Consider the following 144,179-nt stretch of genomic DNA (forward strand, 5'->3'; position numbering starts at 1 on the left):
ATTCTTAATAATATAAACTACCATGACGTATAGGAATAGAATATTTTCTTTGTAATACTGGTAAATATTTTGACAGAAAACAGTTTCTAATTTTCAAACAAAGTGCTTGCGTGAACGGCGACCAGGACTGTCATTATCTTAAGTATAAATTATAAAAACCGGATAGCTTGCTTCTGCTGCGTACCTACCTCTAATCTATTCGAGTTTAATAAATTCAATAAATTATTGTTGGTATGTATACAAATAAAACCATCTTAGCGGAAAATACAAACAGTTTGAACTCAAAACCCTTAAAAGTTACAATTTTGCTAAATATTAAAAATATTTTTAAATTTCTGTAAGAAATAGACATTGATTCAGATTTTTAAACCTCTGGAATTTAAATTGAAAATGCCATGTAGTCATAACAATAGGTACAAAATTGTTTGTTAATTTTTGAGATTTTTAATAGGTGTCTAGACAAAAAAGTAAACAATTTTTTTAATGGACTTTAAGTCGCTAGCACTCCCTTTCTACTTCCAATAATAGCAATTGATTCTCGCGTATGGTATTACCGGGCGGGTTTGACGTTTCTCTTAAGCACGCCGGTTAATAATAATAGGTAAGTAGGTAATATAGGTACCATAATATAATATTATTATAGGTAGGTAATAGGTATTATACAATTATATGCATGAATGTATGTTATTCCAATATGCATTACATTATATCGACGCATCAGAAGATGACGTGTGTCGTCTTTTTTTGAATCATAACGACGGGAACAATATTGAGATTTCCCTGGGTAATTATTCAGTTGGGTTTTTCCAACCACTACGCGGTGGAAAAAAATCAGTAAGTACACTTCGCCGAATGGTACAGTGTGATACGAAGATAGTTATAATTATTATATACAGCGTGATTCATCAAGCATACTCACCCGCTTTTTTGTTCTTGAATAATGCAATTATTCAAAATATTGTTTTTGGAATTTTTGAATATTTTATCTGCTTTAAGACCATTTTTTCGAAATCTCGAGCTCTTTTTGTCTTATATACTTTGAAGTGTCCTGTGGAGGTTTTTCAAGCAAAAACCTTCATTTTTTACATTATAATTGTTTTTTCGTATTCCTACCTACAAAAATGTTTTGAATATTAAAAGCAACGAGACTGAAGGTATGCAGCAGAATCTAGCAATCCGGTTTTATAATTTATTTTTAAATTAATGACCGTAAATTGTTTAGTGGATAATTTGTTTGTAAATGTTGACGTATTAGAATTAAAATTCGAACGAATGGTTTTTGAGCTATACAACTTTGTGCACTAAGGATAATAATTCCATAACAATGGGTTTGGGATATATGGGGACTATAAATGCTGTGTTAATTTGAAAATTGTACTATTTAGAACAACATCTATAATTTGTAAAAATGGGTCGAAGTACAACAAAACTAAATTTTGAATTGGGCACATCAAAATGTTCAAAAAAATTATCCACTTAATAATTTACAATAAAAAGGCGAGGGGGTTCTCATGTAAAAAAACAGAAGTTTTAATCACCACAGGACACTCCTAAATAATACATAAGAATTAGAGAATTTGAAAAAATGGTCTCTAAATCGTAAATTTAAAAATTCCAAAAATCAAAATTTGAATAAATTTATTATAATATTATTAAATTATAAACGGGGATGGCATGCTTTATGAATATGTATGCTATTTAATATATATAATGGTGGGCGTTTAAGTAATATTCAGATTTTTCCGTGTTTATTACACATTTACACGCATAAAAACGGAACATTCAAAATACTGTAGCTCACCAGTGGCATTAGGTATACCTTATTACATAATATTTAACTTTTCCAGCATTAAATGTACACTATTATTTCACGAACAGTCGTTTAGAACGTATCGCGGCAATGCAGTTGACAATTTTCACTAGTCGCAACCTATTTGTTAATATTATAGCTCCAGTTTGCTTAAAAATATTATAACCAATAAATAAAGCATACATATTATTATACACCATAACTCAAATTCATATTTCTACCCAATTACTTTTTAAAATAAATGTAAAATAATAATTTCATTACAATTAAATAGATTTTTTAGTAAAAGTGTCACGTTTTTTACGTTGTAACTGAAGCACTTTTAGTACGATAATTGAATCTCCTAAATACATACAAGTAAGATTTTAAATAGTCTTGATTAGTCTCCGGTGTAGAACAGTAGAATGATATCACATTCGCGGCTTGTCGGCACACTGCCGATCGTTCCAACTTCCAAAGTAATAGTGTGATATGATACCTATGTATACCAAACCTATAGGTAGTTATACCGATGGACCGTACGATAAAATGTAACGATGAATGATTATTAGTTACCGGGCACTTCGTAGTGCACTTCTTAGTGCCAACTCTATAATATGACTCAAACTTTTTTCATTTCGTTATTTAATATTCGATATTGTATGGTGTTCAAAACTTTAAAATGTCCATCGATCATCTTGAATGTCAAAATACTTGTGCAAGCACCGCTTCAACACGCGAATTTTGGAAGATGCTTTCTTAATGCAAGCCACATGGTGGTACGAAGATACCGTGAAATTTGTAAGCCTCAATCTCTCATTATTAGGTTCTGCGTCGATCGGTCAGTGAGTCAGTCAGGACACGTTTGATCTTCGATTATAATTTATATTATGGCCATCCCGCCCGGCGTTTCCCCTGAGACACGCTTGTGATCATGCGAGCAATATATTTTAGACCTCCCTAGGTGCGTAATTATAAATATTTTATCAACACGTTGTTTATAATATATGATGTGCATGGGTAGGTTCCCGGGACAACGGTAGAAAAATTAGCATTAGGAATACCATATTTACTAAAATATAGGGTTTCGACCAAATATAAAACAGGTCTAAAATTATCTTATTCAATTATAACCATTTGCTACCTTACCAATAAACAAAAATCAATTCTTATTTAGTTTATTTTTTACTGGACAGATGGCGCCACTGTTGTATTTTTGCCATCCAGATTTCCTACTTTTCCGGTGGATTTCCCTAAAATTGTCTTTAATTCAAACCTTGTCCTGACAATTACGAACCCAACACAAAAAAAATGAGCCAAATCGGTCGAGCCGTTTTTTAGTTTTAGCCAGACCAACTATCATCTTTTCGTTTTTATTTATAACGATTACTTGTAATAAATAGGTATAATGGTAATTAATGATGATTAGCTATCGCCGTCTAACAAGCATATTACACGATAATTGTATGGACGAAATCGATTCTCGCGCGAAGATGACATATATAGTGGATTTTTGAAGGATGCAAATAGGAGTGGTTATACCTTATACCGGGTTTGAAACACGGTATAAGCCATGAGGTATTTACAAGGAGTTTCGTATGTTTTTATACTATAATGAAGATCGATATTTTCCAACATTATATACATATTATACCACATAACTATCAATTTACACTGATTATTATAGGTATAAGTTAATATAACTATCGGAGGACGACACGATCTTACCACGCCCAAGACATCAAATTATATATTTAGTGAAACAGACTTTCGGCGCCTCTGGACTTAGGACCGTGCTTATCTAAAGTACTCTGTGAGCGCTACCGGAGACGGATAACTGCAGCAGTAGGTACAAGAAGATCTGTGGGACTCGACGACCATGGTTTTTTGAGATCAAAAAACCACTCTAGGACATTCGCTTTACGGTACTGATTAATATCATAAATTATTATAATGAATAGGTAGGTGTCTGTGTGTATGTAATTTCAGTATATTTTATAAGCATCGTATACTGCTATTTGCTAATGTGGTTTTGGTTTTTACTATTATAATTTCTACCGGAAAATCACCCGCATAGACCGGTGACGTCAGCGGTTTTTGACCTAATATTATGTTCTCCTAGTTTTACCTATCTTTATATTTTAATTTTCAGACGAAACGGTAGTAATTCGGGTAACATAATGTAACGTGGTTGGGAGAAACCTTGGTACGACATTAGTTATCCAGAAAAGGTTTTCGATTCCTTATGGATACGTTTTCCGTAACTGAGGGTTAGAGCACTGTGCATGAGGTATTTTATCAATAATAAGACACGTTTTGTTTATAGATCTGTGATAAATGATAATTATCATATTTAAAATAATACCTTACTAAATATGAAGATGGCTGTTAATAAGTGTACAGGTGAGTTCGCTCCTGTTGATGGTTATTGTCGAACTAACTGCCGTGTGTCATTTTAATAATAAGTAATAATGTGTATGGGTCAAAAAGTATCGAGTGTGTATATTTGTATCGGTCAATCCTACAGTAGTACAGTGTGTGCTTAGTTTATAAATATACATTATATAATATATATATATATGGTGTTACGAGTGTTACAATAATATCATCCAATATCCACAACCGGTGTGACACGTTTAGGAGCACATTTTATTTTTTTTTATTATTATTAGAGCAGGAGCACGTTATCTACTCGAAAAATTAGCGAAAAAGAATGATTGGATTTCTACGTTACCTAAATGATAATTATTGGTTATTAAACGCAATATCGTCTGTAATATGAAAACTGTTTAATAAAAAGGCAAAAAAGTTTTTGAAGCTTTTCGTGTTGATGAGTGATGAGTTCTATTGACGTTTAAATAATTCGTGGAACACACATTTTTCGTGCAAATATTAGCTACATGCATCGACAAAATAAAACATGGTCTTTTAGTGCACAAAAAAATTGAATGCGTGCACCCGCAACTATATTTTTATTGTGGCGTGCCGTCACATCGATTTGTCAAAACGGTAACGCGCCACCACGATATATTGGACATTAACTGCCGCCACGCTGTGCTCTCATACTACGATCAATAATATTATAATATAAAAACAGAATAAAATAATTAATAATATATAATTAAAACTTAAAGAGCTTAAAAAATTAAATGTAATAAGTAACTAGTAAGTAGATAAATATATTAGTTTTGGGTATAGAATATGTAATCGGTATGTACCTACCTATAACAAAATTATTTATTTTTTTACTTGTCTACATATGTGTCTTATAAGTCTATTTGTTCACCACCCTATTGTGAACCTCACCAACTGCTGCTCGCACCCACCAACAGTGGTCTTTTAAACTATACACTATAGTACTATACATATAGGTAGGTACTCGTATTATTATTTTACACTTATACAAACTGTCTCAATACGAACATTTGTAATCTTAATCTTAAATCTATACATCAAACGATAAATAGCACATATAATATAACATTATAGCGTAAGCACTTTAGTGTTGAAATTATTTGATTATTAGAGTAACTTTTAGGTTACCTAACCTAACCCATGACCTATAGTGGTTTTTAAGAGTTAAAATTAACAAAAGCAGTATTATATTATCATTAGGCTCTAATATTAGTGCTCAGAAGTTAATAAATGAATTTTATTTTGTGGAGGGAGAGGGGGCTGGAAAATTTAAATGGTTTCCAAACTGAAAATTAGTTTCTAATATATTCAAATCATAATGACTAGGTACCTATTTTGTATTGCATTGAACGATGTTAAAATTGTAAATTTTTTGTAAATCTAAATAATATGCTCATAACATCCTTCAACATAAAAAAGTCTTGGTATTTTTATGGAAGTAAAATGTTTTGAGGGCATTATTTAATATTTTTAGGTCATACATTTCCGGGACTCAAAGCTCTAGTTATTATGTTAGATATTTAAGTTCTACCATGGTAAATTAGTACAATAATGAAGTAAAATCGCAACTAAATCGTGTTCAATATTGATATAATATGTAACATAATATTAAATTCATTTCACAATCTTTCAATAGATATTTATAAAATTAACTACTGTAGATATTTAGTTAATATTATGCTGTTTATACTATAATAATATAGTTATTACAAATTAGTATTTAAATTATAAAATGTACAATTTAATGAAGATTGCCGACTAACTATACTTACCTAGTACCTACTTTTTCTGGTTTAATTTCAATATATTATTATACTTGTGTAATACTTTCAGCAAAGATAAAGATAAACCTTGAAGTGGTTAGCGTACACGTAATTTCACTGATTTTTTGTAGTCTTAGTCGTATAAACAATATTTAATATAATATTTTGATATTTACAGTATTATTTTTAATAGCAAACAGACCATCCCATAGCTGAGGAAAGACAAATATGAACAATTTGTAAGAACAAATCGTACCTACAACAGGCTACAGTATTATTATACTAGAATATTATATACATTTTGTGTCGATGTAATGCTTATATAAGCTCCGCAGCGGTGCCGGAACTGCGTCTTCGATGTCACAACCAAAAAAAAAGAAGAATATTATAAATTTATAATTATTAATATTACGATGGACGTCGATCGGAGATACGTAATATAATTTTAATACAATACACAGATCAGTCGAATGTTTTATTTCGGGAGTATAATATTAATTGTAGAGGGCGGATATCGCGGAGTTGTTTTCCTGGAATCGACGTTGGCCTGCAGCAGTTATTAATATGCCCAAGCGATCGTTGTAATCTGTGCCCACTCCTTGCGTGTCACCACCGTATAACAAAAACCGAAAAAAATATCTATAAATTCCTCTCGGCAGAAGAAAACAAAATACCTTCACCCCTCCAAGCGTGTTGGTAAGCCCATGCTCGCGTATATTAATTCTGCGGCAATATAAGTACCTACCTACGCGAATCTGCCATTGGCCGTACAATAATAATTATACGTAGGTACGACTTGCGACGTCACATATCAAACGGTGTTTTCCATACCGGTTAAACCCGATGGTTGTTCAGTAATAATAATAATAATAATTCGCAGCGTATATATAAACAGTGTAACGACGGCAGTCGCACAGTTTGCCGCGGTACCACCGATATCGGTAGGTGTAATAATATTGTATTATACGTTTAACACTATACGCTGCTCAACACATATACAATATTATTATTAGTACAATAATATTGTATAGGGAAAAGTCATAAATCTATCAGAAAAGCCGAGGGTTCGTGTACACGCGATATTTCGATTTTTATTTTTGTTCGTATGTGTAGTATTTCGGATAGTGTTGTCCAAACGATTGGCTAATAATAATAATAATATTATACATAGTACAATAATTACTATCGTCGTCTCCGCCCACGAGGAATAACACTTATACCGATCGTGTACCAGAAATATTCAACCAGTAAGTACCAACACGGAGTAATTAATGTATAATATCCTACCCGACATAACTCGTATTTAGAATAACGCTTAGACTTTATTGCGTTGCGCACAATAATATTCTCAATCGGAAATAAATATTTTAACGAACACATCGACGAAATACATGAAAATCGAGAACTGAAAATCCATTTATACAACTATTCAAGAGTTGGTAAATTGAATTTGTACTATTATAAACAAATATGTAATAATCTCAATTATAGTTAACTGCATAACTAAATTCAAGTTCGTTGTTCAAACAACTTCATTATGGGATAGATACTTTGTGTTTACAAATAACTTATTAGTTTGAATAGTGAAGATATTTCATGAAAATCACGATTGAAGGACGAACGGTAGCTATGAAACTGGTTGGTAGTTTGAAACTATATTACGAGTTTAGTCATACAATCATACGGTTATTTTTGAATATCTAAATCGGCTGTATTTTTAATATAATATTTTTCTTTTTAGATATTTTATACATGGTAAATCATAAATTAATACCGTGTAATCAGCAATTATTATCAAAACATATTTCTATACTCAACATTATCACAAAATTAACATAAAATAAAAAAGTTTAAGCATTTACATTGATAAGATTCAGTATCGTTCACATTCAACATCAACAAACACTGTTAGTGTACATTATTTGCCTATTATTTACGCCGTAAAATTATTCATTACACCTATTAATATTTTTACGTCGTCTATAATCTATTGTATTTAGCTGTATTACTATTAATGGGGTCAGTAAGTAAGTGTAACGATTTTCTCAATTTTAGCGAATTTCTCAATACTAAACCAGTGTATTATGCATAATACAAATTGATTGGTACATGAAATTATTGCAATTTACTATTATAACAGTGATTGTTATCCGAATAGGTTTTGACTATAATATGGAGGGCATTTTATTGAAATTCTCCTAAATTATAATAGATAATTTAAGTATATCATTTGTCATTACAAATTGGGTTTCTGACAGTTTTATCCAGACGAATAAATTATTATTATTATTATTATTGAATTCGAACATCTTTTTATATTTCTGATTTTTCTACTAGATACTTACTTACATAAATATCACTTAATTAATGAAATTTACAACAATATTGAGTCAATTATTATTAATATTTTTTTAAAAAATAAATTTGTATACTAAATACATAATAAACGATAAATTCGGTGTGCTAAGTGCTGATAAAATAAGTTATAGCACAACATTAAACTGTATCAGTGCTACTGGAAAAATTATAAATGTAGTTACTGAAAGACTTGTATTACCTTAACTCTTATATAGGTAATACAAGTCCACCACCAATTATGTAAAACAAATACAAATAGTTTGAATTTTAAAGTAGCTTTTGATAGACTATAATATTATTCCTAACCTAACCGTATAGATAAATAATATTTGTTTGAATACAAGGAAGATATTTATGTTTATAATACTATAAAACGTTATTAATACATTTATTGTTTTTCGTTTTCAGTTTAAACATGAGAAAAGAAAAATGTTTTATTATTTTAACATGCGTGTTTGGAATGGCAACATCTCAGTCCAGTAATGGTGAGTCATTTTAAATAATATAAATCAATTCTATACACTGACAAAGATTAAATAAAAGTTTAAATTATAGTTTATTGTAGTTTTATATAATCTGTGAAAATGGTATGTAGTTTATTATATACAATATTCGTGATACATGGTAGTATACGTATCTAATATAATCGAACCTGTCCCGATTGACTGATCGATGTAGAACTTATACTATAATAGGTATGGGGACTTGATATTTTCACGGTACATTTGTACTGTCATGTAAGGGTGCTCTAAGGAAGGATTTTTCAAAATTAAAATTGCTTAAAGCTTTAGAAGTGTTTTTAAAGGATTTTGAGATTCACGATGGATTTTTTTATTTAATAATGGTTGCTGCCATTAGTTACATATTATTATATAGTAACGGTAGAAATTAGTAATTTATTAGTATTTTATATATATATATATATAAATGGTTGTCATTGGTCACTCGGGTAGATGAGGTAAATGCATGCTTTAAATCATCGCGTTTATGGCCTCAAATAAAGAAATTACATCTTAAAATAAATATGAGTGTTGTATGTATGTTGAATAGCTTGTACGTTTGTAGATTATATACTCAAAAACTACTCAACCGATTTTGATGAAAATTTCAAATTGTTCTTAGATATATTAGGAAAGCTTAGAAAGTAGTTTTAACCACGTTCGAAAATAAAACAAGTTCAACCTATATCCAATCCGCCTCCGACAAATTATCCATCAGTCGAATTAGTTCATAAAACGAGGTAAGTTGATGCCGATTTGCCCATGAACTGAGGTACACTAAAACAAAGATACTTTTTTTTTTTTTTTTAATATTCACAATCTGTATTTACAAGTTATACAATAAGTAAATTTGATGGAAATTGATTTACAGGAGGGGGAAGTTGCCCATTGGCGACACCCCGTAAGATACACTTATATCTAGTGATATATTTTATTTTTATATATTTTGTTCATTAATTCGAGAACGAATAAAATGTTCGTGAGTACAAATTGATCAGATACTTATTATTGTCGGTATTGTAAAAGTAGAAAACAAAGTATAAAAAAATGTATTTAGTGAGTCGTGAGTGCCAATATATTAGCAATCAAACTAGAAACCGGTCAATGCATCACAATAATTTCCTAACCTTAATCTATTGCCCGGCTCTGTAAGAAGGGGTTCTTCCCACTTCCCACTTTGATTTCAAACATTGGCATCGATAAATGTTCAATCGTCCATCATCTACTGAAAAATCAAAGCTTAATTTACTATTTTTAGAATGTTAACGTTGGTAGTACTTAATATTATTTTATTATTTTTAATATAATATGGACTTCAATATCGGCTACACAATTACATGCTCTCGTGCATGGACAAACAAATATTGTACACAACTTTTTATTAATCACTTAAATAGTTAAATGTACTAAAATACTTTTGGACAGGTTATTTGTTGAAATATTATGTACAATAATATGTAGGTATTGTTAAAAAAAAGTCAATAAAAAGTCAGTGAAAAGTCTATTTGATCCCAATTCCATGTACTTACATTAAATCAAATATAATAACTAATAAGTAAATCGATACTGGGTGGATTCAAAGTCAAAACCATTTGATTAATAAATCGTGGACATTCTATATCAAACCTACAATTAATTAATATCTCAGGAAGTGTAAGTTTGTTGATTTTACTCGATTCCACCTTAAACCACCTGTGATCTGTAATAGCTCCAAAAATATATTTCTTTAATCTCTACCACGGTATTATATGTTATACAGGTTTTTATCTTATTATTATTTGTGTTATCTATATTACTTCAATGTACTCAATGTATAGGATGACTGCAGCGTCGTGTAAGTTTCCACACCACCTATATTATGCTTGTTAAACGACATTAAAATATATTGTGATATTATCACATCGTCCATGTTGATATGTTGTTTAAAAGCATGAGGTATTACACGTGGTGCGTTTTTTTTATTGTGGTATCCCCTGTAGGCCTAATCCACACCGCAAGCGAGAACACGTGAACGCCAGTCGACTACAATAATATTGTAATTTACATAGATCGGTACACCGAAAACTGCACTACTCATGTATAAGATTTTTCGTTATTTATACATAGATAAAACATATTTTAATATAAATATAAATAAAAAACGAATTTAACGTTGAATAAGTATTAATTTCAAATTTTAAATTTTGTCGAACACGGCATTCGCACATTTTCAGCTTACTATAGCGTTGAATTTTAGTGTGTTATTCAGCCTTTGGAAAGGCAAGATGGCTAGGCCGAGGGATTCATATTTGTCACATAGCATTATTATAATTCCAAGAGGAGTAAAAATACAGTAGTTTTAAATTATTATGATGATATCCTCCCGATTCTTATTTAAAATTCAACACTGTCCTAATATTATAACTATATTATGATTACTATTATTATTATATTAACTATTCATATTTTTACTATATATATTCTAATTTATTTATTATTAGGTATTTAGAGATTACCAAAGTCCTATTTTTAAGTCTCCTACCACTCACTATTCCTATTGAACCTCTTTATTCATCCTGTTTTAAATGTCGCGAAACTCATTCATAAACATTTTTTTTACGGTCCTGAGGAAAGTGTTTATTTTGTGTGTTTGACGCCGGCGGGCGATAGCGGGTAATGTGTTTAGTGTGTAGATGAAATGGTGAGGGAACGACAATATTAAATAAATCAATTATACAAAATACTTAATACATAAAATCATCTTACTTGGTTTAGTCATTTATCGTTTAGCTTACATATGCGCCGACCAAGACTTATATAAAATTAATTCCTCATCGTCACTTGGACTTAATAACTTTTCTATAAAGCTTGGTCGGGTGTTGAAACATTGTAGGTGCATAAAAATATTTCATTCTTCAGATCTGTGACCTGAGAGATAGAATCCTTCATTGAAAATATTGCATTTATTTTTGAAGTGCGTGCGTCTATGAATCTAAAAAGTACAATTGTTTTATGTTGAAAATAAAAAGATCTTATACTTTAGGAACGAAAAGAAACTTTTAGATACTAAAAATTATAACAATAGTCGGAAAAATATTAATATTAATAACGAAAGTAAAAACTGATGTATTATAATATACAAATATATTTTGGACATAATTAAAACGGTAATAACATTAATAAGACAATTAATAACTAGGCAGCATACTATTGAGCCAGCATATCTATTATTTATTATAATAATAAATATGAATAACTTGTTTGTGTACGTTTGTTTATATTGTGTTTGTGGCCAACACACGATACAAAAATTAATACCAAGTAGGAATAGCTCTCCACTAAGGCTGCCAGTTATTTACGTCCATAGTACATGTAGTTTTTAAAATAAGTGAGAGAGTGTGTGAGCCCGCCGTTATACTCTGGGGAAGTAAAACTTCTTTCATAAGTATTGGGCCTGTGAAATTATAAATAAATTAGGGAGAGAGTGAAAAAAATCAATAGAATAAAAAAATATGTTATTTACGATAAACGTTTTTGTTTATTAATGGTTGCTATATAAATAAATAAACAAACCGTCGTTTCATTTTTCGTTACGATTTTTTCCCACCCACACCTCAAGAAAACAGTTTTACTTCAATCAAAAAAATAAAAATATAACTACTTAATAAGAAATTAACGATCTAAGTCTTCCTGTTTAAAGCTATTCTAATTCTAGTTCAATAAGTCAGAGTTAAAGAGTATCTACTCAACTGAATAAAAATAACTGTAATGGTATTATTGATTAGGGTATAATTAGGAGATAGGAGAGGTGGACCACGTCGTCCAGAAGTCTGAACTAGCAGTAATTTAAATAAATATAATTTACTGGCCGAAAAATTATGTAGTACCTAGTCACAAATTGAGTATTTACTGTTACTGTTTCACCAAAATAACATTTTAAATTATTGTTAATAGATATATACCTACAGTGTTAAGGGGAAATTATACAGGAAATCTTTATGATTTGTGCACCCCTAAAATATTGGTCTAGTTGCGCCTATGGTGTTGAGAATAAATTGACATACGTATGCACCTGAACCAAAAATAAAGATATTATTACTGATAATTATAATTTTTTTATTTCCTACTGAAATATGTAGTTATTTATGCTATCAAAATGGAAATAATAATAACATGAAAAATTACTTTTTTGTCACACCTGCACCGAAAGTTTGGTTTTCGATGGCGGTTGGAAAGCGTCCTTTTTCCGTCCAGCGGGCGGTAAAGTGGGAATTCCTAATAATGCCGGGCGGTAAAGTGGAAATCCCCAAAAGTGCTGGGCGCACATATCACGCGCATATCCCCTGCATAACCAGACACTGAAATCTATACCATGGTCCTTACAAAACATAAACTTTTGGTTACATCTTATTCTTATATTCATATTATAACCTTCACGCGTGACGCTTAAAATAAATAAAACCAAATCGTTTCTTTCATGAAATATTGCTGTCGTAGAATTATGGTCTAGTTGTTGCATAGATCCCTGCATTACCTCGGCCGTGATCGATGAACGCAGATGCGTGACAAAAAATAGTATGTGTGGCTCGTGCGGGAAGGCAATTTCCGCCCTTGCCACACAATATACTATTTGAGTGACTGAATGTATAAAATAAAATTGGAAAAATTGTTGAAAAATAAGGTGAAAATAAAATATAAATCCATATTCACTTACATGTTACATAGTTAAGTATATTATATTTTAAATATAATAAAGCTAAACGAGTATAACTAAGCTACTATGTAGTATTAAAAAAATAGGAAGGACGGGGGGGGAGGGTGTGAGGGGCAAAGATCCTTGTCACACATACACACACGTGTAACATGTTTAAACCAACAGTACCCTTATATAATACCTAACCTATAATACCTGTAAGATACATGTTCGGAAAAACTGATAAACGGCAGATTTTTTTAAAAATACAAACTATAGTTTGTTGATAGTAAACAAATCGTTACAATTTGTTGATACTCTTACAAAGATATTTTATTCGGCGTACCTAAGTAGTAAATAGTATGATTAATTTACCTTCAGGTCATCCCCAGCAGTGGGGACAATTAACCGTCACAATAATAACACTGATATTTGCTTTTATTTTCATCAACAGAATGTAAAACTCCGAATTATGAAAATGGTGTTTGTATCGACATCAAGCGTTGCCCAAAGTTGATAAATCTATTAGAAAATCAAAGACAAGTGCCGTCCGTTTTAGTTTTTCTTAAGAAATCCTTTTGTGGATTTGAAGGAGAAGATTTCAAAAGAACAAAAGTGTGTTGTGCTTTGGAAAATAATGAAGAACCAACAGTACCAAAAGCACCGGTTGCACCAATAGCACCGGTAGCACCAGTAACAATGTCAAACGCAATCAACAATATTGGGACAACGTACAACGGCGGGGCAAAATTACCATCGCAATCTAAGTGCGGAATAACCAACGTCACCCGCAGTCGAATCATCGGGGGGACGCCAGCGGAACTAGGTTAGAACTTAAAAACAATTTTAAATTAAAAACGAATTTTTCGATTAAAATACAAGTTGCTTGCAACTGTTATCACGTTATTTTATATAATATTATTATTACACTCGTATTATAATTGATTACATTCAGTTTATTATCGTCGACGGTTAAAACAATATTATGTTGTCGCCTGTCCACCGAATCGTGTTGTATTTACTATAATATTCTATTATTATTTAGGCGCCTGGCCTTGGATGGCAGCCCTCGGCTATCAGGGTTCAAATCGAAACAATCGCGCTCTACAGTGGCTTTGCGGCGGCACATTGATATCAACTACACACGTGCTGACAGCTGCACACTGCGTATACAATGTCCCCGTAAAACTGTAAGCAAACCAATGAAGTCTTTGTACGAAATCGTTGTATTAAGTTATACGCATACTAATGGTACTACTGATGTCTTAATTTCTCAGGACTACTGTACGATTAGGTGAGTTGGATTTGAATCCTACGGTCGACGACGGTGCAAGGCCCGTAGATGTTCCGGTTGAACGTATCGTCATACACGCGAAATACCAACCACAAGAACTTACCAGTGACATAGCACTGTTGAAGTTAAGAAATAGTGTTACTTATAACGGTGAGTTTTTAAATAATATCGCTGTTCATTAATCTGTACCCGAGGTGCTTTATATCACTGTGCGGAAGTCTATTAACACTTAATTTGCCAAGTCTAGTACACGATATAAGATAAATGTTTATAACGTGGCTGTAATAAGAAACTATGGAATTAGTATTTTTTATAAATTTTGGTGTGTAATATATATATTTATATTTTGTTTAGTATTTATACAACCCATTTGTTTGCCGATCACTCCAACTATGAGAAACGTAGATATGTCGAGAAGTTTGCCATTTGTTGCCGGTTGGGGTACTACTCAACCTAACCCCAGTGAACCTCCCAGTAAGTATTAATTAGTAAGAATTTCTTATAAGTTAAAGGCCGGAGAAAAAATTACCTGTAATATTTTATCGAAAACTTTATGCATTTATATTTATAAATATACCTTATTCAATCCAAAATTTTAATTTAACTTTTTTTATACCAGTTGCTTTGTAATTTTTTTTTAAAAATGTATGAAACAAATTGGCTATGGCAAAACATTTATAGACGTATGAAAACATAAAGGTTCTGTTTTTAGAACGTGCTATTACTTATTAGGCGTTTAGGTATCTACAGTTTATTTTATTTTGATCGGAATATTGTTAAAATATAATAAAATTGATTTCATTATGAGGATTTGATATTTTTAAGATCGATGTAATGATCACCTCCAAATGCCAATACATTTCAGTTGCTAAATATTAGTAAAATATATAAAATAACTATTTTAATTATTAAGGCTTTCCACCCACCACTACTTTGATGGAAGTTCAAGTTCCAATGTCGAGAATTGCGGAATGTAAACAAGCATATTCAAAACAAAAAGCTGTAATTGATGACAGAGTTTTATGTGCTGGATATCCAGAGGGAGGAAAAGACTCATGTCGGGTAATTGTCTCATTAAATGTCATAATATAGAAATTAGAAATACAGAAATTTCAAATTTTTACATTTTTCATTGATTTCAGGGTGATTCGGGAGGTCCATTAATGATGCCAAAAGGAAAACAATACTTTTTGATGGGTATAGTGTCTTACGGATTGTCAATATGTGGCCAACCAGGTTTCCCAGGCGTGTACACTAGGGTACCTTCATACATTGATTGGATTGTTGAGAAAACAAACGAAAACTGAGCTTCCTAAACTCATAACTGAAAACTTTTTTAATATTATTTATATTTCCATGCGTTACGAAGACATATTTTAATGATTTATTAATATTAATTATGTCATGGAATGTTTGCCTGTCTGTAATTTTTTTTAAATTTTTTTTAAAATGTATTATTTACTATTTAGTGTTATTTTCGACAGTTACTTATGACACGTGATCAATTATTTATACAAATTATTGGATTTTTTCATCCAGACTAATATAAGAATGATACTGAAAATCAAAAAACTTTTAGTTTTTTAAGGTTTCAATTTTAGTATTACAAAGCTTTGAATCCTTTACTTTATGTAACATCTAGGGTCACTTCTGGGAAAATCAATGTGTCTTTATCCAGTGAAAGTAATCAACCTCTTGTAATGCTATACTATATACATTTTTACATATGCGTTTTTTAGATAAATACAGACACATAATAGAGCCGCGTTAGGTATACAGTATTTAAAACAATTCAAGTTAAATTTATAAAAATATTCTTTTATAATGATAAATTTAAGTTTTCCTCCAAAGTTTCAACATAAAGATGATACTGAATTAGTTATAGAACAAGTCTGAAGTCGATATAAGTGTAAAACAACATATTCGGTGTTAATTGTACGTCCGTAAAGTTAGGCCCACCTCCATCCATTACCCAAAATTGCATAGATATTTTGCAATTAAATTGCTTATACTAGTATACACGAGGGTTTTTGTAGTTGTCAACTTCAACCACGCAGATGCCCATAAAAATTGGTTGAATAGTTGCACTATGTTCAATTATACATTTTTGGACCAGTGCATCATGTCCACCTTGGTGAACGCATCCACTGTGATACTCCTCTAACTACTTTCGTCTCCCTGCAAAGACCAAACTTTATTCTAATTAAGTATTAAATCGAATCATTTACTATTCTCATAATACAAGTTCATATTATTAAAGTCAAATTTTTCTGTAAAAATGAACTCTCGGCTATTACTGTTAATCCTCAACCGTGACATTGTTGCCGCTACGTCCAAAGCAAACCAGCTACCACATTATATTATAAAGTGTTGATGCTCATGTAACAAATTTATTTTTCAAGACATGAAAGTATTGAAATACATATTTAATATCAGTATAATTAAAAATGGTTTATAGACAAGAATCATTTAATTTAAACAGAATAAAATATTTGTAAAGAGAACCTATACACAGTTTCAATTTCAAACAATTAATGGTTTCTAAGCAGTTAATTAAAAAAGAGTCAAAATAGTAATAAATATCTGTTTAGCTCTTGGATTGGCTGCTGTATAAATATTATAAATTAACAAATTGTCTTGAAAATGGAAATCACTTTTATTTTGGAAGCTGGCTTTAATATATTAATATGTATTGATGAACTATACTAATTCGATATTTGTATTTTATTTTATTGTAACTGTTAAGTTATCTTAGACTTTAGTTTATACCTACTTTAGTGGCTTTTAAAATAATAATAAAAAAAAAAAAATATACAAATTGTCTTTTAAATTTATTCGACAAACTGACATTAAACAGAAGCTTGTGTATGCACCCTTATAAAGTTAGCAGCACAACTATGACAGACACATATGCAATACACCCAACACACGTGTTGGTAACTAGTTGGACATTGTTGGATTACCCCCAGACTTTGTTGGACTTTATTTCTGTTGGTAGAGCTTTAGACACTTTTGTGCTGCCATCTATACTCCAACAGCACAACTTTACGTTACCAAAATTTCACCCATATGAAAAATGTCCAGCTTGATTTGTTGAACATTGTTGGATCACTCTGAAAATTTGTTGGACATTATTTTAGCCAGTAGAGCTTTTCCAGAGTTGTGTTCCCAACAGCACAACTTTACGTTAGCGAAATTTCACCCTTATGAAAAATTTCTAGCTTGATTTGTTGAACATTGTTGGACAACTTTCAAACTTTGTTGGACTATATTTTCACAGGTATAAAAGTTTTTAGTTGCACTGCCAAGTCACGCCAGCAGCGGAACTTATTGTTGGGACATAATTTTTGTGCTACACAGTTTCATCTCTATTTGTTAGACACTGTTGGACTTTGGAGATTTTTTAATTTTATTTTTTTCTTCAACGTTTTTTTAATTTAATGAGCCTTTTTGATTGAAATTAGTTTTTTATTAAATATTATTTTTCATTCAACCTGTTTTTTTATTAATTTTAAATTTTTTATTCTGCTGATTTTTTTATCTTTTTAGGTTAGGTTAGGTTCTGAAAGTTGTCCAATATAAATATATAAATGATTTTTTGTGTGTAGATTAGACTTCTGGGAAGAAGATAGATTAATTTAGGGTTAAATTTGGTTTTTTTCTATTCATCGGATTTTAGTACGGTTAGGTTAGGATTTTGTATTAATTGATTATATTAATCCATCGTAGGTTAGGTTGAATTAAGTAAAAACGACAAACTTGGTATAACTTTGATACTTTAGAGTTAAATCATACACTTACGTCTTACGTACAAACAGCACAGGGTCCGCGATCTACCGCAGGTAGATGGTCTACCTACCTCATAATATACTGCTGCGAATCAGAATTTTTATCCTGGGCAACGGAAAAGTTAAGATAAGTTTTGAACACCATACACCGATTGTTAAATAATGAATTGAACAAAGTTTGAGTCATACAGAGTTGGTACCTACATTTAACGCGTAACGAAGTGCACGGGATCAGGTACTTTTGATAAAAATATATATATCATTATTACCACTAGAAACATTTCAATACGTTTTCATTAACCATTTTTTATATTTACTTGCTGATGACATTAAACGATAAAATTTGAATAAAAAATTATACATAATATCATCGTTAACGGGCGAAGCTGTGACGGGTCGGCTGGTATAATATATAATATTGTGTACAGTTCAGCTATTCAATATAATATATTTTTTTTTTATTTTTTTTGAGGTCATTAGCCTGTGGAACTGTGGTGGAGGGTACTATAGGTTTTGAACACGTGTGTGTTCTTGTTTTGGCAGAACTTTTAAGTGGGCACCCGTAGGTATCTGCCATGCCCGAGTGGGGGACGGTGGCCTATCTCTTTGGACACCGTGACTGCCCGAAGAAAAATGCCGCCCGTAGGTTAGGTTAGGTTAGTTCGAGGCCGAGTTCGAACCCCTCGGACACTCCATCCCCCAATATAATATTATTACCAACCATAATGTTTAAATAAATCGCAAACGTGTGTATATTTATTGTATTTTTTTGTGCAGATTTCATCCAACCTATTTGTTTGCCAAACCAATTGGATATGAAGCATGTCAATATGACGAAACCTGTGCCATTTGTGGTGGGCCGGGGTTCCACGCAAGAATTGGTTTTTTCCAGTAAAAATACATTACAATTTCCATAAACTATACAATCTAACATTAATATTATTAATTTCGTCTATAATTTTGGTTAATTTTTAATTTAATTTTTACTATTTAGTAGGAATACGATGTAAACTATTATCTCATCGTAATATCGTGTAAACTAATTACTTTAATAATTAAAGAAAATAATTTTCATACGTTATAAAATAACGTTTGACCATAATATCGATTAGATTTTACTGGGATATTTGTTCATGGGTAATCTTCAAATATCATTAAAATATAATAAATCATCATGTATCATAATTTATAAATTATAATAATATAATAATATAACGATTTGGAAAAATCAATCACAATTTATTGGTATAATATAGATTGTAGTATATGTATTTTAACTTATCCTTTAATATTTTAGATTCTGAGCGGAGCGAGGACGCTAGGTAGTGGTTTTACAATGGTGTTTATTTTTTTTTTTTATATCCAAAATTTCTACCAGATGGAGTGCTTCGATTTCAACATATAGTACCTTATCTTTTAGCAAATTGGATCAAGATGGTACTTTGAAGAGGTCATTTTTCGATTTTCTCAATAGTTATTTAATGCCACGGGAAAAACTACTGACAAATTACGAAAAACCGCTTAAAATGGGATTTAAATTTCTAACGCTTTGTCTATCACCGTAGCAACGAATAAAAAATTATAATATTATAATATTAATTTAACTAAAAGGCTATAATAAATAATAAAAATTTAAAAAATCCAGACTGATAAACCGTGTCCGCTCAGAATCGTTTTTCTTATACAATATGATATTATATCATTGAATTCAAGTTTAATACAATCCATTATGCGTTGTCCCACTTGTAACCTACTGTACAGCAGAGCGACATCCATTTACCCGTTTTTAAATGTGCATAGTTGATCCGTTTTATTTTTATGGCGAAATTAAAATTAATGAAATTAAGAGTAAACTAAAAAAAACTAATAGACCATAAAATATATTGTATGTGATGTTTTTATTTACAAATTACTAAACAAAATATGTCTTGTCACAAGATAGTATTACGTTGAAATTATAAAATCGGAGTGTGTATAAAATGAAATTAATGTATTTATTAAGGTGAATCACGGAATACTGCTATGATGGAAGTTCAAATTCCATTAACGGACATTTCGAAATGTAAAGAAGCGTACTCCGGTGGATACAATGTGATTGACGACCGAGTCCTATGCGCTGGATACCAGGAAGGAGGAAAAGACTCTTGTGGGGTATTTAATTTTTTGATTTGTACATATAAAAGAGGTATGTTCGTCTATTTATTTCCAATTGATCTTAGGGTGATGCTGGGGGACCTTTAATGTGGCCAAAAGATGACCAGTACTATTTAATAGGAATAGTTTCTTATGGATTTATATCGTGTGGTGAACCAAATAAACCGGGAGTATATACCAAAGTCACCTCATTCATTGACTGGATCGTAGAGAAAATAAACAATAACTGAGTTTTATAAATTGAAACTACCACTTTTAATATTGTCTATCAACTTGGTTAAAAGAAACTATCAAAATGTATCTACAGTCCATAGTGCGTGAACTCTACACGATTATACCATGTAGAATTTACCTGTGGGCAGATATTTTACCTAATCTAGTACATAATATACAATATATTTTAGTATTAACTTAATTTATTTTATAACCACACATGATATAATATGTATAATAACAATACAATTATATAATTATTTGTATTTGAATTTAGAATTTAGATGAAAAAAATTTTCAGATATTTATGTATTTGAATAATAATATTTATTCATAGTTCAAAAATGAGTTTTATATTTAAGATTCAAATTAAATTAACTTGAGAATATGAGGTTGTCGATTGCTTGAGATGGATAAAAACAATAATTATATGTAATGACTAATGTACCACAATATAATACATTAATTGTTAAGCTCGTCACGCAACATAGAAAGACGAAACGTCCTGGGACTGTCCGTTTTGAGAGCATCTCTCCTTGTACCGACAAACTTAAACGGGACACTTTTCTTCACGTTTTTTAGAAAACAGTCCCCATTTAAAATTTTTCGTACAATGAGAGTCTAGACTATTGCAATGTATTGTACGCTGTAATATTACACGCAAAGTAATAAATAATAATGTAATTATTATGAATCAGTATGACCGTCCCCATTTCCAACACACCTCATCTAACAAGCAAAAATCATCTGCTGCTAAATATCTTTCAAAAATATAAAAATGATTATTTATTTATTTATTTAGTGGTTTTTTTAGTGTTGAACCAAAACTGTTTGTCCTATTTTTTTCCTATAAAATATATAATAATATTATGGTCAGTGGTCACCCTACCACAACATAATAATATTTAAAAATAAAAAGTTGCACTACGTCATTCCGAAGACCAAGTATGCGTCGGCCAACACATAACAAACAGGTTTTGGATTTTATAATATTATTTTATGAATGTGTGAATTTTATTATCTTGATCACAACAACACCAACACGGCAAGGCAGTAACAGCAGAGGTGTTGTACTTATTAACAATTTTAACACTACCGATTTTAATCTAATAACCGTGAGAGACCATTGCAGTGGCATTATTACTTATTTGTATAGACATAACCTTGTGGATATATTTTTATTTTTCGTTATAACACCGCCCTGTACCTGCAATTGTACAAAGGAAAATAACTTTTATAATGGGATAATCAAAAAATGAAGGACGAATATACAGTAATTAAAATCAGGTTTGTAATGTCAAGTCTAAGGTATTTAATATTCATACTAAGAACAATTTTCTCTTATACGATGATAGTTTAACGTTAAAATAATCGGCATTTCGATTGCCACACATAATTTTTTTACCATCATAATATCAAACATAATAATAATTATATGTGCCTATATTATCATTTGATTTTTATAAAATCAGAAAAAATAAGAAGACTTATTTTCGATAGAACATGAAGTACATAATATGAACAAAATATATGTAAGAAAAACTAGCATATAATAATAAAGAATAATAATAAATTGTATTTATATTATTTTAAGTAAAATTAAGTGTGTATGTCACAAGAACGGGCGAGGGAAGTGAAACTTCTTACACGGTTTTATCAGGAAAAAATAGAAACATTTTAGTTTTTAGAAAAACATTATAATATACGTAATAATTATTTTTTACCAAAAAAATACAATTTCAATTTGATTGGTTGGAAAAGTTATCATCGTATATATTATAGAATATTAATAATTTAAAATAAAAAAATTATGACTTAAGTTTTATTATTAGTAAGTTAAACCACCAAATATTATAATAAACACATAGAAATTCTAACAAAAAACGAATAATTCAGTATTAACACAACATTTACACTAAACAACTGTATTACGGCAGACGAACTTTACAGCTAAACGTTACAATTTGTTTTCTAGGTACCTGCAAAAAGAAGTTTCACTTCAAAAATTATTTAAAATATTGAAATATATAATATACACTTTAACGGTTACGTTTTATTAATTGTATAAATATGTTTATTTAAGTATACAGTAAAATTCGCTTAAGATACTTCCGCTTAAGACGCTTTCCCGCATAGGACGCGCTTTCGAGCTGGTCCGTTAAAGAGCGCCTTCAGCGAATTTTACTGTAAAATAAATGAAAAATATTTTATTTAAATATGTACCGATTTTGATTAAAACATTTTCATAGAACTATTATGAACTGAACACATAAGATAACTTGATTCACGACTAGGTTTAAAAATGAAACGATATAATGTTCACTTGGTAACTGGTAAGTACATGTCATGACGTAGTGCCTGCACTTAACGATTTCCAATACCAATAATTGCACTGATTACCGATTAGTTTTTAGATATCTACAAATACTATAAATTACCCATATATAGTTGAATTTAATATTTTATTAGCTATTTCATACACATTATATAGGTAGTATATTTCATTTCGCAACTAATTTATTCATCTCTAATTGTTATTATAATTGATTGGACATTCATTTTATTGATAAAGTTTTTACAGATTTTATACTAATAATATTATTCTTGATTATTATATATTACGTTTCAGAATCATAAATTACGGGGAACATAAACAAGGAAATGAGTACCGATCGTTGAGAGTGTAATTTTTCCTCGTTTTATTTTGTTATATTTATAATTTATATTTCGTAGAGCTGAAAATTAAACACAAGGTTAATACTTAATAATATTGTATAATATATTAATATTATGGTACCTACTGCCAATAATTCTAATATAGTTAGAGTAAGGACTGCTGTCAGATATATTTCATTTGGAAAGTTATAGTCACATCACATTTAAAAAAAAATGTTTAAATGGTTTCAAGTGACTATATGACGGTCCCTTTCATAAATTAAAAAAATAAATGTATCTAAAAATTAAAAATTAAATGCAGATAATCGATCTCTCCGGTGAGAATAGGTTACTACCTACTGTAAAATAAAATGTTTCATGTTTAATATAATAATATGCTAATTTGGTTCCATAATACACTACTATTAATTATTATAGTCATCGACTCACAGCGAAATGTCTAAATAATTCAACCTCATATATAAATGTTTTAATATATTTATATATATTATTTTATTTAATTTGTTACCTTTAGGACTCTACAGGAGTACCAACGTATAAAAATATAAATAATATTGAAGTTGGTACTGACGTATTATTATTAATATAACTGAGAATTTCGACGCGGATAACTCTGTGAGGATAACATTTATTAGGTGTTACGGCCACATGGTAATTTAATCATGTAATTATTTCTCCCCTCTCTAATTATTCATAATTTATTGTAGTGAACCTAAAATTTCGAGTTTAACAACCAGAAAAATAGTATCACCCCTCCAAAATTGCAGTTTTAAGTACAAGGTAGGTGTTCACGCACACTGATTCGCCTATATAGCTGTTTACAATAACGAGCTGTTGGTCCGTCATAACATTTCAGACGGCGTTCTTCGAAGCAGTTATAGATGGTTACTCGCTGATAGTTTGTAATAATTATATAATAATTCATTGATTTTGGCTTGTCTGGTTACTATCTATTGACAACAGACTTGATGCCCATCGAGAAGTATTATACAAGTACAAACGTCGACATCGTCCGCGGAGGAGATAAATCTACTCGGGTACCTTATATTCTTATTTATACTGTATTCTACTTAAATATGCATTGATATATTTCAATAAAATAATGAACAAATGCATCGTGTCTCTTTTCGAATGAACAACGAAAACGAATGCCTTGCAAAAGTTTCTATACTGTGGAAAAATATAGTTCAAACGTACATTTAAAACATGTAGTAAAATACCATACCAGATACCTAGGCAGTTAAATGTTATCAAGCTTAACACGTTCAGTAGATATTAATTATTATTTATTTAGAATAAAAATTGAGTGAAAACGTATGAAGATAAAATTCCAAATCAGCCATATATGTTTTATGTTTTTAATTCTTATTTGTATAAAAATGGAAAATGAACAATTTAAAGATTAATTTGGATTTATGAGACGAATATATTGGTAGGTAGTATAGAAATATCAGAAAATTTGAACTAATGAAATAAAAATAATCTATAAAATATGGTAAATTGATGAACATACTAAATAATAATATTATCCTTCACAGAATAGATAGGCATTATCACAGATTTTTGATATGCACTATCCAACCAAATATTTCATCGCTTCGCTTACCTTTAGTCCAACTCATAGTTTACTGCTTATTATTGGATAACATTATTATTTTACAATTATTTATGGAGAAAAAATTGACCAATCAAAAGTGGAGAATCACGACGTTGTCCGGTTGTTAAGACGATGCGCATAAAGTGATAATACCTACCTAACTATTTTGTTATGATATTTTAGTTTATATTTGGGAGGCTACTATATCTATATCGCTGTATACTAATTGAGTCCCTCCCAATACACGAATGGGGAAAAAAAATTATATATTTATTTAGTCCGAGGATTATTTTGAGTAAAATAAAGCATAATATATGGAAACGACTATGGTAGTATACGTGATATCGTTCTTATCATTTTAATAACACGATATGCATATATACAATGTTCATCAATGTTTACGAATATAAAAATGCAATTAAATCGTCACATATCATCAGACATCATTATTTATTTATTTATTTATTTATGCATAACTACATAAGTAACATGTAAATTATACATATACAGTGAAACTTCCATATAACGAAGTCGAATAAGCAGCAAAAAAAATTCGTTATATAGAGGAATTCGTTAAATAGAATTACGTATTTTTTTCAACTTTTTTTTTATTATTTTTTTATTATGTATATTGTATGTATGTAAAATAACATCAAACATCATATTACAGTTTAATTTAATTTTTAACCTTAAATATAATTTAAAAGAAATAATCAGTAAGTTTTGTTTGCTTATTATTTTTGAAAATTGTCCTTTCGTAAAAAGTTTTTATATTGTCAAGTTTCGGTGTCTTATCTTTATCAGGTACATTGTTCATGTACAATTTTAGAACTATGATATAAACTATCAATTTGATAGTGACAACATTTACAAAAACTGATTTTTATCGAATAATTATTTCGTTATATAGAAACATCAGATTCGTTATTTGGAGATACATTTACGTGTAATTAACAATGAAGGTCATAGTTCTTAAAAATATTTCGTTAAACAGAAAATTTCGTTAAATGGAAGTTCGTTATATGGAAGTTTCACTGTATTAGGTATATTGTACCTGTACATTATTATACTTTAATAAATATTTAAAAATAACATTAAAAAAACCATTTTAACCATACCTGTAGAATTTTTTGTTACAGACAGTCCTAAGTCTGTAAAAATGGGAAGGTTTTTTTTAAAAAAGTTTGATGGTTAGTATATTAATACATGAACTGAATTTATATTATATTTAAAATTCCACGTCACTGTTTTATAGTATTTATCAATTCGTTCTTAAAGATTTAAATGGGACTCAATTTGTATGTAGTCATGACGTATATAACAGTAGTTTTCAATTGGGTTATAATATTCTTACTTCATAATAGAAATAATTTTAATTTACAGTTTTAATATGAGGAAAGAACAATGTTTTATTTTCGTGACCCTCGTGATTGGAATGATAACCTCTTTGCCCTGTAACGGTGAGTAATTTTAGCGTTTGAAAATATCAATAAATATAAAATTGTGAAATATTTCATATTTTTAAATATATTTTAAGTAGCGATTGTTTTCTTTATTATTGAAAACATTATAAAATGATATAATATATTTTATGTGTGACAGACATATTTTTTTGTACCTATTAGGAATATAGTTTACTTCAAGATGTTTACCTATAGTTTGTTATTGATACATCATGTATACATTATACATTATACACGTCATTATAATTTGTAATATATGACAAGTTATAAAAAGAGTCACCTACGTCAATATTGTAAAACCTTTGTAAAAAAAAAAACGATAAACTCCCAATGGCCATGATACTAAAGGGCTCGATAAAAAAAAAAAACTATTTATAAAATCATAGTAGATAGAAACAATTAACAAATAATACTTATTAGTTACCTATTAGTTATTAATATCTAAATAATTAATATAATAATATTTAAAAGGAACATTGGTCACTTTTTATGATTCTTGGTTAACGGTCGTTCGGTATTATAGTCTTTCTTATTATAACTTAATCGAAAACTTCAAAAACCTACCTACATACAACAGAATAGATACCTAACTACTATTTTTCTAAAACGTGCTGACGAAAAATATGCAAAAAGGACATCGGGCACAGGCTTCTAATTTAATCCTCCAGAACACTGACCCTTCTTACTACTGTTGACATCAGAGGGTTGAACATTCGAAAGCTAATTTAGTCAACACATCTCTTTAGATCAACGACGTGCAGTGGTTGTGCTATTTTTGTATGCTTTTTAACCCAATTGTATTGTTCTAGTGGTAACAAATTAAATAAATGTTCTATATTATGTGTATCGATATTATATTCTATAATAATAAAAACATAATATTATAATACTGCGCTTGAACTAAGTTTCCCCACATTTAATATGGCTCACTATAACAATTTTTGACCCTCGTTTAAATTTGAAATAAAATATTAAAAGGGTGTAAGGAGAAGAAGTCGCACATGGCACATCTACAACTGAACCACGCGCTGGTATTGTACGTTCATTTTATATTGAAGGATTAAAACTTAGAGTTACTATAATGGCTAGGTATATAGACATATATATAGTATAGCTGATTTGTAAATGAGATGTACTCTGAGATCAAGCAAAATGTCAGTAGTTTTATAATTATTAACCTAGGCATATGGACGTACTAATACTATAGCGATTCCCTTAATACTATAGTGATTCCCACCTCAGTTGCGATACCACACGAAACAAAATATATGAATTTACTACATATTATCATTAACTTAATAGTTAACATCCCATAGCATTTGCTGATAATACAATGATATTAGATACACATTAGACATATAATCAATAAACAGAGGTCAGTTTAAATTTTGTAGATCATTTTTATTATTAGCTGTCATATTTTCAGATTCAACTGTACCTGTAGGTAAAATAAAGTTAACCACTTCTAATTTAGAGTTTGCATCAACAAAACCAAAGGATAAAATTACTATACAAGAAAAGAGTAACGTTACATCATCTAAATTGACAGCACAAGTCACATGTGGCAAAAGAATGGCCCCAAATTTTCGAATACTTGGAGGAAGTGAATCCCAATTAGGTACGAATATGTTATAACCATAGATTTTAGCTAAATTGTTATGATTATATTTAGGTGCCTCCTTTAATATAATATACAATTATTTAGTATCAAATTTAATCTTTAACCTAATATTTGTCTTTATTGAATAATAACGAGTTCTCAGGTGCTTGGCCATGGATGGTAGCCCTAGGATACAAAAATTCACAAAAAAAAAATGATTCTATTGAGTGGCGTTGTGGTGGTACATTAGTTTCCAATAAACACGTATTAACTGCCTCCACATGCGTGGCCAACACTGGGCTAAACATATTGTAAGTAAATCAAATATCTAAGCTCATAGTTGTAATTTCTATCCATCCGTATTTTAAATTATAATTTGAAAATAAAATGTATTTGCTGTATAACACTTCTGAAACATGATAAGTAGTTACCTTTTTTAAAATTAATTTTTTAATTTCTAACAGGACCGTGGCACGCTTAGGTGAGTTGGATTTGGATCCCATGGTCGATGACGGGGCGTTACCATTAGATGTTCCGATCAAACGTATTATAAACCACGAAGGGTACGATTCGAAAAAAATCATCAATAACCTTGCAATACTGGTATTGAAAAATAGTGTTACTTTTAATGGTGAGTTTAAAAATATCATCAGATAAAATGTTTGTATATTGGGCTATTGCCTGTCAGTCATTAAATCAGCGTTTCTCAACCTTTTTCCCTTACGGCACACTAATCCCAGCCCATATTTAGCCGTGGTACACTTGAGTACTTGACACTGTATTATTTATGTGTATATTAATTTTAATATTAGGTTAAATCATGTAAAATCATAATTTAATTTATTAAAAATATTACATTTATTGATATGTTACATAAATGGATAACATTATAAAAATCTAGTCCTAATGCGGAATTTCCCTTCATTATAAGTTTCCTCCGTGGTCGAATCGTTGACAAGCACTCTCTCTAGTCGTCTTTTCCAAGCAATGATGCAGTTATTGGGAGTGTTGGGGGTGCATTTAACAGGGGCCCCGGGTTTTGAGGGGCCCCCAGGATCTCATAGACGATAGTAATAAATAATCTGTAATATACACATATTATATTATTCGTTTCAATATAATAACAATAAATAATAATGTCTTGAGTTTAGGGAATTTGAATTACGAGTACCTACTTATGCGAGAAACCTGTCTAAGATTAGGTTATAACTTATAACTAATAATTATTAACTATGAAATGTGAAAAAAAAACAATTTTTTTAGAGTTATAATAAGGTATGACTGTTTTTCATTTTTATTACCTATCAGGTGAGGGCCCTAGTCTAGACATTTTCACATGGCCTACTTATTATCAAGTTGCGCTACTGCTTCCAAGTTCTATTCCTAACTATTTATTAAGAATTCAAGATAATCCTCAATAAGAGAATCCTTCATTCGTAATCATAACATTTCGCGGTACACCTATGGAGGTCTCATGGCACATCAATGGTGGCACACCGGTTGGGAAAGTAGGAAATTTTACATTAGATATAACCATGGTAAAGGTCTATTATGTCATTGAAGATTCATTTGTCTCTACATTATTATTATCATAAATGTCATAAAATTATTTTATTATACATAACATAAAATGCATCAAATAAAATACTAAATAGTTTATAAAAATAGATTCAAAATTAAAATAAATCTTCTTCGTAGTATTTATAGTTTATTATATAGGTATTACGTGTTAAATATTAATTTATTTTTGAAGAATTGATCCAACCGATTTGCTTACCAACATTACTGGATATGAACAATGTCGAAAAATCAAAAAATATACCATTTGTTGTCGGCTGGGGAAGTATCAATGCTATACCTCAAAAAAGTAATTAAAATATTATACTATCCATATAATTACATAGAAATAACTTATTTCTGAATACAGTCAAATAAATATTAAGGTATTTAATGTTTATTAAATCACAGTTGGTTAACTGTTAACTGTTTAACAACTTAATAAAATAATACCTATATGTATGTCTTCAATTAGTGTACCTACCTAATTTTTTTATTTAAAAAACATATTATATTGTATAGAGATCATTATACTATTTTTAAGATAAATATATTCCGAAAAATAGTAAATTGACTGTTATCAATAATATTATTTAGATGAGAAGAATTCGACGTCCTTAATGGAAGTTCAAATTCCTATATCGAATATAACAGAATGTAAACAGATATATTCAAGTTATAAAAGCGTGATCGATGACAGGGTGTTATGTGCTGGATATCCAGAAGGAGGAAAAGACTCTTGTCGGGTATTAAGTTTATTTTATTTTAGTTTTATTAATTAATTTTTAAAAAAGTGTTAAATATTATGTTTTTATACCAATTTGTTTAAGGGTGATTCCGGAGGTCCTTTAATGTGGTCAAACAGAAATCAATTTTTTTTTGATTGGCGTTGTTTCTTATGGTTTTCCTGAATGTGGTGATCCAGGTCATCCGGGCGTGTACACCAGAGTAACTTCCTATATGGATTGGATTTTAGATGGAATAAACAACTAATGCAATCTTGCTATTTTAATATTAACAACCATTTGCAATAAAGCTAAATGATTTATTCTGTTATTTGATTAATGGAAATAATAACTGTATTTATGTATTTTATTTAAGACTAAATTGTTTGTTTAACGATAGTAGGTAAGTCAATACCTAATTAGTTATTACCTGTTAACTACTTTAATAATTCTCATTTCATTACCGAAATATGTCTTGACTATAGTATGAGTAATAAAATACATTAAATTGTCAAATTCCATAAAAATAAAACACTGACGTCGGATTGTTGTATCTTTTACGATTACAAATATCTTTATTTGTCCTAACTATGAAAAAAGACATTGTTTTTATACATAATATTTTTAATTAAATTATATACAATTTAAATGTAACCTATGTATATGTATAGTTATATAAACATAACATCTTGAGTTTAACAATATGATTGCAAAAGTATATAAATACTGAATACTATACCATGCATATTATCCTATTAATATAACCTCTTTAGATAATTAAAATATCTATATACAGGGTGATTCACCAAACATGCTCACACCTTATTATCCACTAAATAATTTTAGTAAAAAAAGGGGGTTCTTGCAATAAACGGGTAACCAAAACCGATGTAAGTCTAAGCACAACAGTGAGATAAGTGGAACTTAAAAAAAGCAAATCCGTTTCAACAAGACGTCTTAGCAGTGCACATACAAAATATGCATAAAGTAGTGTATTATGTTCTCCACAATGAATCGATTTAGAGTATGATGGGTTTACCATTGAAGTATAATAATAATAAACGTATATAGAAACAGACATCGATATTCGCAATGTATCAGATCCTAGATTTTTCTCTTCGATAAATACCAGTACTAAACGATTTTTTAAAGAATTTAGCTATAGATTGGAACATTTTTCGATGTAATTAATAATTATACTTATGATAATTATACTTTTCGTTCATTTCGATGTTTAAGTCTTGAGGTAAAATAAAACAATATTATAATAACTGTCCAAATGCTCTGTATAGGTACCTACCTACAAATACTCTATATAATATGCGTTACGGCGCGATGCGTTATGTGATTTCTAGGAAAATGTCTTAAATCATCTCGTGAAAAAAAACCAAGGACTTCGTGTGCATAATAAAACAATCTTCTGTTTGACATAATAATAATAATAATATGACATGTAGCAATAAACAATTTGTATTGCAAAAGGAGGATATTGAAAAAATCCAATCGACCACTTCTCCGACGATATTATGAGCTAGGCAAACCGGTCTATTCGTAGACATCGCAAAATAGCTTATACGTTTCGATTGCAATAATGGTACAGCATATTTTCTATTTTTTTTTTTACGTATGTATATATAATAACCGTAAGTCATTCTTGCATTTGTGATTCGCATAAAGTACCTACCTGTGTTCTATCATCGTTCGTGTGTGCGTTTTCTCGTGCTTGACATGTCGAAACGCGCAGTCGTGTGGTGTTTTCTGATTTTCGCGTTCTCCGCCGATTCGCAGTCCTGGGACCGGAAGGACGGTGAGATTGACGACCCGAAATTAACATAATTCTTATGGTTTTATTTCAACTGTTTATCTATGCAGACGAGTTGTGCAAAGTGATCACCAAGACCAACGACGATTACACGTGTAAGCCAATCGACCAATGTCCGGTGGTTCTTCGTGCGGCCGAAGACGGTGCTGCTTATCCAAAGATTTGCAGGTTCCGCGGACGGACTCCGATCGTGTGCTGTCCAACTTCTCAGGACGCCCCCCGTAGAAATTCCACTGAAAGCGAGTGAAGCATAATCATTATTATTATTATTATTTGTTGCTACCGAAATTAGCATTTAAATCTGAGTACCAACTCTCATCATTCACGACGTCGATTTCGTGTAGTGTGCAGAGAATACTATTCATTGACTACTAAAGGCGGTGGAACTATCGATTCTGGCAGTTGTCGACCGAAAAAGATTGTCAGCGAAAATCTTCTTACCATCGTCGGTGGAACCGAGGCCGAAGAAATGGAATTTCCTCACATGGCAAGTATACCTTTGAATTCAAAATAAACATCATACCAAAAGAATAATGTAATTTTATTAATATACGTGATTGTCCATGATAAAAATATACTTATCTCGTTACGGTTATAATTTATATACCAGTATTTCTCAACCTAGGGGTCGCCAACTTATTATTTAGGGTCGCGTATGAATTAAAATTTTACGTTTAATACGTTTTTTTAATTAAAATAATTATAATATTATGTGTATTTTATGTTGTGTATAATATACAGTACTTTTAGTAGGTATTAATTATTAATAATAATCAATATTCTATACGTCATATAAAAAAATATATGTAGGGGGTCGCTAAAAAATTGAGTTTAACTGTTACCATATAAAAACAATGTATATATACATTACAATATACACATACAATATTTTTATTTTTCTAAGAGCTGCACGATAAATTTCAAACGGTTGTATTATACTTCAGATAATGTTATCGCTGCATATACAATTAGAAATTCTACTGTTTCCGCGTCACCTATACAGTATATATACTTACCTACTAATAAATTAAAGAACCTAGGTATCGAACATTCCATATTATGCTACCCCCAAATAATGACAAACTGAATAAATGTGTAATATTTGTAATAACTAGTCATAAATATTTAGGTTATTTTAGGATTTGGAGAAAACATCAAAAAAGTCGAATGGTCATGTGGTGGATCATTGATTAGCGATCGTTATGTGCTTTCAGCAGCACACTGTTCAGAAATTGGAAAAAAGTAAGTATTATTATTACTGCATAACGTGTAGGCACCTCCATAACTCGACATGTACCTATATCTATTATACAGGTATACTACTAAGTACACTGTAAGAAATCAGTAAAATGGTAGATAGCTAAAAAAAAGAAATTTATTGTTTTTTGCATCAAATGGAAATCAATTTTTTTAAACGTTGGTTTATAATTTACTACCTATTAGGTATATATATTTTATTTTTTTATCCAATATACATATTAATATATCTTAAAACGAATGTTAACTATACAATGGTTACTCTTACTTCAGAAGCCCAGTTAAATGGGCCTTACTGGGTGACAACGACTTGGGTTCTAACAAAGGTGCTGCAGACCCTCAGGTTCGCGAAATCGTCCAGCGGATCTTGCATCCAAATTATAAACCTCCGTCGATGTACAACGACATCGGTCTGTACCGGCTAAGCACACCGGTTCAATTCAATCAATTTGTCTTTCCGGCTTGCATAAACACCGAAGTACAATTAACCGCTAAACAAGCAATCGCCATTGGTTGGGGAAGAACTAGTTCAGGTTTTTATGTATTTTTTTGCAGCTTTAAGAATATCATGTAAAATGTTTTAATTAATTGTCGATACCTACATGGCTATATATCATATTCAACCGAAAAAAATAAAGTAGGTACCTATATATAGTATATAGTCAAATATATTGTGGACGATGTGTTAAATTAGATTACGGATCTAGTAATATTATGTTTGTGGTCCATCCAAATAACAATTGTAGTAATTTAACATTTACAAAACAAAATTAATTTACTATACAATTATATATTAAAAATAATATTACCTGTAGGTAATAGGTATACAATATATTTTTAATAAGCTTAAATTAATTTTACTTAAATATCTATGATTGAAGGTACTTTTAGTTTTAACTATTACTAACTATAGTATGGTTTCTACTAATCAACTTTTTTTATCAGTGTAACAATATAACACTGTAGTGTGATAATATTAAAGAAACTTTTTATTTTACATTTGGAACTTGAATTTAAATTCTGTTGTTTACCTGAAGTTAGAAGTCATATTACTGCATGATTGGCTTCATAAACTTGTTAAAACTGTACCTATATTGATTTATAGACTAATAATTTGTTTTGATTTCAGCTGGTCTAACGAGTAATGTTTTAATGAAAGTATCATTAGATTTGGTGGAACAAAATGAATGCAATCGCAGTTATTCGTCTTCCCCGAGTCCAAAATTGAAATTTGGAATAAATCCAAACAATCAAATTTGTGCTGGACAACTAGAAGGTGGCAAGGACACCTGTCAAGTACGCAAGTACAATTTAAATAATCAGGATTATCTACGTGACTATTATATTCTGTAAATACTAAATGTCTTAGGTACAATTTTAATAAATCTAGGTAATTAATTTTTTATTAATTGAACTCAAAAAAAGTGGGCAAGTGGGTGTCGCTCTGCTGTACAGTAGGTTACAAGTGGGTCACTGTAATAGATGGTGTTAAATTTGAATTCAATGTATATAATTTATTATATATATTATCATTGTATAAGAAAAACGATTCTGAGCGAAGACGGTCAGTCAGCCTATGATATTATTGCGAATAAAGTAATTTATATATAACTTATTTACGTGGAACCTTGTTTTAAAATTTTAAATGTTCAATCCTTAGCTATAAAAGTTAAACATTTTATACATTTTAACGGCAAAATCATTTTTTAATTTTAAATTTGATAAATGTTGTCAAAAATCAAACTTTAAATGCTTATAAAAAAAAATCGTACTTATGTATTTTTAATATTTTTAAACTGCTATTGTAACAATATATCAGGAGCTTTGTATTACATTTTCACGCTTTTTTACCCAATAAATAAAATTTTATTGACAATTATAGAAAAAAAAACTATATACAATTGATTTTGTCAATTTTGCACGTGTCTAGGGCGATTCTGGTGGACCATTACAGATCGTTCATCCCGAATTCGAGTGCATGTACACGCAAGTGGGTATTACTTCGTTCGGGAAACTGTGTGGTGAACCAAACGCACCCGGCGTCTACACGAGGGTGTCCAATTACGTGTCCTGGATCGATGGAGTCGTTTGGGAGTCATCATCTCCATGAATATTGCAATTCCATGACACAGCAAAAAAAATTGTTTTCTGTGTCTGTGTTATGCCTACCGCATATATTGAGTGGAAAATGTAGTGTTCATAGGAACTTACAAAATATGTATATCACCTATGTATATATTATTATACGCACATCTACCTATATTACGTTGTAAAACTACCCTAAGTAGTAGTTAACAATTTATAAGTATATAGTATATTACTATTTATCAAATGTTATTGTAATAAAATGTATTAATAAAAATGGTCAACTTTTTTAAATAATTATAGTACGAACACAAAAATAAAACTTAGTGCAGTAGGTATTAGAATTTTAGAGCATCTGAGTAATTACTGAGTTCCTCAATTTTCGACTTATAAGGGTGTATACTATGTAGGTATATAGCCATGGGAAATAGGTACGAGGAACGTATTAGGTATTATGTAAAAATCGATTTGTAAATGTTAAATTATAAAATTAAAAACTATTTTACAGGTTATATTTCACGTACTATTTTCCTATATTTTTTTCGCCAGTCAAAACAAGAATAATTTACTTGACGTCATCATACCGAAAATACAAAATGATAAATTGAATTCAACATATTTTACAAAATTGGTTTTAGATATCTCAAACGCTTACAAATAATTTTGTTCGCCAACAATACATATTACAATTTAAATAGTTGTTGTATCTCAGTACCTATTCAATCAATTTCAATTAACACCTACCTATCATTGACTAAATATATTTAATTTTTTTTATTCTACTAGTAGAGATATTTATAAATGTATAATCAATATAGTAGGTACCAATATAATTATATTACATTACATCTCTGTGGACTGATCAGTAATTTACAAAAGAGATGGGACCCGTTACCGTAAATTGGGTATCTTAACAGGTGACTTTGATATACCTTTAAATTGGTAAATTAACATTCCCCCCCCCCCACATCCCGGACATTTATATATAATTTTCAATAAATGTGCACGTATACTGACACATAGTGTACAAATATGAATAACCTTCAACAATCCGTTCCGTTATAAATATAAATAATATTTGTATGTCATTACTTGAAAGAGTTAACATAAATATACATTAGAAGGATCCACGTACGAAAATTACAGGGCTCTGGGTGTTCTTCCAATTAAGTTACTTTATAAAAAAGTAGCAATTATGTTCATTTTTAAGATTGTCATCAAAGGTCTAAATAAAAAAAGGTGGGTAAGTGGATGTCGCTCTGCTGTACAGTAGGTGACAAGTGGGTCACTGTAATGGATGGTGTTAAATTTGAATTCAATGATATATCATAAGAAAAACGATTCTGAGCGAAGACGATCAGTCAGCCTATGATATTACCAAGTATATTTGATAATATTATTGTGAATAATTTATATATAACCTATTTACGTGGAACCTTGTTTTAAATTTTCAATCCTTAGCTATAAAAGTTGAACATTTTATGAATTTTCAACTACAAAATAATTATTAATTTTAAATTTTGTTAAATTGGAACTTTAAATGCTTATAAAAAAAAATTGTGCCTATGTATTTTTAATATTTTTCAACTTCTATTGTAACATTATATCAGGAGCCTCGAAATAAATTTCACGCTTTTTTACCCAACAAATAAAATTTTATTGATATTTATAGAAAAAAATAAAAAAAATTGAAAACTGACAATGTCCGTAAACAGCTCAAAATATTTGAAAAATGTCATGGTGTATAGAAAATTTAATGCTAAAATAAATATTCAGTCAAAATTTCATATACCTACGGTCATTTGTTTTAGAGTTGCACCAAAAACTAAAATCGATTTTCTCAAAAACAAATTTTGCGTTAAAATTCCCGTTTTTCCTTAATTTTTCTTTTGTTTTTCACGTTGCTTTTGAAAACTACTCGGAAATATTTACCTTTGACCCCCCAAAGTACCAACTAGATTCACTTTCCTAATCCTAATCTAAAAACGTCTACCTACTGTACCAAAACTCATCCTAAAAAAATTTAATAGAAGATTCCTAGCCCTAGGTTATTGTTTCAATGGCAGATGAAAAAAATTAAAAATCCTTAGTCACTGTTTTTATTTATAAACATTTAAAGTTCAAATATTGACAAAATACGGAAAAATCACGAAAATTATAAAATTATTTTGAGAATTCATAAAATTCTTACATTATTTGTGTGGATACTATGTATGTTTATATTATGTAACTAGATAAGAACATTTGGCGCTGTTATATTATTGCTCGCTGTGCAACCTAACCTAATCTATCGGAACTAAATATAATTTTTTTTTGTATTTGAAGATTATTTCAAATACTTCTAAAAAGTACCTATTTGAGTATTACTCAAATACTTAACTATTTATAGTATTTGGGTGGTATTTTAAAAGTTTTTTTATTTATTTTTTCGTGGTATCTAGAACCGGATGAGCGACTGCGTTAGCATTACGTCCCCTAAATTTTAAATGTATTTGAGTAATTACTTAAATACTTTTTAAAAGTATTTTTTTACAACACTGCCAACGACATCGCATTACTGGTTTTGAAAAATATTTTTAATTTTTCTGGTAAGTTTTCATAATTATCATAATCAATAATATTCTATTGTATATTTAAACGTAATTGAGTAATTCTTTCGTGAATTACACTTTTTTCCTACCTACTGAATACAATACTGTAGCTTTACTTTTTTTTTTTTTTGATAAGTAATAATATTATATAGGTATTAATAAACTATACATTATGTTATTAATTGTTTTAGTTTTATATATTACATATTTTTTTTGTTTATATTGTTATATTATGCACGTCTTATATTATCTATATTTGGTTGAACAATTGCAAACATAATATTTTGTTATATCAATAATTATTATCGATCGTTTTAATTTAATACCTATATATATAAAAGTGTCATTAAAATGAATTTGGAAAACAAATGTATTCATGAGTATAATTTATTACTTTTACAATTTAATATTTACTTGTTTGTTTGTGTAGCATTGATCCAACCAATATGTTTGCCACAATTACCGAATATTAAAAACATGGATATGGGAAATAGTTTTTTGTTTATTGCTGGATGGGGACCTACTTGATATAAAGGTATTTACTATGAAATAAATATCATACATATTCATAAACAATATAATGATTGGGTATTATTGAATCACTGTATATTGTTGATCTAATATATAAACTAATACTATTAATATTAGCAAATAAAAATCTAATTAAGAAAGTTGGATGTCTAAAAACTTAACAATATACGTTTAGAAAACAATATAAATTCAGTTGAAGATTGATTAGGTATTTGTGATATTTGTAAAAAGAAATGTTAAAAATATTTAGGTCCAAGCAGTTTGTCTTTAACGGAAGTTCAAATTCTAATTATAAACATTACAGACTGCATAAAGGCATATTAAGATGAAAAAGCCGTCATCGATGACAGAGTAATATACGCTGAGGAAAAGATACTTGCACGGTACATGGTATATTTTAATTTATTTTTATTTAATTTAAAAAAACAGTGTTAAATCCAAAGATAATAAAGATAAAATTATATTTTATTTACAGTCTAAGGGTGATGGTGGAGGTCCGTTAATGTGGTTTAAGGAAAATCAGTTTTATTTGATGGGCGTTGTTTCTTTTGGCTATAAATGTGGTGAACCAAATTATCCGGGCGTGTACACCAGAGTGCCTTATTTTCTTGACTGGATTTTAGAGCGTATAAACAATTAATACACTAAAACTTTTTTTATATTAATACTATCGAACATAATATGTAGTAAAACTAAATTACTTATTCACTTTACTGGTTCATGTAAATTATATAATTATTCAATCATTCCATTTTCGTCTTGATTGTTTTTATAACGATGATAATTCATTATTTATACAACCCAAGGGATGTTACAATAAAACATCAACTATTGGGTCGTCGGCAAAGTGGGAAAAAAATAATGCAAAAATGTTATTACATTTGTGAAAAAGCTTAACGAAGCAAGAAGCTCATTATTTAGCTTAAATATAAATTGGTTATATTTATATAGATCAATATTTTATATTTTACATGTCTATAGTGAAGGTATCGGGTATGTATGGTGAAAATAAAGCATGCAACCAAACCGACATTTTTGAGATATTGTGTGCAACACTCATATTTCTTTGTTAATATGTAAATTGTTTTTGAGTTGTTAATAAACATAATATTTTACAAGCCAGACAATTTATAATAATTCATGGTTATAGATAATACATATATTTTACCAAAAACCAAAAAAATTCCTGTTATAATATTATATTATACAGGTTATTAGCAACTGATGCATGTATGCAACTATGGTGTAATTGTTGAATGTGTGACTTCTTTCTGGACTCAATTAGTAGAGTTTGTCTTGACTTGTTCAATTTATTGATTAGCTTATATCTTGTTGGTTTTTATATTATGATAGTATTAAGAATATTTTTAGTTTTGAGAATAAACAGATATTTAACAATTAAATTAGAAAACATACCTAACTATGGTTGTACCTTCCATAGTTTAGATATTATAACTCCCAAGTAATGTTTATAATTGAGACTACTCCTTATAAAATATGGCAATATTGCATTAATACAATACATGTTAGTCATTGGCTAACAACTCAATGTTATAATTCATTCCCTAGGAAATGTGATTTTTTTCTGAATTATCATTATTGCTAGTATAAATATTATGTAGGTTGTAGGTACATACATAATACACTTAAAGTGACATTTTTGAGATTATTTAACTTGATGGCGGGACCTTGTTAATGTACAACAGACTGCACCATGAACAGTGTATACCATCACGGTTTGGATTTGGTAATAATATGATTAGCCCGGGTCTTCGTTAGATTAAATAATTCTTTGCTGGGTTGTAAAGGTGGAAACGGTATTTGATATTGGAATAATGATGTCACTAAAAGAACAGTATAAGTAAATATATAAAAATACTTGAATTTCCTTAGAAGGCTGACAATATAACAATAAATAAGTTTATGAATAGGTAAAAAGGTAAACAGTATACAACAGTGATATCTAATAAATATAATGTACCTAATTAATACAATATTATAATAACAAAGGACTACAACACAACGGCTAAACTATTTGTAAACCTAATACAGTGAGTTCCGCTTAATGTGATTACATTGGCAAAGGTCATTTTGATTCTATTAACTCGTTAATTCCATAAAAGTTTTTTTTATTATTATTCTATTATCTTACATTGATTTCAAATAAATTTAAATAACATAAAAAATAAATTTAAAACAAGGGAAAAATTATCAATTTTATTTTATATAGAACTTGAGTGACTTGTAATTTGATTTTCATATTAACCTGATTACATTGGTAGAGGTCGTTTTGATTATACTAACCAGTTTATTCCATAAAACATTTTTTTTTATGATTCTTTATTTTTACGCTAACTTTAAAAACATTTAAAATAAGGAAAAGAAACTATCAATTTAATTTTAGATTTAACTTGAGTGACCCTTAATTTAATTATCATATTAACCTGAAATTAAAACCCAAATATTATGTAACTTTCAGGTAAGAGACAAATAAATTGTTTCCTCCATTTTCATAAACTTGCTTACGATTTTTAAAATGTTGTAAAATATAAGCTGGGGTGTTTTCAAAACAAATGCAGCTTCTTTTTAACTTATCAAAATTTTTTTTTATTAATAAATCTTGATGCTCAGCGTTGTGTAAGAAAAATGTATGAACAGGAACTACAAAAATTATACTGAACAACGGGATGTATCTCCATACATCGATAAGTATAAAAATACAATTATATACCTGAGAGGTACCTATATTATACCAGCTGTTGGTCTCCTAACATAATCAGTTTGAAAAGCCATAAAATCAATAAAAATGTTTTAAAAAGTGATTCAATTACTTCAAAGGTACTTTGTTATTCTAATAAAAGGTTGATTCTATAAACAAGTGATAACATTAAGCAGAACTGACAGTATAATATGAATAAAAATGGCCAGGGGTGTCATTTCACATTTTTTGGGATGCAAAACCAATATTGAAAATCTAAAGTAATACCAGTCGCTCGCATGGTCGAGTCATCCCATGAATTTATTCAACACACTTTATGTGTAAATGTAGATCATTTCATAGAAATGTTTTTGTCACCAAAAATGTTTTTTATTTTATTTTAACACAATATTATATGGATCACCACAGCTAATTGTTCAATAATCAATTAGATAACACAACTGATCAAAATTAACTTTATTTTAACAATATTAAGTACAGCTTTTAGTACAGTTTCCAACTAACGCTAAAAAAAAACTAAATTACCTAATAGATTTTCATATAAAAATGTGTAAAAACCAAATAGTATAATTAATAAGTAATGTATATTTAAATATAATATAATAAATTACAATAAAGGAAATCTTCTAGATTTTAATGTAGCGAAACTATTTACTGCTTCATTAAGATTTAGTGTATCAGCTTCTTCTTTTTCAGTTGCAATAACAATTAAATCACAACCTGTTATCTCCCATAGTTAAGCGCAAATAATTTTAAAATATTTTCATGTCCGTTCCCGTATGATAAGCATAATTAATGACCTATCCATTCTTTAAAATCTATGAGATCACTGTATTTTTTAACAATTGGTTTATTTCGATCATTCGACGTTTCGTTGAACTAGTTTATGTTGTATTTGTGATCCACAAAATATTGTGACAAATCAAAAAGAATTACAAAATTATTGTTATTTGTTTTATACTATAATTTTATGAAATGATCTACACAAAAAGTGTGTAAAAAAAATTCATGAGATGCATTTGCACACCCTTGCATTCCACAAATGGCTCAATACAATATTTAATTATAGGTACCATAATTAATATTTAAAACAGACTTGTGACACAGTAACACAAATAGTTGACCAATACTCGCAATGACCAAGGCTGGGCAAGTTAATGATTTTTTTAAACTCAGTTAAGTTAAGTTAATATGCACCAATAACAAAAAGTTAAAAGTTAATTTAACTATAAGTTAACTCAGTTAAGTTAAAAAAAAGTTAATTTGTTTATACAACTAGCATACTAGCTAGCATACTTAAGTTTTTTCAAACCCAAAACCAAATTATAGAATATAGTGTTAATACTTCATACAGTATTTCCATATAAGTTAGATTCAAATGATATAAATTTATAACTTTAAACAATTTACAATACATATTTTTTGACATGAAAATTAAATAGACTGAAATAGTGAAATATTATAAAATTAAAAACAAAATAAATTAACTTAACTTACTTCCTAAAATGAAAAATTAACTTGTTAATTAAGAAAGAAATTTAGTAAGTTAACAGTTAAGTTAAAAAGTTAAAATAAAATTAACTTTTTAACTCGTTAATGCCCAGCCTTGCATATGACTGCGTTGAGTGGTAGATTTAATCCTACATTCCCACACGAACTACACTGGAGAACGGGCCTACATATTAGAGCTTAGTTAATACTTAATACAATAAAAATTACAGGCCCTGTGTGTGTGTGTACCCATCTACCCACAGCTGTCAGCCACTGACGAGCAAATCGCTGAACAAACAGTTTGCTACAACGCACCGGAACAATCCAAACTCACAAGAGTTTCTGGTTCACAAAGAAAACACCCTAGACCAGGGAAAACAAAATTAATACATAATATTGTTTGATGTCTCGAACAATAGTTACCGGACAATGTATGTAATTTCACTGGAACGTGGATTTAAGGCAGACAAAAAAATGACTCTGTAGTTCGTACACGGGAATGCGTATAGTTGCTGTTGACAAAAAACGAAAAAAAATTATGCAGAGACATGAAAGTGTTTTGAAGACAGCCGAAAAACAAGTGAACGTGAAGTTGGCGAGCTGTTTGAACGTAACGGATGGGCAACGAACAATACTAATATTATAAAGCGTTTCAATCATGGCACGACGAAACATACAAAACATGAACATTTACATGGCTACATGAGGTTATGAGACTATTCAACTACTGAGACTTGAGAGTATTAAGATTCGACTAGGCATAAGAGACTCAAAAACCATAATTTATTATATTATGAATGTAATCATTGTTATCTGTCCAGCGACATGACAGTTGTTAGAAAATTGATAAGAGCTTTTTTCCGATTCGGTTTGAAGTATTGCCAACGTTTGACAACAAAATGTTTGTACAGACTATTTATATATACTGTGGTACAGACATTATCATAATCAAAAAAGAAAATGTATCATTAATGTATCTATATATTCATCTTTTGAAAAAACTGTTCAGTTTTAATTTGTATACACCAACACCGACTTTAAAGATCAACTTTATTTTAATTAGTAGGTATAATTTACTTTAATTATTTTATTCTACTTTAATCAAATTAATTATAGATAGATACAAATACAATGGAGCATTTGATTGATCATGGTTAGTGATTACTATATCTTACCAACTAAGAATTTATAAAGTATTAATATTTAAGAAATAACATATTGTTCTTTCTTTATGATTTGTCAACAATGATTTTCTTTTTTTAATAGAAAAAATAAACATGCATTAATTTTTTCAGTTTAAGATGCAACTGAAGAGGATAATGTTATTGCTGACGGAATGCACTGTACATTGATCTATTTATTAGAATATATACATTCAAACAAATCATATTAATAGTTTATTTCTTGGTCAATACATAATTAAACAATAAGCAATATATTTAAAATAAGCTAATAAAATAACAAATATACAATACAAAATTACAAAACATTAGGTAGCTACTTTAAATATAAAAATTAAAATAAGAATTCCATGCTTAATTTTCTAAGATTACCATTTGAGTAATTATTCTCATTTTTCAGTTTTGGCCAGTTGGAAATCGACCAAATTCCTACTGGTTAATTTCAAGTGTACCTTACATCGAAATGAAGAAGTTATCCTGAATAATTTAGTGGTTTGTTTACTTTAGAAGCAAATTGACAAGAAAAAAGTGTAAGTTATTTCTGTTTTGTTCTTTAATTATGTTATTATAATTAAAAATATTTAATTTAACTTACCATGCAAGTTACATTATAATTCATATTACTATTAAATATATTATATTAAAATTAAAAGTGCATTGTGCATAGGTCATCTACGATCGCCGAGCAATTCCCAAGTTTCAGTTATATGGTGGGATAAAGGATGGGCAATATGAATAGCTGATGAGCATCAACAATAGTATGAAGTATTTAAAGAACTAAATTAATAATAATTAAAAGTTTCTTAATTATTGTACATATTATATTCATATTTCATATACCATATTCATATACATTTTTGTAACAGAAAGTTAGTTTTATACATTTCGATTGTCGACCAACTAAATATAAAATAACATTTGGTATAAAAGAAATTTAATAAACAAATTAATAGCCATAAATCCAGTAAGGTTTTTCCATCATTATTTTATAAAATTTTAAAATATATTTTATACTAATTTATTACCAAGTAATAAAAGGTTCCTTTTTGGTAATTTTCTTTAATTTTATAAACAAATACTGTTCGTCCGTTCAATAGCCTATTATAAATTATAATTTAATTTTAAAATAACGAATTTAAACATTTTGTTAAGTGTATTTTGTACCTATACGTTTTCAATTACAATTAAAATATGAGTATATTTTATCACCTAAAAGTTGAAATTGTATTATACATTTTTAATATGCTTCAAGTTAATGTATATTTTAATCACATTCGAAGATGTATCTATGTCTTGTAAAGTATTTGAGTAAATATATTTAAATACTTTTGTTGTATTTATAATACTTGTCAATCACTTTTAAAATTAAGTAGGTACCTATTTGAAAAGTATTTTAAATACTGTCTGCCCGTGTTTATATTTGTTAATCAATGCTTTTATGGAAATATTTTTTCAAAATTCAACAGAATTATTCGTCACATTTTAGATTGTTTTTGATAATCTATATTATATTATTTTTACACGACTCCATCGAGTCTGACACACGGATATTCTTATTGGCAAAGTAAAATCCAGTGAAAACCTCAACTTAATATGTAAGACCTGTGTGTTGAACCAAACAATAAAACATGTTATGATGGAGTGGCGCAAATATATAAACGAACTCAACCACTTCAGCGCACCAAACATTGCTGTAGATAGTGACCGAACCCAGGACATAACCACAAATATAATAACTGTGTTGTATCTAATAATTGAAATGTATACAAATGTAAAAAACTAACGACCTACGAGCAAGCCCGGATTAAGGATCAATTGGGCCCCGGGACACCATACACTTAGTGGGCCCCCTTTCAACGTAAACTTCAAAATAATTGTATCATTGCATATTGACGACTTTATATTATTATATGATTTTTTACATAATATGCCATTGTACACGGGGTTTTTTTTTTAACAATTATGGATCGATATGATATGGAATTTCGTTAAAACGAAAAAGACGTGTTTCTTTATTTTTAACAGGAAATTTATTTAGACACGCAGTTGTATACTAATAATAAAATTGACTTTATTTTTTCAAAAGTTAACTAGCTACTATATTTTTTAATGGATTCTGGTAAAGCTTTTTTTCTGAACATTTTGACAGTCCATTGATCAATTTTAGTTCGCTAGGTTATTAACTAGGGTCCTCTAAAGTATATTATGCATTAATACTTTTAACTGAAATACCTAATTTACAAGAGCTATAAATAATTTTTTCTTATGACTACCTTTTTATATACTTAAATAGTTGAATCGGTAATCTAAAATGCTCAAAAAAAAAAAAAAGACAAACAAAATTGTTGGCAAACATTGTTGATTATTTATAGTAATTTTTTGTGATATGAAATTGAGAACAATTTTATTTTATAATTATTAATAATAATTTACCTATTATACCTACCTACTAAAATATTTTTTTTTTTTGAATACTGTATTGGACACGTTAAAAAAATATATTTTGTGGATGAAGATGGGCCCCCAAAATTAATGGGCCTCGGGACCGTGCCCCCCTTCAATCCGGGCTTGCCTACGAAGGTAATGGAATATTTTAAATGATAAAAAAAGAAAGAGGTTTCTTCGTGAAAATATAATATATTCGTTGCCGTCGTTTCACTGACCCGATAACTGAATATTAGTATTTCATATACCGAATAGGTATATTATATATGTTTTTTTTTGGTCCAGGTTTTTGGTTAAAAAAAGTTGAAATATGATATGTTAATACAATTATTATATAATATTATATTCTCTAAAAAAAAATATACCTACAAATAATCAATGAGCATCGAAATAATATGCTTTATTATGCAATTAGGTAATTATTTTTTTAACAAAAAAATATAATTGTGGAAAAATAAACAATAATTTAAAAATAAAACACAAATTCGTTGCAACTAAAAAGGATTTTATTTTATAGGTAAATAAAAAACAAATTGTAAATCTAAAATTAGAATAATAAATTGAAAATTAAAATACATCATTATAATTTTTTTTTCTACAGCATACGAATTATTCCATGATTGATGATTTACTAAAAAAACTTTTTACTCTTATAAAACTGCTTAGGTAATATTATGATCAGTAATAATAATATGTAAAAACATAGAGATCCTGATTCCTGACCCTAATATTATAAGTGTTGCACAACGATATCGATTTAAATATCATAGTAAAATATCGCGACAGCAACACACAACGCGGTCGTGGAGTTAACGAATGCATATTTAATATTATCAGCTCCACGTGTTCTGTATATAATATATTATGTTATACTAAAATACTAGATAATGTCTAGAATAAATTATAGTATCTACCTATATCATAATATTATATCACAGATACAAATCTGTAGATAACAAAGTATGAACTAATAAAGATAGGTAACTATATATTTCCCAAAGACCCAAAAACAATTATATTAACTATTAATTATTAACACTAAATAGTATCAGTTTTTCTGTCGTCTGTAAGTTTTTTAGAATTAATTAGTGTAATTTTCTAGTGCGGGAGCCGAGAAGTGATGTATAATGATGGAAAAATGTTTGGCTTTGAGGTTGAGTTACCGATATAATATTGTTGTGCAACGCTATAATATTTATTTTATACGTTTTACATAATATACAGATATAATATTATTTGTGTTTGAAGCGATCTGTTATAATTTATTAACGCATAATACATGTTTATTATTGTCAGTTATCGTCCGACAAATGGTTTTTAAAGCGTTCAAAATAAATCCAAACCTATTAAGGTTATAATACATACCTACCTATACCGCGAGTGGTGGTACCTAGATAATATACCAAATTATACCATTCTGTACCTATACATATGATAGCATTATTATTTATTACACGTAGATGGTGACCACGACTTTATAAAGACATTTAGGTAGGTATACCTATATAATATAATGTATCTACCTAATACCTACCTCTAGCCTCTACGAATAACCACGAGAGCTTTGAACGCTCTGTCGTAATATTCTGTTCAGTGGATCGTAAATCAAACAGAAATACAGAATATACCTTCACGTGCGTGTGCACTCTTCTCCCGATATCTGATCTCTGTCAACTATAACGCGCATGTAGGTATATCACACACTTAGTCGTGTATATAGGTACTATATAGTAAATATATTGTATATACGGGGTGATCCGTTTAACCGCCTACAGTAATTTTCTAAGTAACATTTTTACAATTTTTAAAAATAAAATTTTATACAGAACAAAAGGTTTAACGCTAGGTACATAAAAAAAAAATGTCGAACATGTCTTATGGTACATATAGTGATTAGTTATAAAAATAACGAACAAATGTAAAATGTCAAGGGATTACATCCTGTGAAAGTTGTGGGGTACACTGCTATACTACCCGTTAATTTTAACTTTAAATGTTGGTTAATCGAAATCTATATACATTATACTTATTCATTAAATGTTTGATATGCATCAACACTTTTAGAAAATAATCCGATGGTTTCAGTTATATCGAATCAAAATTCACATGTCCCTTAAAATAATGAATATCTAACCTAAAAATCTTCATGATACAATGCAATGGTAAACATATATATGTTTTATAATGTAACGTAAACTTGAACAATTATTTTTTTTCCGAAATTCTCGGAACCTGACCCTCAGTATTTAGAGTTTCTAGGGGATTCGATACCGTGGTTTTCTGTTTTTGTCTAACACACTCATGACATAGTATTTTAGACGTGTTTTTTGCCAAAAATACCAATTGATCTTATGAAGCGATAAGAATTCTGAAAACAGATTTTAATTTGTCGTCAAGTCTACTTGAAATTGACTTTCCCACATTTTTGATATTATCCCTCAAATTCCTAAAAATGTCATAATAAAAAAGAGTATTTAAAAATTGTTCTATTTCAATTTTCGAAGAAGTTAAAATCAAAATATCAAAAATATGGGAAAGTTGATTTCAAGAAGACTTGACGACAAATTAAAATTTGTTTTTAGAATTCTTATCGCTTTATTAGATCAATTGGTATGTTTGGCAAAAAAACACGTCTAAAATACTATGCCACGAGTGTGTTAGACAAAAACAGAAAATCACGGTATCGAATCCCCTTAAATGTGGATTACCCCGTATATAAATATATAATAATATTAAACACAATACATGTTAGTCCGAGTTCGATACACGTAGAGGAACCTACACACGAAGATGTTATAATATTATATACGTGGGTAAACCCATACGCATATAAAACAGGTTTGGGAAAGTAAAATAGTACAATATAATAATATAATACCGTACCTATTCGTTATGTACTTATGTGCCTGCGTTTTATTATTGCAGTTCGCCAGTTCACACACAGGTACCGAAAAAATGTGAAGAATAATACGAAATCGTAAGCCAATAATATTACAGTACGCCTGTACAGACGACAGACGTCATGATGTGCATCGAATATTATGTGGATTACCTAGATATAGGGGAAAGTGGGAGACTAGGTATATAGGTACGCGGTTGTAACAGCTGTTTACAAAATATTTATATAAAATTATTTATTTTTTACAAAATTCCGAGGTTCACAAATTCCACTGCAGTCTGTAGTACGTACTTTCTCATAGTGTTTTCGTGGTAAAAACGCACTACAAATCAATTTCGTATGGTTTTTTAATAAAGTAGCTTGTTTTGTATAGACAGGCATAAACTTTAAATAAGAATATAGGCATGAATATTGTAAGTGGACTCTCAACTATAATTTATTTTTCTTAAAAAGCCGTGGATAAGGCGCTCGCTGTGCGCGGTACAATATTCGATAAGCGACATACGAGTAATATGGTCCTACGACCCGGATAAAAATTTTATGATAGTCGCTTATCGAATATTGTACCTTGCACGGCTTTTTGAGAAAAATAAATAATACAGTCCATTTACAATATTCATATTGTTATTTAAAGTTTATGCCTGTCGATACCCGTTACAAAATATTGTATTTCGTTATGATTATATTATAATTTTAGAAAAGGAACCTAATCATATACGATTTACAACGGCTGTAAGTTCCATGTCTAAGATCTCTTAAATTATGTATAATAAATAATACAATTACATTTTTAACTAAAAATCGAGTATGTCCACGAATATGCAGATGTACATACTGTACTTATCTATGGCTACATTTAATGTAAACACATTGAAGCAAATATAAGTATTTTAAAAGCAGAATTTGATTAAATGTATTATTAAATAATAGAATGGAGGTGAGCATGCTTTGTGAATCATTCCGTATAATATATATTTTTGTGCAAAAATATCTAAAGCGTATAATAAGAATCAATTTAAAAGCCATCAAAAGCTTAAAAAAATGTTGGACGAACGGCCGAACGCAAAATATATCCAACTATTATAACAAATATAATAGGTATACTTCCTAATATTATACAAAACGAAAGAATATTAAAAGACGTTCGTTATTATTACGTAGGTACCTATACATGAAAATCGTTATTGGATAACATTCGTGTATAACATCATGCCTAAGTTTGTGTAATAATTACGAATTAAAAATATTCGTTTCCAATTTGTAATATTAATGTTTCGAGCGTTCGCGCCTCTTGCATTACGTAGGTATAATATTTACGCGGTAGTTTTGGTATATATATATTATATACGGAGTGGAGGAACGAGTCGGTTAGGTGAAGGTGGACGGTGGAGGAGTTGAAAGGAGAAAAAACGAAAATTCGATAGCGACGCGCAAATAGACAATTTCCCTCAAAGTGCTAACGCATACATATATATATATATATTACCGTGGGAGAGATGTGTTTGCTGCAGTTGAGGAAGATGAGAAGTATACGAGTATACGAGGAAGTGGAGTAGGAGGAGAAAACGAAGGAGAAAGAGAATAGGGATGAGAAGAAGTTGGGTGGGAAGAAGAGAGGACGAGGTGCATACGGCGCGTGCAGGTGCGTGGAAGGATTGCGGCAGCGGCGCACAATTAACTTTTAGGCCTTTAGTTTCGGTGCGCACAGCGAAAATTGCTTCCGTTCGGCGGGGCGCACACGGCCGAGTGCACGGTCGACTGCAGGGGTGGACGTGTAATATACCCCCACCGGCTCTTCACGACTAGGTGGCGTTTCAGGGGGGGGGGGTGGGGGTTGAGGCCGGCGAGGAAGGGTAGATAAAGCGTCTGACGATCGGCTCTCTGCAGCTGCGGCGGCGGGAAAACGCAATTACTACGTAAAAATACAAATATATGTATATAGGTAAAAACGTAAAACTGAAAAAATCCACCCGAGAGCGCAATCACTTCCGGATTTTCCGGGTTCTCGTCCGCTGTCTGTATACGATTTACCTATATAGTACACTATACTATACAGGTATACATGTATATTATTATTAACAGTTCCGTCAGCCATCGCCAGAGCTCCTCTCATCGTCCTGTCACCTTCCTTACGACGCGCGTCTTATAGCACGGTGGCGGCGGGGGTGGAAATGAAATTTCAAATTCACGTGCGCTCGCGGCTCCGGTTAAAACCGATTTACGATCTGTTCGAGTTCCACACACACACACACACACACACACACACACACACACACACACATGTGTATACAAGAGACCAACGGATGATGTATATATACGCTCGTGAAATGCGAAACTAGGGCAAACGTGGTTCCCGCCCCCATCACCGGTCCGGCCGTCAACACCACCGCCGACACCCCGACCGACTTTATGAGTGTATAGTGTATATATGGGTGTATTATATATTATACTGTCCCACATTTTCACGTCTTCTCCCCTTATTGACACACTGCGTTACTGGTACATATAAGGGTGGGCCGCCGTAGGAATATAATATTATATTATGATGCACATATGCAGGGATGTACCTATTGGTAAATAATAATATGCTTCGAGTATACGCCATACATTCCTAAAATGTATCACAAAAAAATGCTTCTCGCTGTGCTAGAAAATTAGCCAAAAACCATATACTTTTGTTGATTACCCACTCCTTATAATTCACAAACAACAAGAAATAAAAAAACAACAACAACAACAACAACAACAATAGTGCCTATACAAATATTATAACAATGTATAAATCTAATTTTGTTCCACTGTAAATATTTTCTGCAAGCGATCTATTTACACATCAGCTATAGATTTTTGCGATTTCATTGTATGTATCTCAAGTGTGTATAGTGTATCTGTGTATAGTAGTGGGATGGCGGGTCACTAGTATAATCATTATAGAATTTTAAAAGAAAATATACAATTGAAAACGGATAATAAATAATTAATATTATATACTCATTGCCCACCATTCACTGTATATAAATACTCCGGTCTCCTCATACTTATATGAAAATTAATATTTTTTTTCACGTAGGTAATACCTATACGCATTTCTTTATAATTATTGTGATGAGTTTATTGTACGTTTCATACACCCCTGTGTACACCCCGCTACTGTGTCGGTGCAGATGGTACAGGCTATAATATTACGTTCGCGTGCGAAATCAGGTCACTGTAGCAGTGAACTCGCTGATCGCCGCCACCATGCTTTTCAAATTTGAGCAGGGTACCTATCTGATAGTGGATTGGATCTAGTTGTTCCTCCGAGAGATTACCAGAACCTACTTAATAAAATGATCGAGAGGAACAAGAGTTTTGAAGCAAAACAATGACAAAACAAAATACCCAACGTCAGAATTTGTTCTTGTAACCGTTTGAAGTCAAACTATTCACGGAATTCGTCAAAACCACTAAAATATCTTAAATATGTAACTATTTTGTAGGTAGTTAAAAATGCATACCTAATGGTTTTAATTTTAACACCTTAGGATTAAAAAAAAAAAGAATTGAACATTTAGTATAAGATTCCCCATAGTTATTTTTGCTGTGATTTGAAAAAGTATAGATTAAGACCACATACATTTTTTATGAGTGATTAAGGTTTAAATTGTTATTATGACATTGGATATACTCTGCAAACGTACAACATTTTATGTTATTATGTTATATAATTTAAAAAAATATTAACTGAAGAAACTTGAAACATTCCAAATTTTACTCAAATAATCATTTTCTATATATTATGCATAATGACATTTTCAACATATTTATTCTAATTTTAATACAATTATCATTTTCAAATTTGTTATTTTTTGTTTAATGGTGTTGATTAAAAAGATCGAATACAAGATTCAAAATCAGTTTTTGTTATAGAGATTTAAAAATACTGCAGGAATGAGAAATTACATATTACGTACAATATTTCTATAACCAACAATACCTACGTGTCAACATTTATTTTGTAGTTAAAAATGTGTAACATTTTAAATGTCAATAGCTAAGTACTGAAAATATAATAGTATGTATAAGGATTCTCATATATCATAACTCGTTTTTATAGAAACCTAAAAATCTAAAAAAAAAATACAAATTCACAATTTATTTTTAGACTTTACAAGTTGAAATTTTACCGATATAGTTAAACGAAAAATAACAATTTTAGTGATTTTGATGTACCTACTCAATTTCAAAAACAAATTATTTTCGGACCCGAAACTTTTCACCGCTGCGTGTAGTATTATTTACTGCAGTATACGCACCATTAAAATGTTCAAAATATTTTGATTAAATTCAATCGATATCGACTTGAGTCAATGCAGCTAATGGCGATATATAAATATTATATGATAATAATTACCTACCGTATAACGTCATACCAAGGCATACGGCGGTTTGTTTTAGGCAAAAATTAGTTCAACCTACCGTAGTATTACAGTGACCTACTCAACACTCTGTTCACTGAAATGTTTTTGTTATTTTTTTATTTAAAAGTGAACGTTGATCGTCACTTAAATCTGCATAATAGGTATCCTGTTAATTGTTGTGTTCTATGTATTGTGTCGCGGCGGTATATGTATAATTATTTTCGATAAGAACCAGCTGGCTTACGCTTCACTTATAGGGTACAATTATTTGTGTATACGCAAAATGCGTGGTATAGGAATATACCTACGTAATTATGTGGTACGTGAGAAGTATGTACTTACAGATAACTGGACACAAGCGGCTTATAATATTTATTCGTGGAAATGGGCTCTTAAACACACGCTACTATTTTTTTTGGCTTAGTTATCGTACCTCCGCTTAATAATTATTGTTCAAGAAATAACGCATGATCTCTATTTTTAATATTTTTATAGAATAATTATTATTTGATAAGAAATATTTACTAGTTAACGTATAAAAATGATACTTGACAATTAATATACAAGTACAAAAGGTTTACCTATATCTATATAATATGTATATAATTTTACAATGCAGGTACCTACCAATTGAACATTCGTCATTTTCGCGCGGTCATCACTATTTGTTATTTATGTCTGGTACGGCGAAGATTAAAAAAATGATTTTCGATGGTTTATTATTCGGTCCGTGTGATGTATGGTTGCATAGAAATGTGCTCGTTAACCTGAAAATTGTTGACTAAGACAAAGATCAATAGTTATTGTTCAGTAAATTATAACTATTTCGATTTAATTCATAGATCGTAGTATCGTATATATACGGTAGGTAGATTACTCATTCACGCTTCATTCAAAAAATGATTTGCATAACTTTTATTTATGACCACGGCCACAGTTATGAATATTCTTATGAGAGAAAAAAAAATTGGTTTTTGTTATCTATATAACGTTATAATGTAATGTATTGAGCTTTGAACGAGGAAATAAAAATTTGACGTTTAATAATTAACATCGGCATTTACCCTATTTTTTTTCGTCCCATTTTGCATTAGTTTCATTATACAAATTCGCTGTACAGTGTTCTATATTTATTTTGAAACAAGTTTTTATGATTATTTTACAAGAATTTATATTTTCGATGAACAATAGTAATTATTAAAAATAAAAATTCGAAAAAAAATTACAGAACATATTTTAATATATTATAATATACTTGCTGATCTCGTGCACTTCATTGCCCGTTAAATGTATCAACTCTATATGACTCAAACTTTGTTCAATTCGTTATTTAATATTCGGTGTATGGTGTTCAAAATTTATCTTAACTTTTCCGTTGCCCGGAATAAAAATTCTGATTCGCAGCAGTACATTAACAGGTAGGCAATCTACCTGCGTTAGACCCGCCGTGCTGCTTGTACGTAAGTGCATGATTTAACTCTAAAGTATCAAAGTTATACCAAGTTTGTCGTTTTTACTTAATTCCACCTACGATGGATTAATATAATCAATTTATACAAAATCCTATCATAACCTAACCGTACTAAAATCCGATGAATAAAAAAAAAACAAATTTAACCATTTGTAAATTAACTTATCTTCTTCCCAGAGGTCTAATCTTAAAATATTATTATTATTAAAAACCCATGGCAACCGTTTATAAACGAAAATTTCCATCTGAAATCTCAAAATTCCCGTTTTAGCACCTCCCGGGGTTGGTCCTCTCCCTTTTAAAATTAGCCTACCTTTTAAGTTCGGCCAAACTACACACATTGTAAAAATTTCATCAAGATCGGTCCAGTAGTTTCGGAGTTTATTCCGGACAAAGACGTGACACGGGATTTTTATATATAAGATTATGTATATAATCATAATTGATAAGTGCTGGGGTCTCAACCTCCTGTGCGTCGCGGCTCCCGGGGGCGTCGCCGGCTATTATCAAGGGAGTCGCGTCTGCAGTAAATAATGTACTATAGGTAGTTTATTTAATTATTATCATTATTTGTATAGGAGCCGTTTAAATTGTTTTCGACATCGGAAGAGCCGTATGTATCCAAAAAGGTTAAAAACCCCTGGTTTAGCGTAGGTATTTCTATTACGACGCACGTGTCCTTTTTATCGTATATACCTACATGAATATTAAAGAGCCGCGGTATGTTTTTAAATGTCAAAAGGTCCTATTTATATATAATATTGAATAGAAAAAGAAAAAAAACGAAAACATTATTTGACGAAAACTAACGAATGCAAAGCGGCGAGAGTTATAAATTATAAGTATAATATAATAATATAGAACCGCGTGTTTACCGATTTGTACCACAACCCCCCCCCCAAAAAAAAAAAATTCTACGATAAATATTACGAGACCCCCACAAAATTAAATGAATACTAATTGTTGGTTATTGAAAAATAATTAGTAACCTATATATGGGTACCCATTACAAAAATGTTACGATCCCTTTTATTGATTATCATTAATGGACGAGTCAAGTGGATAATTTATGCGGCTTGTGAAAATCGTGACTATATTGTTCAAGTATCTATACTTTTGGTTTTTTTTTTTGTAACCGGTGTAAAGATCTCTTTTTAACGACCTTTTTAAAGGAAAAAAATGTAAAAAGTCAGATGACTATAAATAGCTTAAAAAGTTTTAAAATATTTTGATAATTTTTATCTAAAATATTTTTAATTTTTTTGTGTATATAATTGGAAAGTCGATGTGAAGTACCGTATTTGGTATTTCTGATAAACCAGTAGGCATCATATAGATATTATTTTAGATTAAAATGATTGGATTTGATTAAGGGGCCAAGCTACGGTCATTATTTAAGGGGCAACATTTAGGCAATTTCTAATCTTGTCATAGCCGCCCAGGATCTATGTGTTGGTTGTCAATGATTATTAGTGTGAGTGAAATTAAATGCGGGTATCCCATAGATAATAAAAGAATGGATAGGACATGAGAACTTATCAAATGAAACTTTAGTGATACTATTTTTAAGGTTATATCTTATATGAGGCAAATATTGATATGATAATTGATAAATAATAATAAATATTTTAAATATTTAACAAAGTTTAGAGTAATTTTCCGGGCACAAGTGGCACAACAATCAAAATAAAAACTGACAAATATCTAAATATAACTGACTATCATGTTATCATTATTATTTAATAAAATAGTTTTGCACATAACCTTAAAAAGCTCCATATCGTCTTTCTCTCTTTACGTTCTCTCTTCCCCAAAAAAGCACACGGTCCCATATGGAACTGGTATAGTCATGTCCTATCCATTCTTATATTATCTATGGGGTATCCTCTCTCGTACGCGCATGCCATGTCAATAACTCGATAACCATATAAATTTCACAACACGAATTTTACAAAAAAATACATTTGTTTTGACAAAATTAAAGTTAGTTAACGTTGTCTGATTTTGATTCTGAAAAAATATTTGAATTCAGCAGAAAAATGTCTATAGATCGTACGAAACATTTTCCATTTTTTATATATTCTCAAATATGAGAAGACGTAGAACATAGGTAACAATTTGATAAAACTATTGGTCGAGGGGATGGATTGTAATAAAAAACTTAAAATACCTAAGTACGATAAAATAGATTTTATTTGCTTGACTCAAAAAAACATTCGTTACACAGTGCCATAATAGATAATTATTAGAAATTCTTTAGTGGTTTTTGAGCAAATTTACATAAAGATATTTAAAATCCCAAAAACATTTTCGTTTATCACTCACAACATATTTACTATTTTTATTACCCAAGAAAATGCTTTACGTCATACTTTTCTATAAATATTTTAGACTATATCAATGCATCAAAGAAAATATTACAATTATTTTTAGTATGTATTTGCTTAAATTGCTTTCAATGGGAGGCTAAGACCTCCCTAGCCCCCCTCTCCAATTTCCCCAATATTGTATACGCTGTTTGTAAGCTGCAGTACCTACCTACATAGTTAATACATTCCCCGCATTCCCGATTTATAATAAACAGTGTGGTGGTCTAAGAGAGAGTATCTATATATAATATGATAGATTGATAACATACAACATATATATATAATATTCGCACATTATATTATAATCTTTTATCGAACGTCTGCATACATTTTTTGCCCAAGTTTTCTATTTCTGTACGGTTAAATTTTTTTGCGCACAATCAATTTGCTGTATAATATATGTATATATACGCCTATATACACGTGCGACGAAATAACATTAATGCGTTAGAGTCGTTATCACACTATAATAATATACACTGTAGCACTTGTTGATGACATCTACAATGACGTCGAATAACCAACGCGTGAATATACCTATATATATATATACGAGATACATTGAGAACAGTATAAATATATATAGGTAGAGGTACTACAGCTGGCAGCGGATATATATATATACCTACCCATATATTATAATATTGTACCCATCGTAAGAATACGTGCACCTATATTATACATATGTTATATATTATACATATCACATTTTAATACTTGAACATAATATCACGCGTGATCAACGTTCGTTGGACGGTGCGCACATCTCGTTTTGTATAGTATAGGTAGGAACCTACTTGTAGTTATTTTTTTTTTTATTGCCGATTTCGATTAACGATATCGCAATTTCCGTTCGATTAAACATTGTTTTTCTGTAGAGTTATTTATACACCTCGAGTTATACCTCCGAATCACGCCCGTAACGTTGCAAATTATATAGGTACCCACACACGCGTTATACAATTAATCGAAGCCGGGCATTAACGAGTTAAAAAGTTAATTTAATTTAAACTTTTTAACTAGTTATTTTTGGCTTTTCATTTTTCATTTTAAGAAGTAATAGTTAAGTGAATTTATTTTGTTTTTAATTTAATTATATTTCACTATTTCAGTCTATTTCGTTTTCATGTCAAAAAAAATATACAGTGAATTGTTTAAAGTTAAAAATATATAACATTCAAATCTAACTTATATGGAAATACTGTATAAAGTATAAACACTATACGCGGGTGTGGATCCAAAAGGTTCTATGTGAAATTTGAAATTTTTCAGAAAAGCCAATTTAAAAATGTGTTTAAATATTTTTCAGCTTATAATTATTTGATTTGGACGTATAAGTTATCAAATCATTTTAAATTAAATCAGAATTTGTATTATTTCAACAGTTAATTGAGAAGAAATTTGGAAACCAAAAAATAATAAAATATTTACATATAGCCTTTTGCAGGATCCAAACCCGCGTATAGTCTGTAATTTGGTTTTGGGTTGGAAAAAAATTAAGATCGCTAGCGTTGTAAAAACAAATTACCTTTTTTTAACTTAATAAAATGTTAACAAAAAGTGTGTGTTAACTTTTAACTTAACTGAGTTAACCTATAGTTAAATTGACTTTTAACATTTTGTTATTGGTACATATTACCTTAACTTAATTGAGTTCAAACAAAATCATTAACTTGCTCAGCCTTGCAATTACTAATTGCCCAATAACTAATAATAGGTATAATAATAATACTATGCGTCTATTGATTATATTCGGCGATACGATGGATTTTCCCGGACCGTAGGTATTCGCGGGTTCGTATATTATCGCGCTAAAAGGTGAAAAAAAATACATACGCGAGATTAAAATATTTCATATAGATTATATCGTAAGGATGTTTTGTAACTAATATATTGCCACAATTTGCATAATATTACACAGCTATAATAGTGGCTTAATTTAAGTAAGTACCTACCAAATACTTGCGATTATTAATATAATATATTACATGAAGTATAGCGTATTTATATAGGCGCATAACGGTATAGTAGACTTGAGAATTATTACGACGAGGAGGGGGAGGGGGTGGCAAAATTGATTGAAAGGTTAATCATATAGCAGCGTCCTCTCTTCGACACCATAAATTTAATTGAATATCTATACAATTTCAATAAACACAATTTTTACTACTACAAATATTTATAAAAATTGTAATGTGCTTGCGTAATAATCCCGTACAGCATGTATGGCATAATACCTACTATAGCCGATTCTATATTATCAGAGAACACTCATTATTTAAAAAACACTATATCAACATTTTTGATAATATTTTTTTTTTTACATTGGTATAGGTGTGCCTTATTATTTAAAGAAAACTGCAGAGTGTTCATTCACTGGCCCTGTTACCTAATTTTAATTCGTTACAAAATAACATTTTAACAGCAATATTTCATAATATTTTAACTTTTTTGAATATTTTTTATTTCGTAGACTATAAGTATTTGCATTTTGATGAGCGGTGTAGTGGAGTGGAACAGCTAGTGGTATACAAGTATAATAAATACTAGACTAAATATTACATATAGGTAATTCAAAAAATACCTACTAGATCAAATTTCAATTTATATATAATAGACACAAATAAAAATTTTTAGGACAAATGTCTGCTTCACAATAGTTTACAATGAACAATTATGGTTTTCAGTTAGTAAAAATAATTTTTTATAGCCGGACATAACTTAAAATTAAATGGTATAAAACATGTAAGTATAGGTATTTGAAAATTTGATCTCTAAATAAACTAATGGGATATAAAAGGAATGTTAAAACTTAGAACGCACTGTGAATCACACTGTTACCTATATCATACATTCTTGTGCAAGCATATAAAATATAAATTATGTATATGTTAGGTATATACTTACCAGCGTCAGCGTGATCGATTTTTCACGATAGTTTTGAATATTTCACGACTATTTTTGTTTAGTCTTTATACTCAGGAATGTATACCTATCTATTTTAAATTTTAATGGTTTAGATCAAACTAAACTGAAGTTCCGGAACTTAAATTAAGCACCCATATGCACGACAACACTTTTCCTAAGTAGTAGGTATACGTAGGCATATATTATAATATACGTAATAGATTATACAAAACATAAAATATGAAAGAAAGAATAATATAAATAATTATCATAACTCACAGTAGGTACAATATATTAGCAGAGTAATGGCGTCGTCAGCGATCTACCATCATTTTTGAGATCTGTGTAGAGGGCATGTTGAGCGCACCAATGTCGTAATTATATTGTTATTATATTATATATGTCGTAAGTACACTATTTACAGAAATTTGGTAGTATATTATATTCTACAATTTTTTTTTTTTTTGGGGGGGGGTTAGACTATTGAAGTTTCTGGATACCAAGTCCCCTGAAGCCCCTCTCTCGATGACCATATTTTATGGAGTACACAAACATCGAGAGGCGTGCCCTGAAGAATACGTCGGCGATGACTGCAACGGTGAAATAGTAGGTAGGTAGTAGGTACACGATAGCAATATGTAGGTATAGTATAATATGTACGATGATAAAAAAGAACGATTTTATTAGTACAAAAATTGACCTCAAAGAAGTTTGTATTATTATTAAAAATAATATTTTTGTACAGAGTAAAATGAACGACACAATTCGACAGTAATAATATTTATCATATACGATATTATTTCAATAAAAAATAATAACTAAAAACGTAAGGATACAAATTGAAAAAATATTTTGTTTTGATCATATTATGAAATACACAGTTTTACATTAGCACTACACATGATGTCTGAGACTTAAATAATTACAAAAAAAAAAAGAAAAAAAACACTGTACAACAATACATTTTAATATAAAGACCATAATAAATAGTTATAGCCTATATTTTAAAAATATGTTTTTTTTTCAATGAACACAAATTATTTGATTACACGTTAATATCAATATAACAATATACAACATTAAATCCATAAGTTCCATAACGTTCTGTCATATTATATTATATACCCCAACTCCCCCCCGGAAAATTACAAATGCAAATGAACACGATACTCGTTATAGAATAAACGTACGTATATATATTTTTTTTAAAAAATTTTATTTTGGAATGCTTTGCTGTCTTTGGGCTTTAAAAAAAAAAATGTCACGAAAAACAGGAGATAAAAATTTGAGTTCAGCAATTATATATGTATATATACATACCTATATAATATATCGCTTTGTATGGAATGTAAATCGATTTTATCATTCCCCTTAGACACAGGTTTGATTGCTGCCGAATGAGTACATAATATAATCAAAGCACAACCTTCCTCTCTCTATATATTATATATAAAAAAAAACAACTACCTAATGTCGTAATGATATGATTAGAGTTAAAAAAAAAAATATATATATTAAAAATCGAGAAAAAAATTACAGACTTTCACGTGATAATAATATTATTATAAATCGAACACTAAAATAATATATATACATTTTTTTTTTTAATATTTGCTCTTTAAGTTTATATAATCATCGTTTTCCTCGACACGTTTAAAAGGAACAATAATACAAAATAATAGTCTTAAAAATTATTCAATTTTTTTTATATATATATACATACAAATATAGAAATGATTAAAAAAAAAAACAATATCCTTACGTATATAAAACGAAAAAACTTAATAAATTAAATGTTTGTTCGTATGGAACACGCGATTAAAAAATAATATAGTCAATTATAAACATCCATTTAATGCGAAGGGCTCGACCAATGAAATATCTCAGTACACATATTATTATTACCTATAATATATTATGTTATATCAATATTTTTATGGCACAAACATTTTCATGCGGTTTTCTTATACAATATGTATAATGTGTATAGTATTATATAATAAGATATATACATCCCTCTGGCCCGTGTATCGATTACCATTATAATTTTAGATTAAATATCATATCATTATGATATAATATACATAGGCATACGCAAGACCGTGATATTAATCAATACAATACAATATTACGTATTACATACGATAGTGTATACCCTACTGTAATAATAATAATATATAATAATAAAATAAATTATTACATTTTTTACACTGTACAAAATATGGGACGTTTACAACCAAAAATATTCGTAGACTTAAAACATGGTAGTGCAATAAAATTTCATATAAAAAAAACGCAAGATTTTTTGTTTTTAAATTACAAAAGAAAAACACAACGTAAACGAATATAAACAATTTTTTTTTATCACAAAGACGCCGCGAAATAACAATATTCATGGTGGTTTTCATTACCGTCAGCAGTTTGGTAATGCGCGTTAAACATAAATGTATTATTATTTCAATTTTTAACAAAAACTACGTAAAAATTGCACTAACCGATTACATATTTTTTTTATCATTTCCGTTTTCCATCCTCAATCGAAATCGTTACCGAAACAAAACAAACGAAAACTCACACCACATACTCTATTATAATATAGTAATAATAATATACTTTTCTTAGTCGGCAGCCATAAAGTTCTCTACACCGCCATAATATTATATATCATTATAATAAAATTATGTATTTACACACACGAATCGTCGCATAAGACGTTTATACGAAACACTTATTCGATTTGTTCCCAATTTTTTTATAATTTTTTTTAAACACTAATCATAAATATAATATTATGTATACCAACGGTTTTACCTCAGACGACCGCGTCGTTGTCATCGTCGTCGTTTTCCGTTTCAGTCGCATGTTCGGGCGAAGCGGTGGACGCCCGATCAGCGTTTGTTTCGTGTTCGGAATCGTCGTGCAGCTGATGACGATGTTCCTGTCCGTCCGGTGACTCGGTCCGCGGCTTCTCATCATCGCTGTCCGCGGCCGAGTCCTGGCACGACGGTGGCGTGGCCGCTAGGTCTTCCATGTGGCGGTCGCCGTCGTTGTCGGCACCGGCTACTCGTGGCGAACCGTCCCGACTGCAGTCATCGTCACCACCGCTGCCTTCTCCACTACCTCCCTTCGTGGCGCTCTTGGCCGCCGCTTGGACGGCCGCCATCGCAGCCGCCGATTTGAGCCCTGTCTCCAAGCTGGACCTGATGATGCCGTCCAGGAAACTGCCATTATCCGTTCCGTCGTACAGGTTTTCGGCCACCTCGCGAGCGTTCTTGCCAAGGCTGGCGATGGACGCGGCAGCAGCGGCCGCGGCCTGGTGGTGGTGTAGCCGTGACTCGGCCTGGATCCGTTGCATCATCGACATTGGGCCGAACGCCACCGGATTTCGCTGGAAATCCATGGGCACGTGGAACGGACTGGGGGCCCAGAACGGGAACGACGGCTGATACGGGCCCACAGGACCAGCGGCGTCGAACATCTTGAGCCCGTTGGGCGTCTGTAGCGGCGACAGTTGTTGTTGCGCTGGGAACTGGACGTGCGCGGGCAGTTTGATAGCCGGCGGCGTGGCCGACGACGAGGACGACGAGGTGGTAGTCGTCTTGTCGGCTGGCCGGACGACCGACGACGAAGACGACAGGTCGGACGACGACTTTTTTCGGTCCGGGTTATGTTCGGCGGCAACCGACGTGGACGCGGAGGACGAGGCCGGAGGGTTCTTGGGCTCACGTTTCCTGGGTCGCATCAGATGTCTCTCCTTGACCTTGTACTCGAGCGTAGAATGCGGTACGCCATAATAAGAACCAGCCCGGTGCACGCTCATCTCACCCCGTTGTACCGCCCGCACAGCTTCTACCAGGCTGTCCCGGTCGTAGTTTCGGTACTTGCCCCGCTTGGGCCTGGTGCCCTTGCCACCGGCCGCCGCCGCAGCCGCAGCCGCAGCAGCCGCTGCTGCTGCCGACGCTGAGTTGGACGATGACGACGACGAGCCGCCGGTGTGGAACCCAGCGACGGTGGACGATGGCGTTACGACCGACGATGTTTTGTTGGTGGGCGTCGGTACCCGTTTCCGGCAGTCGTCCTGCTGCAAATTGTTGTTGTTGTGGTTCCTGATGACGGGGTTGCCAGTACCGAACGAGGTGGGTATGCCATGCTGCTGCTGCTGAAGATGGTGATGGTGTTGTTGTTGTTGTTGTTGGTGATGGTGGTGTTGCTGCTGGTACTGTTGGTAGGCCCGGGCAAACGACTCGACGGCTGGTATGGGTGGTGGGATCGGCTGATCGGACGTCGACTGGAACCTTTGTGTGATGCTCTTGGCGATCGCGTCTCTCAGGTTGACCGGATGTTTGCTGCCAGCACCACCACCGGATGACGACGGTGGTGACGACGTGTCACTCCGTACACTGTTGGCCCGCCCCGGGGACCGGATGTCCCTGGCGTACGTCACCAACTCGTAATCGCTACCCTTACCACCGGGGACCGGCTTGTACGATGGTATTCTAAGGATGACGTTGGACGGGTTCGAGTCGTCGTCGTTGCTGCGGCCTGTGTCCATCGGTTCGGATGAACTGCAGCCGTTCGACGACCACCGTCTCGGGTCTGCCAACTTGTTGCTGAACTGATGCTGCAAGTGCTGCATCTGCTGTTGTTGCTCTTCGTCCAGTATTTTGCGCATCAAGTCCTTGACGGTGTAATCTTTTAGGAATAATTCATGCTGGTGGTGGGCCGCAGACATTTGCTGCTGCTGCTGCTGCGGTGGCGGTGGTGGTGGTGGCGGTGGTGGACTGTCATGTGGCGGCAACAAGCGTGGCGATCCTAGTCCAGCTGAAGGTGACCCTGCTGCCACTGACGAAGATAACAACTGCGATAGATAGGTTCCCATGTGTTGTGGGTCCAACGCTGCAGCCGCGGCCGCAGCAGCTGCGGCTGCCGGCCATAGGTCCGCTGACATGGGCAGTGAAACCTGGGGGCGGTGGAGGTGGATGGTGGCGACGGTGATCGGCCGTCAGTCATAGATACGTCGCGGCCACGGTAATGCGGGTCTGGTCTGTTTTGCAGCAGTTTGTTGTTGGCGTAGTGTTGCAGGAACAGTCGGAGCGTCTCGGCGTTGGGCATGGCCACGGCCGCCTGTTGCTGTTGTTCCGCCGTGATCCGCAACAAGTCTTCGACGGTCATGTACGGCGACGCTGTCCTGGGCTGCTGGCTGCGGTGTTGCGGTGGTTGTTGATGGTGCGCGTGGTGGCGGTCCTTGCTGTCCGCTGCTGCCGCCGCCGCTGCCGCTGCCGCTTTGCTTGTGCACTCGTCTTCGCCCACGGACACCGTGTCTCTGTCCTCGTCGTCGTCATCCTCGATCAGCAACGGCAGCAGCTCGGTGGCCTGTCCATTGGACGGGTCGTCTCCGCCCGTCGACGGATCCCTGATGACGCCCAATCCTACGCCGCCGCCGCCGCCGCCGTTACTGTCCCGTTCGTGCGCCAACTTGTACACCTTGTTCCGCAACGTCGACCTGGGTATGCCGTATATGACGGCCGCACGTCTCGTGCCCAACTTGCCACTCTGGATGTCCCGAAGCGCCTTTTGCAACTCGTCCTCCGTGTAAGTCTTCCGGCCGGCCATGTGACTGGGCTGTTTCACCGTCTTTGATCTGTAAAATGGAAGCGTAAAGTTTTAGTAAAAGAGGTTAGGTACACTCAAGCAAACGAGATTATTAATTCAACATACGTGTAGTGTTATGGGTGTAAGCCAGCTTAGTTATGAAGTGTATAATAGTGGACTTTGTCGAGTTTATAGAAATAAGTCTGTAGTCAAGTCTTGATTATTGTCCTATTCTACATGCGGTTTCAAAGGTATGTCTAAGACTGTCTATGACTCGCACGCACCACGAACGGTACGCGTGTGCACCACGAACGGTACGCGTGTGCACCACGAACGGTACGCGCGTGTACCACGGATGGTACGCATAACAATATCCTACACGTAAGCCCGCGTTAACTATCCGAGCATCCTGCAGCTATGCACCTATAGTGTTTGACTAATCGTCGAATGTCGCTTTTATAACCGATTTAAATACCGTGCACAATTGCGGCGTATAAACGCAAAGGTTTAATGACGAGAGAATACAAGCACGCGTGTAAGTTAAATAGAAATTTATATTCCACTATGGAATTAGTATATAGTCCCGTGTCCATACAACCAGTAATTAGACGTTGATTACTATAAACGCTAATTTCGTGTTCATATTGCCTATATATAGGGTACCTACATAATAATATGCATATATGACGTGTGTACTGTGTTCTCCTTTAACCTCCACAGTACTATATTATCTCGTCATTAATAGACGAGACGATCACACTGCGTTTTTGTGTGCATATTAAATAATGAAAAATACGAAAAATAACCGACCGCATTCTAAATAAATTCGCATGCGATGTAACAGTATCTATATATGGATAAGCCAAAATTAGTTTTCTTGGTTTATCGAATAGTGTGTTCGCACAATCATAATAATATTATATTATAATGCCGACAGAGGTAGTAATATTTGCTATGTTCTGATTTAAGGGTATAAAGACGTACACTGTACGCATAGACAAACCTACTGTAAATGTATTTTTTGAAAATGCATCTCATCAACAAACTCCGGACATCTGTAAGCCACACGCTCCATTATGTGTACCGTGTACATAATATATATTCGCGCACTCGTAAAACCAAAACAAGTACCTATTATTATTACGGGCACAATTCATTTTTAAGGCGAACGCATGTAACGTGTATTATACCACCTACATAAAGCCACTGCAACGTTGACAACAACAACGGCAATAACTGCAATACGTATAATAGCCACGCGATAATTGCCAGCTGGAATGCATTTTTTGTTTTCGCAACTATATGTAAGGAAAAAAAAACCGTCGATGCAAATCACGATAACGAAACAGGTCTTGTCGAATTATTGATCGAATGGAAAACAGAAGTTGACAAAGTGCACGGTTGCAAATTGCAATACAGCTGCAATGAATTTTTTAAAGGGTTGCATTTGCGTCGCTGCCTACATATTATAGATCCTCTAGAATACAAAACCGCCACAACTAAAAATTCATAAATTTTTAATTATGACAACTACCGAATAGTACAGAATTAGCTCTATATAATATAATACTGCAAGAGCGCCGCATATTTCAATATAATTTTTTATTTTTCCACCAAATATGTGTCTGTATTGAAATATTCAATTTTTAGCTTACTTTTAAATGGCTTTATATTATCATTGATAATAGTGTTATTATAATCAATGCTTTATATGCATATTTTTTACTTTTGTGCAGTTTTTTTTTTATTTATTTACCCAATTACCTAATCAATGAAGTAAAATTTCATGACTGCCTTATTTCGGTTTGTGTCGTTTATACGCGTTAATTTTCGTGTGATATGTTGAGGGGAAAACAACAATACTTAGATACAACGTATTGCATTTCATAATTTTTTTTTTGATATTGCAACAATGATAATAGTCAAATACGACAGTCTTGTACTTTTAAAAAGAAATATTTAACCACCAAATCTCAAAATATGACAGTCTCGCATTCACTTGAGAAGTTATAAAAGGACATCAGCATAAATCGTTGGGCTTAAGAGAGTAGTACGTAATATTTGAAGAAATAATATATTGTAAAACATGTTTGTAAGTATTTAAGTTATTAGTTTCAAATGCATTTATTAATGAAGAACTCTTTAAAATATCTTAGTTTCAAAACTTCAAGTCGCAAAAAAAAATACATTTTGAGTGGACGCAGTCTTGTATGAAAATATACCTATTACTATATGCAAGTTTTAAAGTTAGAACGGCCACTCACTTGAACATGTTCCGGTTGTTGGTGGTGAGCATGGGCACATTGAGCGGTTGGTGCGGTAGGAACGTGGACGTACCCGGTATCAGGTCACGCAGCTGATTAACCATGTCCGTGGCGATGAGATCTGACGTGAACGGGTTGATGGCAACAGCGGCGGCGACGGTGGCGGACGCGTTTTTCAGCTCGGACAACGATGGCGTGGACGGCAAGATCAGGCACGACGGCGTGGACGACGCGGGCGACGACGAAGCATTGCCGCCCGGACCGCTGACGTTGTTGTTGTTGCTCTTGGCGCTGAGATCGAGCGGTTGATCGAGCGACTGGTGTTGTTGTTGTTGCTGCTGCTGCTGTTGCTGTTGGTGGTGACGGTGGGTGGGTGGCGACCTGCAGCTGGTGGCCGCCGAGGTCGCAGCCGTGGCCGCGGCTGCTGCTGCTGCCGCGGCGGCCGTGGTCTCTTGCAGCCTGAGCGTGGCGGCGGCCAACAGCCATTTCGGCAAGCCGGCGGCCGCGGCTTCCAGCGCGCCGGGCGACGGTGACTCGCCCGCCGGTGTCATCGTCGTCGTGGACGATGACGACGACGAGTTGTTCAGAGACGCGACCGCGGCCATTGCGGCGGCGGCGGCAGCGGCCGTGGGGTTGGGCAGCAACAGCAGTGGCGGTGGTGGCGGCGACCGGTCATCGGCGCGACACGGCTCTGATGCCGCCGGGGGCGGTGTGGAAGACGACCGCCTGCCCGGTTCCGGTTCCGGACTCTCTGCGCTGCGACTGCCGCCGCTCAAGCTTCCCGTTTCAGACGATGGCTCCTGTGAACAATAAGGCACATGATAAGTAATTGGTGTTTATTACAAACGGTAATTAATTTACTAATATACAAACACTATCCATGGCTTCGCCAGTTCATGGTTTCGAAAAAAATTGTACCACATATTTTATTTATAGCTAATTTTTTATCTATGTGTTGAACTATTATTTGTAATTTTTTTTTTAAATTACTTCATAGTTTTTAATTTGCATATCATTTTTTATTATATTCGAAAATATTGTTTATTGTTTTTTTTAATACCTACCTTGTTTTGCCCGTAAATATTTATTATGTAATACAACTTGTAGTCTTATATTTTTTATTTTTTATATTTCATATTTCTACTAATTATAATAGTAATATATAATCTGTGAACAACGGCAATCATTTAAATAAACATAAAAATATTCTATTTTCCTGATCCAAAACAAAATCACATGTAACCAGTGGAAACCTAGATGGGTTGAAAAAATAAGCTACATACACCATCCGAGTCTCAAGGAATCTATTGATAAAATTTTACTATTTGAAAACGGTCTAGTGATTTCTAGAGGAAGGACGAACAAACAAAGTAACATTTATTTCTATATAGGTATATCATTTATATATAATATATATAGATAAGTATTACCTATATACATAATATTATATAGTATGCTAATTGATAATTATATTTTATCAAAATAAGTAATCAATAAACGTCAGGCAAATGAGGCAAATTTAGCACAAAATTATAATTTGACCATTGTAATAAAATGTTGCTAACACGACACTGTCTTGTTGCTGTCGTTAGACAATAATATACCTACCATAGGAATACGTGTATATGAAAATTAAATAATAGTATTACTCTGCACATTTAATGGGAAACAATTCGATACACTTCTCAATGAACTCAGATTTGTATTAATTATGTGCACACCAAGTGTGTGTGTGTGTGTGTGTGTGTGTGTGTGTGTGTGTGTGTGTGTGTGTGTGTGTGTGTGTGTATTTTAAATTATCAATTAACGTGTTATACTGACCAAAAACTTTTCTGCTAGTCGCTTAATGTTCTACCCTTATAACCCCTATAATAAAATATCAATATTACCATGGTCAATGTTTTCTTATGACTGATTACAGCGCCGGAGTGTTAATATGATCAATGAAGTCCAAAAGACACAGACGGGGTAATTGAAAAACGACTAGGTACCATCGTACATTCGCACTTCAGTATACCTCACGTTAAGTCAACAGTATTAGCCATGAAATAGAGTCATAGTCATTAACTAATAATAGAGTGTTAGAAAGTATAAGACGGACAGACGGACAGGCGGCAGTAAGTTTTAGGGCGTGTAATTTCTGCAAGTGATACGATGATAATAATATGCAATGCAATAAAAATGATTCCAGTATCGTTCGGTATATAGTAATCATTAGACCAGATTTTATATCTTGTAGAGATCTCGAGGAACGAACCAATAGGGATGAAACAATTTGAATATCTCAGGACTACATAATATTATATGCATCAAATTAAGTTAGATTTTTTGAGTTGGAAGATAAAAATGATGTCTAAGTTAAATAATATTATAACAGTATTTTATAATATCATACATTATACGTACAGCCATTACCTGCAACGTATTTCACCGTAGTATATACCGTTCGTATCACTGGCGGCACAGTTTTTCAAAAACGATCCTACCGAGGAATGCATTACACCTCAGCCCCAGCGGCGATGTACTGCAATTTTCCTATAAATAGGATATTATTTTACCCCATACAGGTTTAAAATTCCTAACATAAATACACTACGGAAAGGTTTAAACGCTCCAGAAAAACGACACCTCTCCTGGGGGCTACGAAATTCCTAGGATACATCGCACTGCAGCGGGCATTATAAAAAAATTAGACAGCTCTTGTTGTGGACCTTCGACGCATACGATATGAATCTAAATTGAATCCGGTGAAACTGCCCGCCGATTAGTTTTTATCGCGATAAAGCGAATCGATTATAATATAATATTATTTTATAAATCGCTCCGCACCACGTGGTACATGCGTGCAACAATAATGGTAATAATAGAATACCGCAAAACCATATATATAAGTATATACACCTATAGGTACTGTTATAGGAAACGCCAAATCGGAGATCGGAATCAGGTACCTAACCTATACGCACCACCTCTCTTGATAATAACAGCATATTGTTTCAGGGGTAAATAATTTATATTATTGCCGAGGACAAGCGAAACTTTTCCAACTAGTCACGATTCACCTCAGTGATACGAAATCGGTGCAAAGTTTGGAGTATAAAATACTATACGCTACACGACAAATTGCGATGTAGCTGAACGTTAAAATCGACGCACAAGTATGACGGCGAACTCGAACAGACCCTTCTGCACCAGCCGATGCAACTGCAGTCAGTGTGACACTTTTCTATGATGATGATGATGATGATAATAATAATAATATCAGTAGAAAAAATGTCCTCGACTGTTGAGCTCTACACGACTTTGATGTGAATAAAAATAATATAATTTAGCCGATAAAACGCGATTGCGCCTAATAGGTACCTAATAATAATTGTAATATTATACGACGATTTAACCAGTTTACATTTTGTTTTTTTATTTCAAATACACAAAACTATACTTTTAACACCAATGGTGTTGGTACACGGGTTTCGTTGAAATAACAATTCCTGCACTATACTTGAAACCTAATAAAGTATATAATATTGTATTTGTATGTGCTCTCCAAAAGTAATTATTTTGAAATAATTGTATTATAAATCAATTTATATTCTTGAAATAATAAAATTAATGAAACATGATACAGAAATAAATCTCGATAATAAAAAAATTCTTGAAATGTCAAATTGTTATTCTTTTCTTTGATGATTTACGCAATTATGCCGGTGTATCTATCAAATTATTGTATTAAATAAAAAAAAACTGTATTTTATAAATTATTTATTTTATCATTGTTTAAGTAATAGAAGATTTATAAGAAAAATGTAAATACATTTGTATAGTTAAACGAAATAAAAGCTTCACTGGTTTTAAAAAAAAAATTATTAATTTTAAATTAAATGTTTTCAATACCTAGAAATTGTCGATTTATAGTTGATTAAATAATGTACCTACTTTTTTTTGTAATAAATGTATGTGTACATTTATAATATAAATATACTCGGCCGGTTAATGTTGAAACATATTATTTATAGGAAACTATTAAGTGTTAACTACCCATATACTTAACTACTTAAGGTGTCTACAATATAGTTATTACTCAAATTTTAAGCAAAGGCTGTACAATGAACACGAGACGTAATATATAATACTTTAGGTGTAGGTACATAAATATTTTAATAATTAATAAGGTAGACTTATACAGGTAGAAGTACACACCCTAGTAGTCCCAAGTCGCTATATTATAATACATTAATTATAATGTTTTCCTTGATAATTACAATTTCCGTAATTTTTATAGAAGTACATAATATTATGTTCTCGTTACTTTCGCTTTTAGCACGTGTTTAAAAGCATTGGCACATTTAGCACAATATTGAATTTAATATTATGGTGTATTTTGTGTATATATTTAAATAAATTAATAATTATGCATTGATAATTGAAGTACACCGTATTTCTTTTAGATTATCTACTGCAGTTGCATACTCGTTGGTATATAATATAAGTACGTAAGTTACGGCTCGGTGATTTTCGATCACGCAAATAAGTTTATTAATTGAATACTTTACATATTAATATTATCTATATGAACGAATAAAATGCGTTGACACATCATCATATAAATGTGCATTGCGTTATAAGACATTCGTGTCTATATATATATATACTGAAACTATACCTACTCTAAATCGATTAAATGCATCGGATAATGTTCGACATATAGTAATAAATTATAAATGTATAAACTTGTATGCAGTGCACATAAACATGTATTGTAAAAGCCGTGAATCACTTATCCGAAAACACAACGCTTAACAAATAACATTTTAATATAAAAAAAATCAACGATCGCTAATAAATTATAAACAGACACTCCGTAGGTTACAGAGATCGACAATATTTATCATCATTTGATTGGGTATAGTTTTGGCAATTTGGCATACCCGTCATATTATATAATATAGGCTATCGTTATGAATTGTTTGGTGTCGAGGTAATAGATAATAATAATAATAATAATAATAATGCTCTAAAAATAGTAGTGTAGGTACATACTTACATATTTTGTAAACTTAGTTATATTTATGTAATTTATACTTAACAATATAACCAATAATTGTGGCTTGTTGTACGCTCCGCTGCAGAGTGTACGTATCGCCGGTGTTGCTAGCTCCCGGATGGGTGACCACCAGGGATTTTTAGCTACAAATCCTTGTCACACATACAAAACGTGTTCCAATCACAACCGTTCCTCTCCCCCCCCCCCCCCTACGAACAAAAACAGCTAAAGGCCACAGTTAATAACCAATTATTATAGTTTGTATAATATGTTGTTGTTATGATTTTCAGTAGGTAATTCGCATTATTATTATTATTGACTAATGTACTGTATAGGTACAAGGTACACACGCAGTCTGGTAAGTCCGCGATCCTCGGCGTATAGGTATATAATAGATAATAATAATATATTATAATGATATGGTCGTACACTTATGTCTTGTATTTACAGTGTTTACAATATCGCAAACGTGCAATGCAAACGCGCGTTGTTTTATTTCGGATCAATACAAATCGAACGAACGAGCGCGTGATTTTCCTTTAACACGATATCCGATTGTCGGTACACGCGTTGGGTACGATATTATATATACATATAATTTATGAGAATATAAAAAAAAAAAAAAACGAACAAAAAGACTGCGAAACGTTTCTTTTGTTACACATTATTCCGGTGTTTTACGATTTATGAATAAAAAAACGACCATGAATAATAATAACTTCTCGGGAGCACCTAACCTCCTGCAAGAGGTTAAAAGCAAATGAATAAAATGGTATACGTATGACGACCACGCGAAATGTAGGTCATTTGGAAACGATGACAAGTGGACTCGATCATACATATATATTATATATGCAGCCGTTTAAAAGGTAAACGTCCCACTGAAAAACCTCGCGAACTCCCGCACGTTGCAGTTATACGACAACAACAACAACAACAACAACAACAACAACAACAACAACAACAACAATATTATATATACATCGCAAGCCGCATAGTACATTGTTTTTAATTACGGCTGCGAATTCAAAATTAGGTATACTATTTAACTGCTGTAGTTAGGTACATGGTTTAAACTGCGACCGATGTCCAAAATTGTATTCAAATTATGTATAGTGTGTTACATATAAAAAATTATGTATTTTACGCCGTACCTATATAATATTATATAAGTATTGTATTGTCAAAGACATATTTCTGGGGGTTTCAAATTGTGTAAACAGAAATAAAAACCAATAGCCAATATAACTTCAACATACTAGATAACTGTATAAGTGTATAATAATAACTAAGCAAAAATTGATGATAATTTAATCTAATTTTGTAAAGGTGGGTAACAATAATTGTAAAGTGAAAAACTGAAAAATAAATCATAAACTATTATTTGGTGGAAATGTTAAATGTAAAAAAATTTTTTAATTATATCACCTAAGTATATTCATAATAATTTATATTAGAATGTTGCCATTTCTGTACTCGTATTCACATTTTGGGTATTAATATGAACTATAAAGATTTAGACGCACTACACAGCACACATATCTACCTATATATATATATAAAAACGATGAGCTACCACTGATATTAAGTAAATAATCATTTGCAACTACTGAACTACATAATTTTAAATTAATAATGTATGAGCAGTTATTAGTTTGTTACTACCTATCAAAAGTAAATATTCAACTTGCCAGTTATTAGGTGGTGAATTGTGTCATGGTGATGTGTCAAAGGCTGTGATCAATAGATACTGGTTTAAAATCATTAATATAGAAATTTTATATTAATGATAAATATATTTTATGATTATATAATTTGTTGAGCTTATTTAAATACTCACTAAACGTGATTATTAAATATTTAAGTAACAAATGCCAGTGCGCTAAGTGTTGCTATCGTCATTACCTACCTAACCATTTCATATTATGCTCACTATATTATTACAGTCAAATTTTGCTAACTCAATTTTTTTTACTTAAAATGGTCGATAACTCGAACTTTTTCACTAACTGGTCCCTCAACTTCAAGTTAACCAAGTTAACGACTGTATATTATTATTGAATCTATACCTAAATGTAACATAATTTAAAATGTTCGCTAGTGGGTAGCTATGTTATATTTAATCTAAATAATAAGAAAATTATAATTATTATGTCAATCACCAACGTCTGTCCTGTAAGTATATGGGTGTCTGCCACTTCAATAAAATTTCAAAATAGTTCCAATGGTTCATGGGAAATAGGAAAATCCACAATGATACCCTTTTTCTCGCATGACTGGATGAAAACCAAATTCAAAAATATTTATAAGAAACTCAAAACATCACATAAGGACCTCAACAAGTATACAACGCTTATTACGACCGTGTTATATTTTTCAAATGTTTTCCCGCACTGTACCTACCTTAAATTTCTAAATATTAAATACGTAATATCAGATACAATATTATATTATTACCAGTTCTGCAGGTGAGTGATCCGCTACGCTCAGGTCTGTGTTCACATCACACGAATTACACGTTTTGACGGGAACCCATTCTCTCCGGTCCATCAATTCCTCTTCCAGTAAATAATTTTTCGCCAAAATGTCTTGATACTGGTGCCATTTTCTTCTTCCCATTAACTCTTCAGCGATCCTTTCCAACCCTGTGAACATAACGAACGGAGACGTTAATATTGTTGTTCACAATATATATATATATAGCTGCGGTAAACGGTAATACAAAATATTATATTAATAATAACGATATTATAATAAAATTGTATATTATTATAATAATAATATAAGCGGCGATGACCGCGGTCTGCGCGTGTCGTGTGCACCGAAAAACGTATTGCACTAATAAAAATATGCACATAATACCTCTACGAGTTCAACAGCGACAAACTAGAATTTCCAGAAATAAAATCGGAGCGCATATACAAAATTGTAACACTGCACTGTTATATACGACCTATATTTAAGATTTAGACACCAGATATGCATATACTGTGTACTTATACACTGTAACATCACACACGCATACACCAGCTGCTCGTCATAATATTATATTTTTTATATTATAATACCTATATATGCATATATTATGCAGTGTACAATTTCAGGATTGTTTTCGACTGATTTGGTCCACGAATTTTATATATTCACAGTTGACAAAAAACTATACTACAATACTATAAATCCGGTTTCGTGTCACATACGCAAATGATAGCGGTTTTATCGACGATAATATTAATACAAATTATGACTCATAATACAAACAAAATTATATGATATTGATTATTAATTTTTGAGAAACTATAAGGTCTATAATATTCTATAATACAATATTATATTTTACTATATAGCACATTAACATTACAATATTATATAAACGCAATAGAAAAATAGCCGTTATACGATATTGCAATTTTTTTTTCTAGGTACTGATACTTATACGATTCTGTTTTGTCGTTCTAATCCAATATAACCTACCTATATTACGTGCTTATCCTATTGCTAAATACACCTGCATATCGACCATATTTCAACGTCTATATACCTGCAAAGACGTTGAATGGATTATAATTTTTTTTTTTTAGTACTGGTTACCTATATATATATTATATATTATTATCTGATTAAATGTAAATATCTCACTATAATATATTACATTACAAACATAATATACATAGGAAAATTCAACAATATAGCGCAGCTAATATTATGCTTCTGTACTATCTAATGTATCTAGTAACTGTACGTATTTATAACATGCGTATACATGAATAAACGATTACAGAACAAATGATAATGATTTAAATTTGTAGTTTTATCGCACAGCAGATTATTAAATTGTATAATTTTCAGCGTTGTAGATTATTCTGATCAGCGAAATGCTGAAAGGATATATATTATTATTATATTATCTTCGAAAAGAAGTATTTGTTGAAATTTCCACACGAGATTAAACGCATTCCATCATAATATAGGTACGCAATTTGAGTTTATTATTTTTAATTTAATTTGCTATTTTCATGGTGTGTATGCATTTGTATGTGAGAGACACACACAGAGAGAGAGAGAGAGAGATGCTGCTGTCTAAATAGTAAAAATTTGCATAATATTTAAACAAGTAAACAGGAAATATTATATGCGGCGTGTGTTGTGTTACTGTAATATACTTACAGGAAAATAAACTGCTATATAACTACTAAAAGTTAATTATATGTATAAACTTAAAAACAAATATCAGACTGTAGTACCAAATATGTTTAAGGACATGGCCAGGAACTTCCCGCATCCTAACCTAACCATTTATTGTATTTTACTTACAAGAAATAAGAATATATAATACAACCACCTTCTTCATCATCCACTCTTCCTATATCGTGTTGAGACAATATATTTTTTTATGCTCAACTTTTAGAAGTTTTGTATTGCTTATATACCTATTATACATTATAATTCATATATTTAATGCGTGTGACCGACGCGTTTAAGAAATCTGATTATAAGCGAAAATTGAAAATAAGAATTAATCCGATATGAATATATATAGGGTACCTACATTCGACTCTAGAAATCACTTATTATTTCATATCGACTACACCACCTCCAGAATTTATTACAATTACTATAGTCCGTTAAACCGTATGTGTATGTTATATTCTGTAATAACTTTACAAATTTTGATTTTTTTACGATTCGCCGTGTTTACTATATTATATTCTTTGTCAACTAATTAATGTAATTAATGCGTATATATGTTGTGTAACTTTTGCTCATCTTGGCAGTAATTGATAAAATAAAATAAAATAAACAAATAAAAATAAGGTGAAAGTTGGTGAAGCTAAATTTTCCAACTATAATCTACATTAGATACCTATATAATACTGCACCCATCATACATTTAACCAGATCGTTCATCATCGATGCTGCAATGCGTTTGCAATAATTTTGGATTAGATCATAGTTAGGTGTATACATAACATAATATGTATGCATATATATATTATAGGTATATAGGTACAATATCAGTACCTAAATATGCAGTTATACTCAATCGAAGGTGAATATAATGTAACATAATAACAATATTAATAATACGTTATTTTTTTTTACTGTATTAAATTAAAATTACAATCAATATATAATAATATAATAATCAAAGCATGCCACGCGCGCGTATGAAATAAATTAAAGTTTTTAATGTTATTTAAAATATTGTTCAATAACAAAATATAACGAGGAAAATAATTTGTTAAACTGTGGGTTTGGCTATTCGTGGCAGGTGATAAAATTGGTCGAGCCAAATGCGTTTACTCGCATAATTAACTATAGCTAGGTAGTGTTCAATTTAAAGTCAAACCTCGTTCAAACAAAAAAAATATTTGTTTGTAAAACCCAGAGTAAAAATTATTTAGTTCTACCTAATTAGTAAATAACCATAGGTAGGTTGTAGGTATATTTTATCTTGCAAACTAAAAACAATCGCTGATTTTTAGACTTTAGAATCTATGAAGTGTAGATATTGTATTTATAATATATTATGTAAGACTTGGTTATAGGTTAATATATAATATAGCCAACTAAAAAAATCTCTCACACACGGATAAAAAACCATGTTATCTTTTTCACCGAAAATCCGAAACACCCAAAAGTTTTTTTTAACAAATGTTTATATATTGAATCACTAAGACATTTTTACTCTATAGTGGGGAGAGGGGCTTGCATGTTTGTGTATGGATTTAATTTTGTCGATGGCTGCTAATAAAATAAGAATTCTCATTAGATATAATATTATACTTATTATATCTACATTATGCCTACACATTGCAGTTCTACGTCGAGAGGTGAATACCGCGCGGATGACATAATACGTTTATATCAACAATATTGTATTATAATTTATAAGTTTTTATGGGAGCTTGTAATTTGCACCAAAATATCGATAATATGCAATTTGCACCAGCGGAGGTATAGCCGAAAATAGTGTAATGTAATTAGCACAAAAAAGATTATACATGACAGTATATAGTCGTACCGTAGAACGTTGTGGTCATGGATAAGTGAAATAATGACCGTTCAGAAACTGAAATGGACTAATCTGTGTTATTAGTTTCCTATCATATCTCAATATCTTAAGTACCCATACACATACCTCTCTACTACCGAAACGTTTACCATGTACCTACGTATTATACGGAAAGAATGTTCGATTTGAATTTCTGTGCAAATTACAATCGCATTTCAAAAATGTTGGCGTAAACTATACACGTGTTGTATATATAGGTTTACAACACCTCTATATCGGTAAGAACATGTTTTCTATTGCATGTGGCGACGGATTTTCGTAATATTCCAAGACATTATTCCATACCCCGTTTATATAGTATATACCTATATGTCATGTACAATAATAATATAATATATACAAAGGTACCGGACGGATCGTCTCGCCGTCGTTTCCATATAATAATAATAATATATAAATACGATATGGCCATACAGGTACGTAATGTAATGTAATTATTATTATATTATATTCGACTCGGGAAAGGGGGAAAACAACAAGATAATAGGCGTGTCGCGTGATCGTCGAATGTCGGTCAATACCGTACTCTGCCCACACCATCTTCTCCACGATGTACACTGCCTGCTATAATATATATAGGCGTATATCACCTCTACGGCTGTGTACATATTATACAATTTATTATTAGATATATTACGTGTGCCATATCGTAGACTTCGAATTCGCGCGTGTTCGGGCGGTAGACAGGTACGAATGTAACAAAAAAAAAAAAAAGAAAAAAATAGAAAGGAATTGATGACATTCCGTTCGCGTTTAATGGTATTCAATTAAAAAACTCGGCGGCGCCGGCGGAATGAACGTCGGCGGCGCGCGCGATACGCTCGCGGGCAGAGATACGCGAGAGGCCTATATAACATAATATAATATATTTTTATTACTATTTCTATTATTATTATTATTATTATTATTATTATGTGTACATGAAAACCGGGACCATGACGACGACCATTTTGAAAATGAGGCGGTGCGTTTGTCGCTTAGCGGAGACCGGTTCGCCATCGATTGGTCAAATCCGATTCAAGCCTATGTGTGTACATATACGCGCATATTACATATAGGTATATGTTGGTACCTGTGTTTACCTGTTTCGGCCGAGGCAGCGTTTCAAATATAATATATATAAGAGAACCTTCTATCTATGTATTTATTATACTATAGGTACCGACTTCGGTGACCCCAAATAGAATCGGACGGGACGGCGACGGAAGGTATAGTATATACCATCTCCCACCCCTTCGCACATAACATAACAGTGGTTATAGGACACTATACACACACACACACACACACACAGAGTAAATAGGAGGTACCTGCACGTCGTATACCAGGTATATTATACCTAATATATAATGTATACTGCGACAAACTGTACATGTGACTGCAGAAGCGTCCGAGGAACCCGCAACCGGTGCCTCATTGCGTGAGAAAATGGGGGAAACTATACGTACCTATAACATTATACGCTATGGATGCGTTATTATATATATTATATGCGTACAGGGAAAAAACTGGTTTTTTACGCCGTGCGTTCAGTTGACATCCAAGGATTAATGTAAAAGCCGAACGCCGAGCACAATCGCCGCTGTTCGTCTAAAAACGCCTAAAACGAACATATGGAAAACGCGTATAGGTACTTAAAATATGTTGCTATATAGGCACTGTGCACATTGCGCACACTCAATAATAGTATATAATCTCGCGATTCAATCGTTTCTCGTTTCAGACCTTCGGTTCTGACTGCGCTGCGGCTTGCAGTGAAAACTCGTCGATCGACCGATTATACAAACGTTGCTGCTGCTGCTTCTGCTACAACATAATATTATATTATACCTTGCGATAGGATAAGGCGATTGAATTTAGTGTCTACACATATAATATATATTATATTCCGTATGGGCAGGACAGTCCAAAAGTCCGCAATAGATGACCTCTCCAGGACTCGGGAGTGAGTATACAGTACGCCGGTATAGGTACCTATGTGTTGAGTTAAATGATCTTATACGGATGCAAATATCTCCCTGCCGCCAAAACAAACATAATATTCATAACATATAGGTACCGCAGTTTCTATATATTATAATATGAAGTCATAACTATATTGATATTTTGTAGTATTTTTGGTATAATTTTTTTTTATTTTATTCAATTCATTCACCTACAAGTTGATTGCGCATTGTATATAATTTAATATGTTTAATGTTTATACAAAACAAACGCAATAATACAATTAATGTTTTGGTTATAGACCAAATCGATCTCGTCTCGCACACGGTTCATAACAATAATAAATAAATTGTCGACATTGCATGGCGGTCCGTACAGACAGAATTATTTATAGGTATATACTGGATTAAAATCATTAAAATTAAATAATATGCTGGAACCAGTTTAAATTGGATCATATTTTCTAAATTGGTTTATATATAAATTATAAATGTATACATATAATTTATACAAATATATCAGGTTTACTCACAAATTTTCAAATAAATTTTTATTTTTAATATCGGGTTGCTTGAAATTATTTCATACATGATATATTACAAAAATACGTATGTGTATTATAAATAACCACACTACAATAACGATAAATTTGAAATGCGATAAAATTTGTTGTGCATACACACATAATAAAGGATGAATTAAAACCAGTAAAAACCAATTTATTTCTAAATATTAACCAAACATTTTTATCATCTACCATTTTTTTTAACAAAATTTGAGTCATATAAAGGAAGTGGTGAGTCTTATAACCGATTTTTTTATAATGTATTTGGATACATCCGGACCGTTCCTGACGATTTTGAGTCTATATAGACTTATACACATAATACTTCTTATTATAATGAGCGACTGAACCTTATACATCCGTGAGTCATAGAAGCGGCATCCACTGTACTTATAATTATTTCGACAATATTAATTAATGAGTAATATTAAATATATTATACTGTAATTATGCAATAATATTTAAAAAATGCATTTTTTTTGTGACTTTAACAATATTACCTTCCTAATTTTGGCAATATATTTAAATCAAGTAAAATTACATTTTTATGCCTTAATATACCATGAAAATACTGTTATAGTTTTTAATACATTTTGGAATGGCCGAAAAAAATTCAAAAACATTATAATGACGGCAATGAGATATGTCGAAAAATCTACTTGGTTTTTTATATATATTTATAAACGTCTATGATATAGATTTTTTCACAATTATATGTTTGAAATTGAAATACAGCCACAATAATAAAAGTCGATTGACTTTATAAATATTTTATATTTAAGTAATCTGGTAATCATTTGTGTGATGAACTGTGTGCACACTGTATAAATATATTAAATTGATCCAATTGCAAATATAACTATATAACTATAAATATAATAACATTATACCGCGGACGGTATCGTTTGCAGTATTATAGGTATATTATATAGGTTCATATCGTATAATACGAGTAACTACGACAGCTGCACTTTACTATATAACATGCCCACTTTTATTATTATGTAAATCAAAAGGTAAAGGTATGCTTTCCTTTATTCTAAAAAATTCCATTATCTGTGGATATGTTAAATATTTTTACCATAGGTTAGGTATACTTATATACCTACCACGTCCGTGCTAACTACATATATATTATTTATTAATATAATATAAGGAAATAATAAAAACGTGTACCATCGGCTGTACCTACATATGTATATAAGTGTGCGTGTTATAATATTATGCTGATGCGGGGAAATCAATTAAATGTTTGTGTCCAAAATTTTTCGAATTTTTTTGGCGCAGCCCATGGAAAAAAAATATTATATATGCCTCATCACCCTACAGACCGTGAAATATATGTGCGTGCGTGGTGTGTCGGGACTTGATGCTCGTACACAAAGAGATGAGCAAAGTAATCATATACTGCTGCAGGCATACGATATAATACTATCTACGTGTATAATATATATATATATTATATTGTGGAACGCGCCGCAGCACATCTTTATAATATATATAATATATATTATATTATTATTATTAGCAGCAGCGAGTGTGGTGTTGATGATGGTGTGCTGCTGCTGCTGCTGCTGCTGCAGTGTGCTCCGATATGAATATTATAATATACGCGAATATTAATATACATCAGCTGAGGGTTTGGCAGCGAAACTCCCCTGCTTGTGTGTTCAACAATATATTTGCCGACGACGTAGAAAATTGTGAATTTGCCATACAATATAATTATTATAATATCGTCGCGCGTATGTATATAGTGTTCAGAGTTCTGTTTAGGACATGATATATATTACATATAGGTACCTATGTACCTACAGTGTACATATCCATATCATAATGTATATACGTTATAATATTTTTGTATGTTAATATATTGAATACGAGTTCGAAATCGGTTATATAGTCATCGGTTTTGTATTTTCGAGTTAATGCTTGAAAAGTTGAAAAAGAAACTCTAATGCCATGGCGGCCGTGTAATGTGTATACATTGAAGCCTTACACGCACATCGTCGTCTGCATCTACGCGTATAATACACAAACAATATTATACACTTTTATAACGCATATTGGCTTTTACTACTGCACATCATATCAAATTAAATGTATATATATATACGCACATTGTATAATAGTCCATTTGGAGCTCAGACGCGTTCGTTTATATATATATATATATAGAGGTTTGGTCGAGGGAAATTGGACCGTTTCGCGATTACACGGCGAAACGTTTCGATAATCGTTTCGTCGCAAAACAGCAGCCACGGCCGCGGCGCAAGGCGAGGCGTGCACCGTCGGCGATGCGATTTTATATTGCGCGGTGTATATAGGTGCCTATATGTGTAATATGTAATATCATACGTACATATACTATTATACTCGCGCCCGGGATCGCTGCAAAAATATATATAAAGTGAAGGGGGAGAGAAAAAACAATTTTAGTCACGTAGTTAATTGTGAAAAAAAATAAAATATATATATATAAACCATATATACCGAGAGCAGGCGAAATTGCTTATCAAGAGGTGATGCAGAGGAGGCCCCTCGTATACATATAATACATATTATAATATACGGTTTGCGCGCGCGCGAGATGAATAGACTCGCATGGTTGTATGTGTGTATAGGCTGCGGAGTGTATTATAATAATAATAATAATATATGTGTGTGGTAGTTTATAAAGCATATATTATTATTATAGGCGTAGAAGATGTTATGTGTGCGTGTATGATATATTATGTAGGCACTGCACAAATCTGCACCCAAGTACCTAAATGTTATGTATATAATAATATACTATATATGGTATATACACAATGTTTAATTCTGACGAGGTGAACGTGTGTGTATGTGTATTATAAAGACGCACCCCCGTTTTGGTGGTGTGGGCGGAGGGGGTGCGTGTAGAAAAAAAAACTGTTAGCTATATATATATACTTAATACTCCTATTTATTAGAATAGAAAACTCGTGCGTTGAGCTTTTATGGCGTCGTCGACGCATTTTAGTACGACACACACACAAATATCGTCGTCGTCTCCTTCGCGATATAAATTCGACCGAATACCGGGTACATAATAAAACACGCGCGCGTATGAAAAAATAATAACGAGAATTTTATTTAGCATGGGCAAAATAAATGGAAACATTTTTTATGTGAGTGTAGGTGTGCGTGTGTGTATATACCAATATAACATGTGAGTTAATAGGTTTTTTTTCGGTATACGCATTTAACGCACTTGTTACGGTTTTTAATTAACATCAAATATCAATAAGTGTACCTATATATATATTACGACGTGTCTATGTTATAATATTGTATAAAACTAGTTAAACATAGTGTCCAACTCAAATTGTGGTTAAAAATTTGTTTTAGAAAAATATCTATGCGTTGTAGTGATAATACTTTTTTTAATTATATTTTTGAACATTATATTGTATGATAATTAATAATTAATATTGATGGACCCATGAGATCGAGTGGTATAGTAATATAATATAATATTCTAATAAATAATAGTCGTTAAAACTAAAAATACAATGCGTTATAATATCATTATCGTACTTTACGATGATAAACTGTGGAGTCAAATCAAACAGTATAATAATTGATCTATTTGATCGAATTTAAAACAAACTGTCAAAGCGGAGTTTTTAAATAATATAAATCATCCATAGTTAATTTTTACTAACGGCGTATTAAAATGTAATCCATATAATATATATATTCCCTTAGGTAGGCAATAGGCATTTGTACTCATCTTAAACGTTTTCGGTAATTATTTATGTTTTAAGTAATATATAATATATAAACCATAAATACCACTCACTCACTCATTCGCCGTTACATCTCTAAAACACACGAACTTGAAATTTGGAATAGTGGTTTTTCTAATGATCTAGATGTGCAATAAGCAAGGATTTTTCGATATTCGCATTTTAAAGAGATGGATCTTGAGATTCACAGTAGAAATTGAAAATTTTTTTTGTTTATAAATTATTGCCATTGGTTGCAGATCGTAATAGTAGAAATTAGTATTAATTATTTTTTTTGTACTTTTATATAAGTTATTATTTATATATAAATGGTTTATCGGCAGATCGGGTATTAGTGTGCAGCATAAAATCGTCAACCTATTATGGCCTCCAATAAAGAAACTATATCTTAAAACCAAATGTATGTGTATAGATTCTGTAGGTACCCAAAAACTACTCAATTGAATTTGATGAAAATCTCAGAGATTGTTTTTAGAGATGTCAGAAAAGTTTAGAGAGTATATGTAGTTTGAACCACGTTAAACAATATACCAAGTGCTAAATCCAATCCGTGACTTGCGGTTGCCCATCTAGGCCGAATTATTTCACAAAGCTACAAGGATTTAATAGGTACACAGACGTTGGTTTGTCCGTGAACTTGAGGTACACTAAAACTGAGATACACTCAAATCGAAATACGCCTTTACAGCGTGCATGTTATTTAGGTCTTGTCACAAAAAAAAACTGCATACGGACGAACCTAGTACCTATTCATCTAGTACATAAATATTATTATAGGAACAGCTGCTGCTACTATGATAGTACTTATATTGTGAATATAATAAATTTAAGTATTTGCTCTTTAAATATAGATAAGGATATATCTATATCTATATGTTATGTGTATTTGAACTTTGAATCATCCGTCATATACATACATTTTACTCTGAAATGTTCAAAACAATATCATCGGCCAGAACAAAAAGAAGCGTTATCGCATGTAAACAAAATCTTAATTTTTAATGCCATTACCGCAATTGAACGCTTGTAAGTAATCTAAAAATTTGGCAATGTTCAATGATTTTAATTAAAAGTACTTATTATACCTATCATATAAACGCGAACAATAATGCCAATACAATATTATAATCACTCTTTGTGTTTGGCTAGTATGCACACGAGAGTTATTTGACGATACTTTATCTAATAACATTAATAACTGAGCGAAATTTTAAGTGTCTTTATACATGTTATTTTAATTAATGAGATTTATTGGTATAATATGTTATACGAAGCAAATAATGCATTATAAATTATAATGTATTGGTAGGTATAGTAGTTACCTACTGTATGTATGTTAAATAATTATATAAATTAGTACATAATATAAGAAAAGTAATAACAAATATATAAACATATTGGTCTAAAATAAATACACGTAACTGACCATGGTTATATATATACATAATATACCTTTATATATATAGTGCAATAGTGCATCATATTAGTATAATATATTGCACAGCGCCACAGCGGTGTTGGTTATCTGCACACCACCTATATACCTACTACCTAGTAGCTGTTTCACTAGGGTCACGACGAAACCTTACCAAGTTAAATAAACACTATACTGACGAAAGGATTATAATAATACGTAAAATGTGCTAAGAAATAACGTCATATTATTATTTGTTTGACGGGAATCAAGAACCATTATATTATATTATATTATAAATTATAATTTACGAACATAAATTTTAATTCCTTGTCAGAATATTTGAATCTGAATAATAAAATTATTCACGCATGCAAATATAACATATATTTATAAAATAATAAGATGTAAATTTTTATGTGTACCTAAGTATATATACGAATTAAAAGCCAAACCTTAGTCATCTGCAAGTCCAAACATAATATTTAAATTGTGGTTCTGAATATTATACTATCGATGTGTATTTAAATAGCAGCGTATTGCAAAACTTGAAATTCACTTAAAATAATAATGTTCTTATTCGAGTTTAATCGATATACAGAATAATATTATAGTATACCATAGAATAATATATGCATCATACACCAATATTGTGCATCGTTTTAATTGGTACTGATTTCAGCGCTGCTATTGTCGAAATTATAAATATTGACCTTTATATAGGTTACCGCAGTTACAACAATAATTATAAATCCGAAAAAAATCCACAGCGAATATACATACATCATATTATACATATATATATATGTATACGGAGATAGTTATATCGGCAGCTCTTATTCGGTTAGCAATAATATAATATGTTGTACCTATATATATATATATATATATACCGGGTGATTCTTTTATCAAACAACACTCATTATTTTCAAAAAGTGTAAATTGTTTTTGAAAATATTTTTTACATAGTTTCAAGTCACTTATAAAACAACGTTTTTATTAAAAAATTATATTTTTAAATATTTTTTATCCTTATATTTTTTTTAAGTTTTTTACTTTTTTGAATGACAACATAGGGTTTTAATTTTATATTCCAAAGCAGAATATTTTTCTTAGTATTTCGATACATGAAAATCGAATTTGGGGTGAGTATTTTATGAGTTATAAATATTCAAAGTTTTGATGAGTGGTGAAGTGGACAAACATTTCGCGGGGTAACCCTGTACCACTCCTCACCGCTCATCTAAACTTTAAATACTTATAACTCATTAACTACTCGCCCCAAATTCGATTTTCATGTATCAAAATACTAAGAAAAATATTCCGTTTTGGAATATAAAATTAAAACCCTATGTTATCTTTCAAGAAAGTAAAAAACTTAAAAAATTACAAGGATAAAAAATATTTAAAAATATAACTTTTCAATAAAAACGTTGTTTTATAAGCGACTTGAAACTACGTTAAAAAATATTTTCAAAAAAATGTACACTTTTTAAATAATCAGTGTTGTTTGATAAAAGAATCACCTGGTATATATTATATGCGTAACCTTCGCGAGTATATATTGTGTTCTTTTGATTAATTTGCACATCGCAAGTAAATCACTTTAACGATAAAACGAATTTGTTTGGCGAAAATAGGTTTCTTATCAGTATCGAACCATACTCATGGCACGCATACATAATATAATATATTATATTATTATATAACAGACCTTTTTAAATGCCCAATACAATATACACATGGTATTATACGCTTTAATAATAGTCACTATAGTCATTACAGTCAACATACCTCGGGTAAATAATATCATGGTAAATGCACGCGCACAAACTGCATGTTAATATGTAATAATATGTAGCCCGTATATGTGTATGCTGTCCAGACTGTGAAATGCACTTGAAGAATGGGTACAATATTATTGTATGCACTCGAACTGCAGTTTATACGAACGCATACATGTGTAATAACAATACGCATGATAGGTACCTATCTACACGAATAATATTGTGTGTCGAGGTTTTTGACGGTGCAGCTATTTATTGCGTCGAAAACTTGTATAATTGTTAATTATTGCAACTATATCGTGGTTGTTGCTACTCTGTATACCGCTGTTATTTATTTTTTTTTTTTTTTATCATTATTATAACAACAATTAATACAAAGTATATTATTATTATTTTAACGGGCAGGATTAGCGTGTATTGTATAATAATAATATTGTAACCTCGCGCGTGAAAAATTCCGGCATTATCCTACACACACACACACACACATGCGCGTCTGACGTCATTTCACATGAAACTCGATATTTTATATTACAACCGATGAAAATATTCGACGGCGATAAAATAAAAAACCATAATAAAATCGTCACGACGCAGACACGGTACCATACACACACAAGCATAATATTATATAAATACATAATCGTATAAACAATACTTAATTTACCGCACTATCTGATCAGGTATTATGGGTACCTACCTACCTGTTCTTTATTATTGCAGTCTCGACTGATATCGTACAGGCGCCCAGCCCCGCAGTCGTCCGGTGAAAAATATAGTATGATATACAATTTTCAAGCGTATATAATATGTCCTAGGCCGTTGGAGAACTATTGTCCTTATGCAAAGAGGTGGCCCATTGGAATCATTGAATTTTTTTCTCGAAGAGTCGGTTATTGGCTTCGAGGCTTATTGCAAATACTAGACTACGCCTAGTAGGTATACCTCTACTTAAAGTACTTATAATATTATAATATAGGCGTTTAGGAAAATGTGTACACTAAAGATCGATATTATAATTTATAAGGGCCACGTTAGGAATCTGGATATTGTTCGATGGCCATAAAAATTACTGATATCGGTAAAAACCCGATGAACAAAAATGATAAATTATAACACTAAAACGTTATTTTCATAACATTTGGTGACCCCTGATTCATAGTAAATAAATTTGTATTTTGTTTAAAACAGAGACTACTACTGATTAAAAATTAAAAAACTGATATTTATTAATTATAATAATAAACTGTATAATAATAATATATAGTAATATATTAGGCACAACGTTGTATTGTTTATTCGTATATTCGATTCGATTATTGTAACATGAAATAAATGAATAACTGTAAAATGACAAAAAAATTGTTCTAAAGATCTAAGGCTTTTTATTTGGGAGTGAACGAAAACGTGGAATGTTGGGTACATATTTGGCTAAGAATATGTTGCAAATTGCTAAGGATGATTTAAAGGATTATTGTTAAATACTGAAACTAAATCCAGCGTAGATAGTGGCGGAGAAAAAGATTTCTTAAATAAGTACCCACAGTACAAAATGTTAGGTTAGGTAAAAATTCCAAAAAATTCCATTTCCTCAGTTGTAATATATTGAGTAATACACTTTCAGAAAAATCTATACTAAACAAATATAAGTGCAATGAAAAAAATAAAAACTATTTGAAAAATGACTTTTATTGTTGATGTACCTACTATACTTATTTGTTTTTTTATTTAATTCAATATAATAAAAATAATATTTGAAAAAATAAAAAGTTAAAAACTAAAATAATAAATTCTGATTAATTTCATGTTGCAAATCATAATATTAAACAGTGCATTAATATAATACATTATTATGTAGGTGCTTTATTGTTATAAATAAAATGCCTATCTATATTACTTTTCAAATATTGGTATTGGTATACATCGATTGATTTGTAATATCCAAAGAGCCCAAAGGTTTTACATAGGTTTCTTTAAAAAATATAAACCTGCATGAGATAGAACAGTTCTTAAAGGAGAAAATTAAAAATTAAAATGAACTTCAAAAGTTCCTAGACTTTCTGCAATAAGACTAAACCCCCAATCAGCATATAATATTATTATGTATAGGTAAATATAACTACTTTGGTTAATAAATTGGTTGTTATGTTTTGTGGCATTATACACCGTTCGTATATCGTTTTATGTGTACTGTATGCACATTACGACACAAAACGATTAAAACATATTATTATTGTACCGTATACCCGTTATCATCGTCGGTTTTGGTTACGACCGCGTGTTAAAAATTAATTTGGAAACGATCGCGTACTGTATTATATTATATTATAGAATGAAAAGTATCTACCTACGCATCTGTACGAGCCTATAATTTACCTATTACCTATATACATGGTATTATTATAATATGATGCAACGGTAGATATACCGCAAAACAAAAAACAAAAAAAAACACACATATTATTAATATGGTCGTGCCGGATGTAATCGCGAGATAACAATATTATTATAAAATATGTATTATTATAATAAAGCATCGGTCGCTGCCGTGCACACCATAGACGCATAAAAGCGTGGACTGAACGTGTATACATTATAGAGATAGAGAAGTTTGGAGACAGACAACATTGTTAGAAAAAGATAGCATAATATCCTATACAACTTGGTCCATCCATACCCATTAATAACGAGATGGGGAGGGAGAAGTTTAACAACAGACAGAGATAACAAAATGTTTAGAAAAATATGACAAATGCACCTATAGGGTCCTATATCACAATGCCATATTATTGTGTTAGCACGCTGCAGGTCTTGGCCATCGTCTCTTTCTTACAACTTTGCCACTGAAATATATAATATAGAGAACTCTGCTGCAGCTGCCCACAATACAATTTCTATGAGGTATAGGTACCTACACCAGAACTCGAAAGCGTTTAATATAATATAAGTAGGTATAGCTGGTAATAATATGTGTGATGTATTATTTTTTTTTTTGCAATCGCAACACTACACGCGAAAACGATACACTATTGTTAAAAACATGTACACTCGTTGTTGTTTATTTTTTCGGCGTTCGAATCGTACGCGAATCGCGATAATAATATCATACTTGAATTATAATAGTACCTACATCATATTATTATTTTATTATATACTAATGGCGAGGCGCCGAGTATAGGCAATATCCGTATTTAACTTTACGGCCGGCGCCGGTGATTACAACGACCATAGACTCTAAAATAATAATTGGCCGTCAGCGTATAATACGGGTGACGGAACAATATTATTATACTTGAACAAAAAAAGCTTGTATTTAACAGTGACACGAGGTGCGTGCAACAATGATAATGTATTATGATATTATATATAGTACTATAATAATATACACTGGTAATAATAATAATATATTTTATTGTGCATGTCGTTTAAAAAACTCGGAATCTATAACGAAATTTAAAGCTTATATTATTAATTGTAGCGCATGCATGCGTCGTACACAGCGGTTTTGTCGCCCAAATGTTTTTTTCAGAATTGAAATCCGATTACACCGTAATTACTATAATATAGATTTTTAGAACCGTTTAGGTCTATTTCGCTATAAACTAATTATCGGCAATAATATATGGTATAGAGATAGTGACCAATTCAATCACACACACACACACACACACGTGCGTATTAATGTATATGAATGTGTGTACATATATTATATTATACAGTTTAGAACAGAGATTGTGTCTGTCTTGTTAAAAATATAGCTCAAATGTATATGTATATATAAAAAATAATAATAATTAGAAAACAATTAAATACTTTTATGCCATTGACATACTTTTAAGTTATAATAACGTTGAGGGTTTTGCACAACACGATTTATTATTTTATCGAGATGTTAACGATGATTATGGATTAAAAAAATAGACATCACTTCAGTCGATTCCAATAAAAATAAAAAACCCTTTGTAAACATTTTGGTATTTTCAACAATCAATTTGATTCATTATACAATTTTATCGTCGTGGGTAGAAAACTCGAAACTCAATTTACGAATTCTGACAGCTGAAAACTGATTATAGTTTATTCGTTATTAACTTACTGTGGTTTAGCCGAGTACAAACTACAAACTGCAGTTTTACTTCATGGTGAGCTGATAAAAAGTATATAATGCCCCATTTTAATGCCACATATTGCCACGAGTCGTTATATATATATGATGAAGTTGAACGAATTTTCCATAGTATTATTTGCTATATACCTACCAAGTGCCAACCTATAATTACCTACTTTAAATAGTATACTTTTATGCGTTTTTGCAGTTAAAATTGTTTCATGGTTGTATATCAATACGATTTATTTTATAGGCATAATAATATAGTACAATATTTAGTAACAACTAAGACAGCGATATTATTACGTGCCTATAATTATAGGTAATAGTACCTATACGCGTTGTTTGATAGAAAACGAATTTTTTCAATGAAAATGTTATAAAAATAGATATATTCATACAAACGATTCAATAATTACTTACTATTGGTCGATTATATCGATATGTAATTAGTCTAACAAAACATTAGACTACTGAAAAATGTAAACAAACTAAAGTTTAGAAGGTATAAACTCCTTTGAGTCTCGTTTTAGATGTACAATATTATAGAATTCGTATTTAAAACTAAATGTGTATAGAAAATCAACTATTATATTTTTTAGCGATTACTGCATAACGACATGTAATACATACAGCATCAATTTTTTTAATATTGACCAAGTTCGGTAAAATTAAATTAAACACCTATAAACAATCTAATTATAATAATATAATATGATGAACATGAACGATTAAATGTTTGAATATCATGCCATGACCGTATTAAATTATTAAATTAGCATTTAGCAGGTTTAATTTTAATGTAAGAAAATATGTAATACGTAATAATATATATTATAATAGACTTAATAACCAAAAATACATCACTGCAGTTTTACTAAATTTTAATATAGTTAGTATATATATATAGTTGTATATGATGAATATATGGGACTGCATATAGATGCACAGTACCTCGTCAAACGATAAAAACATAATACTTAGATCACAATTCAGTACGTGTAAAATTGAGTTATAAAACCTTTTGATACACAATTAAAACGTTCAAAGTATATATCAAACTTTAAATATAAAAATAGCGAGATAGATATGCCTACGTGAAATACTATAATATATAGGTGTGATTAGCTTCAGTCACAAACGTGTTCTGAAGTCAAGCATCAGCTGGTGTCAGTGGTGTCACTAATTCCCAGTTGGTTTACCACCCAGGTTTTATAGTGACAAATCCTCGCCACATATTACACACGTGTTCTAACCAACCGTACCCTCCCAAAAACAGTTAAAAACCTACTAAAATAATCGTCAGGCTAATGACCACAGATAATAGATAGGTGATGTTTATAATGTTGGATTATTATTCAGGTTAAACCGTAATGGATTTAATGTTAAAAATTTACAAAAATATTCAAACGAGTACAAAATAATTTATACAATTATACATATCTGACCTGTATAATATATGTACCAACAAGATAGCTATTTTAATATTATTTTGAAAATGATTACACCATTTTTGAATAAAAATTATTTTACCATGTGTTCTTCAAATTTATTCTACTATTTTGAACGGCAAGAAACATTTTTAATTTTATATTCTTAAGCAGAATATGCGAGTAAAATTAAGCGAGTAAATAATTTGAAAAAATATAATGTTCCTTCAAAAATGTTGTCTTGAAATAACTTGAAATATCATGTAAAAATAGATTTAAAACATCTCTACGCTCAGAATCTAAAAAATATAATACTATTATCAAGATAATCAGTGTTAACTGTTAAGATAATTACCCTGCAGTGGGGCCGGTAAATACATAGTACATTATATAGGTACATGCAACAATATTAAACGACTATAATAATTCGTAAGTATATTATAATATGCATACTTACTACGAGGACCTACATAATATAACATACACGCCTTACGCATACGATTAAAACAAATTTATTGCAAATTATTGTGTCAATGGAAATAAAAATAAACGTACCTATATAAACACATCGGAGCCGCTCATTTCATAATATTTCGAAAAGAAAAATTGTACTCATGTCGGCGTGCGTATAATATACGAAATATAATATAAATATTATAATATAGTTATACAAAACATACAAATCATAATCCACTGCATAGACGTTACGTTTATAATACACAAATATACGCTAATGTACACACACCCATATTTATTATAATATTATACATACTCATATGCCGGACATTCTTCATTCAAATGCGATAAGGTTCATTTTGCCCAGCGAATAACATCATTAAACGATAACAGTGTGTTGAACTTTTGTCTGATCGGCGAAACAGCTGCGCGGTATTTTATAACATATATTATAATAAGCGTTTAGCAGTATTTTGTCGTTTTACAATGTCATTGCACTCGAATATTACAATATTTTCGGATTAACTATATTAGTGTAATACCGCCAGAGTCGAACACGAATGTATTATTATATTATGAAAAATAATATTGACTATATCATTCTAATAGCTAACTGCAGCAGAGTACCAGCTATACCTACTGTGGTTCATACAGCGTGACACGCGGCTGTTTAATGTTTATATACTATATACGCTATGACATTTATGTTACCGTAGGTATAATTATAGTGCCGTCATGATGTATGAAACGAAAAAAATGATATGATACAATACCGTATTTTATTTAACACGCCGTTTTCAAATTAAAAACAAATGGCATTGAACCCCTGAAAACTTGCACAGATTCGTATTGTTTTCACTGCGCACGCGCATGATATTATTATATGTGTACTGTACGGTTTACCAAATGTGTCGTTCTTGAGCAAAGAAGTCCAGCATTTATTATTTAATAGTTAAAAAAAAAATCTGGGAAGGCATGTTTGACATAAAAACTACACAGAGCCAAATAGTATACATCCGTTTGCAAAACTATAAATTTAACAGAACCGACATACCCGAACGAAGGAGTAAAATATTACATTATTAACTTTTCGAAAACGCACGCAAAAATAACATTTTTTCTTCTAGAAAATCGTATTAATTGTAAATAGATTTAGCAGTTTCGCCAATAGGTACATATACCTATACAGCATGTTAGCTTAACATGTTTTATAAAATAAAAAAAGATTGTACCAACATGGGGCAACATCATTTAGGTAGTAATGCAGTATAGGTATATACTATATTATCACCAGTAGGTAATAATAAATTTAATCTTAAATAGACATATAGAATGATAGACTTGGCTTGATGTATAATAAACACGTACCAATATAGGCAATAATAATAATAATATATATTGCAGGTACAACTTGAACGAAATTAGAATTGGTACTTCAATTAATTTTCTCGTCTTGAAAAACGAGTTATACACGGTTAATGTGGAAATAAATCAATCGCGATAGGTATTAGCGCGTCTGTTATTTTATTTCACTAAAATAACAATTTTACCAGCAATTACATCTATACAGTAAGTTATATAATTGCACACGTCTTATGCCATAATATGCAGTAAAATAAGATGTATTGCACAGTTGGCCACGTTTTTCCTAAAACTTATCGAATTTTAAAAATGTCGTTTAAATAAAAAAAAACAAAACATTATTATGGATATGTACCTACTATATGTATTGCGCGCATTGATCGGTTAACATAATACCTATATATATGACAAATACGTTATCTTCGCGAATCTCTGGGAAACAAATCGATTTGTGCAGAGTTTTCACCGATGCTGCAGCAGCAGACCTATATAATATTATATATAATATACATATATATATATATATATATATTTGTATTACGACCGGCGATGTGAAAGTCTATCGCACGGTCCCTCCGGAGGAGACGCTACATAAACGTCACGAACTTTGAATCGTGCGTAACCATATAGACGCTATAACATATTACGATAATAATATTTAGAACATGATTATATTTTATATACGAAAAACGTCCTACAGACGGAAATAGACGCTTATTATATTGGTAGTCGGGTACACGATGTGTCTATATATTATATAAAGTATGTATATATATTATTTACACAACGATGACTGCAGCGTGACATTAAAATAATATAATATATTAAATGACAATATTTTAATAGTCTGTACGCGGACGTGATTAACGCGATTGTGATGTGTGTATATATAAATATATTATTTTACTATATGCCGTTGGAAAATTTGTAGAGATGTGCGCGCAATTTTCTTCGAACGTACGTAATATTTTGTTTTTTAGAGACATTTTGTTTGCCCAGCCCGCCGAGGATTTTGAAAACAACGAGTCACATTATTTGGCACAAATCCGCCGGGAAAACGCGCGCGGTCGGCTGACTATATATAATAATATTATATTTTATCCTCGCATGATATATTATTATATTATGTGCGCATAATACAATTTTTTTTTCACTTCGGATTACGGACGTATATTATTGTATTATTGCCAGGGTACGCGATCGGTTTGCTCGCGCGGATGTTATAATATTATATATTCGGCAAAGAAACAAAAACGTTTACAAAACAATAATTATAATCGAATGCCGAGAAAAACTGCGTGCGCGTATATTACTATATATTATATGGACGCATAGCATTATATTATTATTATTTTTTTACTATTATATATCGTCGGGCGTGAGCGTTTCATTGATCGAAACCTTTGCTGACGATTAATGCGATCGAAAAATATTATACGATCCATACGTACATAGTGCAATATAGTTAATAATATTATATTATATGCGGTGAACTATATGTCTACGATGTATATACCTATTATAATATTATACTGACCAGTGGGCGAGCGACGTTTGCGTTGGTCATTAAAAAAAAAAAAAACACAAAAATTAATTGGCGCATCAATTTATACACTGTTCGAAATGTCAAATCACACCTTGAAGAGGCCAATTTCATGGCAATTTTATTTATTCAAAAATATAATATAATAATATAGTATATATTATTGTTAATGCCTATGTATATATAATGGCATATGCATATGCCTTGAAGTGATGTTTACATTTCCTTTTCACGGCTACCTTATGAAATTCCTACTCAGCTCGTCTCGTAAATTTGACGTAATTATGATTTTTTTCCCAACTTAAGAAAAGTCGTTTAACCATAAACGCATATATAGGTATATCATAATATAATATAAAATAAAATGCAAATAATTCAGCGAGTCCAACCAAACCACTCGCGAGCTTGTTTGTGTTGTTAAAATTAAATTCACTTTCGACTTATAAAACTCAAACATAATTTTATTACATTTTAATCGTGTACTGCTACAGAACGGAATTTATATTTATAATAAATGTATATACGCTGTACATAGTACTCTCGGAACACTTAAATATGATAAAAATTACAATCACGTCTTTATACTGTGTGTATATATATATATATATATATACCTATATATAGCTGTTCTTATGAACTTCAAATGATTCGGAATACGGTGTTTTATGTTTTTTTTTCTACTCAAATTTGTATATATATAGTTCCTATAATAATAATAATGTACCGCGCTTATTTAGTCGGTCGTGTACATATTTATCTGCTCTAAATAATCGCGTATACCCTTTGGCCTTTAAGTGCATTATCAATTACTATAATATTATGTACAATAACGGGTTTTTCATTAATTTACAATACAATTATATTTTATTAGATACGGTAATAAATCAATTGCGTTGTATAATATCATATACCTGTGCGGCTATGCCTATATGGGTATTATTTGTGTCGTGTGTGCGTATGGTGCTTATTACTTCCTAATGCATATTATTATGTACATTCGAATATATAATAACGTGTAGCAGCTCTTCGAATTTACCGCCGCTATACATTGCCGGACCGTATTAATATTCAGATGCAGTTCGTACAAAACGTTTCACATCAATTTCGTGTATCAAGTCGTTACGCGTGTCAATGTCATATAATGGTGGTGGGCTGTTAGCAGGTGTTTCGTGATTTGTCTGCAGCAGCGTATACAATGTTGCAGTCACCAATAAACGGTGTACATGAGGTTTGCTTTATACGATAAGAATACGAGTACATAATATTATATACTGCTGCTGCAGAGAACATATACCTACCAAACATTATTTCGAATTATTGCGAGCACGGACTTGTTAAGGGGAACAGTATATTATTGGCGGTGTAGGTCTGAGGTCACGTCGCCGTCTCGCGTACATAATACAGGAACCGAACGGTAAAGCTTTTATATTTGGTAAAAGGTTATCACCGGATTTTCTCGGTTATTTTTTTCGCTACAGGCGGGTCATATTCTTTATCAATAATAATTATATATAGATACATATTATATATCATAAAATTTTAACTATAAACCGAAAAAAGAATTGGCGTTACTCATTATGACGATAAATAATTATAATATAATTATATTATATATGATATGGAGCTGCTGCAGAGGGGCGTGGGGCAATTTGTAAATTATTGTTTCGAACCAAACGGCTATATTATAGTATAGAGAGAGAACTATATAAAAATATGATATCAAAGCAATCGACAGTTTTATATAATATATTCGCACTACGCAGCCTATACAAAACCGTTGAGCATTTAATATAAAGCAATCGACAGTTTTATATAATATATTCGCACTACGCAGCCTATACAAAACCGTTGAGCATTTAATATAATATAATAGCGAATGTAAATATAATAGTACCTATATCTACCATAATATCAATTACAATTATTATTTTACAAAACAATTGTTTTTAGGTATAACGCAGCAGTACATCACATAATATAATAATTAATAACTATAAAAATATAATGTTAGGTATATTATGTTATAATAATTTTACCAGACGACGATGCGACGGGTTGTTGTGGTAGCTGTGTGTGTGTATTTGTACACATGCGGAATAGTCGATTATGGCGGACAATTTGCGATAACCGTTGAAAAACTGTCGTTTGTTGTCTGTGTGCTATTTTTTTTTTTTAACTATTAATCAGTTTACGGTCGAACGAAAAAATAATAAAAACTTGAGAACAAAGCGATAAATACGAGTTTAGTATAATATTATTATATACTCTATAATCCACAAAATGTTAAAGTGAAAAAAAAAATAATATATATGTCATCGGAAATGTAACGTCTCCCCGATAACGACCACCTCCACTTTATGTGTTTATACATAACAATCACTACTATTTAAACGCGTAGGTATACACGTAAAAAAATTACATGACGCAAAACAGGTTTTTTTGGAGGGTATTTTGTTCTACCTAGCACATATCCGATTCCAAGTTTTCGTGTCCGTATATATATAATATATTATATTCCCCCGTCACGTGACAACACGAACACACCGCACTACTATTTTAACACCTATACAACAACGGTATATATAAGTACGTATATATAGTGCACGAGAAAAAAAATTTACAACCACTACGGCAGAAGAAAAAAATCGATTGGTCGAACCGGGTTAGGGCTGTTCGTGCAATTATATAAGAAGCACCGTATATGCGTAAGGTTATAGTAACAATAATGAGCGTTTTATAGACATTGCAGCTCTTATCCGCGGTGGACAAAATAATATATATTATATAATATTACGCCAAACGGTATAAAATGCGAATAAAACCGCCGCGGAGACGTGAAAAATGATTGTTATACATGGACCGTGCGGCAACGAGTTATGTAGGTAGAATCCAATTTGGCTAATGACCGTCAAATCACGGGGCCCCCCTCGTCCAGCGGCGATACATTTGCATAATTGCTATCGCATATATACTGCACCCCTAGCGCATATATTGTAGGTAGGCAGGTATACATATTACAAACATACGCTTGTTTTTTTTTAAACGACCGTTTTTTATATCCACGTGCGAGTTCTATGTACCTATTATATAACATACATAATATTATATATTTTAATATAAGAATTGGATAAAATCGACTAACCACTTATTGTGCGCACTTAAATTCTTCGTGTTATAAAATTATCGAGGTGACGAGGTTACACGATTCGCTGTATAACGAAAACAGCACTTTGAATTTAATCGTTTTTAAATAAACAACACACTCGAGACACGTTATATGCATGTATAGATTTGGTAACGAATTCGGTGGTATAATTATGTGATTATTTAATTATTCACACACATACACACGGATATTTAAATTAATTACAGTATTACTAATTACATATGTTTTTTTAATTTTACTTATAACGCTGTTCGGCGAAAAAGAGAGAGAGGAGGTCAGGCGCAATGTCAATAACGCCTAACAAATTCGACCTAATCTATAAGGACGCTGTTAAACAATGGTTGACCTAAAATTGCGACGTCAGACAAATTTATTAAAATTGTAAACGTACCGTGCTTGAACGCTCTGGGCCGCCAACTTTGAGGCGACGAACAAAAAATTGAGTTATGAAGATAATTCGGTGTCCAAATAATAGTCGTTTGCCGGTTGCAACACGAACACACGGATTCGTGGAACACGAGTTTAATACATTTATAAAAAAACGAAAATAATTAATTATTAACTTTGAACTAATATATTATAAGCTCACGAGCACAAACAAACGCACACTGCGGATAAATAATAATAACGACAATAATAATAAACAAAAAAATAAATAGTAAATTAAAAAAATTGGTAAAAATAAAATTTTTTTTCTAAATTAAAAAAAGTAAAACAAGTGAAACGGAAACAAAAATATTAAACAGATTGGTAATAAATTTATTTTGAAGTCGTTGCGACCGCCCGTTGGTGCATCCGAGCACAGTGCATCTGAATGCAGGAGGACCGCTCATTTAGGTTGGTCGGGCCGTCGTCCTTGGAGAACACGAAATGTGCAACATGCATTAGGCTGTCGAAAAACTGCATTTCGCCGTCGCCGCCCGGCGCGCACACACGCACACCCGCCCGCCCCCACCCGTCTGTACGAACACCGCCGTCGGGCCGGAGGAGGGAATCACGAAGACGTCCGATGCACGGCCGGCGCCGAAGACGGCCGAACCGCTCTCGCGCAGGGAGCGGTGGGGCACCGGCAGCACCCCCGACCCACCAGTCTTTTTTGTCTCACGCCCCGCCCCGCCGCCGGCCCACGGTGCATTTCCTATATAACCCCGACGCCGCCGTTACCACCCCCACCCCGGACGCCAACGCCGACAACGTCGTCGTCGACGCCGCCGCCGCCACTACCACTACCGTTGCCGTTACCACCACCACCACCACCACCACCACCGCCACCGCCACCATCACCGTCACCACCACCATCGACGTTGTCGACACTATATACACACACACAACACGGCTACCACCGCGCCGCTACCTCCTCGACCACATCGCGCGCGCCTACCCTCGGCCTACTCGGATTGACCAGTGTGCGTGCGCGGTTTTTTACGCCTAAAAAAAAAAAATGAAAGAAAAAAAAGAGGGTCCCGGACCGAACGAAATAAAATCGATTTTCGTTGCCGAAACGTCGTCGTCGTGGCCGTCGAAAATATATTATTACTATTATTACTATCGTCGTCGGGGCTAAGAAAAAACAAGATAAAAATAAAAATACGTTACAACGCGGATCGCGTTGAGGCAGGTCACACACACATACACACACACGCGGTATATACTAATGTATAGGTATGATAATTGTGTATAAACGGTCGTCTATGTTCACGGGTTATGCAATAGTGATCGGCTTGCGTACTTACCGATGATGAGCACCATGTTGTGTGACCACCGGCGCAAGTGTTTCCTGACCGCCTGACGGTCGTGCGCCGCGGCAGGGCACGGGCCGCATCCGACGGCCGTGCGGCGCTGCAACTGCATCGTTCGCGCAGCGTAATCGCACCCCGTGTACACGCGTGTATTACTATTAAGGTGCACTGTGCAGTTTTATGCAATCGTCGTCGTCGTCGTCGTCGTCGACGAGCGCGTTACACTCTCTCTCGCGCGCGCGTATCAATAATTGGCGGGACGGCGCACGCGGCTCTCTACTCGGCCACACGACGGCGACGACGGTGACGGTGACGACGGTACGCGCGCACGGCGGACGGTCGCGTAGTATATTACAACACCGCGCGCCAGTGATCCGGCGTGTGCATGTATATGCATGTGTGTGTGCGCGCGCGCGCGCGCGTGTGTGCGTTTGTAAGTCTGTGTGTTCGTCTGTAAGTCTGTGTGTGTGTGTGTGTGTGTGTGTTTTTGAAAGCGTAAATGTGTGTATGTGTGCGTATGTGTGTTTGTAAATCTGAACGCGCGCGCGTATGTGTGTGTGTGTGTGTATTTCGCCGGACGCGTTCTTCGGCAGTGACGTCACGAGTCTGCGGACCGACCGGGCGGGCGGGTGGGCACGTCGTGATGCAACACGTAGTTGCATTCGTTCCCCACCAGTATACATTGCAACCGTACATGTATATATATATATTATTATGTAGTGCATGTATGTGTGTTCGCCGAGTGTACGGGGGCGCCCCCGCCGGCCACCATCGACTTCCGCTTTTTTCCGTTCCCCTTCTCGTCCGGCCGAATTTTTTTTTTGTTATAATCACTTAGCAACCGAAAAAAAAAAAGGGGAAGATAATCAATACTTCGGGTCTAGCCGGGCCACGCCAAAATACCGTCGTCTCCACGCCGCTGCAACGCATATATACACGACCGCTTTTTTAAAAACTTATTTCACACACGCGCGTACGAGGCCGTTTTTTTATCGACTCGACTTCGGGTGGCGGCCTATACGAAGCGGCGGCGGCGGGAATGGTGGGGAGAGCGGCGGCGGCAGCGGTCTGCGCGATAATGCACTCGAGGGAAAAACGATACATTGCACAAAACCGAATCCCCAAAACGCGCCGCGTCTTGCGCGCACTTTTTCCGACCCGTCACCGCACCCGTTTATTTTCATTCCTTTTAAGCACTATACATATAGACATTACCCTATATATACATACGAATTTTCAACGAATACATAATACGATATACTTCCCGTATTACCACACGTTAACTTCAGTGTTTATATATATATATATTATGCATACATCTTATAGACAAAATAATACTTGGACGATAACGTTAATAGACGATAACGCATTATTACACCTAAATAATAAATCTTTCGCACACGCCCCCCGGAGACTTTTATTGGAACTTTCAATTTATATACGCAACTATACGCATTAAACAGTTCCGCAATAGTGATATACATAATACGAGGACGTTGAATATTATTTAATTAATTAATTATATGGGATCCATTATATCATAATATACTATATAAGTCAAACGTACACAAGGGACTGATAGAATACACTCGATGTCTGTCGTCCAGCAACAAGAGCAAAATATAAGTATAAAGTATAATATATATGTACAGTGCCATCTTCTTAATTTCTACTATAGACGGGAACAAAATGTTGACCACCCCATTTACATTTAATAATAAATGTTTGTTCCTCCCGTGGTTTTTGTATTTTACATTACAGATAATTATTATTCCTCAAACCACTCCCGTGGCAATTCTATTTAACCTGGGTGGTAATGATGATATATTGATTGATTTATCACGCATATTATTTTTAAGTATATTTATAAGTTGTAACATTAATATAAATATAGTTGCAAATCATAATGGTAAAATATTATAACGCCTACAACAACAGACGTCAATAATAAAAGCTTCAGAATAATGGCTTTTTTTTCTAATAAGATTAAGAAAAATATTAAATTAGATATAGGTACGTAATATATTTTAAATTTTTATTGACATCATTTGTTTCTTATATTTAAGTAGGCATTTCAAATTTGACGAAAGAAAATTCCCCTTTGTACCCTCATATTATGACGCTTCTGATAGGTTTATGTTTATTCTTGCAAGGGGTGGCATATCTAATGGACCGACCGAATACGAAATGCGATGGGGTGCGCCCCAGATAGACCGCTAACGATTCTCGTCATTTTTATTTTCTTTGGGGCATGCAGTTTTTGCGAATCGGCCTAAAACGGTTTCTCTTGTGAAAAATTTTCCATTTTTTTTCGTCGTCGTCGGCGTGACAACCCTCTTTGTTCGGATACGTCGTCTCTCCCCTTTTTTTTTTCCTCAAAATATGTATAATATATAATATAGTGTGTACATTTTTCGTTCAGACATTGTTCTGAAGGGTCACAGCGGCGGTGGCAGCGGCGGCAGCAGGATGTATTTATATATATATATATATATACTTATATATTATGTACATACTGCACTTTATGTATTACATAGGCTCGGCGTACATACATATATATATATACGACGGGGGTGGTGCTCCGCGTGGTTGCCGAATTTAGCTGGGCTTTTCTTTGTCGTCTAGCACTGCATGGGCCCCGCGCACGCACCGCCCGCCGCCGTCCCGTCTGCCGTTGCAGCCGCCGTCTGGTGCCGATAGCGAGCGGCGGCGGCGGCGGCGGCGTAGGCCCACGTCGATAAAATTCCCGGCGAATTTGCATCTTCTCTCTGGCCGACGCCGCCCCAAAACGTTCAGGACGACGGCGGCGGTGGCGGTGAAGCGAGTGCAGCGGCGGTGCACTGCGGGGCGACGGAAGTGCGGGGCTGGTGCAGCGGGTTGCGAAGAACGTGCGGCGGCGGCGGGTGGCGGCGCGGCGTCCGGTGCGTAACCGAAAAAATAAAATAAAATGCCGCCACCGACGAAAATTAAACGGCCGCCGCCACCGCCGCCGCCGCCGCCGCGAAAAAAGAATTTCGTTGATCGATCGCCGCCGCGGCCCGCCCGCGCTCCCGTTCACGCCGTCGCACCCACTCGTCGTCTCGCCGTCACCCATCGTCCCAAACGCACGCATCGCACGGCGGCGTTATCGGCGCGTCTGGCCTCTTACAAGCGCGGCGGCGACGAGTGCATGTACAGGGCGAAACAGATGCAGCTGCATGCGGCGATCGCGTTATTTTTAATTCATCTCCTCGCGCGCGCATCAATATATAGGCACGAGCGGCGGACCGTATGTAACCAGCGCCGTTTTTCGTTCGCGGTGCAATGCGCCGCCGTATACAATAATGTTACCGTTTTTAATATAATGACGACGAGTGGGGGCGGTTTATGCTTTATTATAATATTCACCATGTTTATCATAATGACTGGCTTCTATGCTCAGATGATGTCGGTAAAGCTGATGGACCGTTTCTCTTCTCCGTTACCCACAAGAATATTTATAATCATAAACTACACTCAATTGACAATCTCCAGTATTTTATCTGAGAATCCATTTAGCTTATATTCTTACAATTATTGAGTACTTTTTTGTTGTTGTTAAAAATCCTTTAGTTTATTGTTGACATTTTATCCAATAGGTCAGATAAGGTTACCTGTACTATTGGACAATCGCCCGTGTTAATCATTCGATTAAACTATTATTATTATTATTGTTATTGTTATTATTATTATATTGTGAAAACGTTCATTCACAAAAGTTAGGTTAGGTTTTTTATTACTAAGCAGACCATATTGTTTTGTTGAGAGTGAAATTGTTTAGGTATAATATATTTAACGCCGTACTGTACATAACCTTGACACTATAATGATACCGCATTATACCAAGTATAAGGTACACGGTTTATGTGTCTAGAACACTACGCGACACGTTATATATTTTACCGCGATTCGTATACCGCGAATCAAGTAGAATTTCGGCCACCGCGATGCGTCTAACTCGTAACTATTATTAGAACACGAGAAGATTTTTCCACGTTCAAAAAAAAAATTCAAATTCACAGTATGTACACATTACCAATGTGTGAAATGTATCTATTACATGCATATAATATCATATAATATATATAGCTATATTATATAAACCATCACACAACTACGTATATAGGCGGACAGGCTGTCCTATTCCTGTTTACTAAAATATAATGAATACAACCCATCATTTTGATATAATATTTTGGGGGACCAAAATCTCGACGAAACCTTTTAAATCCACGCAAGACTGCACTGTGCACACGTTTACGTTTCATATATGACCACGTAACAACATTTTGCGATTTTGCTCTACTATATAGTTAAGTTTAATCAACATTCCTAGAAGAAGTATGTATGATGTCAAATATAAATCACAGACGATTGTAATAATGTAAAAAAGTAGGTCCCTACTAACTGTTATCATATTTAAGAGGATAAACAGGATTAGTGTAATTTGTCGATCATACTTTGTGGTGTTATTTTTTAAGATCCCATTAAATCTAGGACAGATCGGATAAAATAGAATTTAATCCAAATGCAAGCAATAATAATATATTAAAACCTATATATAGAAAATATTATTTTTAAAACCAAATTAAAATGATTTGCATCGCAGCAAAAACGAGTTTTCTAGGAAATGTGTTTTGAGTTCCAAGTTTGATAATTAAAGTTTAGTCGATTTTGTAAAAAAATAATAATAGGTATAGGTTAATATATTATATTATATAGTAGTTTGTACTTTATAGAGAAATTACGTTTTGTTGAAGGGTTTTTTACTTTTTAATGCATATATTTTCCAAGAATTTACAAGGAGGTTAAATATATATCCATCGAACATTAAAAACTACGTAAACTTTTTGGAATATAGTACACAACTATTTTCAAATATATAAATAACACCATAGGTCATTCTATTTTTTACTCATTAACAATATGTTATTTCTTTACTGTTTCAGCAAGTCTTTTGTTCATATAATACATAATAGTGTAATGCAGGTTTTAGTTTTTGTCATGTAGGTGTGTGGGTGTAGTATCGTGTAGATCATCACTTTAGGACACACGACAGTTATATTAAAATGTCACACGAGAAAAAAATAAGGTGAAAAACAATAAAGAAATTCAAATATGTTTTCCAAAATTAAATCGGACTATTATTGGTACTGGGTGAATTTTTCTTCCGCTTATTGGTCTAAATGCACGAAGAAAACGATCCACTTTCAACATCCTGATAATTGTTAATATAAAATAGGTATAAAGTATGGTTGTGTACTAAGTGTTTTAAGTTTCTAATGTAGTAAAAAGCCCCGTGACGATTGACAGGTAGAAATACTTTCTATAATACAATTAAAAGCTCTTAATATATACGATAATTTGATCCTTAAGAATAAAACAAAAACAATTTAAATAAAATTTATTATTTTCTGTGGTTAAAACTATTAACATTTTATTATTAACATTTATTATTAACATTTCAGAAAAAAATGGGAAATTTTGGTTAATATTAAAATTTTACCGAAAAATTTAGGAACAAACATTATTTAAACTTATCTACAAAAACCTTGACATCGTTAATTTGAAAAAAAAGATAACGATATAGTTTAAGAACAAATAGGTATCCTTATTTTGAATACCGTTGAATACGGAATTTTACCGAGCAAAACAGTATATAATATAATAGTTCATTACAATTTTATTTTCTATACATTTCTGGACACCCTTTTTTCAACATGTGTATTTATTTATGCGGAAAACGATGGCGTAATCAGAATTCAACGCTCGGCTTTAGTTTTATGGCAAAATCTGCAATTTCAAGTTAGTATTCGTTTTTTGTGGGTCATTGTATATAGCTTAAAATATATAAAATTGTTTTAATTTAAAACAACATGTCAGCTGTCTATTTTTTTTTAGTTGTGATTTTTCAAATACTTTTAAATTATTTTAAGTGTAAATAATTTTTTTAATTTTCCTAAAACTTCGTGTTTTTTTATTTAAATTTGTTGTTTAAAAATTCTCTGATTTTTCTATATATTCCGCGGCTTTGGGATAAAACGGTCTTTCATGAAGTTTTCCCGATTTTATCCGATATTTTGAGTTGTTTTTAACACATCGAGTACAACGATGTTTATATAAAATCTACTAGGTAGGTACTCATGAACAATATTTGCATACAGATATATAATAGAAAACATAATGTTACACGAAAATGAATTTACAAGTTTATGTATTAAATGCAAGTAGGTAGTTTGAACATTATAAAGTTACGCGTTTGTCATTTATGCTGGATGAATTATTTAAAAGAATCATACGCTACTCCATGCAGTCCTGCGTGAAAAAAAAACAAAGGAAACAAGACAAGCAATTCAATCAAGTAAATAAAAACTATTCTTATCAACTATACTGTTCTTTATATTATTATATATATAATTAACATAATATAATAAGAATATATAAAAAAAAACACAAAAGCGCAACATAATTTTTTACGGTAACAAAAAGGCTTTAGTATACCTATATCTATAATAACTTTCAACTTATCTACAAGTTATTTCACGGCTTTGATTAGCTCTTATTCATGAATAAAAAAGAGAATATCGTACTTAGGTAAGTATACTTCATATTATTATTCAAAACATTATAAAAAATGGTTATAACTTGGAAGTAATTTGATAAATAGTTATTTTTAAATGAGTCGTCAAATTAAATAAATAATAAATTATCTAAATTATGATAATATTATCTACTCGTATAATGGCGAATAAATTTCTATGAAGATTAGAAACTATAAAAAGTAAAATAAACATAGGCATTCATAAACCAATTTAATGAAATGAATTATACTTTTGTTGTTTTATTTACCCAACTCACCGATATTAAATTGAAAATAGTTGATATTTGTGGCCTATATATCATAGTTACTATTATATTAAAAAGTTTAAATGTAAAATTAAAATTGATAACAAGTAATAATACTAAAATATAAAACTAGGCTTAAGGCACAAACTTTAAAGTGAGAATAGTACTAAGTAAGGCTCAATGCAACCGTAGGTAAGTTATAGTATATCATATAGGTTTGATTTAAGTTAAAAAATTAAAAATTAAAAATAATTAGAACACATTCTAAAATACCATTATAAGCAGAATTTAGTTACCCTGAAATTCAAAATGGTTAAGATTTTGTTAAAAACAATAGGATAGCACACATTTCTCCATGGAAACTTAGAGAAGTAAAAAAATGACTGAATCATATATTATATCCGTGATCAATTATCGATTTGAATACGTCCATGAATAATGTTTACACAATGCACAAACAATTTATATTTCAAATAAAAAAAACACACATTGTTGTCAATCAAAATATATACCTCACTGCTCCACTTTGAATATTATGCTTTATGCAGGAATGTAATATTTTGTTAAATTGAAGAATACAAATACGATTTCCAATATCTATATCAGTGTATCACTATTGTAGTTTGTAAAAGAAGTTTACAGGAGTACCTTATGAAACTATTATTGTAATAAAAATGGAATATATTATGTAATAAATACTATTGATTGGTAAGCCAAAAAGTGTATGGATATTATGCTCCAGAATACAAGGTGGGAAAACAAAATTATTTGACAAAATGAAATAACTTTTATTCTAATCAATATTTTAAAACGTTTTTTCCTATACATATATAACTTATATAGACGTTTGCTTTACAATTATAATGGTAGATATACATTTTTTTCTATAGGTACTCGGAATAAAAAAATTCAAATGCTATTACAATTTTTTAAATCAGCCAATTTTTAAACCTAATTTTTATGATTATTTAAAATATTAATATTTTTTTGGAGTAAATTAATTCAAAACATAATAATACAATTTTTCAAAATGTTCTTTTTGAGATACAATTAAATATTTAAATCTTAAATTATTTAATATCCATATAATGTTCATATTTTTTTTCATACGCTTAACTATTATTTATTTTTCATTTTTCTGTGGTCAGGTCTTTCTGTTACACCCTGTAGGTATATATGAATCTGTAAGATGTTAAATAATAGTAAATTGTTTATTATGATTATTTTTTATAGCTAAGTTTCTATATAATTAAACTACAGTATATTATTTCATATTTGTACAGGTTTTGTTGTAAAATATTATGTATAAACATTTAAGTAATTTGCTTTTTCGATTGACTTTACAAATGAACATATTTTATGAAATTAATTTAATCATTAACTTATTTTTACTACATAGCATTTACATAAAATTAATTCAATATTTAAATGCGGAACTCGATTCCTTTTGATATTTTGGATAGATCGATTGCCGAGTATTGGTGGGGGACCATAAAGCCATAAGAGTGTAAGAGGAAGAGAGGGAGGAGGTTAAAAGTACATTTGCTAGTTCTCTCGTTGAAATTCGATTTTTTTCCAATTATATATACCCGGTCGGGATTCAATTCAGCGAAAACCTTTTTGAAAACCGACATCAAATGAACTCTTCCTCTTGACATAATTATTATTGTACAAAAGGTCCAATAGCTATTTTCGTAATTAGACACCATTTCTTGAATTGAACTAATCATGAACACTGTAATTAAATTCTAGACTCTAATAATGTGAAATAATATTTTTAATTACAACAATTTTATTTTAAACAATGATAATATAAAATCGAACACGAAAACACGAAAACTGTACTCACACACACACACACACACACACACACACACACACACACACACATACATATTTTTACTAAATTCTAGTAAATAGAATAATATATATAAATTAACTAACACATAGGTATCTATTTCGATAATCGCTGTATTCTTATATTATATATGATATACATAAACTATATACCTATAGTTTACAACTATACGTAATATATATATATGGTTAATGGTTATACATTTGTGTTAAATAACATCAGTTCAGTTACGGCCCTACCTATATACATAAAATGGAAATTGACGGTGTAATTTTAATTGATGTTAAGGGTATGTATATGCGTACTGTATAATAGTGTATACCATATGGAATAATAATTTAAGTCTATTTACTAGAGTGTAAAAAAATTAATTCCAAATCATTACAATCTATTTCATCTCCGTGGACTTGGGAGTTGACGGACAAATACATAACGAGGGGTGGCTTTGCACCGCACTATATTATGTACTGTGATTAAACTCACATTTATTTACAGTGTGCGCATTTAATCAATGATACACTGTAGTAGTCACCGTGATAATAATGGCATGAAAGAGATCAAAAGAATTACAGTAATGCATACACACTTTATATTTAAACGAATACAAATTACATCAACCCTATGTAATATTGTACATAACCCTTCGTATTGTTATTGTAGCGCAATATATTTCTACCAGTCTTTTAGTCTATTTATTTTTTTTTTATCCATATTGTGTATCGGTTTTATATACCTATAAACACACACACTCACACTCGCGAGCGTGCACACATTTATACACATCTGAATTCATTGCGAAGTGTATCGAATCGTTTCTCATCAAAATGTGCAGAATAATTATTATTTAATTTTCATATGCAAGTATGCCTATATGGTAGGTATATTATTGTCTAATGAAGTGTTATGTAAAATAGTCTGCAGATGCAGGCACACGATATTCATGTTTTAATTCCGTATTCTGTTAAACTATAGTTAAACTATTCCGTAAACTGTTATATTTCCTTTAGCCAATTCTCAATTATTATGACTTTTAAAAATTTAAATTTTTTTTAAAAAAACTCACCGTCTTGCCCTCCAAAATATCGTCATATTTTAATTGTGTAATAGGTGTTTTTATTCTAACACCGACATTTAGCGAGTTCTACTTGGACTGCGTTTCGTCAATGTCGTACGTGTATAGTGACCGGTGTGACTGACGTCCTCTTAATTTCACGGCAGGCTTTCAATTGTAAAAAAGCACCATATTTGTTCTTTTTAAAAATCGAAAATTAGACAGTGCGTAAATTAGCTTATTAAAAATAATATAATATTGTATTTAAATTGGCGTGATTTCTATATAAGTCTAGTCTCTAAGTCTTTATGCATTAATATTATCGTATTGACAAAACCTTGATTCCGACCTATTAATACAGCGCGTGTATACCTACGCCCCCGAGAAAGCGCGTAAGAATTAAGAACACATAGTTATTACACAAACTAATTTTTCTCAGATTTATACCTCTAAAGTCTACACCAATTGGTTACGTCTCATCGGCAGCGTTGAAAGTTCCATGTTTGTTAATTATTCTGTTGAAGAATCGCATTATTTTTTGTGCATATACATTATATTATTATGAAATGTTTGGTGGTTTGCAAGAACAATTTTGGGGCGAGTTTGGGTGTACTAATTAGTAATATATTAATATGCCGAGGTGCTCAAATTTTTTATACGTCATCAGTCACTCATCAGAGTAGGTAACTTACTGTATTTTTCCAATTAAACTGTCTATATAAACGTATATTAGCGCGTGTAATTATACTACAAAGGTTGAATAGTAAAATATTGTTATTTATAAAAGTATATAACCGTTAGTATATAATATGGTCATAATGTTGTGATAATAATATATAAGTACACAGCAAACGATGTTTCACTAATCTCTATTTGGATACACTCCTCCAGGGTAAGTATACAATATACATAGATATTACATGTTATATAATAATATAACAACACATGCACGGAGGATTCATTAATTATCGCATATCGTGGACCACCGTTTTAGATAGATTAATATATTATTATAATACGATAACGTAATATGGTCGAATAGTGTATACTATACTATATAATAGTAGGCGCAAAATAGCGTTTGGAATTTGGGGGGGAGGGGCTAAAGCATTACTTTGATAATATTGAATAAGTTTAAAACAAAATGTAGGAAATGTTTGGGGGGGGGGGCTATTGACATTTTGGGAGGGGCTTAACCCCCAAAGCCCCCCTATTTGCGTCTATGCTACTATTATGAAATATGAAAGTGCGTAGGCTTTATCCGCAGGTCATAGTTCTGTATAGAAATGTTCGTTGAAAAATCCTACATAATATAAGTATTACCATAATAGATAAGTGTATCTACCATCAATAATTCCTAGCTGATTTCTACAGGTCAAAATTTAGGCACATAAGCATATCATTATACAATATTAAATTGTCGTTGGATTATTGGGGATGCTGCTTCAGGTATATAAATACATTGTCATGCGGAAGGCTGACATTCATATGGAAATAAAGATTAATTAATAAATATATTAAGTAGTACGGAAGTCCACAAGACATTGACACATATTATTATAATGTGGGGCGGGGGTCAAGCTTCCTAATGGAAATTAAAACCATCATCTATAGTCTAATATATACTCTATAGCATTAATTATACAATCGAATTATAATATAACAAAATAAAATTTTTTTCATGGCACGCTCTAAAAAAAAAAAAAAGGTAATTTTGGGCACGCAGTGTTCAAAAGGTTTGCCATCCCTGCTCTATACCAATATATGACAATATATATATATACATATATGATATACATTACCTATTACTTATACAACTCTTATTTCTGTGCAAGAATTATTAAAAAACATGTTTCTATAATAACATTGTACCTATCAACTAAATATACCTTTGTCTATGGCTACATATCACAAATATTGGGTATGTGTCGTTAGATGCGTAATATTATCATATTATATTGTATAGGACAAGGCTGGGCAAGTTAATGATTTTTTTTAACTCAGTTAAGTTAAGTTAATATGCACCAATAACAAAAAGTTAAAAGTTAAAAGTTAATTTAACTATAGGTTAACTCAGTTAAGTTAAAAGTTAATACACATTTTTTGTTAACTTTTTATTAAGTTAAAAAAAAGTTAATTTGTTTATACAACGCTAACGTACTTAATTTTTTCCAACCCAAAACTAAATTATAGGATATAGTGTTAATACTTCATACAGATTTCCATATAAGTAAGATTCGAATGATATAAATTTTTTAACTTTAAACAATTTACAATACATATTTTTTGACATGAAAACGAAATAGATTGAAATAGTGAAATATTATAAAATTAAAAACAAAATAAATTAACTAACTTACTTCTTAAAATGAAAAATAAACTCGTTAATTTCACGTTAATTAAGAAAGAAATTTAATAAGTTAACAGTTAAGTTAATGAAAAGCCAAAAGTAACTAGTTAAGTTAAAAAGTTAAAATAAAATTAACTTTTTAACTCATTAATGCCCAGCCTTGGTATAGGGTGTAGCGAAGTCTGTGTATAATCAACACGATTAGAATAGCATATAAATATTCGAAAATGGAGCAAGTGTTATATCTGCGACCGCATCTTTATGCGTATTTATTGGGGTCTATGCTGCTTCGATCTCTCAGTCTCGCGTGCAACGTTTCGTTATAATTGGAGTGTTTCCTGTGTTTGGGCCTGCACGACGACGATTACACCGTCTATTGGAAATCATTTAAACGAAGATTTAACCGGTCCAGACACAATAATATTATTTATACCTAATAATATTATGCGCACATAATGCGAGAGTGACGACTGGTTGCAGCCCGCGGGAGCTATATCGCGCTGCAAAGACGATAATATAATATAATATTAAAATAAATAGGAGAAAGTGCAGTGTATACTGTATAATACAGAATATATAGATATGTACATTATATTAAAACCGATGAGCGCATAAACCGCTAGGACACTACATAATAAATATACGTATACGACGTTTGATTATTGCATTACTCGTCCGGCCGACCGACATCTATTTACACACGTATTATAATAATTAAAAAAAATAAAAAAATACTGCATAAATTATATCGAATGGCTTTCGACGTTAGTGCGAATTTGTGTAAGTACACAAATAACAGTCAAAATACGCAGCTGTCGAAAAAAAAAATTGTTATTTCGTGTCCGGGAAACATGTGCCAGATGTCCAATACTATTATGTAAGTAACTATTATATTTTTGTTAGATGCAGCATAGTCCTGTAGTAGGCTATAGCACCATTTAAATGGTTCCATATAATATACAATGAATTCCGGACTGAAAATCTGAGCATATTGTGCAAGTATAGGACAAAATTAAAATATTGTTTTTATGTTGTCAATACATAACAATATTGATTATAGCTCGTACAATGTTTTGATAGAAAATTGTATGTTAAGAAAATTAAATACCTTTATTATATTATTAAATTATTAATATGGTATAATATATTTGAACATTTTCATTTTGTGGATTGAATAATTAGTATTCTTGGACTTTTCGCCAAAGTCAGTCATGTTTTCCGACTTTTCAAATCGAATTTTTTGTCCCCGGACTTTTTGACTGGTTGCCATATAATATTATAATATAGGTATTCGCATTTATAAGGACAATTTTCTCACACAGTTGCACATAACTTATTATCCCGTTATAAGTGCGACCGACCACCAACATGTTTATGCGTTTTATTTTAGCCGCAGTAAATTGAACCAATTAAAGGACAAACAAAACATATACCTACGTACGGCGTGTACACGAGCGCACGGAGTCCAATAAATTCGAGTACCTGTGTACACGTAATTAGTATATTATATCTATACGTGTATTGTAATTGTACGTAGCTGCGTACAATATCATGTTATATACTATTACGTACATACATAATAGGTAAATGTATACAAGCTCGTTAAAGACGCTAACAAACGCGCGTACTTGCATATATATAGGCGCTAATGGAGCTTTTTTTTTATTGGGCTAGAGTTTGTTACCGGGTTTCCGTTCCCCTCCCAGCCAATTATATACGTTTCAAAATTAACGATTCTGAAACATTAAATATTGTTCAATAGCGTTTATTTTAAAACCCATATTACTTTCTACTCTCATAAGTATTTATCTACTAAAATTGTTTCTAACTAGGTACGTACACGAGATAAGATTTCGGTTTTTAGTGAAAAAAGAGGGGCTAAGACCATTTGTCGAGGGTTGAAGCATCTGCACCCCCCCCCCCCCCCCCCAACACACACACACACAAACCTATAGTTGAATATTTACGACCAAAATGAGATAAGGAAAAAAAAAGTTGTACCGTATGAAAGCGCCAAAATCGTATCACACGTATGCGCCAAGATCCTAGATACCTATGTGCTACAGTTAATAGATATTAAATAAGTTATATTATATTTTAACAATTTATTATTGAAAATTTTTTATAAGATCGACATTTTTAAATAACTTCTTATATAAAATATTCATTTTGCGCAAATGATATGTCATTTTTGCACCTTTAGCGCTTATCTGTCATGTGTTGGGTATAACAGGTACATAATATTAGATTGGCACTCATGTCCTACAATTTTTGGTGAAAATGATAATATGTAATTTTTGTACCTTAGGCGCTTGTATCATATAGCCGACCAGTAAACATATCGAAGAGGACTGTTTTTTTTTGCGCGTTCGAATTAGCGTGAGAGAAAGAACATATTTTTACTCGAGCTGCAACCTCGGTCGTTCGCCAATGTGGGAACGTACAATAAAGTAATATTATATACAGTAAGACAACAATTTTGCTTAGATAACCTTAAAACGTAGATAATGATATAATTATACAAGGAGCCGACAAAGGCAGTGGTTTCGGAAAAATTGGTTTTGAAAACAGACGAATTGTTTTTGAACAAAAAAAAAATCACCAAGAGAGCAAAAAAAAATACAACGAATAACCAAACGTACGCCTACGTATTTTTTTTTTTTTATCTCTTTCGGTTTTGCCATGTTTTTTCACACACACAATGTACATCTCTATATACATATATATATCACGCCGACATTCCTAGTTCTTTTAGCACTTCACTGAGATCCAGAGGTTTTTCAATAGTTATAATATACACTTGCACTTTGCACCATGTGATTGCATCACGAAAAATTTGATGTGCAGTGCATTTAAACAGACATAAAGTGCACGGATTTCGGCACGATGGCAAACGCGCACGCCAATTTTATACTATAAGCATGCTCTTAATTGTTTAATAATGAATTTATGCAAATTCTGATTTTGGGAGTTTTTAAGTACTTATTAGCTATAGGTACATAGATTGTTTATGTAATTTAAGAAATGCCATGATAAAAAACAGACACAAACTTCTTTTTTTTAAATGCAATTCGCCGTTCTCTATTATAAATTATTAAGGATTTTTATTTTTTTTTAATGTTAAATTATATAAATCGGAATTGGGATGAGTATTTTTTTTTTTAATTTTATGAAATAAGGTTAATATGCCTCATGATAATATAGCTACAATTACCTAACCTAACTTAACCTGAACCCTTTTGAAATGTTGGCACCGGATCTCTCCACGAAACCCTTGTTTGAACATTTTATAAACCGATATTTTTGTTCTTCTAGGAATAGACACAAAGAAGTGTCCTTAACCCCGGTTTGAACGTTTATATAAGAGTATAATATTTAAAATAACTATAATATTGGTTCCTCACCGTTCGATGGTTTAGCAAAGTTAGCTAATGACTACCCAGTTTTGGCGCATAATATGTAATAATATAAATAATGACAAAATCAGTGGACGTACAGAACGACGACAAATGTATATTCAGAAATATTTAAACGAAATTCGATTTAGCCGGAATATACGTAGGTACCTATACATAAATATATGGCGTGTAGTTACACAATCATCACTTCAGACTATTATAATAATATTGTCATTGAGTATAAAGTATATTATAAACAATAATATTATAATGTACGCAATGATAATTGATATTCTATTATTCTATGTTATTATGTTAAAGAAAAACCGACGGCCAATTTAATCGTCGGACAAAACGAGTGTGGCACACTTGCACGCTTTAAATATTATGATAATATCGAATCACCCTGCAAGTGACCTATTGTACAATATATACGACATACGTAATGTTTGATACTATTGTCTATTACACGGGCTGCAGTGTTGTTGGCTATGTTGCAGCGAATTATTCGACATGCAGTTCGGTGCATACGAAATTTTTATTTCAAATCCTCGACCGCAGTATAATATTATTTGCGTTTTTCTTCGCCGATTGTATTCGTATATCTCATACCATTTTAGACTACACCTATTATTATTATTATTATTGTACGTTGCACATTCGACGTGGCCCAGGAAGACTTCTTCCTGCATATATATAATATTCGCGCATTATATAGTATTCGAACACGACGTCTGTATACGATGACGACGACGGAGCCGTATGCGATCGGTGCTCAGTTTGAATATTCAATTGCGTATAATATCATACATGGGAAACGAAAACAAAATTGTATTATTATTTATTATTCATATTATGTTACGACACATATTCATATTCGATAATGGCACGTGTGTGCACACACTGCACGTCCTTTGTGCAATTATAATAATTTATACAATTATCATAACGTCATTACGTAATATAGTTTCCGAAAAAAAAAGTGATAGGTTTAGTGGTACCTACCTATATGTTTGCTGCTATTCTTTACACGAGTGTTATAGGTACTTATAATAGGTATATTATAATACTTAATATTATTGTCAAGCTGTATAGCAGCGGATCGGTTCGGTAATAACACATGGTAATGAACTTTGATTGCATTGTTCGCAATGTTTGTCGAGTCTATAAGTTTGGATAATACTGTGACGAATCACAAACGCATCATATGTGTAGTGTGTACAATTTCTATAGCACACACGATGCATAATCGTAATTTTTTCCGCGAGTTTTGAACAGGAATTTTATCATATTATAATATTATTTTGTAACAGTGTGACGCCCGCATATCTTACAAACGTAAGAAACTAATAAAGAAACATATAGGTAGCAAGTTTTACGTTCCAAAAAATCCATTTGACTCTGTTGTTTTTAAAATTAGAGCGAATTGATCACTTATAAAATTTAAAGGTAAGATTATAATAGTTATCAAATAATAAATTAACAATTTACAGTTTTAAAATGATCATAACTTGCTTCGCGTCTTCATAATACATAATAGAAAAACAACAGTGCAATTATTTATATTATAATATTAACTTGTACTCGTTATGTCTTGAATCGAAAACATAATATAATATGAGATTCGCAGTTATATAGCTCTTTTTCATTCAACACGGCTAAGATATAATATATTAAAATGTCAATAGATATTCAAATATTTATAATTATTGCACGACGTCACGGAAACGAGGGTACCTACCAATATATAATTAAAATGATTGAATAGTAAATATAGATATTAATTAAATAATAATTAGTCGCAGGAGTTGTTGAAGTATAATTTATAATACCGATACATTATTATTATATTGTTATTCGTATATGAAAAGACCATTATAGTATTGCAAGTTATTGTTACAATATATTATTATATTATATTAAATACATAAAAAAACTGAGCACACAATGAAGAAAGTCCAATTTAAATTAAATTATTGGTTGAGTATTGTTTTTGGGTCAAAGGTGCCGTAGCTTGATGTAAACAAGCCATAATATTGTTCAAATGCGATATAGACATATTATTATTGTGATACTATTAGCCAATGCCAACCGTGTTAATATGTTATCAAGTTTTAAGAACGCTTTCTTCATTTCATAACTGATATTCGAACGGATATTTCGTTTGTTATTTTTTACCTCCAAACCGTCAATATTCATGCGTAGCATACACCTAATAGTTTAATCGATATATATATATATTTGATTTTGATACAGTGTACTTAATACCTATAGGTAATAGGTATATACGTATTTATGGGAAGAGACGATCGCATTGAATGAACATTTTTTATTTGCACTTTTCTTTATATGATTTTTAAACTTGCATTCGCATAATATATAATTACATAATTGTTATTTAACTCTCCGCACTTATATCGTACCTATTTTCTAATCGTAATTAATTATATTATTTACTAATAATTATTATGAATTTATTGCAATTGTTTTTTTCAAAATCTATATAGTTAATCATTTTTCATTATTTTTTTTTGTTTGATATGTATTTAGGTACCCATACAAAGTTCGTGTTTATACCGTCATAAAATTGAAGTCTATAAGAAAGGAGGGCGTAAAATAAATTAGCGAGGCAGCGCGAAAATTCAGAAGTTATAATTTATGTATAAATATATGATAAAATGGTAAAAAAAAATACCTCTCATGATGCGTGGTCTCGCGTCCAATCGCAGCATAATTTAAAATACATCATAATAAAACATAACCATACCTAACCGTTCGGTATAATATAGATATTTTAGGTTTGTCAACTGTATAATATAATATCATAGTATCAGTGTACAGTGCGTATACACACTAAATATTTATAGGTACACGTAAGTCGCAGTGGTATATACCTCTGTAGTAGTGGTATACCTATATATAATAATAATATATACACGAATCGGCAGGGTTATCGAACCGCCGCATAAGATTATATCGTTTTACGGTCCAGTCATGTCGTCGACGGTTTTTATCATAATAATAATAATAACATATAATACAGGTAGTGCATATAATTTTTATCGACAGTTTGGGGCCCCGGAGTGTTCGTCGCGTAAATACAATACACATATATATATATATATACACATAGGTTTATATAATATATGATTATCTCGGCGGGATAAAATGGTATGTATTATTATTATAATATGTGCGCACATTTATGCGCGGCAGTGAACAAGCACGACGTTTTTATTATAATTTTTTTTTTTTCGGCACTTAAAAATCGCAATCTAAAAAAATAATCACACGAGTGCGCGCACCGGTTTTTTACGAGTCCCCTGTCGATGTGCAGATGGTTGCATGATATATATATATATATACAGCGAAGTTTGTTATTTTGGAGTAACATATAAATATACCATAATATAATAACGCGATGCTGCAACTCGGAGCACGGGCAACCGAATGCACGTGAAGTAAGGTCAGGTCAGGCGGGCGGGCGGACTGGTGGTCGGTCGGTCGCAAACCGGTCGTGTTCCCGCAGCCGTTTTTTTTTTTTATTTTCTTACCCAATGGATGCAATTTATGTATTTATTGCTTCGGTTTTTTTTTACGCTTTTCGTTTCGCTCTTTTTGTCGAAGATGCGAACGGCACACACGCTGCTGCTGCTGCAGACGGCGACATTAGTCGAAAATGCATGTACGTCGGGGCTTTTTATTTTATTTACTTATTTATTATTATTTTTTATTTTATTTTTTTTTTTACGAACGACCGCATTCCGGTTTCTTTAAATTTTTTTTTTCAGCACAAGACCCAGACCTACGCCAAAAACCTAACCAGTTTTGACCTTGGTCGTTGGCCGCCTATAATAATTTCTCTCTCTTTCTTTCTCTCTCTCTCTCTCTCTCTCTCTCTCTGTCTCCGTCTCTGTCGTTCGTCAGTCTTCTGCTGCGGCCCTCCGTGCGTCTATACGTACGCGCCGTCTCTTTTTAACCAGAAACCATTAAAAAATAAAAATAAAAATTGTAAAAAAAAATCGTACTCTCGCGTCGCCTCCACGCGTGCGCCGTTGTCGAACTCGGCGGGGACCTTGAACCGGCACCGACTTCGCGCACTGTCAGGCCGAATTATTTTACGATTTTACGCGTTATAACCTAACCTTCCACCACGCGCGCACCGCACTGCGACAAACGCTGTAATAAGTCAGTCGGGCCCCCGTCATCGCAAACTGCACAGTCGTTACAAAATTCTCTCAGACAACAAAAATGTATATTGTCGCGTTTCTTCATTACAGCCGTGTTATACGTTCCAACGTACTATAGAAACAACAATATAATATTATTATCATATACGAGTACTTACCTATGGGCTATGGTAATATGGTATACGATTATCACGTCAGAACCGCGTATTATTCAAGGCAGGGCAACAGGCAATGGACGCGAATTTCTAAGAGGGCGCGAGTTTCAGAGCTGTACAAAATATGGCTAGATAAATACTCACCATTGTGAGTAGGAAATCATCGCACTAATAATATCACTTTCGACTGCAGTTCATTAGGATCGCTCTATTGTTATAAAATATTTAATAATTCATGGATAATAATATTATCTATAAATTCAAAGATGCAGCCAGGGATTTAAGTTTGTAAAATATCGAAATGACTGATGGATTACAAAAAAAAAATGGTCGTTCCAGTAAAAATATCATTTCCTTTTACGTCAATAATTTTATAGCTATATATATATATTTTATTATTCCTTTATTGCGGCGGTTGGAGTGAAATCACCTTCCTTCTTCCCCCATCACCACCTCGATATCCCACTGTATACATACTCATACATGAGTTGTACGTATATAGACCTAACACGCAGTATATATTATATATAGGTTTATAGGTTGGTAGTGTTATATGGTACTTGGTATATATATAGGTATTATACTTACAGTTTCTGCAGCTATAACATTGGTTTAAATTTTGGTGTCCTTTCTCTTTTTCGTTCTCAATGACAAATCATCTGCAGCACCTATCTGCCGCCGCCCGCCAGAGAATACAATAGCTGCAACAGATATCGAATTATTTATTCATGTGACTCAAAACTCGCTTGATTGTACGCCATTTAAATTGCGATAAACGCTCGTTTTGACAAGGGCGTCCATTGGTGGGTGGGTGGGTGGGTGGGTGTGAAGAGGCGATTTCTCGTTTAGGTATTTCGTACTCTGCAGATATACTATAAATGTCTATATATAATATATTATATACAGATAGATAATAATTTAGAATCTATTTTTTTTTATATAAATATTCTATAATATAGTCTGAAAAATATACGTTTGTATCAATTACCTATTATCGTAAATCAAACGATGTAGGTATTATATTATATACCGGCTACATGTACATGACGGCAATATATATTTTGTGGACGCCCTCTCGAAAACTACCGTGAAAATTGCAGTATCGTAGAACAACAAACCATTCATAATAATATACCTTGCATAGATATATAAATTGTTTAAAATTTCGAAGTCCGCGTGCAGCACATTAATATCGGGTATTATTATGTACATTATTTTAGCGAACGTATAATTTGTCAGTATAAATCGCAACAAATCCGTTATTGAGTAATCATATATATTATCCCCCTCCTATAACTTATACTGAGGTTCCCCCTCTTGACCCTGGGTTTGTTTAAAGCTTGTAAAAACCGGTTTGTTTTGTATGTATCGAAAAATTATCGTACAAAATAATTTAGTATTAAAACTTTGAAATATATGCTTGTATATCGGTATGTGCCAATTATATTACACTGCACCATTATACCCATTGATCCCCGTGACTATAATAATATAAATCTGGAAAAAAAAATACTGTAGGTATATAGGTATAATAGGTACACTCAAAATATTGTATTGGCACCACAAGGTTAGGCATTATTATTCTGTTATTTTCACCTATTATATATAGGTACAATATATATATGCGGTGATGCTAAATATTATTGAAATAATATAGGTATGTATATGAATTGATACGCGCAAAATATATGTAAAACGTGTTCAATCAATCTAAAACAGAAATGTGAGCCATAACATTATAGAACATTATTATTATTTATTATACACCACAAAGCGGTGGTTCGAATTTAAAATTTACATTTTTATAATACTTAATTATTGAGATTCGCGTTAAACGCATTTGAAAAGTCTATACATTCGTTTTTTATTGTAGATGAAATATAAATATGGCACAATAATATATTATTTATATATGTACTAAAACTATTGATTTTATACGATTAAACTGTCGCCATTGCATATAAACAAGTCTATATAACATCAACAATGGTATTAAGTCACATTAATTTGCTTAAAGTGCCTACACATTTATTATATTATACACCTATTATGAGTTTTAATACGATATTTAAATAGTTTATTAGGCACATTATGTGAGTATAATATGTGTACACGAGTATAATATCTCGCACAACATGTATGGTGTTCTGGCGGTTGCGTGCAATCAATTTTTATTTATTTATTCGAGAAATCACCAAGTATAATACATAAATGCGTCTTCTTTATATTCCACCAGACTTGGTTTTGTTATTATTATGAATGTACAAATATATAAATAGATATTATACGAACCGTATACCTACATCAAATATATGTAAATTTTTGTTTCATCAGCGATTTTTTTTAATTACTTTCATGTTTTTATATTTTATGCCTGATTTTTCATACATTTTTATTATTTAAGTGTTTTACTAGATTAACCGAGTCAGAAAATAATATGATATGCGAAAACTAATAAATCATTTTTGATATTATGCGTTCGAATTATTTTAACGCACGTCCTATCGTGTTATTAATTACAATATTACTTATATTATTATATTATCATTATAATATCTTATTGTTTACAGGGCGAATAATGTGTGTGGGTATAAACGGCCAAACTCGTCAAATGGAAACAAAACAAATAACACTCGTCACTCACCGATTAGCCGGCACAGTCGGTATAAATAATAAGGTATTATACGATTACACATTTATATATATATATATATAAAATATTATACTATAATACGCTCACTGCAGCAGTTGTCAAATGAATTTAAAACTGAAGATTATCAAAGCGACGTCGGGGCTATTATAACAATTATTGTACATTATATTATATAGGTACACAATACACATCCACCCAATATTCGTATAATCGCATACACTTATATGGTAGTTATATGATTTATATTATATACAATACGCGAGTTATGTAAGACTACTTGATCGTCATTTGTGTAGACGTACCTATACATTATATAATAATATTTTCCTTAAACGTTTCTTCAATAAATTATTTGTTTTGACGAACCGAACGCTTCGGTCGCAATGGCGTCTGTACCTACATAAAATATACACATAAAATTTATCATAATATTATTATATTATAATAAATAAAACGCAATTTATTTATTTTTTTTAATGTCTTTATCCCTATTTAGTATCGTCGTAATTGTATACGTTAACGACACTGTATATTTGTATAATGTAGATAGTTAACGTTAAATTATTTGAAAAATTTGACATTTTATTAGTATATTAATCAGGATAATAAAAATATACATAATATATATATAATATTATTAGATATCTTTATCGTTCATATATTATATAGGTATACACAGCACTTAGCACTCGTACTTATAAGTAAACAGATATATACCGAGGGAAATACTGGCAAGTATAATATAGGCAGGCATATTGTATACATAATAATAATACTATAATAGTTTATAGAGTTATTGTTACTTTTTTTTTTGCAATAGTTATTTTATTACATGAATATCAATATCATGTGCATATAGTATTATAAACAACGTACACAATATAATATGATATATATACTAAACACAGTATACATGGATTATTGATTGATTATTATTCATGACGTATTATAATATAGTATGCCTAATATACTATATATAGGTACTAGGTAAGTACATAAATAAACGATCGCAATGCGTTATAGGTAAATATAAATTAGAATGACCACCATTGTTGTAAATTCCAATTTTGTTACATTAATTTATTATTAAATGGTGTGTATACAATGTTATATAATATATTTTGTATTTTTTGTCCAAATTAATGAGTTGACTATAAATCATATAATATTTATATTTTATAGGTATAGTGGCTTATATAATAATTATACGCATCGATATTTCAAAACTGGACACTTAAGTATATACGTATATAATACTAGACTTAATTAAATCTATAATTCCTATGTGAGCAATATAATATAATATATACGTATAATTAAATAGACAAAATTCAAAATGTTTATTAGAACTGTTGAATTAATACTAAAACATCCGTATAATATGTTTAATATGTTAAATCAATGAAATATCAATAAATTCTTAAAGTAAAATCGAATATATTATACTTATTAATAATATATATCTGCAACTATATATTATGTATATATATATGTCTGTGTTGACCCGACGATCCTTAAAATCGGATATCGCCTGGTACAAGGTCCTCAGGGTTGTTGTGGAGTAGGGCAATTAATATAACATCGAATAATAACAAATGGTTTTACTATCAGGCGCATGTATTATTGTACAACACGAGCAATGGGTACAAACAATTATATAACAACAAATTCAGGGGGGACGGGGAACACCGACTGAGCTGCCTCCCTGGCAGATGTCTTGAGCTGATGAACGGCGATGGCGGAGCTGCTGTACTGGAATTGCGGAGCTGCTATGCGGGAGGTTTAAACACCGGTACGAATGCGTGCACCGACGTGAGGTGGAGCAACGAGTGTTCGCCTGCGTACACGGATACGCGGTGTATCTACCGACGTACGCGGTTCAGAACTGAACGACAACGAAACACTAACAAAGATCAAACACAATAAAACGGCTAATCGGCCGAACAACCTCTAGATGGTAAACCACGTTTTTGCGTCGCACTTTCAAACGGGAAAAGATGGCGGACGGGCGAGCGAGCCGAGCACAAAACGTATCGACGAGCTGTCGAAAAACCGTTAAGACGGAGAGTGTGGCGCGGACGACCGAGCTCGCCTGCGCCGAGCACCGGTAACGGTCACCGGTAGTATTGCCAACCTTGCGGCTGCCGGCGCGCAGCGCACACGAACATGGTTGATGCGGCGGTCGGCTGAGCGTGACCACCGACGGCGGCAATTCTGTTATCAAACGGATCGAACATACTCCCCCTTGCAAGTTCCAGCTAACTTGGAATAAGAAGTTCGATCTGTGCTAGATGATGTTGGAGCTGGGAGCAATGTACGGAGCAGTTGAGCAGATGAACGGAGCAGTCGAGCAGATGAACAGAGCAGAACGGTGATCGGTTTTTTTACAAAGGGACAACATCTTTAACATTATTATTTTTTTTTGAAAATATAACAAATTAATTTCATTAGGTAGCATTACCCTGAGCTACGGCCTTAGCTGAACTAAAATAACAATATTTACAACAAAACATACAAAATTAATCATCAGTCTTTAGTTACAATATTTTCTTTTTATCATCAATAAGAAATAACAATTTAATAACAACAACATAACTGAAAATAAGCAAATGTAAAAACAAAAACATTTGCCATACCCCACTGGATCCAGAGGTGGAGCAACCGACCCATCATCCGGAGCAGGCGTGATGGCTGGTCAAAACAATTAATCACAATTTATAACACATAATGATCCCAGTCGTAGCAGACGAGTATAAGGGTGCAAAGGGAGCTAGAGGACGGAAATACATCTATTAATACCTATCGTGTTTTACAATTCTGTAGGTAACGGTACTAACTTTACAACTGGTCTAGTGAACACTCCCTGGTTGGTCCTTACCTTTGCCACCCGCACTATATTATCTGTGCCCGGATACACCTCAATCACCCTACCTAAAGGCCAAGTAAGAGGGGGGGTATCGCTAATTTTTACTACCACCATATTACCAACTTCGACGTTGTTGCTATCTTTAGTCCACTTTCCACGAACTTGGAGGGTATTCAGATATTCTTGAGACCAACGTCGCCAAAAGTACTGGAAAGACTGCTGGAGGAGCTTCCAGCGAGTCTGCAGTCCCGTTTGCGCACTGTCCAACACAGGTTCCGGAATTGACATCGGAGGACGACCAACTAAAAAATGACCGGGTGTTAAGCACTCTAAGTCATTTGGATCAGATGATGCTGGTACTAAAGGACGCGAGTTCAAAGCAGCCTCTACCCGACATAACACCGTTGTGAATTCCTCTAACGTCCAAACTTGGGAATTCATGGCACGTAAAAGCAACGACTTGGCCGATTTCACGGCGGCTTCCCAAATTCCTCCGAAGTGGGGAGCACCAGGGGGATTGAAATGCCACTCGCACGCAATATGCCCGGATAACTGATCCCTAGTATCCGGATGATTGACTAATTGTCGCAGCTGCCTCGCTGCACCGACAAAGTTGGTGCCACAATCGGAGTAGATCGACAACGGTAGACCACGACGAGCCACGAATCTATCTAGCGTTAACCGAAAGGCCTCAGTCGAAAGGGCCGATACCGGTTCTAAGTGCACCGCTTTGGTGGTCATACACACAAGTACTGCGATGTATACCTTCACGATACGTGCCTTTCGCAGGCTAAGTTCCTTCATCTGCAAGGGACCGGCATAGTCTATCCCAACTACAGAAAACGGATGAGCTTCCTGGACACGAAACCTAGGCAGATCAGCCATCATTGGTTGAGGATTTACGGGCTTGGTCCTAGCGCAAATTATGCATCTGCGAATCACCCGATGGACCACAAGGCGAATGCCAACTACCCAAAAACGTCTCTGAACAAGTGCGGTTAATAACCGCGGACCGGCATGGCATGCGTAGCTATGCCAATGGCGAGTCACAAGCACTGCCAAGTGAGCTTCCTTCGGTATCAGCATCGGGTGCCTTCGACGTTCGGACCAATTTGTGTTTTGGAGGCGACCTCCTACACGGACTACCCCGAGCGAGTCCAAGAACGGAGAAAGGCGAGCAATACCCTTACGCTGAACTTCCTCGCCACGTGTTAAATTGCTGATGACTTCACGGAAAAAGCAGTTCTGTGCGCTTTTCACGACCACGATTAGAGCAGCGTCGAGCTCGGACTGCTTCAAGAACCCGGTTTCGACATCCATCTTACGACACCTCGATATGAACCGGCGAAGTCGAGCTACTACCCGGATCATATGGTCGAAAGAAGAGAACCGAGCATACCATTCTTCTGGAGGGTGGCTTTGCGCCACTACACATGCAGGCTGCACCTCCGGCAGCTGATCCAGAGATATTCTGCTAACTCCCGTTGACCAACTGTCGGCACTCGATAACAGAAAGGTAGGTCCCTTCCAATACAATGTCGCCTCCTTGAGTTCAGACGGGCGAAGTCCCCGAGAAGCACAATCTGCAGGGTTATTCTCCGACCGAACATGTAACCACTGGCAAACAGGAATCGTGGTTTGAATTTGGAAGATACGGTTGGATACGAAAGTCTTAAACGAGGTATGAGTGTTGCCCAACCATGAGAGCACAATGGTCGAGTCCGACCAAGCGAAGACATTGGAAATCTCTAGTTGAGGCTCCAGAGCGCGTTTGATTCTTCCCAGCCATAGAGCAAGTAGCACCGCTCCGCTCAGTTCGAGCCGTGGGATCGTCGAGGTTTTCATTGGAGCCAACTTCGTTTTGGACCCTAGAAGATAGACATCAACACTTCCTGACTTTGCAGTGACACGGAGGTAAGCGACCGCTGCATACCCTTTCGTGGACGCGTCAGAGAAACCGCACAAATCATAGCTACATCCAGCGGAACAACCGATGTAGCGTGGAATCTTCATTCCGACCAGCCAACCTAAAGAATGATAGAAGTCACACCAATCTTCAGCTATATCTGATGGCAGTTGATCGTCCCAACTAATCTGTGCGACCCACACCCGTTGCATGATCGACTTGGCATAGAACGTTGCCGGCGCCAACAGGCCTAAAGGATCAAAGATTCTGGCAATCATCGACAACACTCCACGTTTGGTAGGAATCATCTTGAAATTGTTAATGCCGAAGGAGAAATAATCTTGATCGTGATTCCACCGCATTCCCAATACGACGTGCGTAGCATCATTTTGCTCAAATGCCAGCGGATCTCCGGAGCAATCTTCAGGACGTAGTTGTTCCAACAATTCTGGCGTATTGCTGGCCCACTTCTTTAACTCCAAACCGGATCTGGCGAGAGTGTTGATTAGATTCAACTGAAGCGTTTTAGCAGCTTCCAACGACTCTGCACCCACACATATATCATCCATATAAGTCTGATGACGCAGAGCTCCTCTCACATCCGGAAAACTTTCACATTCCGTGTCGGCGAACTGAGGCGGAGCAGCTTCAGGTTCCTCTACCTTCCAAAACCTTTCCATGATGGATTCCATGGACGATACCAGCGATACCAACATGGCCTGTGCACCAATATCTGGATGCTCCTGAACTGGACCAATCAGCACCCAACCAAATACCGAGCTGTAAGCGGAAGGGAAACCTGGACCCAACGAGCTGCACTTGTTCTTCCATACTTGGGGAAATATATCGGCGCCAATAAGCATCTCGACTGGAGCCGGTTCATCGAAGCTTGGGTCTGCCAATGTCAGATGGCTGCATTTGGCTCGTACCTGAACTGGTAATTGTCGAGCTGGCATATCAGACGTGATGGCAGAGAGTACCCACGGCTTGACCTTGATAGCTGGCGTTGGCTTATCCCTTGGCTGGATCGTCAGCTGAACGATACCCTGCACATCCGGGACCTTCTGACCGGAAAGACCAGTTACAGGTACTGTCCATCGCGAGGGCTGTAATCCCAAGCGGTTGCAGCAAGCCGATGTGATTGCACTGATCTGCGAGGCCGAGTCGATCAGCGCACGCACCGTCCGGCAACTGCCAATTGTATCTCGAACATGGACCAAGGCCGTCCCGAGCAGGACCGTTGGAGCTTGTTGTCGACCTAACATGGCGGCTGGAGGAGCGGAATTCGACGGTTCCTGATCTCGATGTAGTAGCGCATGATGGCGCCTCTTGCATATGGAGCACGAAGAAGAGCACTTGAACGACATGTGCCCGGGGAGCAAGCAGACCATGCAAAGGCGATGCGTGCACACTACCTTGTAGCGTTCATCGACTGAGCAAGCCTTAAATTTCGCACAATCAGCTAGCTGGTGAGCACCGGAACAAACGTAACATGACGCCGAAGTAGATTTGGTTGACGCAGCTTTGGACAAATTATGTTTGGCCGAAAGAGGTTTGGACGTCGATACTAGTGCGGTCTTCGATTCCCGAGGAAAACCAGCTTTCCTGGGGTTGGCCGACTTGGAGGAGCTTCCTGTCGGTTTTACCCCTGCATTTTCAAGGACCTGGATTCTCGTTTTAACGAACTTGATCACGCTCTGGATCGACGGATATTCCTTAACATTTTCAGCCTCGAAAAGACGCCTCGAGATTGTAGGTAGACACCTGGCAGCCAATGAAAACAACAGGAACGACGCTAGATCCGGGATCTGAAGCGACTCCAGGATCGTGATGTTCTCGTCGAAGACTGACATAAAGGTTTGCAGAGCTGCAAGATTTTCAGAACTCGCGACCGGCGCGGCTATCAATTTATCAATTATTGATGATGCCAGCCTACGTGGTTTATCGTAACGTTCGATCAACGCATCCCAAGCCAGAGTAAAAGACTCATTCGAGATCGAAAATCCCTTTATGACTTCCTGCGGATCAGAATGTAAACATCCTACCAGATAATAGAACTTGGTAACATTTGGAATCTTATCGTTGTTGGCCACCATGTTGCCGAACATGTCCCTAAAGGCTGGCCAATTCTGACATTCACCATCAAAAGTCGGTAGAGGGATTTCAGGCAACCTCATAGGTGTCACAGCCATCGGTGTGTAGGGAGCTGAGCAGTCCTTAGATGACCCCTCAGCAGAAGAACTTGCTTGGTCAACTATACCCTCGTACGATACTTGTTGAACCGTACCGACGCTAAAGGCGGAAGTTGGTTGAGATGCCTTATACAAGGCCTTAGCTTCTACCACCAAAGCACGGGTCTCAATTTCTACATTCACAGAAAACTCCCCCAACAAATCCAATTCGGAAAGTATTTCTAGAAGGTTGTTATTCTCAACAATAAAGTTGGCCCACAAACTATCAATGTCAACAATAGCCACAGCTAATTGAGCTCGACTAGCTTCATCGGTGGCTGAGCTTGTAGCCAATACATGTATCTGACGAATCCGAGCGATGGCTTGGTCCCTACGTAGGGTTGCACGCTCCTTCGCACGAGCATCACGTTCCCCAGCCATTATATTACCTACACCAGTAATTTACAATGCAAGAGAATAACAATATTGAACTAGAACGAGAACAAATTGCTAATTGAAGTCAATGGCACTTGAAGGATATGATCAAAAGCCAACTAAAACCAAAAGATCACTAATACTGATACCACACAGTACAAACGTTGATCAACGATGCCGAATAAAAAACCAAAAATAATTAAATGCTGACTTAAACGTCAAATGCTATAGTTTATAAAGGCAGTACCTATGTAGGTACACATCAGTCCACTCTGAATGAGTAAAATAAATGACTACCGGATGAGCAATATCAAAAGACTATAAGCGAGTCAATTAAAAAACAACTAAGCAAACGACCAAAACAAACACTAACCAACCAACAGTATCATAACTATTAACAGTTAAAACAAGTCCAAACAACAGGAGAGCACCTAACTATTATAAACTTGAATAGAACTCAGGTGTACCCAGGTGACACAGTGCTAAATATAATATTTAATTAATTATACTAACTAAGAACAAGTTAAATAACCAATCATGTGCTATAAAACCCTCAATTGAGCAACCTAGATAATATAAAACAATCAAATAATAATATATTGAGTGGTAGTACAATACCTGATCCTTGGCACGACTCACGACGCACACCTAAAGCTTATACTATATAATGCAATTAAAGCTACTGCACTTAAGGTAATACTATCAAAACCCAGGTGTCAATATCATGACAACAAAATAATAATAATAAAAAACCCAAATCAATAGTATAACCAATGAGGTAGGTGCTAACTAGACCAGCAACTAGTGAAAAACCTATACTAGCAAATACCCTGTGTTATTACCCATAAATAATACAATTACTAAACAATAAATAAATTGACCCAGAGAGCACCGTATAATAACATAATTTAATTAATTGTAATAGGTAATTAAAGTAAATTTAAATTCAATAACGCTACCACAGATGCTAACGCATGAGCCCGAATACAGTAAATAATACTCAACACTAAATAATAAATCTGACTTATATTATTAGCAATAAATAAAACAATTAAGTAATGACTGAACAGTCGGTTGAGTTAAATTACTGTTCTCTTGCCGAGTGATAGGTACCTACTATCGATAGGAATGAGGGAAAGGATAAATAAATGTACACCTTATACTCATCCACCAAAGCTAAGAACAAAATGCATTACTCACGCGAATCCTGAGTACCAGATCTGTTGATGGACCAACCAACCACGCTCTGCTACCAAAATGTTGACCCGACGATCCTTAAAATCGGATATCGCCTGGTACAAGGTCCTCAGGGTTGTTGTGGAGTAGGGCAATTAATATAACATCGAATAATAACAAATGGTTTTACTATCAGGCGCATGTATTATTGTACAACACGAGCAATGGGTACAAACAATTATATAACAACAAATTCAGGGGGGACGGGGAACACCGACTGAGCTGCCTCCCTGGCAGATGTCTTGAGCTGATGAACGGCGATGGCGGAGCTGCTGTACTGGAATTGCGGAGCTGCTATGCGGGAGGTTTAAACACCGGTACGAATGCGTGCACCGACGTGAGGTGGAGCAACGAGTGTTCGCCTGCGTACACGGATACGCGGTGTATCTACCGACGTACGCGGTTCAGAACTGAACGACAACGAAACACTAACAAAGATCAAACACAATAAAACGGCTAATCGGCCGAACAACCTCTAGATGGTAAACCACGTTTTTGCGTCGCACTTTCAAACGGGAAAAGATGGCGGACGGGCGAGCGAGCCGAGCACAAAACGTATCGACGAGCTGTCGAAAAACCGTTAAGACGGAGAGTGTGGCGCGGACGACCGAGCTCGCCTGCGCCGAGCACCGGTAACGGTCACCGGTAGTATTGCCAACCTTGCGGCTGCCGGCGCGCAGCGCACACGAACATGGTTGATGCGGCGGTCGGCTGAGCGTGACCACCGACGGCGGCAATTCTGTTATCAAACGGATCGAACAGTCTGAATTATAGGGTTTCAGAGTCTTGGTATATATGGTTTGTTTTATTTTCATCTTTAATTACAAGTCGATATTGATATATTATATTACCCTTATAACTATTATTTATTTACAAAATGTTATTCAAGGGTTTAACCGTTCTTAATTTCTAATATCACATTGTGTGGCAATTCAGGTAGTGCATATAGGTAATTATATTTTATACATAAAACACAGAGGCGTATTTACGATTTTGGCGCCCTAGATACACACATTTTGGAGGCATTTTTTTTCTCAGTTTCCTCATACTAATAATTAGTTATTATATATATATATATATAATACTATTAATATATATATATATACTATTAATTGTCATAAAACATTTTTAAACCCCCTCTAATTAGAAAATTTACTTTTCTCTCCGTTAAAAGTGATACCACAAAATATATAATATGTTTCCCCTTATTACACTTTTGCTTCCACTATAGTTTAGAGAACACTTTTATTTTTCTATTACACACATAAACACAATGATAACAGATAATTGCCGATTGGTTAGTGCAATTATCTTTGTTTCGCGACTTTGTGAGTACCTATATATGTTATTTAATATTATATTATTGGAAAATTGTGAATATCTATATTCTATACTTGGTTTTTTTTGTATGACCTATGTTATTCTCAAGATTTAAGATAGTATACTATCTTAAATCGTGGTTATTCTGTCAATCTGTTTGAGTAAAAAAAGCTCGTTTCTGAGTATATGCAGTCTTATGAAAGTAGAAAATGTAGATAGTACAGTATTATACAGTAGACAGTAGTATATAGTTGGCACAGTTCAACGGATAACAGTTCGTATAGGTTTGGTCTGCGTAGATAAATTCCCTACTACAATCCAAGAGTGGGAATAAGTTTGTGCCGTCAGAAAAAATCATTAAAAAAACTCTGCTCTAGCGATGGCATCTCTTTGAGGGACTCAGAATTTGGCACCCCGAGGCAGTCCCCCACCTAAATACGCTACTGATAAAACATAATGTTTGTATAGATTTATGTAATACTAAATTATATTATATACTGATTACTATTGCCATAAATATGATTAATATGATTAATATGTGCTAATATGTTCTATTAGTTCGATTACACAGGTGGAAAAAGTGAAGAGACTTGGACTAAAAAAATTGATAAGATGATTAATAAAATATTAAATAAAGAATATTCTTTTGGATTTTTTTGGACTAACTATTATAATCTAGCCATCTAGGTACCTATTTAATATATTAGGCCCTCTCTAATCCCTTTTCCAAAACTGAAATGGTTTTTTACTCAAATAGGTATTATATCATTCGAACCTTGCATTCGAACCTTGCACTTCAAAACGGTATTATATTATTATACAGTTGTTATGTTTACAAACAAAAAGTGAGCTCCCGACAAAATTATAACTGAACAGTATATATGTAGTAGCCGGTTAATAAGCAGTATGTTGAATACTTGAGCACACGATTTATATTATTAGATTTAAGTGATTTAACTATGCTAGGTATTAGCGGGTACCTACTTAGGTATAATATCATGAATAATATCGGCGTGTATGATATTTATTATTATTAAGTATAAGTATATACCTAGGTATATAAAAAAAAACCGTGGTATATCGACACGATGTTACTGATGTGGCAGCTGGTGTATCAAGTAAAGGTACAGACCACATAGATGAATCCATTATCGCATAAAGTCTTTATACCGTATATATATATATAATTCATAATAATGTAATGATTGGCATCAACCCCGGTTACCTTGTATAATATGTACACACACACACACACACACACACACATTATATGTTATGTTATGCATATGGTTAGTATTTCAATGATAGAATTAAGAGATAGCTGCAGCTACCTATATTTACTGCAGAATACCGCGCTTATAGCGGTATGAGGTCAAAGATAATAAGTAAGATAATAATAAAAATAGTATAAAAATTAAAGGTTTTAAACCTATCGACGAAATAGCGGAAAATTATAAAGCGTTTTATTTATTCGTTGGTTGTGCAGGTCTGTTTTGTGGTATAAGTTTAAAATCGAATTCAATTTTATACAACAAACATAACGTATACAATTTTACAAACATTAAAAAAACTAGCTATATCTGTGTTATTTGTATTTCATGTAAAAACCGCTTTACTACGGTATAGTTACGATTACGAATTTAGATCACTGCACGCTCCGAATTTCACAATAATTATGCACTTGTACTAAACAATACATTATACGAATCAAGCGATCGTATATGCGTTAAGGTTGGACCTATTTTACTATATAATATATTATAGTAGGTATTACACAAATCTTAGAATTCATACTATATGTCTATACATATTAATATATTATAATTGTATAGGTAGGCCGCATAAGGTATACCGATGTGAAATATTTTATCCAAATAGTCACAAATGACGTCGTCGTCGTCGTCGTCGTTATAAGATATAGCGAGAACAATTTAAAGTTATTCTTGATGAAAATATATCAAATTAATCATATATCAAATTTAGATTTTTAGAATTTCTAACTTCGAACTTCTAACCTATAATGTATAGGTATATACTTAGGTCCTGAAAACTTTTGAAAAATCGACTCGAAGAAGTTTATACTGCATCAGAATATAATAAGTACATAATATTACATATAATAACGACATACAATACGCGTGCATTGTGCAGTGCGGTGCGCGAGTGGGCGGGTCACGCGAATACTTTTACTCGAAATTTAAACGGAGCAGAGCGAAAAAATTGCGAACTAACGCAATCATATATATTATATTATTATATTATGCATCCGCACCCACGCACGTTTGTTCTGGACTTGCAGTGGCGGCGCCGATAGTGCATAATATACCAAATGATTTATAATTTATGTACGGCTGGCACAGACTGTATTTGAGCGCGATCGAGCCGTGAACCTTTATATAATATAATATAGGTAGATATACACGAGAAGACGTGAGACCAGCAATCTATATGTATGATATACTATCTCAGATAGGCGGATATATAGGTACAGTACAATATGTATAATGGTGGTATAGTGAGGTACGGGAATTTATATTTGTTATATACGCACCACGGTGACGATCGGCCAAGAGCTAAATTTAAAACCGTAATCAAATTATTTTCAAAAAGAGACTTTTTCTTGAAAATCAACAAGCGTTGTGTTTGACGCGGGAAAAATAAAAAACTCGATGAGCGCGCGATTGTGTCGAAAAAACCGTTAATATAACACTAGTGTTTTGCATAGGTCTTTTTTTCCGAAATATAATGACCATTTAAAATACATATAATATATCTTTTTGAACAATCCGCGGTCGGGTCGATGGATATAATATATAATACAGAAAATATGTATGACAGAAAAACTCGTCGTCATCGCGTCCTATTATATAACATAATAATATTATTGTACGCTGTATACGGACTACAGGCGCGGGATAGGCGGCATACATAGACGATTATCCGGCAACAATGCATCGAAGTCGGACAAAAAATAAATCTCCTCCGTCCGAACAGCCTATAAGGAGGGCGTAATAATATTATTGAATACATATACGGCGTGTGTGTAGTATAATAATTGGTCACCGGCACGGCGATCGACCGAGGTCAGTTATTCATGTTTGTGTGTGTGTGTGTGTCGTCTTTCTTTTAGCGATGCAATTTTTGCGGCGGACGGGTGTGATTTTTTTTTGCCCCGATGCAGCGGAATACGGTATTTGCGAAAATATCGAGCTAAACGGGGAAGAGGACGAACAAGATTTGGAAAAATACTGGAAAGAAGACGACGGAGGAGGACGAGAAGCAGACGAAGAAGAAAAATACGTTTTTACATTGGTGTATAGAATATAATACAATATATACGACGACATCGTGTGTGCGTCTAAACCGGTCGTCGTCGTCGGGAAAATCGAGAGAGGAAAACGCAGTGCAGTGAGGGTATACCTACGAAATAACAACAATAATGTATATATGTACACATAATATCTGTGTACAAGCTATTATTATATATTATATATTATTATTATTATTATTATATTATACCTATGGGTATATAGTAATCGAACGCACACGCAACCGTCGTGGATGAGAAGAAACAACCACGCGCGAGACGCGCACAAAGAATAATATAATATACGCGCGCGCGCGCGCGTTCAACGCACTCCGCGCCGCTCGCGCACACGGTCGGCGCAGACAATGGGGTCCTTCCGCCCCCCTCCCCCCCCCCCCCCAAACGTTTTTCGTTCTCTCGTACCGTATTTTTTTTTTTTTTCGGACGCGCATACGATATCATTTTTATTGCCGCATTCTGCGCGCGCAAACCGGACGGACGAAACCGAACCGAGCGACGACGGGTCGACGACCCTCCCTAAAAAAAAACACATAAAAACCACAGAAAACCCGTTTCCCTTTTGCTCTCCGTCGCCGTCGCAACGCGTATTATATAGGTACCTACCTGCAATAATATCGTACGTTTTTGTTGCCGCCGCCGTCGTCGGCCCCCCGCCACACCGCGCCGGTGCGGTGCGCACGAATGACCGCAGTGACATAGGTCGGGACGCCGCCGCGCCGTCGGAAATTCGGCGTACGTGCGTATGTGCGTTTTTTCACAGTCGCGGCTGTGGTGCCGCCATACCTCCGCCGCCGCCGCCGCCGCAGGGTCTGGCAAAATGCGCGCGTGCACCGGTGCAACGAAATCCTCGCGCGATTTTTCCGAAATTTTCGAAAATCAACCGACCCCAATCGCCGCTCTCCGAAGAATCGACGTCGTCATAATAATTTATTATTATTACCGCCCACAGATGATGTTGTTATTATTATGACGTATAACTATAGATAGCCGCCTGTACGATAATACTATGGTGCTCTTATTATAATAACGATGCTCGGCATGCGGTAGCCTATATCTTAGCCTACACGACTCGAGAAATGTTTACTATGATGCAGTCGTCCGAATGATAAGAAACAAAAAATAAGGCTGTACAAATGTTTTTTTTTTTTTTCATTCAAGTATAGCCACGTCTTTATATATTATGATGTTGATGTATTAAGATATTATAACCTAATATGTTAAAAACCCTTCCACTGATTGTTCCTGGCAACACCACTGTCCGTGTACATGTATACGAGTAAACTCCATAGGTCTATATTACAGAATATTACATTCACGTACGAACAATAAGTAGGCATGTAAAAGGTCTGAATACTGGCAGTTTCTAATTTACAAGAATTATAATATTATCAAATATTTTAATGTTTAAACGAATGGATTTTCTTTAGATATCAACTGATAATTATGATATTGGACTAATTCATGGTTCTTAATTTATTATAATATTTATCTGTGATTAGGACAGTATGAAGGAGAAAAGTGATGAGAATTTGTTAACATTGCCCAAGTGACAAATGGACCTGGACATCATAATTATATACCTACGCTATTGTAGCTATCTAATATTATTATTATACAGTAGGTCTGTGGTTATTATAAGTTATAACTCAAAACATACGACACAAGTTCGACTGCACTGCAGTCTGCGGTGTGATTGAATGGTTGCTCGTATATACACTTAGTGTCCTATGTACATGCGATGTTTTTGTAAAAGAAAACTATAAGGTATATAGTATATACGCTCATATTTGAATTTAAGGCAATAATGAAAATATGTACTTTATTGTGATTTTATAAGCGCAAAACTAATTAAATTCAACCCTTCAATAAGCCGATGGCTTCGCTCGCAAAAAAACTATTTTGTAAGACTCTTACGTAATACTTTTACAAATTCGCTAACTTTACAAAAATTTATTTTTTGCTACCCAGTTTTGTATATTTTTATTTGTGTAAGTGCTTAGTTATGAAAAACTATATCACGGCCCACAGGTAATACTCAACATTTTATTACATTTAACTTGATAATTCTCTTAGCAATTCTTATTACTCTATTTTATCAAAAAAAAAAAAAAAACTGCAACAATCACGCTCACGAACGATGATTATCTACACCAATACGTGATACGTGGTAATAAGTAATAACCAATCTAAATTATTTTTTACACTGTTTTAACTTATAGTTAATTGATAAATGGTATACGTACAATAATAAAAAAATACAGATCACTTGATTTCGTGCGTTTAGCTATTAGCCGTATAGGTGTTGCTATTATTTTTACAGGGTATATTCGCTGATTTGCCAAATAATAATAAATGGGTATATACAGCGTGTATATGCTCGTATGTAGTGGCGTTCAGGTGTATACCCTCCAAAATGCCACTTCTCACATACACGTTTGGATCACAGGAAGTGCTAAAAAGAGGACTGCGTTAGAGTAAGCGTCAACTACCTATAATATGTATTCTTATAATATAATGTATGGGGACATAATATAGACAGCTCGGGCTATAATCAACTGTTTCGTCCATGCAATCATATTATAATATAATATATACCTGATGAGTGTATACAGGGTGACTTATATTGCGTAGCGCCCTCCCGTCACGGAATCGAAATACGATGGGCGTGACCGCAACGATACAATACTGCATGACATGGAACCCTCCATTCGGGTAGAAACAAATCTGTCCATTTTTTTCCCCCGTTTCCGAGAACGTGGCGAGCCGCCCTCGACGACCCACTGTTGGGTGGATGGTACAATATATATCTATATACCTAACGTGTGTTTATTATAACCGTGGTGACGTTCGGTGTGAACCGTTTGTCGAACGTGCTCGGAGATAGATCCACACTCCCCACCCCCTGCACTCAAAATGGACGCCGTGCCTTCCCACGACATTGTACAATTATTAATAATGCAGTATATGTAGGTGCATGAGTGCAGGACGAGGGTATTTAGGCATGCCCAAGGAAGAAGCAATATTGGCAACAGGAAATATGAGTATATTGCGCGCATGGATAAGTATATACGACTTACATTTTTGAAATTTTCGAAATAATATTCTTCACACTACTGCACAATATTATGATATTATTGGCGTACAACTAATAACTATATTATGCAGGGATTCGTGATGCTAGAATTCTCTACAGAATTCGGTGTGTACACTGGGGGGGTTATACTTTTGATATAATATATTGTGTCTGTGATCGTCAGATCAACCGAAAACCACCGCGATTTCGTAAATGATAAAATATTATAATTATACGTCTGCTAATGGCCGCTATGATATTATTTTAAAAATATTATAATGATGATGCGCCCGCCACCCGCTTGCTCCAGACTGCTGTGAAATAAAAAAAACGTGCCGTGACGACGGTCGACGAAAACGAAAAGAAACGAACGGTTCACTGTCGCCGTATATATTATATTATTATTATTATTGTTATGCGTATACTCAAAACGTATATACGACGGAGACATAACCTAACCCAACGACTGTATAGTTATTGTGTGCTAGCTATTGGGGAATCGAGCGGTGGAGGGGATGGGAGGAGGAACAGGCTACGAAACAATGCTCACGGACAACAACGAAATATTACACACACAGCTCTATGTAGGCATATAATATTATATTATAAACTATCGGCGATTTGCACGCACTATATTATTATTATTGTATAGTTGGAGCAAACAGTCTGAATAGGAATTGTGTTAGGGACGACGAGCGTGTACGTTCGGTTCCCGCAGCAGTCGTATAATCATATTAGATTACCTATATATTATTATAATTTTTTATAATTTTTTTTATGCATTGGCCAGGTATATGTAATAATATTATAATGTGCGTGTGCCGCTGTTATGTACCTACGCGCGTTCTTGCCGCGCCTATATATATTCAATTTCGAACGCGCCCGCTCGCATAATCGCTTTTAAATAATATTCACATACTTATAATATAATATTATGTTGGTACACTATAATATATGCCTCTTACTTCAGTTTTGGCCAAGAATATAATATTATTGTTATTATAATGTGAGCATATATTAACGTTGAAGAATTCGAGCGAAAGGGACGTTTTGTTCGCTATCGAGATTGTGCCCTTTGGAATGAAAAAATAAACCAACATAAAATCATATATTCCAAATTTCAAGTCTGTACGTTGAGTAGTTTTTGAGATACAGTGATCAGTGAGTGAGTGGTATTTGGATTTTATAAGTATAGATTATACAGTACGAATCGTTCGCATATTATATTACATCGGAGTATTACCGCGGATATGATGGATCGCCAACTATCATAAAATATATAGTGTTAATACTAAATTTAGTAAACATTTTTTTTTTCAAAAATGGCTTGTTCCTTGGAAAACCAAAAATAATATGTAATGTAATTTACGCGCAGTGTATTGGTGATAGGTATACCCTGATACACCTATAGGTCCAACCCATTGAACTTCACGCGCGGTGTTTTGATGAGATTATAAAATTACGACAAATTCTATTTGAATAGTTTTCCCGAACGAAGTATAATAATATTATAATTCTGAATTTGTAATTTTTAAGTAAACTTTCCTATTTAATTGTCCGATTGAGCGTCTAGGAAATTGCATGGGGAGTCCCCTGGGGGGTTGTCGTCCTACTAACAATTTACAGAAAAAAAAGGATTCTCATTTGAAAAAAAAAAAAGTTTTTATCGTCTGAACAGGATAATAAGTAAAAAGTCTAAGTATTTTAAAATATTGTCAGTATACTACGGCTTAAAAATTCTAAAAATCAGAATTCGAATAAATGCGTTATTTAAGGATACAATTGGGAGTGAGTATGCTTGGTTAATCACTCTGTATATACTTTTACAAACTGTCGTGCGTTCATATATACGCGCATTGCCGTGATAGCATTATATTATTATTAATATTATTATTTTTTTTTTAACATACTTTTTTACAAATATTTTATTCATTTTTACGTAGAATACGTGAATACATAAATATGTATGTTTATATGTAGAGTTTGAAGTCTGAAATATTTTTAAATATAGTATTTTACACCATAATATATATACATAAAGTGAAATATTTCACAAAAACGTAAAATATTGAGTGCCGTGGTCAACATACTTAAAGTTGTTGTTTTCGATTGATTATGGTAAAACTATATAGGGCTCCATCTCCACCACCAAAATTGTTGTCGTCAATCTACACAACCAAATAATTGAATATCTCTTATTTTTCAACCATTTATTAAGTACGTACATAACTTTCCTATTTCAGTATTTATCCATACTTGTATTTATGAAATCTGTATGATTATACAAATATAATAATATGTAAATATATACCAATGGCCACCGTTCAAAT

The 144,179-nt window shown here is 32.6% G+C and overlaps 5 protein-coding genes and 1 pseudogene across 5 annotated transcripts; 4 read left to right on the forward strand and 2 right to left on the reverse strand.

Moving 5' to 3' along the window:
- Positions 1-6,876: 6,876 nt before the first annotated feature.
- On the forward strand, positions 6,877-17,580 carry LOC132946177 (venom protease-like). The gene is made up of 8 exons (XM_061016036.1): positions 6,877-7,214; positions 8,734-8,810; positions 13,952-14,323; positions 14,543-14,687; positions 14,775-14,941; positions 15,146-15,265; positions 15,705-15,853; positions 15,934-17,580. Exons 2-8 carry the CDS (start codon positions 8,741-8,743, stop codon positions 16,096-16,098), a joined length of 1,188 nt encoding a protein of 395 aa, XP_060872019.1. The 5' UTR covers positions 6,877-7,214; positions 8,734-8,740; the 3' UTR covers positions 16,099-17,580.
- A 1,829-nt stretch (positions 17,581-19,409) lies between these two features.
- Positions 19,410-20,963, forward strand: LOC132946745 (venom protease-like). The gene is made up of 3 exons (XM_061016806.1): positions 19,410-19,470; positions 20,582-20,730; positions 20,799-20,963. The coding sequence occupies exons 1-3, from the start codon at positions 19,410-19,412 to the stop codon at positions 20,961-20,963; spliced, it is 375 nt and encodes a 124-aa protein (XP_060872789.1).
- Positions 20,964-21,995: 1,032 nt separating this feature from the next.
- LOC132946746 (uncharacterized) lies at positions 21,996-35,911 on the forward strand. The gene is given in 16 exon segments (XM_061016807.1): positions 21,996-22,233; positions 26,603-26,679; positions 28,109-28,300; positions 28,446-28,593; positions 28,747-28,913; positions 30,036-30,149; positions 30,437-30,585; positions 30,670-30,698; positions 30,700-30,823; positions 32,212-32,371; positions 32,437-32,625; positions 32,731-32,873; positions 33,516-33,628; positions 33,917-34,176; positions 34,773-34,939; positions 35,574-35,911. Coding segments are annotated over 16 exon segments (2,244 nt in total). The 5' UTR covers positions 21,996-22,201; the 3' UTR covers positions 35,754-35,911.
- Positions 35,912-36,148: 237 nt separating this feature from the next.
- Positions 36,149-39,490, forward strand: LOC132946747 (venom protease-like; annotated as a pseudogene).
- A 21,920-nt stretch (positions 39,491-61,410) lies between these two features.
- LOC132946048 (mushroom body large-type Kenyon cell-specific protein 1) lies at positions 61,411-103,343 on the reverse strand. The gene is given in 5 exon segments (XM_061015870.1): positions 61,411-65,688; positions 65,691-66,373; positions 68,589-69,388; positions 76,090-76,277; positions 102,990-103,343. Coding segments are annotated over 5 exon segments (3,933 nt in total). The 5' UTR covers positions 103,108-103,343; the 3' UTR covers positions 61,411-63,544.
- Positions 103,344-126,668: 23,325 nt separating this feature from the next.
- Positions 126,669-132,919, reverse strand: LOC132946748 (uncharacterized; the record flags this gene model as incomplete). Its single annotated transcript, XM_061016809.1, has 1 exon — positions 126,669-132,919. A coding segment is annotated over one exon (4,596 nt), but the record flags the coding sequence as incomplete, so codon positions are not given.
- Positions 132,920-144,179: the final 11,260 nt, after the last annotated feature.

The sequence above is a fragment of the Metopolophium dirhodum genome, chromosome 6 (assembly GCF_019925205.1).
Source record: "Metopolophium dirhodum isolate CAU chromosome 6, ASM1992520v1, whole genome shotgun sequence".
NCBI classification, from domain to species: domain Eukaryota; kingdom Metazoa; phylum Arthropoda; class Insecta; order Hemiptera; family Aphididae; genus Metopolophium; species Metopolophium dirhodum.

Excerpts from the sequence above, each read along its gene's own strand:
- LOC132946177 (XM_061016036.1), top strand. The coding sequence starts at position 8,741 with ATGAGAAAAGAAAAATGTTTTATTATTTTAACATGCGTGTTTGGAATG. Across the intron at positions 14,324-14,542 it reads GGGGACGCCAGCGGAACTAG|GCGCCTGGCCTTGGATGGCA; the intron begins GTTAGAACTTAA and ends ATTATTATTTAG. Across the intron at positions 14,942-15,145 it reads AAATAGTGTTACTTATAACG|TATTTATACAACCCATTTGT; the intron begins GTGAGTTTTTAA and ends TATTTTGTTTAG.
- LOC132946745 (XM_061016806.1), top strand. The coding sequence starts at position 19,410 with ATGACGAAACCTGTGCCATTTGTGGTGGGCCGGGGTTCCACGCAAGAA. Across the intron at positions 19,471-20,581 it reads GCAAGAATTGGTTTTTTCCA|GTGAATCACGGAATACTGCT; the intron begins GTAAAAATACAT and ends GTATTTATTAAG. Across the intron at positions 20,731-20,798 it reads GAGGAAAAGACTCTTGTGGG|GGTGATGCTGGGGGACCTTT; the intron begins GTATTTAATTTT and ends AATTGATCTTAG.